Source organism: Mustela putorius, unplaced genomic scaffold, assembly GCF_011764305.1.
Source record: "Mustela putorius furo isolate JIRA1106 unplaced genomic scaffold, ASM1176430v1.1 tig00000095_pilon_pilon_pilon, whole genome shotgun sequence".
In the NCBI taxonomy this organism is placed as follows: Eukaryota; Metazoa; Chordata; class Mammalia; order Carnivora; family Mustelidae; genus Mustela; species Mustela putorius.
In genome coordinates this window covers 26,512,148-26,631,089 of record NW_025421280.1, presented here as the reverse complement: position 1 = coordinate 26,631,089, position 118,942 = coordinate 26,512,148, and the positions used below count along the sequence as shown (strand labels likewise).

The window sequence follows — 118,942 nt, the reverse complement described above, 5'->3', positions numbered from 1 at the left end:
TGGGAGTTAGGATTTCAACATATGAATTTTGGGGGGACCCACTCAATTTAGAACAAGATTGCCCACTTTCCACAATTCTATTCAACTTAGTTCTAGAAGTTCTCTCCAGAGCAATTAGACTAGAAAAAGAGATAAAAGGCGTCCAAGTTGGAAAAGAAGTAAAATTATCTCTGCAGAGGAGGTGCTCTTAATGTAGAAACCCCCCAAAGATTTCACCATTAAAAAAAACCTGCCAGAGCGGGACGCCTGGGTGGCTCAGTTGGTTAAGCAGCTGCTTTAGGCTCAGGTCATGATCCCAGTGTCCTGGGATCGAGTCCCACATTGGGCTCCTTGCTCAGCAGGGAGCCTGCTTCTCCCTCTGCCTCTGCTGCCACTCTGTCTGCCTGTGCTCGCTCTCTCCCCCTCTCTCTCTCTGATAAATAAATAAAATCTTAAAAAAAGAAAAAAAAAACCTGCCAGAGCAAAATAAAAGGATATAAGCTCAACATGTAACAATCAGTTGCATTTCTATATACTAACAATGACAATCCAGAAAGGAAATTAAGAAACTAACTTTATTTACAATGGCCTCCAAAGAATCAAATACTTAGGAATGAACCACGGAGGGGAATGACTACACTGGAAACTACAAAATGTTGCAGAAAGAAATTAAAGAAGACATAAATAGATGGAAAGTCCTCCCAAGTTCATAGGTTGGAAAATTTAATACCATTAAGATGATAATATTACCCAAAGGGATCTACAGATTCAATGCCACCCCCATCAAAATCATAGTGACTTTTTTTTTTTTTTTTGCAGAAATAGAAAAACCCACTCTAAAACTTATATAGAATATATTTCAAGGGGCCTTGCATAACCAAAACACTTTGAAAAAGAAAAACAAAGTTGGAGGACTCAAACTTCCCCATGTCAAAACTTACTGCAGGGGGGCCTGGATGGCTTAGCGGGTTAAACGTCTGCCTTCAGGGTCATGATCCCTGGGTCCTGGGATTGAGTCCCCGAACTGGGCTCTCTGTTCAACCGGGAGCCTGCTTCTCCCTCTCCCTCTATCTGCTACTATCCCCCGCCCTACTCATGCTCTTTCACTCTCTCTCTCTCTGTCAAATAAATAAATAAAATCTTTAAAAAAAAACTTACTACAAAGCTTTAATAAAATCAAAACAGTAAGGTACTGACATAAGAACAGATATGTATACCAGTAGAATAGAATAAAGAGCCCAGAAACAAACCCTCAAATATATACTCAAATGATTTTTTTAAAAAGATTTTATTTATTTATTTGACAGAGATCACAAATAGGCAGAGAGCAGGCAGGGGGTGGGGGGGGGGAAGCGGGCTCCTGGCTGAGCAGAGAGCCTGATGCGGGACTTGATTCTAGGACCCCGGGATCATGACCCGAGCGGAAGGCAGAGGCTTTAATCCACTGAGCCACCCAGGCGCCCCCTCAAATGATTTTTCATTGAGATACCAAGACCATAAAGTTCAGGGGGGAAAAAAAAGTCTTTTTAAAAAATGGTGCTGGGAAAACTGGATCTCCACATGCAAAAAAAAAAAAAAAAAAAAAAATGTTGAACCCTTACCTCACACCATGTTCAAAAATTAATTCAAGAAAGAAAAAAAGGGGCATATGGGAGGCTCAGTGGGTTAAAGCCTCTGCCTTCAGCTCAGGTCATGATCTCAGGGTCCTGGGATTGAGCCCTGCATCAGGCTCTCTGCTCAGCGGGGAGCCTGCTTCCCCCTCTCTCTCTGCCTGCCTCTCTGCCTACTTGTGATCTCTCTCTCTGTGTCAAATAAATAAATAAAATCTTTTTAAAAAGTTAACTATTTAAAGAAAAAAAAAGAACTTAAAATGGATCAGAGACCTGAACATAAGAGCTAAAAATCGAAAACATAGGGCAAAAACTTCACAACTTTGGATTTGGCAGTGGTTCATTGGATATAAACACCAAAAGCACAGACAATAAAAGAAATATACGCATCTGCCTTTGGCTCAGGTCATGATTGCGGGGTCTTGGGATGGAGCCCTGCATCAGGCTCCCTAATCAGCAGGGAGCCTGCTTCTCCCTCTCCCACTCCCCCTGCTTCTCTGTTCCCTTTCTTGCTGTGTCTCTCTCTGTCAAAAAAATAAATAAAACCTTAAAAAATATACATATATATGTATTTGTGTGTGTGTGTATAAAATTAGAATTTATCAAAACTGAGACTTTAGTTTTGTTTTTTAAAGTTTGTATTTATTCATTTGACAGAGAGAGAGAGGGCAGGGGGAGCAACCAGCAGAGGGAGAAAGAGACTCCTGCCCAGCAAGGAGCCCAATACGGGACTGAATCCCAGGATCCTGGGATCACGACCCCAGCCAAAGGCAGACATGCAACCCACTGAGCCACCCGGGTGCCCCTAAACTAAGATCTTCCTTGCATCAAAAGAAACAACCGGGCGTAAAAAGGCAACCCACAGAACAAGAGAAAAAGATTTGCCAATTATATATCTGATAAGGGATTAATATCCAGAATATATAAGAACTCTTACAATTCAACAGCAAAAAAAAGACGAACAGCCCAATTTTTTGTAACAGGCAAAGAATTTGAACAGACGCTCTTATGAAAGCAGATATACAAATGGCCAATAAGCTCACGAAAAGACGCTCCGCATCACTAGTCACCGGGGAGACGCAAATCAAACCCACAGTGAGGTATCGCTTTATGCTTATTAGGGCGGTGATCATGACACCAAAGGGAAAACAAGCATGAGTGAGGATGTGGAGAAATGGGAACCCTCTGCGCTGCTGGTTGGAACGTGAGGGGTACAGTGTAGCAGCTGCTGTGGAGAACTGTCTTTTTTTTTTTTTTTTTTTTTTTAACAGACAGAGATCACAAGTGAGCAGAGAGGCAGGCAGAGAGAGAGGAGGAAGCAGGCTCCCCGCTGAGCAGAGAGCCCGATGGGGGGCTCGATCCCAGAACGCTGAGATCATGACCTGAGCTGAAGGCAGAGGCTTTAACCCACTGAGCCACCCAGGCGCCCCCTGTCTGGTTTTTTTACTGGAAAAATTAAACTTAGAATTGCTGCATGATCCAGCAACTCCATTTCTGGGTGTGTCCCCGGGAGAACTGACAACGGGGACTTAGAGAGACGTTTGTACACTGAGTTCGTGGCAGCATTATTTACAACAGACAAAAGGTGAAGGCCATCCAAGTGTCCATTTATGGATGAATGGATAAACAAAATGTGGCGTGTATATACTAACCTTGAAAAGGAATAAAGTTTTTGATTTGGGTGAATCCATATGGATTATGAGGACATTGAGGACATTAGGCTGAGTGAAATAAACCAACCACAAGGGGAAAAATCCTAATCGATTCCACTGTTAGGAGTTCCTGGACTGGTCAGATTCATAGAGAGAGAAAGTGGAATGGTGGGTGCCAGAGCCTGGGCTCAGTCAATTAAGCATCTGCCTTTGGCTCAGGTCACAATCCCCGGGTCCTGAGATCAAGCTTCGAATTGGGCTCCTTGCTCAGTGGGGCGTCTGCTTCTCCCTCTGCCTCTCACTTGTTCTCTCCCTCTCTCTCAAATGAATAAAATCTTTTTTTTTTTTAAAGATTTTATTTATTTATTTGACAGAGAGAAATCACAAGTAGATGGAGAGGCAGGCAGAGAGACAGAGAGGGAAGCAGGCTCTCTGATGAGCAGAGAGCCCGATGCGGGACTCGATCCCAGGACCCTGAGATCATGACCTGAGCCCAAGGCAGCAGCTTAACCCACTGAGCCACCCAGGCGCCCCGTCAAATGAATAAAATCTTATAAAAAAGTTCTGGGCATGGATGGATGGCGGTAATGATTTGTACAACCATGTAAACATACTTAATACCACCGAAAAGTACACTTACTTAAGCATGGTTAAGGTGGTGAATTTGGTGTTATATGTATGTTTTACCACCAAACAAAAAACTGCGAAAAGTAACAATAAAGAAAAGGAAAAATTAAAATTTAAAAGGTAATAACAACAATAATAGCAAGCTGTGTGCCCCCTGACGTGGATCTCCAGGGCATCTTGTCACCAAGTTGGAGCATGGTCCCCTTTACTCAGATGACCAACGTGGGGCTCCGTGATGTCCTGTGTCCTACTGTGGGTCTGGGCTGTCCGGGCTAGGATGCCTCCCATGGGGCCATCATGAGGCAGCTGAGCTGTCTCCTGGTCTCCCAGAGTCTCCAATTTCTCATCTCTAAGACTGGTACCCAGCAAGGCTGCTTGGAGGCGCCTTAGGCAAGATCCTTCCATTCAGTTAGTACAACCTCTTGCAACAAGATATGGTTTTTTCCTGCTCTTGTCAGTCTTACAGAGCAACTAAATATCAAGAAGACAGAATATTCCAGAGAGGGACTGAACTCTCTAAGACATAGCCCAATGCTCCTCCTTTACCCATATGGGATTTCTAAGCTTTTTGCTATTCCTTAGGGGATAGCTGACAAATTGAAAAAAATAAAAGGAGAAGAATCACAACTCCTAGAAGAATCTGGAAACACCTTGAATCTAGCCCCGACTGTGAAAGGGCGGGATTGTGCTTGAGAGCAGCAGATAAAAGATTTGCATGCTCTTGTCCAAGTAGAAATGTAAGAAAGCCTTATAGAAAATGATCGCGCAGCACCACAGGGTAGCATCCAAGGGGCCTCTGCTGCAGACATTCAGGGTTGGGTCCTTGACCTTGGGCAGCCCAAAGAGGTATTTCTGGCACTGCACCCACAGCTCATGGCTCAGAATGATGGTTTAGCAACTTGTATTCTTACATCCCAGGCTGACTCAGTCTCCGCCCCCAGAACCTCTTGAATCTGCACCCCCAATCCCCAAGCCCTTGGCCCAGGCCTTGACATTCCCTGCCTGGACTTGGGCCCTGACCCCTGCTCCTCAACCATTCCCCACTCAGGATGCTAATAGACCCATAATGGCCAGTGTTATATAAGTCTTGTAATAGTTGGTATATCTAACTAGACCCTGTTTGCTCCAGTGCCTATTAGGGATCCCCATCACCTGGGCTCCTTAGCTGATCTCGGAGCTCTTGCCTCTGCTGAAATACCCACCACTCCTCCAAAGGCACCCCTCTTGCCTGCCCTGCCCGCTCTCCTTCCGTCCCGCTCTGCCCAGATGCAGCCAGTCACACACCTCCGTGTTCTCTCCTATGTGGTGGGGCACATCACAGAAGACTTCTCAGAGAAGATGGCATTCTAGGAGTAGTGTGTAGGGGTAGGGGAACAGGGGAACAGCATACTGACAGTTAAAATTTATGTGTGAACTTGGTCGGCCAATGGTGCCAAGATATTTGGTCAAACACTCGTCGAGATGTTACTGTGAAAACATCTTCTAGATGTAGTTAACACATCTGATCAATTGACCTTAAGGAAAGAAAATTATCCGAGACACCCCGGGTGGGCCTTATCTAATCAGTTGAAGGAGATAAGGGCAAAAGCTGAGGTAAGGAAAAAGGCATTCTCTTCAAAACTGCAACATAGACATCCCCCCTGAGTTTCCAGGGAGGAAATAAAATAACATTGGAAATAGATTTCAGATTTATTAGCTCCCACAATCGCATGAGCCCATTCCTTAAAACGAACCTCTTCGTCTGTATAATATACACATATCACGTTGGTTCCATCTCTCCGGAGAGCCCTGACTGATGCAGACACTCAGGTGCCTGGCAGTGGGGGTTAGCAGGGCTTGCTTTTCAGAGACAGCATTCTCCTGACAAACTGAGAGCGCCCAGAAGCAGATCTCAGCCACTTACCTTGGCCTTTCCCTGGCTGGACGCAGACCAGGCTTTCAGCCTCGGACACTACCCAAGACACCTGCAGGCCAAGGACACCCATTAGAGGCCTCAGGTTTCACAGTCCCGGGCAGAGGCTGCCCCCAAGGTGCTGACCCAGCCCGCCAACCTCGACCAAAATAAACCCCGGGGAAGGTGCTTAGATCAGCTACCCCCAAAACCCCATGGCCTGATCTTGGGTCACAGAGAGTTGCAGACCCAATGGTTGCTGAGACATGGACCAACTGATTTAGAAAATTTTCATTCTGAAGAGATCTAGGCAAGAGGAAGTGATTACAGCGGCTGACAATTTTCTGCCTGGGTTGGGGGCAGCCCTGGGGTCCCTCCAAGGCAATTGGTATAATCTCAGGCCTCTGTGGCTCCCTTCACAGATAAGTCAGGACGGGCAGTCCATATTCCTGATTTCTAAGCCTGCATGACTGGATAGCTCCTCTACCCAACCCAGGTGACAACTGACTAAAGTGTAACAGGGGTCAAAATAACGAGTCAGGACTTACCAATCTCTGTCTACAGCTGGGATGAGTGAAATTAGACGTCCACACAAACACCTGGGCATACCTGGTCATAGCAGCACTAGTCCCAATAGCCAGAAGGTGGAAATTAACCCAAGCGTCCACCAACAGATGAATAGATGATCACAATGTGGCCCATCCACACTGTGAAATACTAGTTGTAAAAAGGAACAAAGCTTGGGGCGCCTGGGTGGCTCAGTGGGTTAAAGCCTCTGCCTTCAGCTCGGGTCATGGTCCCAGGGTCCTGGGATTGAGCCCCACATCGGCCTCTCTGCTCTACAGAGAGCCTGCTTCCTCCTCTCTCTGCCTGCCTCTCTGCCTACTTGTGATCTCTGTCTGTCAAATAAATAAATAAACTCTTAAAAAAAAAAAAAGGAACAAAGCTTGGACGTATTTTACCTTATGGATGAACCTTGAAAACCTTGTGCCGAGTGAGAGAAGCCAGATGCAAGAGGCCACCTGTTGGGGAATCCCTTTTCTGTGACATGTCCAGAACAGACAAATCCATGGAGACAGAAAGTGAATGAGTGACTGCCAGGGGTCAGGGGAGAGGGATCGGGAGTAACCACTAATGGGGACAAGGTTTGTGTGTGGGATAATTTAGTTTTCTAAAATTGAATGTGGTGATGGTTGATCAAAGCTGTGATTTGCCTAAGAACCATTGTCTACTCTAATGGATAAATTGAAATGGTATGTGAATTATATTTCAATGAAGTTGTTTTTAAAAATGTCCCCCCAAATCCCCACATTTACTGAATATCCACTGTATACCAGGCACTGAATTGGGTGCTAGAACAGGGCTCAGATGGGGAGAGTCATAAACAGATGGTGGTAGCATAGAGAAGGGAAAGATGGAGCATTTGCGTGGACATGTGAAGGATGGAGGAGGGCATATGCATGTTGGGTTTTGAAGGATGAATAGGAGTTTGCCAAGTTGAAACTGGGGGTTAATCACGAACTCAGCTTTATCAAACCTAATAAAGAGAATAAAATAATATAACTGAAATAATGAAAATGAAAATGAGTGCCTCCTCATTCATCTACACAAACTGAAGGAGTAATATACTGAGACATTTCCACACTCATCCTAAACCACACCTCACTCACCCAGGCCAATTCCTGATGATGTTGTCCATGTCCACCACAAAGACAGTGCTGTAAACAGCATGTCAATCTCTTCTTTCATTAAGAGTGTGACAAAATGAGAAATTCAGGGCCACACACACCCCTAGTTGCTGTCTATGAGGATAAACAGAAGGTCAAGGGCGGGCCTGACCTAGAACCTTCCCCAAGACCCTGCGTCCTCTCAGCCAAGCTAGATTCTTTCTGTCCTTTTTTCTCCTGGTGTGGCCAGTACATGGCTCTGGCAGGTGGCCACAGACAGTGAGGAGGACGGACGTTCTGGTCCGAAAATAAATCGTGGCCCTGAATGGGTAAACAAGAAAGTAGGGCGGAGGAGGGGGCCGGGAGGGGCAGAGGGGAAAGAGAGAATTGTGCCTTTCCCGGGAAGATGAATGCAGCCTTCAGAGGCTGGCCTCCCAGGGCTGGGCCGGCAGCCACGTGCTCCGCCTCTGCTCCCAAGCGCCTGGTACCCACTGTACCTTTCCTGCTGAGTCCCGACCCCTGGAGCTGATGCCTTTCCCAGCGTGGGTCCCGTTGTCACTCCAAGAAGCCCTTTCCCTGCCCTCTCAATGTGGGTTTTGTTTTCTGCAACCCCAGCGTGGCCTTTGACCATTCACTGAGTGCAAGATGCTTCCTCCCTGTGACCCATTTTACAGATGAAATTGAGGAGGGGGAGAGTAGGCATTGGGGTTCGTGGTGGGGGACTCCCGGGGTCCTCTCCAGGACTGATGAGGGCAATTTTGAAGCTGGAGGCGTGTGCAAGTGTGAATGTGCTAGGACAACTGCTTCTGAGCTGAGTCTATCTGGGGGGGTGGAGTCCTGGGTTTGGATCCTGGCTCTATCCACTCGCAGGGTATGTGCTGTTCCCTCTGGGATCGACATCTCAGCATGTATAGGCTTCTCCCTTCTCAGCTAGGTCACTCAGGCCCTGCCAGTTGGTCTACTACGGACCTTGGGTCACTGTGATTTGTTCAGAGACAGTAGTATGCCCCAGGTTGGGTCAAAAGATGCAGTGCTGCTGCTTCCACTAAAGCTATTAGATAACAGAGCTTTTGCAATGTTGCTTGAGTGGATAAGGGTCAATTCAGAGTTGTTGGTTGCCATCTCATCTGGGAACAGAGCTGACACAAGGGCAGCAAAGCCAAGGAATGGAGAAAGATCCTGCCCAGTGAGGTTGGTTAAGTCCCTTGATCCAGCTGAGACTGAAGCCATCATTTTCAATTCCATTAACCAATGAGTTCCCTTTTGGTTTTATGCAGCCAAAAAGTTCCCATGGATAGAACCCTCATTAGTGGTGTGATAAAGATTTTTTTGGAAAGATATTATTTAAATAATAATAGAGAGATATCACAAGTAGGCAGAGAGAGAGAGAGAGGAGGAAGCAGGCTCCCTGCCAAGCAGAGAGCCCAATGCGGGACTTGATCCCAGGATCCTGAGATCATGACCTGGGCCAAAGGCAGAGGCTTAACCCACTGAGCCACCCAGGCACCCTGTGATAAAGATGTTAAACAACCTCTCGGGGCCTCAGTTTCCTCATTTGTAAAACAGGTTGCGATCGTCTAAGAGGAAAGGAACATGTATGGTGAGCACCCTGGGCTGTGGCTGATGTTATAAAACTTCTGATGTCATTAACAACACTCTCAGCTCCACGAGCCTCCTGTTTACTCAGATCTGAAAAGTTTTCTGAGGGACACGGTTGGGCCCAGCCATCCTCGCCCACTTCAATAAGCCACGCCGAACACTGAAGACCAGAAGGATGGAGCGAGTGGGCATCTCAGATCTGGGCTCTGGAGCAATGGTCACGCGATGGCTGCTCTGACATGGCTTCATTGAGACGGGGGCATCCATGCACCGACGGAACTGCTTGGAAAATCCTTCCTGATGAACACATGGGGTCATTTGGCCAAGCAGCTGTCTGGCGCACAGGGTCCGCCACTCTGTTTCCCTTGGCCCACTCTGGGACAGGAGTGGCTTGTACATGGGGACTGGAGGACATGACACCCTCCACCCTGGCCTCCAGCACCTGTGGCCTGCCCTAGGAGCAGAGCCCAGAGAGAGGATTTGCGGGTGAGTGATTTTGAAAGAAAGCTCCCAGGCAGACAGGGGCGGGGAGCTTGTGAAGTCAGTGCAGGATGGGGGAGACTAAGTAAGGGGGTGCCTTGTCTCTGTCCTGCTGGGTGGTCTGGAAATGCTTCCTGCTTGAGGGGAAGGCAGCAGGGGTATCTATACCCCCACACCAACTGGTCAGGGCTGCCCTGGGGATATCAATTCCAGCCCAGGGCAACCCCCCCACCAAATCACACAGAGCCAGAGAGAGAGGATTTGCGGGTGAGTGATTTTGCAAGAAAGCTCCCAGGCAGACAGTGGGGCGGGGAGTTTGTGAGGTAGGTGGAGGGAGTAGAGACTAAGTAACTGGGGGGGGGGGTGCATTCAGCTGAGTTCCTGGGGCTGTTGCTAAGTGGGGCAGGGATCCAGGGGTGGGGATGGCAGAGCGCAGTGCCTGCTTCCATTCCCGCCCTTCCAAATTGTTCTTTTTAAAGTGTAAATTGAAGAAGTCAGACACACGAAAGGTCACATAGTGTGTGATCGTAATGATAAGAAATGTGCAGAAGAGGCAAATCCATAGAGACAGAAGGCAGATGAGTGGTTGCCAGGGCCCGGGGGAAGGAGGATGGGGAGTGATGGGTCATGGGCACAGGGGTTCTTTTGGGAGTGATAAAAATGTTGGGGAGGGGGACGCCTGGATGGCTCAGTGGGTTAAGCAGCTGCCTTCGGCTCAGGTCATGACCCCAGCGTCCTGGGATCCAGTCCCACATCGGGCTCCTTGCTCAGCAGGGAGCCTGCTTCTCCTTCTGCCTCTGCCTGCCATTCTGTCTGCCTGTGCTCTCTCTCTTCCCCTCTCTCTCTCTGATAAATAAATTAAAAAAAAATTTTTAAAAAATGTTGGGGAGGAACTACAGAGAGGTGGTAATTGTACAATATTGTGAATGTACCAAATGCTGTGGGAATGTTTGCTTTAAAATGGTTAATTTTACATTACATGAATTTTACCACAACAAAAAATGTATAAATAGGGCTCTATCCCTGCTGTGCTCTGAAACCTCCCATGGCTCCCCATTGCCTCAAAACAAAATATATACTTGTATCTCACCCTTAAACCCCCCTACCCTTGACTCCTTCTTGCCTCTTTATCCTCTTTCCACAGCCAGGCTCATTTGTACCTCAGGGCCTTTGCACACGTCATTCCCTCTGCCTGGCATGCTCTTATCCATCCTTCAGATTGCTCACGAAATGTCACCTCCCAGACTGGGCCCCATTACTACCCTTTTTTTGTTCCTCAGATGTTTCCTTCAAATCACTGACTGCAGTTGGCCATTTCACTGTGGTTTTAGGCATTCGGCAGAAAGTTGCAGTGGTTAGGTGTTCCTCAAACGTGTGGCAAATAAATGAATGAATGAATGAATGAATGAAGAGTGAGTGAGTGAACCAACAGATAGATGGAGGAAAGCAACGGAGGGACTCTGTCAGGGAGAAGCTGGAGCGACTTTCACAGCAGCCTGCAGACTGAGGTCCTAAAAGGAAGCGGTGCTTCATCAACCAGTTGACACGGAAAGAGACTGTCTCCATTCAAATCTGGTGCTTTTTTTCCTCAGAAAAGCACAGCTGTCTCCGAAACAAAGACCTACAATTGCTGCCAACACGTGCTCCGTCATTTTTACTTCCTTTGAATATTCTTCAATGGATTTTCTTTCCAAACTGCACAGGCTTGCTTTCATGGCGTGACAGGCATGCAGCGGGGGCGGGGCGGGGGTAGGGGGGAGGGGGGGAGGGGGAAGGGAGGAGGGGCGCAGGAAGAGCCCCTGCCCCGCCCTTACCCATTTCCCCAGGTTAGAAGCCCCGTTTTCTGGTCTTCTTGGGGCTCAAACAGAGCTGAGCCTCCTTGTTGATAGGGGATAGGTCCCCATTGCACAAAATTTCTATGAAAATCACATCATACTTCATAATGGGATTTTATCTCCATATTTATGCTCTTGGTTAAACGCTCCATCTCATTTCACATCTGAAGTTCCCTTCATTTTTCCCTTCCTTCCCTCTCTTTGCTTTGTCCCTAGGATTCCGCCGGCACAAGTGAGGGTCCTAGATCTGTGGATAGACCTCATGCCCTGGGCTGATCTCAGTGGGTTTGCCCTTGTGAGGGAGAGGAATGAGGCTTTTTGCGTTTTTTTTTTTTTGTTGTTTTGTTTTTTTGTTTGTTTTTTATTTTTGTTTTTGTAATAAGGCTTTTAAAGACGCTGTCTCTGGTGGGTCGGTCCAAAGGCTGGAGTGGGGTACAACCCTGTGGAAAACAGCTTGGCACTTCCTCAAAACATAGAAGTACCTCATGATCCAGAAATTCCACTCCAAGGTATAGACCCCAAAAAAGGGAAACAGGTGTTCACACAAATCTCTGTACACCACGTTCACGGCCGCGCTGCTCATGATCGTCAAAAAGTAGAAACTGCCCACGTGTCCATCAGTGGATGAGTGGATAAACAAAATGCTGTCCATCCATGCAATGGAATGTTGTTCAGCCAGAGAAAGGAATGAAGCTCGGACACACGCCACGGTGTGGACGAAACTTGAAAACACCATGCTCAGTCGAAGAAGCCAGACACGAAAAACCCACAGGTTCTGTGGTTCTATCTATAGGAAATGTTCAGAGCAGGCAAATCCACAGATTTAAGAAGGGGATTAGTGATTGTCAGGGGCTGGAGAGGTTAGGAGAAATAGAGAGTGACGGCTAATGGGCACAGGGTGTCCTTTTGGGGTGATGGGACAGAATGTTCTAGAACCGGACAGGGCTGCTGGTTGCACAACATGGGGAATGTACTACCTGCCACTGAATTGTTCCCTTTAAAATGGTTAATTTCATGTTATGTTTACATGAATTAGAAACCAAAAAGTTGGGGCAATGCCCATGGAACCCAGCAGGGAGGGGGTATCATCCTTGCCAACACAGGCAAGCAGGCAAGCAGGCAAGCGCTGGGTGTTAGTCGTTCTAACATTTAGCTGGCATGTGGTCAGCAGGAGGGCACTTCTTCTCGGGCAATTTATTTGCTGCCTGCGTTGCTGTCCTCTGAATCCCTTACACAGAAATTCTTCTTGGCTGATGTTCCAGGATGGGAGGGATATCCTTATTCTACAAATGAAGAAACTGAGGCATTAAGGGGTGAAGGGAATTTTCCGAGGTCCCCCATTGTGGCCTGCCCAGCACATCGCAGGGTTTAGGTAGAGGCTTGCGACCTTTATCTGTAGCAGGAGGAGCACATGCCAAAGTCGATTATAGTATTCCAAACCTCAAGTTCCGCTTTGCTCGGAGCTGCCTCTGGGCAAAAAAAGCAAGTCACCGAGACGTGGATGTTGAAATCTCTGAAACGGAAACTTCACTGCTCACAACCAGACTAGGAGCTCCAGGAACTGAGAGCAGGCGGCACTCCCCCAAGTGTGACCTGAGAATTCCCTGGAGAAAACTAGAGTGAAGCAAAGCTCAGCTCATGAGGTCCCCCTCCTGGGGTCTGAAGGAAGTGGCTGGTCCTCGAATCAGAGAGAAGCTCAATTCCTGGGAATGTCCAAGTGCCCACGGCGGTGATGTGGGCTTGGTGGGAAGTAAACCGCGAGCGCACGCGTACCTGTGAGTCTGCCCGTGTCTGCAGGTGCCCGTCTTTGAGCTTGTCCAGGCACATGTGTATCTTTGGGTGTGGGCATGCATGTGTTTGTATGGGGCTGTGTGTGTGTGTGTGCACACGTGTGCGTGTCTGTGCCGAGCTTCAAAACCAGATAAGACCAAGTGGAAATCCTGGTGTTGAGTGGGGGTCTGGGGTCAGACTGTTCAGGGCCCGTTTCTCCATCGAGAAATGGACCTGCTTCTGCTGGATGCGAGGATTGGACTCCACGGAGACCAGGAACTATCAGAAGATCTGGCACAGGATACAGTCTGTGCTATGGGCTCTGAAGTTGACACCTGTGATATTCTTTGACTCTCAAAGCAAATTCAAGGCTGAGTTTATCATCCACATTTTCAGACCCTTAATTTTCTTGCCATTTTAAAATGATACAAGCAGAAGCTTCAAACCATGTATGCAGTAAATTGAATATTAGGGGTGCCTCCGTGGCTCAGTGGTTTAAGCCTCTGCCTTTGGCTCAGGTCACCGTAGCAGGGTCCTGGGATCAAGTCCCACACTGGGCTTTCTGCTCAGCAGGGAGCCTGCTTCCCCCTCTCTCTCTGCCTGCCTCTCTGCCTACTTGTGATCTCTTTCTCTCTGTCAAATAAAATCATAAAAAAAAAAAAAGAGTGAATATTTCTACCCACCACCCAGCCCGCTTCCCAAAGGGACATCTGTTAATAGGTGGGTGTGGAGTTTTCCAGAATTCGTGACCACGCATTTACAGATTGGAGTTTGTTTTCTATTTCTATATAGTCCAATATAGTATATTTAAATGGTGATGGAAATACTGTAAAAAGTGGATTTTTTTTTTAGCAGCATCTTTATTTTTTTAAGATTTTATTTATTTATTTATTTGACAGAAGAGATCACAAGTAGGCAGAGAGGCAGGCAGAGAGGGAGAAGCAGGCTCCTGCTGAGCAGAGAGCCCGATGCAGGACTTGATCCCAGGACCTGAGATCATGACCTGAGCCAAAAGCAGAGACTTTAATCCACTGAACCACCCAGGTGCCCCGAAAAGCGGATTTTCAATTAATGGGACATCCTTGACTCCTCTAGCTCATTCTTCCTTATCCAATGTTATGGACGCAGGCAATAGAGTCCCAGAGGGCACAGAGCTTGCTCAAGGTCACCTGTTGTCATAACCCCAAGCTGAGACGTGGCTAGGGTTTACCGCGCATCCCAAGGTGGGTCCCTTCTGTAAGGATGGGACTTGAGACACAGTTCACTTGTTTGTTGTCCTTTTCATTGAACATTTACTTGATGCGGTCCCCTGTGGAGGTGGCCCCAGCCCGGGTACAACAGAGCTGGGCACCCTTAGCTCAGGGGGTCAGGGACAGGCCTACGGAAGCCAGAGGGCTCTATTTGGAGAGAGAAGGGTGGCAAGTGGGCCTTGGAGGTTGAGTGGAGGTCCCCACAGGCATGGTGGGGTCTGGGGGCAGGGGGAAGCATCCCCCCGCCATGTTGACCGGCTGGGTGGCTTTGGAGCCAGACCCACAGACCCACCCACATGGGGAAACTGAGGCTGGAGCAGGTGTGGAGACTTTGAAGGCTTTGAAGAACGGGTGCAGCCTGGGGCCAGGCTCTTCCCCTTCCGGAGCCTCAGTTTCCCCAAGAGTACAACGCGGCGGGGGCAGCTGGCAGAGTGGGAGCTAGGCAAGAATCTGGCTCCAGCTCCAACACGGTCACCCTCCCTCCACCCCGCAACTCTCAACCCCTCAAACACACGGGAGTTCCACATTACTCCTCTCTGGCTGACCGTAGGCCTCAACCCTTCCTCTCTCAAAGTGGGTTAATTTGGGGGTGTGACCCCACCCTCCAGCTGGCAGCAGAGCAGGGCCTGGGTGTACCGTGACTGGGCTTGGGGAATCTTCATGCACAAGATCTGCCTCCCAGGAGGGGAAACAGGTTCCAGATCAGGACCAGCCCCTCCTAAGTAAGCCATCTCTCCATGAGAGGTCCTGGATTACTGCTTTTATTTTTTATTTTTTTTAAAGATTTTATTTATTTATTCGACAGAGAGAAATCACAAGTAGACGGAGAGGCAGGCAGAGAGAGAGAGAGAGGGAAGCAGGCTCCCTGCTGAGCAGAGAGCCCGATGTAGGACTTGATCCCATGACCCTGAGATCATGACCTGAGCCGAAGGCAGCGGCTCAACCCACTGAGCCACCCACGCGCCCTGGATTACTGCTTTTAATTCTGTAAGCCCAAGGCCTCATTTTCCAGGAAGGCAACCAAGGCTCGGGGAGTCCTCCTGCTCACCAGCTGTGGGGAGGGTTGCTGGGGCCTCCTCCCTGCTGGCCATCTCTGACCTTTGAGACCCACCTCCATGCGTGGACACCAGGCGGCCATTGGATGGAAGGGGACATCAAGAACTGGAGGGACCCAGGCTCCCCTCTGCCCAGGCCAAACAAGGTCACCTGCAGGAAGCTCAAGGTTCGGGGGCTCAGAGTGGGGGAATCTGGAGGAAGCACAGAGGGGTGGCAGCTGGGTCCCTATCTGGAGCAGAGCATGGGGACTGGGTCTGGAGGGGTCAGAGCCCACGCTCTGTGGTTCAGTCCACCTTGAGGGTAGAGCCTGCCTCTTCTAGGGACCATAGCCCCCCACATCCTGGAGAGGCAGGTACAGCTAGGGAAACTGGGGTGCTAACGGGGTCACCCCAAAATCGCATAGCACAGGAATGCTGTAGAGGCAGGCAGTGAAGTAGGGGAGATGCCAGGAGCATGCCCTTGGTCCCAGAAATGCCATTTTGAGGGCTTTATCCACAGAGAGTGCTGGGATGTAGGAGCCAAGGTTTGGGAACAACTCAAATGCCTCTGGGTGGGGAACTTAAACAACAGTTCATTACATATGTATGTAAATTTTCTGGGGAAAAAAATTTTTTTAAAGGATTTATTTATTTGACTGTGGAGCTCTAGTTGCATGAGGACACAAGTCTCCAGGGAGCATACCTGGCATCTTTTTTTTTTTTTTTTTTAAAGATTTTATTTATTTGACAGAGAGAACTCACAAGTAGACAGAGAGGCAGGCAAAGAGAGAGAGGGGGGAAGCAGGCTCCCTGCTGAGCAGAGAACCCGATGTGGGGCTCGATCCCAGGACTCTGGGATCATGACCCAAATCGAAAGCAGAGACTTTAACCCACTGAGCTACCCAGGCACCCCCGGCGTCTTATTTTGAAAAAAGTTTTTATTTGATATTTATATTTCATGTTTATGTGGGGGGGGGCAGCTTCTGTGTCTTACTCTGCAAGTATGTGCTGCCATCATTTGCAAAGAATACATACACGTGTTGCTTGAACATGCAGGTCTGTGTGCGTCACGTACCCACTTTACGGACACCCACGTGCGTGCACGCGGAGCAAAAGCCTGCTTTAAAACCACAGCTGCTTTACACATTCTTCTCAAGGCCTTGGGACACCCCAAAGGCTTCCAGGAAAGGGTGCTGGGGAGGAGAAGGAAAGGGGAGGGGCCCTCTGGGCCAAGAAAGGCATATTTAGGTCCCAGTTAGCTCTGAACAACAAGAGAGCAGAGGAAATCCTTCCTGCCAGACTAGAAGAAAATCCTCCCCAGGCTTCGGAGTGGAAACAAAGCCGAAGATCAAAGCCTAAACATGGGTGTCCCAGCCTGGAGACTCTTCCTCCATGTGTCCTCATCTAAGTGAACTTCACCAGCCCGGGGAGGTGACAAAATGAGGTGTTGGCCTGTTAGGGGCAGCTGCTGGAGAGCCAATCTGCACATCCCCTCCCTCCAGTCTCTTGAGAAGGGGTGGGAGAGGAGGGGGGGGCAGCTGTGGGGTCCGAGTGACTGTCTCAGGGAGGGAGGGCACGGAGGTCCACAGTCAGGCACTGTCCTCTCAGGCTCTTGTCAAGATAAAGGCAAGAGGAGCGCCTGGGTGGCTCAGTGAGTTAAGCCTCTGCCTTCAGCTCAGGCCCTGGTCTCAGGGTCCTGTGTGTTGAGCTCTCTGCTCAGCAGGGAACCTGCTTCCCTCTCTCTCTCCCTGCCTCTTTGCGTACTTGTGATCTCTCTCTCTGCCAAATAAATAAATAAAATCTAAAAAAAAAAAAAAAAAAAAAAAAGCCAAGAAAAAGATGTTTTCTAGGACACAGTAGGGTAAGGGGCACCTGGGTTTCCACATCAGTTCCTTGGGGGCCCTGTTTCATCCAGCCCTAACTGGCCCCTTCCTGGGTCCAACAGCAGCCTGGCTCCCGCACATCAGTCCACCCTCAGGGGGAGGCCCCTGCAGGTCTGGTTTGTGCCTGATGCAGCCTCTGTCCTCAGACCTTCCCCACAGGGCCAGAAGCTGTCGGTGGGGGAGTCAGACACAGATTCGCAGCCCGCAGAACAGCAGGGAGCTGAGGGAGCTGAGAAGATGCCCCATAGGCAGGCCTCTTTGGTCAGGGGGAGGCCCAACCAGTAGCCCTGGTTGAACACCTGACAGCTGGAGCGCCGACCTGGGAGCGGGTGAAGCCTTGAAAGGGGCAGTAGGGCAGGTATCCCTGATGCTCTTGAAGGTGGGTTTCATATCCAGCAGTAATCCCCACTCAGAAGAGGACATGTCCATGCCCTCTGGTTAGCCCTGGTCCCTGTCTGCTCTCTGGCACCCTCCGGGCTTTCCCAGCAACTCAACAGGCCCGCCGGTGGGGGCGAGCTGGCAGAAAGGCTCTGGAGGGCAGAGGGCGCGCCTGCGGGGTCTCGGTGTGTCCAACCGGCTTCCCTGCAGGTACTTCAGCATCCGTCACGTGGTCCCTGACCCACCACGTTTTCAAAACACATCACCAGAGACCATTGGATTTCCTCTACATTTATTGCAACTGCTAAATGATTAACAACATTCACAACTTCTTAGATTAAAAAAAAGAAAGAAAAAACAAACCGAAAAACTTCCGTTTTGTAACATCACAAATGTCTTCTAGGTTTTATCAAGGACCAAAAACGCTAAAATTCTCTATATGATTTCCAGTGATGGAAACAAGCCAGAGACAGTAAGCACCCAAAGTGGTGAGTTAGCACTTTCCGGATGCCTGTCGTCCTCATGGAAGAGACCCTGGAACTAGAATGACAGAAAAGACACTGTGACTTTGACGAGGCTATGCAACTGCACATCGCGCTCGCACACACACTCCCTGCGAGCAGCCCCTGCCAGAGAGGGCGAGGGCGAGTGCCGAGGGCCTGTGTGCCCTGGTCCCTAGCCAACGGCTGGCATGAGGACACACCACCAGGCTCCGCCCCGGCTCCCATGACGCCACCCCCCAGGAAAAGCATCACCTGAGTGCTCAGAGGACATTCCAGGATCAAGAAGGTGTTCCCTTTGACGTTTGCCAAAGGCTCCCAGGGTCAGCTCAAAGCGGGATGTCCCCAGGAGGAAGAGTGGCAGGAGGCTGCAGGGACAGGGCTTATAGCCTGGGAATCCCTATTTTACTTACAGATAAAAGTAGAGTTGACCAAGAGCGAAGATACTAGCACAGAGTGAAGATGATGGGCAGAGCTATCTACGCTGCAGAGAAAGAGCCAGAACCTATCTGGGGAGTCCATGTTTTGCTTGGGGCCAACAGGCGCTCTGTGAAACGCCAGAGAAGACCAAAGCCCTGTTCTCAGAGTTCCATCCACCTGCTCCACCCACGGCCAACAAGGAAAGCTACCGGAAGGATGAGGAAAGAAAGGAGATGAACCCCTACAGCTGTGGTCCCCACACCCTGCAGGCTGCTTCAGCTGTGCCGAGGAGTCTCGTCATCTGCCCGGCCACAAAGATCCGCCAGGAGCCCACGCAACAGAGCAGTGAGAAGCGAGGAGAGCCTGGAGGCCGCACCTGATGCGAAGAGACAGCATAGGCCTGCGACGGGCGTGGTGGTGGTGGCTGTGGTGGTGGGGATGGTGTGGGCCCCTCAAGATGGAGCCTGAGGAGCCCAGGCCTAGAGGTGAGGCCTATGGCTTTAAGAAACGGAAGATGCGCCGACATGGTAACTCACAGCTGTGCTCCTCTGTCCCCCCAGCTTGCAGAGTCAGCAGGATCCCAAGGTTCCCAGATCCAAGCACGCATTTAAAGCTTCCACACTGCTGCTTTACAAGAAAGGCTTGAGAGCCCCGCAGCCCGAGAACCTCGCACGTAGCTGCAAAGAGTGTGCACCGGGAGAAGAGGGAAAAGCGGCGATCACGCGCCTAGAAATAGCGAACAGCTGCGGGCCCGCCCCACAAGGACAACGCTTTCTGTTCTGTACAAGGGCCCTGACAACACAATTCTTTGCCGAGGTGCATGCCAGAAACGATGCTTCCTGAAGAGTCTACACCCCCGCCCCTTCGTAGAAGAGACTCCATATGTGGTTTTTCAAAAAAGCAAACTGCAGTGTGTGGATTCTAGGGAGATCAGCGAATTTGAGGGAAGTTTCATCAACATAATGATTACTCCCCACCAAACACAGCTCTGTTATCCTGTCGCTCAACTTCCACTCCGTCTCTCGGGAGCCGAGCCTCCATCAGTCACATGTTCGTGGAATCCAGCATCTCCGCTTCTCAGATCCTGAGCCCCAGCCCGCAGGCTGTGTGCCAGAGCAGACTCCACTAATACCGGATTACAGCCCCTATTTACGGCCTAGAAGCAACGAGAAGCCCCCATCTGTCATCATTTTGGCACCAAGTTTGCAAAGAGAGCACCAAAGAGAGCAAGGCGCCCTGCGACGAGAAACCCGACCAGAGCCGGCGCTAGAGCACAAACAAGGAAACGGTGCTTCCAAGGGCAGCACCACCTTCTGTGGTGGGAGCCAGGAAAGACTTGCAGGGGACTGGCTGCCGCAAGCATTTGGAAGAGGGGTAAAGGCAAAAGCAGATCAAAGTGGTGCACTCTCTTTTAAGAAGAAAAGCCAGGGGGACCTCCACACCAGAGCTGCAGAGGCGCTCGTCTCTCGAGGACGCGCCAGACCTACTTGGCCACTGGCTCCAGGGCAGATCCGGGCAGAGGTGGTGCTTTAAGAGTAACTGCTGCTTCGAGCCTTATTTGTCTCACCAATGGTTTCATCTATTCAGGGAGAGAATGATTTTGTTCATAACTGAGTTGGAAATTACAGGTGGGAAGGCTACTAAGAAGAGAAGAGAAAGAAGGGAATGTTTATATGGGCCCAAGGCCCTTGAGAAGGAAAAGGATTTGAAGATGCTCAGAAAAGGGATGTGGCAAAGCAGCTGCCAGGTGCAGCGCCGGTTTCCAGATCGCCCTCACACTTGCGGGACACCAGGCCCCTCCCAAGGCCCGCTGGTGGGCTGCACGCCTGTGAGCGCGGGGCTTGCGCCTTCAACCAAACCTGGAAGGGGAGAGGTGGGACACATCCACATCCAAACACTCCTTGTTAACCTCACAGAATGTTTTCGTGCACGTCTGTGTGTGTGTGTGTGTGTGTGTGTGTGTGTGTGCATGTGTGGTTTCCTGTTTGGTTTTGGGGGAGGAACCGCCTCTACGTACCAGCACGTCAGCTTGGGCGGAACACCCCATGCACCAGCTCCCACACATACCTATTTGTTGGCCCGTTTGTGTCTGTACATCTGCATCATCCTCTGACGGAACACGTCAAATGTGTCTTCCTTGTGCTCCTGCCCGTCGGCACCTAACCCCTCCCCTTCCGACGCAGTTCCCCTAGGAGCAAAATGGAGAGTTAGCCACACCCAAGCACAGAGCCTGGCCACCAGGGGACTGGAAATGGCACAAGGGGTCAGAGTGGATGGAGGCACGTGGGACACGCAACAGGGAGAAGGAGAGGGAAAGTGAAGACATGAGTCCCCGCGGCGAACAAGGGTACTCACCTGCGCGGGTGTGTGGACTTTCTCACAAGCCTGATTACAGCAGAAAGCCTCCCCCAGCAGGTGGTAAGCTCAGTTTTAAAGGCAATCCCTGCTGGATATTAATGGGGCCTAACAAACTCTGGGCCATCTTCTCCCACCCTGGCTAGCTGGCTTATGGGTTCCCAGAAAAAGCAAAGTGGTTTTTATTGGAACTACCTAGATTACCACTGAGCTTTTCTGACAATAAGGAATGTGGCTGAAATGCCAGGGGCCAAGAAACCATTTAACTCATCTGTGTGAGTGCAACAAGGAGCCTGTAGGAACACCTGTATATGTAAATCATCTGCTTCTCACCTCATCTGAAGACTCCCTTTGTCAGGGAAAAAACCCTGCCAGTTTGAAGCCATGTTTAACATGAGGGGAGCCAAGAAATCAGGCTGCGGATCAAAGACTCAGGACCAGAATCCCAGAGAAAGCCTCTTCTCTCCAAGCACGCTGCCCACCCCATCCCCGGCCCCAAGCGCCTGCTGCGTACACGCTGACGGGCTCCCTGATGCCCTTCCCGCAGGAGCCCAGGCCGTGGCCCTCCTTCCAGCCCATCTTCTGCAGCATCTGGAACCCCAGGTTCTTGTCAGTCAGCTTCTGCTGGGCGAAGTCAAAGTCCTTGGGTTTCTGAAGAGAGATAAGGGTATAGCACGTAAGAACTTTGCAGACTGCAAAAAGCGCCCGGAGCACGGGCCTGCTCGTGCTGCACCTGGCACAGTCCAGCACCCCCTCCCCCGCCGCAACTGACTCTGATTCCACAGACACTGGGGGACACTGGGATGAAGCCACGGGCTATTTCCCACTTCCCAGCAACACTCCCTGGGTGGGCTGGGGCTTCTAAAAGTGAAGAGTAAGAGATGCCCCCACAGAACCCAGCCAGACCAGGCTCTCAGGCCCCAGTGTGACCACCAGCACTGTGGTGCTAAGACCATGAGGAAAACCCCGAGGGGCTGGAGGGTCTTGGGGCCAAGAGGTTAGCAGGAAGAGCCCAAGGTGGTGATGATCAGAGGGTACAGCCCCACACTGGGGTAACCAGAGCAGAGGCTTGAGGCAGCAAGGCCCCTGGTGTAAGGAGTCAGAAGGGAGGCAGGGCTGAGGCAGGAGGGGGCTGAACAGGCCATGAACCTGCTATAGAGACACTCTATGTGAAAAAGTGGCTCACAGGGTCCTCCCTACTCCCCTACCTGTTTGGAACACGCCTATGGGCTTCCGGAACTTGAGCAGTGACCCTATCCTGGAAACCTCTCCGCTCGCCCTCAGACATTGCTCAGCAAACCTGAATGACTTGTTCATCTGTCCAGCTGCCCCGTCCCAGGTCTGGGAGCTCCCCAGGGGCAGAGACTGGGTTTTACTGGGACTCTGGGATCCATGTCTAGCACAAAGCAGACCTCACTGAGAGCTGGGAAAGCTGGAAAGAAGGGCTAGGGAAAGACCCTACAAGTAGAGGAGCAAGAAGCCCTGGATAAGACATGGGCACCAGAGCCGGCTGTGGGAAGACAGGTTAAAAGGCCTGGGGGGCCTCTGGAGAGCCTGCCCAGTGTGAGCAGAAAATATTTCCGTTTATGGGGTGCCAGGATGGCTCAGTTAGTCAAGCGTCTGCCTTTGGCTCAGGTCCTGATGGAGCCCCACATCGGGCTCCCTGCTCAACGGGGAGCCTGCTTCCCCCTCTCCCTCCACCCGCCACTTTCCTTGTTTATGCACGCATGTTCTCTCTCTGCCAGATAAACAAGTAAAATCTTAAAAAAAAAAAAAAGTTTTCATTTACTCATGAATATTCATAAGTACACACTGTCCCTACCACCTGAGCCTATTTTTAAAAACATTTAATTAACACCGAGGACAGTCTGGGTAGGCTGAGAAGGCCGCACGGGGAAAGGGCTCCTGCATCCTGATCAGCTGGTGCTGAGGGTAATGGTGAGAGTCTGAGGGTCTGAGCAGGAACACGTGTGGGAGGACAAGGGGGTGGCTAAGGCAAGGGAAAGGCCGGCCACAGGTCCCCAAAGGGCAGATCCTCATCCCTCCGGGAAAGCGGCTCAGACGGAGCAAGCTGGAAGCTCTTGGCCCACCGAGAGACTGGAGCTCGCAGGCCTCGGCTGCACAGCCAGTTAACATGCATTTCTTTTCACCCATTAAACCCCCTCTGAACCAAGTCACAGAGGTACAAATGAAGACTTGGGAACCACATGCTGAGATCAGGGGGCCAGGCTGAGCCCGAGCCCGGGTGCCCCCTCACCCCGACCACTGGAGGCGCAGCCGGCTGTGAGCACCAATTCGAACTGAGCGCATCAGTTAGGACCACGAGATTTGGGCCCAGGAAAGTCCCCCCTCCCTGCTGTTCGCCGACCCTGCCTCTGGCTGCTGAGACCGATAGTGCTCTCGAACAGATGTCCTCCACACAGGCTTTCCTGACCACCCCACACCAGCAGAGCCCTCACCTGGTTCCCGACTCATCTCCCTGACCTCGAAGGACCTGGGATGTGCCACATATGTCCTAGGTGATCTCGGCCAGCCTTACCTGCCCCCACGTATGCACCTGTCTGGAGTGCACCCCATCTCCCTGAAGACCTGCCCCCCACCCCCACCCCGGGTCTGTACATTTCAGACAGTGGCAGCTCCGAACTCCGAGCTGCCCGGGTAGACAACCACGGAGGCGGCCTGCATGCTGGGCTTTGGCTATTCCACACGCAATCCATCGGCAAGTCCCACTGACCGTGTCTTCACCCTCCTGGGCCCCTGTTGACAGGCTGCTCTCAGCACAGCAGTCACAGCGGCCATGTCTTCCCCTCAAACTACCACCATGGGTCCCTGCGGGCCTCGCCCAGAGAAGCAGCCTCACTGCTGACATCTGTCTACGGGCCTTCCATGAGCTGGGGCCTCACTGCCTTTATTTCCTCACCTCCTTACCCCATGTGGGGGCCACAAAGGGCTACCTGTTGACACAAGACCACCCTGGGGCCTCTCCCAGGCCTCCCTGAATAAATGGCACCCCGAACCCCACATTATTCCCTATTTCCCTTAGACCTGCTTCCAGCACACGGGCCACAAGAGTCTCACACATTCCTGTCCCTGTTGGCCCTGCTTGCTACTGCCTCCAGGTGGCAGACGGGGCCTGGCACATGCGCAGGGTCTGCCAGTTACTGCACACATGTGTGCAAACACCCATCCACACAATGTCTTGGCTTCTAGCCAATCAGTGAGCTCTTTAGCTACATTTACAGTCCGCTAAATCCGAACTGTAAGGGCCAGGACGTTACCTCCCAATCAGGCCTCGCCTATTGGTTAAATAAACACATTACTACTCACCTGTGCTTCTGGCAACATAAATCAGTTTCAAGAAATCCCCAAGAAAAAAGGCTGTTTGTTATGCTTTGTACGTTGTGCGGTCTAAAGTACCAGTGTTCCTTAGTTATAAGCCACAGTGTCCTTTAAAGCTCCGGCAAATCCCAACTGGCATGTGTGAGAACTTGGTCATGCTCACCTTCTTTTTGGACACGGGCCGCCCCCGAGGTCTGTCATAGGCGATGCGAACTGGTTCATGAACTGGAAGACACGAGAAACATACCCATACACACACATCAATTTCTCCGCATCTCTCAGCACTGCCCACACCGTGGCCTGCAGGCTGCCTCTCAGGAATCACGGGCACCAGGAGCACAAAGGCAGGAATACATGGGCCCCAGTGAGGGCTGCTCAACTGGAAAGAGTCTACTTTAACAAAGGACTTCCTGCATGTATGATGAAGGGTTCGATGCACAGGCCACTTTCCATGACTATAACAACACGTTTTGCTTCAACAAATAAATTATTCGCAGTCTCCAGCCCTCCTAGAGTTTCTGCAACTGTTTTGCTGATAAAGACTTAAACGTCCACATAGAACTTTCCAGTACAAAACAACCGTGCTTCTCATACTGAGCACTGAATCACATTATAGCCTTATTTTTAATGAAGGAGAGATCAGCAGGGCTGGGTTTTTTCTCATCAACCACCCAAGGAACTGAGAGCTTCCAAAACAGAAAGAGCTCCACTTTTTCCCCATGAGAGACTTGAGGCATTGGGAGAGGCTGCCAGCAGCAGCAGGAAGTTCTTACGGACGTCTGAATTGGGTAGAACAGCTGGCAATCCGTGGTAGCGCCAAAGTTTCCAAACACAAACCACAGGACTATTCTGTCAGCAAGAGAAACTGAACTGATGCTCTTGGAAGTAAGTGTGACAGTGAGCACAGAAGTGACACAAGACGGGGCACCGTTTGCCACAACCACCTCCCAGGAAGGTACGGCAGCAAGCACAGCCCAGGCCTGCGTTTGTGACGACACCTGGAAGGGTGGGGGGCACGAGGAATAACGAGGGCCAGGGCCGGTCCATCAGAAGGTCGCACACGATCCCATTCTGTCTGCTGACAGTCTAGAAAAGGCACGACCACGAGGCCAGAAAATGGGGAGGGGACCACAGAGAGAGAGACAGACATTTCTGGAGAAAGGCTCCAGCTCCACCGTGCTGGAGCAATCCTGGCTGTACACGATTGCCCAAGCTCCTCAGACTGTGCCCTTAAGAAGGACGTGTGTTACTGCTGTTAAACGGTACCTCAAGAATCTTAACCCTCCCCACGGAAGAAGAGCAGATGACCTCTCGTGGCCCAGGCAGCAAAGCACAGGGCACATGGCTCCCACTAACCCTGCCCAAGACCAGCCCCACCTGTGCCCTCCTTCCTCATCATCACTAAGCAGGCATCAGTGCCCTGGGCCGTCCAGGGACTCAGAAGGCTGGGTACTCCCCAAGGTCACCAGCAGGAAACAGCTGACATGACCAAGGCCTGTGCCCTTCATGGCTGGGGCTCCTCCTCTGGACTGTGAGCAATCCTGGAAACACCGAGCAGCCTCTGATGCTGACACACGGCCGCTGCACCAACACAGCAGCACGTCCTCGGACTGCCAGCCCTACACCAGCTGGCAACGCAAGCTTCGCAGGAACATTTCGGAGTGGTATGCAAAACCACTACAATTATTTTAGGTTAAAAACACAAGACCAAAGAACTTCATGTTCTGTTGGCCCTGGGGGGTTTAGGGAGATAACGTCCAGGCTGGCAGGTATAATCAGAGGCGGGAAGGGGGACAGGGACCGGCTGGTCATCTTGTGGCTAAAAGCCTGGGCTAAAGGCCAGTAAACTCTTCCATACTGTCAGGCGACGTCACCTGGTCTCCACAACTTTTCCTGGTCACTACTGAGCAGCACAGCTCCTCTGAGGTGCTGACCGGAAGGCCGTGTTAGGGCAGATGGGGCGATGACCTGGCACTCACCTTTGGGCTCCTGGATGAGACACAGCCTCTTGGGAGCTGGGATCATGCCGACCTTCAAGGACTTGCTGCTGACCCTCTTCCGGGGGAAGCAGGACCCCGAGGAGGCCTGGGACAGCGCAGGTGCCCCAGCTGGGCCATCTTCAGCCGCCTCACTCGGGAGGCCATCGGTGGGGGGGCTGCCCTCAGAACCCTCGGACTTGGCCGCTCCTCCTGCGGACCTGGAGGACCCTCTAGGAGCGGAGACCTCTTCACCCCCCTCCTCCTCGTCGTCGTCCTCCTCCTCGTCCTCCTCCTCCTCCTCAGGCATCACCTCTGGGCTTTCCAGCTCAGCCTCGTGCTGAGGGGGCTCATCTTCAAACTCTCCTTCCCCTTCCATGGGATCAAGGGGGCCTTCCTGAGAATCTGCGCCCTCACCAGCGTGGAGGTTCCGTGGAGACGATGTAAAACAAATCGACGGGCATAATTCAAATACTTTCTTTCGATAGAATTTGAAGGCTGAACTATTTTGGTCATGGAGAAACCTAGGATAAGGATGAAGGATACTGGTTAATCAGAGTGACCTCTGAACGTTCATATTTATTACACTGTCCAGAAGAGATCCAGCAAAGCTGGAGTGGGACCAGGAAACAAATAACCTAACCCCTTTCTACCAACTACGGTTGATGGTGCAGCCGCACAAGGAGATAGAGATCCGAGGACTGGTGGTAACCAAGCAAAGAAGCCTCATTGCTTTTCAGGGGAGGGAGGTGGAGGAACATGGTACGCAGGAATGACCAAGGAATGTGCTGCTTTAGCATTGTAGTCAGAGATCCAACCTGGCCCTCTCCTCATCCCCTTCTAGTCTATCACCAGACACTCTGGGACTCCCGTGCACTCGCTGTGACTGTACGGTTCCTTTCACACCGCCAGGTAAGACAGAGGAAGGCACATCACTCCTGCCCCTCATTCTACAGTGAAGCTGCGTCAGCGTGGTGGCAATACTGCCTCTCTGAGCCTCTGGGTCCCCCGGCCACCTTGATCCGGGGCCACAGCTAGTGTGAGAAACTGAAAACATGCACGAGGACACAAATACACTTGGACCCAAGTAAAGAAACCCTTGTTCTTGGCTAGAACAACTCAACCTTATAATGATGTCAATTCTTCACTGATCAAAGTATCAATGCATAAATCTATCTCAATAAATGCCTCATTTTTTTCCTGCATTTGAACATGATTCTAGACTTCACAGAGGAAAAAAAAAAATCTGTAAGAGTATCTGGGAGAACTCTGAATAAAATCAATGAAGGGTTCTGACCTTACAGATATTACAGTGTACGAGGCCCCTACAGTTATAGCAGTGTGGTACCAGTCCTTGGATACACGGACAGAAAACACCAACACAAAGGTCAGAAACATGGTATCTGAAGTCAGCTACAGAGATGGCTTAAAAATAAACTACACTGGGGTGCCTGGGTGGCTCAGTGTGTTAAGCCTCTGCCTTTGGCTCAGGTCATAATCTCAGGGTCCTGGGATCGAGCCCCACATCGGGCTCTCTGCTCAGCAGGAAGTCCGCTTCCTCCTTTCTCTCTCTGCTTCCCTCTCTGCCTACTTGTGATCTCTGCCTGTCAAATAAAAAACAAACAAACAAACAAACAAACAAACGGAGAAAGAAAAAGTCCCAAAAAACCAACAGAAAGAAGGGCAAAGATTAAGAACTTGAGCCCTCCAAAAGACAGCTAGAATGAGAAAACAAGTCACAGAACAGGAGAAAATATCTGCAAATCATACACCTGATAAAGGACTCCGATAAAGGATGTATGTAGTGAACCCTCAAAACTGATTTATAAGTAAAAAAAAAAAATTCAATCAAAAGATGGACCGAAGATCCAGACACTTAAGTATAGAAAACACACAAGGACACCTGAGGGCACTCAGCACGGCTAGTCCTTGCAGAAATGAGAACTACGGTGCAACCCCGTCTCCCCGCGCTGGGACGCTAACATGACCAAGCTGACACGAGCAAGTGCTGGCGAGGATGGGGAAGAATCAGAACTCTCGTCCAGGCTGCTGGAAATGCAAAATGGTGCCACTCCTCGGAAAGGCAGCTTGGTAGTTTCTTCAGAAGTTAACCATAGACTCATCATGGAGCCAGCCTTTCCTAGAGAAAAATAAAGACCTTATCCACAGCTGCTCACAGCTGCTTTATCTGTAACCATCCCAGACTGGAAACATCTCGGTGCCATCAACAGGCAGTGCGGAAACCACTGGTCTAGCCGCACAGTGGGACACACTCAGCAGCAAAGAGGAATGAACTGGGCACACACGCAACAAACACAACTGACTCTGAACAACTGCGCTGGACAAAAAGTGAGAACAAGCTGCATTTACAAAAAATTGTAAAAAATGCAAACTATTTACAACACCAAAGCTTTTTTAAAGGACAAACGTTTCTTTCTTTCTTTTGTTTTTTTTAAAGGGACAAATGAACAGTCCACAGGAAAATAAAGGACACAAGTTTATGAAAAGATGTTCAATTTCACTCCTAAGGAAAATGGAAACTAAAATTTCATGGAAATGAGAAATTTCTCATAAATCCTACTGACCCTAAGGTATGCCAAAAGGTGAGGGGTGGGGACAAGTACTCTGGATACTGCTCTAGGCGTGGCCCTCGGGGAGGGGGATTTCTATTATCTAACAAAATTACAAGTGCACTGACCCTGAGGCCCTACAGTCCCCCTTCTGAAAGATACATGAAGATTCTCTCCAGGAAGTCACTGTGTGTGAGGCCACTGATAAGGCCATAAGAACAATGTGAATGATGAAGGCTGGGGAATGACCCTGGTGTGGCTACATGTAGAGAATGACAGTGGACAAAAGAATGAAGGGACAAGTGGGGAAGGCACAAGGGACTTCTGGATAGGTGGTGAAGGGTAAAAAGCAAGATGCACAAGTGTCTATTACATATAGAAAGTTACATGTAAGAACAAAGGGGTTAGTGGTAGAAGAACAGGGGGAAATGCACACACCCCCTATAATTGAATGAAAATGGTTTCCTGTTGTTGGTGGGGGGATTCCCACTCAGAGACTTCTCTGAGATTACCTTCTATAATTTCTACTTTAGAACCATTCAAATGCTGAATTTATTTTTAAAATTAAATTAAAAAGGGTAGAAAAATATAGCCCTAAACTGAATCTCTGTAGAAACAAATGAACCTGACAATATGTCAAATTGATGACCTAACCACACACAAAAAAAGGATTTAACTCAGATGACTATTGAGCACGTTAGAGGTATCATTTTTCTAAAGGAAAAGAAACACAAAGTCACTTTGACATTTATTATGTATGTGTGCTGCCAGGTGCAGTCATTCTCAAACTGCTCCCTGAGCACCGGACTGGGGGACAGGGGGAATCACTCCACCTAATGTTGCTGTACAGTGGGGGACTCTGTGTGGGGACGGAAGGGACAGTGCCGCCTTAGGAACATTGCTCAGAAAAGGCTGTCAGAAATGGTGACAAACTCAAACCTGGCAGTTGCAGGTTCCTAGAATACTGCAGAACTCTCACTTGGAGAAAAACAGACAGACAGACAGACAACACAACCGATGGAATGCTCCCGGCTGCCCTTAGCGGAGCCATCCCCTTACCTGGGTCCTGCCCAACTGTGAGGCGTGCTAGGCCCAGCTGGCCCCAAGGTCACCAGGCCTGTAAAAGGCAGGACAGGCTGAACCCCATGAAGCCGTCGGTGCTCCCCAAGGCTGGACTGGGTCTCACAGGAAGCAGGAGGCAGGCCCAGTGCAGAATCTACTCAAGGTCCCCAACAAGCTAGAAGAATGTGCTGGGTCACTACTGGGTCCCAGCAATGCTCTAGGACATGTGTAGTTTTCAACCCTAGTCTTCATTCATTAGACTAAGGCATGGCTCTCCAGCATGGTAGGAGCAAGGCAAGGGTCCAGAGTTCCCAGCCAATGGGAGGATAAAATACACACAACATGGGATCCCCACCTGGGTTACGGCTCAGCACCAGGAACATGGAGCTCCTGGGCAGCCTCCCACTGAAGGAGGGGAACCCGCCCCACAAGGCAGTGCAGGCTCCTGGTTCTGTCACCCGCAGGCTGTGTGCTGTTGAGTGGGCACTGCATCTGAGGAATGACAGTGGTAGCAGCACCCCCTCCTGGCAAAAGGATGCCAGGCCACTGCTAAGTGGAAGTGCCAGCTGCCCACGGCTGGACCGGGCGCCATCCATCACCACCCGGAGCACTGGTGTGACCAGGGACAGTGCCCCGCCTCCCCCTCCCCCACAACACTTGGCCTCTGTAAAGGTTCTGGGGAACCCACTGGCCTCTATGCCTGGGTGCTCTCTCCCCCTTGCCCTGATCAAAGTCCACTTGACCTTCAAATACAGCTTAAACTTCCCTCCAGGGCAGGTTTTTTCCTGATGCCACAGATGAGGGCAGTACGGTCCAACACCCCAAAGCAGATGCTTCCTCCTCACAGCCCTGAGCTCGGCAGAAGTGATGCCATGACTTCTCCTCAGGTGCCTCTCGGGGCAGAAGCGTCTGCCAGGCCACCCAGAGGCTCTCAGGACACTCAAATTCAAAGGGCATGATGGCTACATACCACAAGTCGGGGTTGTCGGTGCTGTTTTCTATGCTGAACTGTTCAATCTCTGGTCCCACCTGAGCAACAAATCTGGCCAGTTTCTCCGCAGTCTCCATGGTCTTCGTGTCAACTACGAAACAAAGCGACTGTCACATGTCAATTCTGAGCTGCTGCTTCCAATTTCTGCTTTGGGGGTTGGGTATGGAGACTAATTATAAAGACAGCCCCTGGTGTCCCCTCACTGCATCCCTGCCCTTTGCATGGGACTCTGCAGCTCTGTCCAGCAGAGGCAGATCCTCTTCTGTCCCCCCAAATCAGGGCTGACCTGGAGCTGCCTGCTGACTGACAGGAGGAGGCGTCAGTGTGGAACCTGGGCTTGAGGCCTTGAGCACCTCCACCGCCCTCCTGACTGTCAGGTGAACAAATCAAGGCTGACTGCTAGGGAGCGACAGGCATGTGACCCAGGCACCAGTTACTTCCGCTGATGGCCCCATAAAACCTGCTGCCTGCAAACACATGTGTGGGCCCAGCCCAGTTCAGCAGACTCGGGGCACTGCGCCCCCCGTCTGAAGCCACAGTTCAGAATGGCTAGTTATATGGCGACAGCTAGAGAATGTAGCAGTGGTGTAGATTCTGGTTCCCCTCTCCGTTCACACCCAGTGCTAAGTGGGCCAGGGGCAGGCTTGCCACACAGAGAAAAAGTAATGGCCAGGAGAAACAGAAGAAATGGCCGGTCAGCTAAGTCTGAGGAAGGAAACAGAGACCTCAGGGAAGAAGGAGCAGAATAAGAGACGAGGGCAGCCCTATGGAACGTAAAGAGGGGAAAGAACAGAGAAATGGATCGAGCAGCTCGAAGCCCCAAGCATGGCCCACGGCACAACTTGGGGGCGGGGGGCAGTAAGACGACCTTGCAGGGGAGCGCGGTGAGTTAGCTCCATCCCCGGACAGGAGGAACACGGCTACAGGACTGGAGGGCCAGCCCCTCTAGGAAATAAGTGACGTGCGCCTCCACGTGCACCTGTCCTGACCAGGTCCCCGTTGCTTCTGCCTGCTGCACCACCGCTCAGGCCACCCAGGTCTACCACCCCCACTCCTTAGAGACCCCCTGGAGGTTGGAGAGTTGAAGCTGGGGCCCGTTAAGAGGGGGATGGGAGGGAGCACCCACCGTCAGCAGATGGGCAGGGAGAGGAGGTTTGAGGGGCTCCAGAGACTTCCACTCCTGCTGGCTTGGGGGATGGGCCCGAGGCTTCTGGGCTGGGGTCCCCAGGAGAGGGTCCGGCCGGGTCAGGTGGGCAGTCCTTGGCAGTATCATTTCCATCTGGCTGGGACAGCTTTCCCTGCAATGAACCTGGAGCCTGCCGGCCATGGTGTTTCAGTCTGGTGCCTGAGGAGAGGAGGGTCTGGGTCCCAGTGGTTGCTCTCCTCACCTTCCAGCCCCGGAGCCCTTGGGTGCGGAGCAGCCCCCGCCGCCGGCCTGGGAGGAGCCTCTTCTTGAGGCTCCGGATGGCCCGGGCATACAGCATGGCCCGGACCGCACACTCGGCCGCTGTCGGCTTTTGATCTGCTCCCGGCAAGGTGTGGCTGACCCGCTGCACTTCTGCCAGCTTCAGTTTGTAATACTTGTACTCCAGACTACTGTCATCGGACAGAAACCTACATAACAAAACAGACACAGAAGGATATTGGTTAAAACACCACCATGTAGGGGCACCTGGTGGCTCAGTGGGTTAAAGCCTCTGCCTTCGGCTCAGGTCATGATCCCAAGGTCCTGAGATCGAGCCCGGCATCAGGTTCTCTGTTCAGCATGGAGCCTGCTTCCTCCTCTCTCTGCCTGCCTCTCTGCCTACTTATGATCTCTGTCTGTCAGATAAATAAATAAAATCTTAAAAACAAAAACAAACAAACAAACAAAACCACCACCACGTACTGAATCAATGCTATGATCCCATTTCTGTACACCCTTGCCTGCCGTCTGAGAGGCTCTGCCCCACGGATGACCCGGGTCCCCTCCTGCCCAGAGTAACTCCAGGGCAATAGGAGCTCTAAACCAGCACTGGTCGTTCCTCCTTGGGTTTCATCCCCAGTGATGAAGGTGCTCACAACTCGTGGTGGCCTCGTAACACATTCACTCTGTAGCCACAGAGACACTGCCACTCTGTCGCTTGTGGGTGCCATTTTTGGGAGATGACATACTTCAGAGGGCCCAGGGACGCTGGGTACTCAAGAGAGCCTGGCTTCAACTGCACCACTGAGGCCAGGGTGCTGTGGCTGTGAAATCATATGCCGGCATTATAACGAGACAGAGGTGCTGGGGTGGTTAAGTGTCTGCCTTTGGCTTGGGTCACAATCCCAGGGTCCTGGGATGGAGCCCATCAGGCTCTCTACTCAGCAGTGAGCCTGCTTCTCCCTCTCCCTCTGCCTGCTGCTCCCCTGCCTGTGCACGCTCTGTCAAATAAATAAATAAAATCTTTAAAAAAAAGAAGAAAAAGAACAGTATAGGAAAGAGAAGGAGGGTGAGTCCCAAGCGCTGACACAGAAAGACACCCACGATATAGGCGGAGAAGGCAGTATGTTACAGAAGAACAGCATCGACATGGACCACATGAATCTGCTCTGTGTACACGGATCCATGTGCATCTGCTTTCTTCCCATGGGTAGAAAGAATATAAAGCAAACTTAATTTGCCCTGGGGAAAGGACATATGAGGCACGGAGGGGAACTTAAACTCTTTACTGTTTTCCACTTCGTGAGCACCTTCTTTCATCTCCATTAATCCTTCCCTTCTAGGGTCTGGGCTTTTCTCGCCGTTTCCTTCTGGCCTCCTGGGTGAATGCTCACATTCACTCTATTTCTGACAAAGGTGTCCCACATTGAACCGGTTGCAGCTGGATGCAACGGGTGCAGAGCGCCCCCTGCTGCTTCCTTGTGAAGTTTCTAATGTCTTTGCTCCTCCTCCTCCACTCAAAAGTTATTTAGAAGCAAGTTTTATTTTGGTTGTTGCTAGTTTTGACTTATATGCATTGTGTAATGTGGCCCATGTGATTTTCCTTTCCTGGGATGTGCTGAGTTTCTTGGGGACCTCGCACATTTCAGGAGTTCAAGAATGTTCAGTTTCAGTTTGTATTCAAGAGGAATGAACACTGGTGGGCAGGGGAATATTTCAGGTGGCCTTCAGACTGCCTGACATTAAAAGGTGGCTGAACTGGTGAGGTTCCCGATTAGGAATGACAGAGGCTGACTGGAGGCAGGGCTGCGTGAAGCAGGGTGCTGGCAGCATGGCCTAATGTGGAGAGCTGCTGGGGGGCAGCTTCCCGGGCAGCTCTCGTTAAGGTCTGCCTGGATCGGATGGAGCATACCCTCTCCATCGCTGCCCTGGACACTCTGCTGGGCCAACACCACCATCCCGTCGGATGGCCCCATAACAAGCAAGGGTTCCCACATACAGGAGCACTGACTAACAGAAACGGTCTGGTTATCCTGTTAATTAAACACAGCCCCAGTAAGGTACCCCCTCACCCAGAGCAGAAAGCAGAGTCAGCACCCAGGTGACTCCAAAGCCCAGGATACAAGCCCCATCCCCTCAGACAGTTTTTGATTTTTTTTTTTAAAGATTTTATTATTTATTTGACAGAAATCACAAGTAGGCAGAGAGGCAGGCAGGGTGCAGGGGAGGCAGGCTCCCTGTTGAGCACAGAGCCCAGACTCGGCTTGATCCCAGGATCCTGGGATCATGACCTGAGCCAAAGGCAGAGGCTTAACCCACTGAGCCACCCAGGCGCCCCAATTCAAATGATATTTTTGATGAACTACATACATGTACTCTTAGTCCTAAGTTTACTAGTTTCTTATCATTCTTTCTTGGCACCACATCTTCTCCTCTGATAGTCTCCAGTAATTCCTTCTGAAAGAGTTTTCAGAGTCAAGTCTGAGTTCAGCTCCCTAATCTGTTCTTCATCTGGGTCTATTCTAGCCAACCACTGACATTTTTATTTCAACATTGAGACTTTTCATTTCCAAGATCTTTAACACAGGTTCTTTTCAAAAACAAAAAGCTCCTATTTCATCGATACAATATACTATTTTCCACCTAAGACTGTTAATTACACACATACATGTTTAGACTAATTATTTTTCTTATAGTAACTCCATCTTCTCAGGTGTCAGCTCTATTTGAGTTTGGTGACTCTTCTTCATGATGATTTTCCTCAAATATTTTATTTCTAATTCAATGCTTACTTCTAATTTTGTACCTCCCATAGTTACAACTCTGGCTATGATTCTGTCTGTTACCACTGGCCGTCAGGGACCATGAGCCTGGTCAATTGTGATACAGAGTTACATGTCCTCAGTCTTCTCGGGGTCCCCTTTCTCTCCAGCCCAATCACCTGGAAATTGCCCCTAGGCCTTCCAAATCTGGAGTACCTTACCCAAGAGAATTTGGTCTCTGCTTTCACCCTTCAATCTGAGGTTATCTAGCTTCCTTCCTTCAGCATGCACACTGATTGAGGCCAAGAGCCTGGATGAGAATCTCAAGTTTGTCTTACTAGTTTTGCACTCTTTAGGTAAGAGGCCTCTTTGATCCTCAAGTTTCCTATCTATAAAATAAGGATGAGAACATATCTGTCTCACAAGGTTTATGAAGATTCAGTCAGCTAGGGCTTAAATCAGAAAAGTGCCGAGAATAGTACCAAGTACGGAGAATGCAAGAGTGTTTGACAATCAAGATTTCAATAAATTATGATGGGACAATTTGTTTATTGGGCTGTTTGTTTTTTTAATTTTTAAATTATATGCATACCTCATTCTAAACATGAAAATAATCCAAATGAGTCTGAGAATCCTGTAAAAGTAAAACCATGTAAGCTCCAACCCTCCCGTCTGGTAAATGATGCTGGTTAAGACCAAAACTCTAGTAACGTTAAAAGGAAATTTATGCTTTCAAAGCACTTTTAGCGATTACAACAGCAAGAATATTGAGTCCAGAATGGGTACAATATTGATCACACAAGACCTAAATAGACACATAAAAAGAGGAACTACAACTAGATATACTATGAGGAAATGTATAATCTTTGTTAATTAACAAAGGACTAGGAGGTAAAACATCACACTATGAAATTATCTTTAAGTTAAAACACAGGTGAGGGCATGGCATGCTTAGAGAGTGGTAACAGGTCTCAACTGGGACAGATAAGCCACAGAAAGTAACCTGATGATAAAGACTGATGGCTTCCATCAAGGGCAACTCCTGCCCGCAGTGGGAAGGAGAACTCTACTGGCATCTAGTGTAAGGGGGAAGGCCAAGGATGCTGCTAAGTGTCCTGCAAAGCTCAGGACAGCCCCCACCAGAGAATTATCCAGTCTCAAAGGTCAATTGTGTTGCAGCTGAGAAAAAACAACAGAGATCAAAGGCTTCTCAAGTTAACTTTCTCTTTAACCCAGAAATTTCACTCCCAGATATTACTAATCAACTGCCAGAAATGTAGACAGAAATAAATAGAAAACATTGTTTATCGTAATGGTGTTTACAGTGAGGAAAAACTGGAAAGAATCTTAAGAACGCATCAACTGGCAATGGTTGACTGTGCTCGGGTACCTGTGTACAACGGAAGAGCACGCAACTGCTGCTAACAGGGACAGCGATGTTAGGTCTGAAACACAGGACACGCTGAGAGGGAGAAGTGGTGGAGTGCTGAGTGATGGCATCTTTACCTTCTTTATTACTTTTTTCTATTACATTTTTCTAAAGGACATATGCTACTTTTAGGATTTAAAAAGTAAGGGGTGCCTGGGTGGCTCAGCTGGTTAAGCTCCTGATTCTTGGTCTTGGCTCAGGTCATGACCTCAGGGTCCTGGGATCGAGCCCCGAGTTGGGCTCTGCTCTGTGCTCAGTGTGTTGTCTGCTGGAAACTGTCTCCTGCTCCCTCTCCTTCTGTTCCTCCCCTGCTTACATGTTCTCTCTCTCAAATAAATAATAAAATTTTAAAAAATAGAATCTTAAAAAAAAAGTTAAAGTGTGAATATTTTCCACTTGCAGCAATCTAGAGGTAATCCTAAACACACCAGAAAATGGGATGCATTAAGCCATTCACTTAACCAGTTTAAAACAGTATGCAATCAAAATCATTCTGAAAGTGTAGCCAGAGAGGGATGGCTGACTGAACTCCGGCCACCTCCACTATGGACTAACAAACACAGCTGTCTGAAAGTGTTTATGAAAAATAAGGAATACGAGCATTTTCCTGTGCTATCTAAAATGAGCAAGAAAAATACATACATAAACCGCAAAAGAGCAACATACATTATAGCACAGTGAAATCATAGCTACATGACACGAAAACCCAAACAGTCCACAACAGGCAGAAAGACTGGAAGCAAATAAGGAAAACTGGCAGTAGACACCGGCGGCACATGGGGGCTTCCCTCCACTGTCTTATTCTCGATTTCCTCTAATAAGCAAGTACCGTATGTATGTGTATAATAAAAGATTTTATTTATTAAAAATTTTTATTTATTTATAGACAGAGACACAGCGAGAGAGGGAATACAAGCAGGGGGAGTGGGAGAGAGAGAAGCAGAATTCTTGCCGAGTAGGGAGCCTGATGCTTAATGAATGAGCCACCCAGGCACCCCAGCAAGTACTGTATTTATGCTGAAAACTTTAATTTTAAAAACTTGTTCCACTGGCGTGAAGAGGCAATGAGGCAAAAGGAGAAGAGAGTTTAGCGGACAGCAGCAGGAAGTCATAAGCAACTGAGGTGACCCACCCTGAACTTCATGTGCTCTTTGCATGTGCCTCTCCCCTCATCCTTAAGCCAGCACAGAGGCATGAGGGGCTCCCTGCCCGGATGAGAGAAGGCCAGAGTGGCAGGGAGACCATGGCAGGGTGGCAGGGCGGCAGCGGAGCTGGGGCCTGAATGTAGGTGAACCCGACCCTCTCTCATGCTCTTCCCACTGGCTAATACCATGCCTCAAAATCGCTATCTCACCCTCCGCAGCGGACACCATTGAGACACGAATTTTGCTGTGTGTTCTATGGGAGGGATTCAGAGGGGCAACATTTAAAGACCTACCAGTAAGCAGGGTCCTCCTTGAGAAGAGCTCTCTCTTTGGGAGACAAGCTGCCTTCAACAACACGAGTGACCAGTTGGTCGATGGTGTCCACCACCTTGTGATCCGCTCGCTGGGGGACCGCTGGAACACAAAAAAAGGGCTTTTCTGAGAAACACACTGGACCAGATCGGGCCTGGGATGATCAGGATGGAGTCAAAAACTTAGGACGGAATCTAAGCAGGCACCGGTGACCAAAATCCTCATTCAAGAGAAATCAGCATTGAAAAGAGGAAAGCAGCCCAGTATTCTAAAAACCAATACCCAAAACATCCTCCCAAAAGATAGAAGAGCATAACCACTAGAAGAGAAAGTCACAAGCTTACAATGACTGTACAGAGCAACATATGCACATATTCTACAAAAGGACATGATACGAAGCAATTCTATTCTGCTTGTCAGGTATCGCTTAACTGGAATGTTCACAATAAGTGAAAAACATAAAGATATAAAATGTGACTCTGTACAAAATACATAAAAAAAATCTAGATTATGATTCCCAGTGTGAAGGCAGGAAGAAAAGATACATAAATAAGGACACCCAGGGACAAAAAGGAAACATGCCAGAATATTAATAGATATTCTCTATGGGTAGATTAACCAGTGACTTCATTTTCTTTGTGCTTTATCTATAAAAAATAAATATGCATGTGCTTTATAATCAGAAAACATATATGTAAATTTGCAAAGAAAAATTCCCTAATCAAATAAGTCAGTGGTCATAAGATAGGTGTTTACAGAAAATATTTGCTGAATGTATGAAAAGAAAAACATTTCTCAAAGAGTAAATCTCCTTCAATATGAGGTGTATTTCTTGTTTTTGTTATTTTAAATAAGCACCAGATCCAGTGTGGAGCCCAATAGGGAGCTTGAACTCAGGACCCTGAGATCAAGACTCAGAGCTTTAACTGACTGAGCCACCTTTTTTTTTTTTTTATTTCTTTTTTCTTTTTTTTTTTTAAATTTGACAGAGATCACAAGTAGGCAGGGGCAGGCAGAGAGAAAGGGAAGAAAGCAGGCTCTGTGCCAAGCAGAGAGCCCGATCCCAGGACCCTGGGATCATGACCTGAGCTGAAAGCAGAGGCTCCAACCCACTGAGCAACCCAGGCGCCCCCTGACTGAGCCACCTTAACATAAATTTCAATTTAAAAAAGGCCCCTGGCAACACAGAAAAGCATCTGGCACTCAATTAGTAAGACTGTTTCATTTTCAGATATTTGCTGGTTTTAACTGCACAGAACGGTCTGTTTGTTTAGTCATTCGATAAAAACCACTTCTGAACTGGAGAGGTTTCCCAGTTTGTCCTGTCCTTGCTCATGCCTGAGTTGCAGCTTTGAGCTTATTTTAAACCTCACTGTGAACTCTTTATACCTGCTAAATGGATTCTTCAATTGTCAGACTACTGCAACTATTTCCCCGTTGAAATTGCTTCTTTTTTTTTTTTTTAATATCAGGTCTCATCTTACAGAATTGCTAGTTTTACATGATCTTACCAAAGAATAAAAGGTTCAAAGTTGGAAGCTTTTAAAAACAATGCAATTTGTGGATTACTGCAACCATCTCTTGAGAAGGCAACCATAAGCAAGTATCCCAGCTTTGATCCCACACTCCTCCTCCCCTGACCATATTCTGTAGAGGGGAACTTAAAAAATAACAATAGCAGTAATCCAAACATTCAACGGAAGATGTCATCCCTGTGTTTCTGACAGTAATGGAAGCAGTGGCGGGGCAGTCCCCCATGAGACGGGCGCTGGTGCCAGCAATCTGCTGTCCAGACAGCCCATGTTTGCAGACATCATTTACAAGGGAACCCGACTCTGCTCAGCCTCGGAGGCCTCTAGTAAAAGGCAGCCTGAGTCCACATCAAGGGAAGGGTGAGGTCATTTACGTTAGGTCAGTATCATGAGGCAGCGAATGCTGCAGAAACACAGAAAAAGGCCTTTGATGATCCTGTAAAAGAACAGACTGTAGTGTTTTCAGTACAGCAAGACCGCTGCTGTGGGGGGCACCTGCAGAGCAACAAAACCAGAAAACAACGGTGGGCGACTTTCAGTTATGGGTGTTTTCTTCCTCCTTCAAACAAAGTTCTTCATTATCATCATTACACTAACTTTCCACTCCACCACTATGAAGGATGTGGGGAGGAGGGGTCCTGCTTCAGCCCTAAGCTCACTTCTGGAAGGCTCCCTCTCCAGGATGAGGGGTGGCTGCCCATCCATGGTGGGACCTACCCAGTGCCTGATGTAGTCAGGGCTCCGTAAGGGTGTAGAGGAGTAAAGAGACTCAGGGACAAACAAGGCCTTCCCACTTGGTTAGGGCAATGGAAGCTGAACACTGCCTTGTGGGGAAAAGGACTTCCTCTTGAGATAAAGAGGGGGAAAGTGCTTCCTTGCTGGTCACATGGGCACCACATATGCTCATGACTTCTGGGATGTCTGGGCTAGGAGAGCATCCATCCTTGGTGCTAAGAGGGAGAGAAAAGGGACACTAAACAGCCAAATATTTCTATTACTACTACTTCTTCCTTTTTTTAAAAAAACTATTACCTCTTTCTTGGCCTTTCTGGAACCTCCACGAAGCTGACTCATTACCTACAGATTACCAGATGTACCTAACTGATGTATCGACTTTTAGTCATTCTAGAAAAGCAAGTGGGTAGAAAGGTGCTTCTACTACGTGGGCTGATGTGGCTAATCTCCACTGATCCCTCAACACAGCTCAAACATGGCCTCCCGGCCTCCCCCGGGCTGGGGGCTCTTCCATCCCCTTCATCCTGGCACAGGAGGGTTTTTTGACTTGTCCCTTAGGAGCCTAGGGATTCCCCAGAGACAGTGCCCAGTGCTTCCTTTCCCCTCTATGAATGAATATCTTAGAGTGGGGGGAGGGAGATGCTAACAAAGGGTTCTTAACCTTGGCTGCAGGATGGTATAAGCCCCCCAGAAAGCACAGACAGAATTGTGTACAAATATGTGTGCCTTTTTCCTGGCAAGCGCCACACCTTTTCATCAGATTCCCAAAGGAGTCTGTGACCCAGAAACGCCTAAAAACTTCTGTGGTAGACAGAAGATTCCTAATATATGCTTACAGAATGAACAGCGCCCACGCACACTGGCCAATATGAGTTTTCTACTAAAACTCTGAATGTTTCCAGTTGGCTAAAAAAAACTTCGGGGCAAAAAATCTCAAAAATAAAAGACATTGCAAGAACACGTGAATAACAAACTAATCACAGTAAACAGGAACTTTCGGTGCTTTCCTTACCATCACTCAGACCACTCGGAGCCTTGGCCTGAACTTCGGGTTTGGTAGGGGGAGCCATTTTCTCCTCCTCTTGGGCTGGCTCAGGTTCGGCTTTCTTGACCTGGAGGGGACACCCACTGCTGACCAGCCAGGCCTTCAGGTGATCGATGTACTCTCTCCCAAACAGAGTAGAGTCCTCAAAATTTGGAAATGCAGCAGGAGAGGGAGCTATATCTTGGAGGCCCACGGCTTCTAAAATTTTCTCTTGCCGGAAAGAGGAGGCCAAGGAGAAAGTCTGTCCCAAGAGGGCTAAAGATTTCCGGCAGAGAGAATTGGTGGTCTCCAGGGCAAGAGCCAAGTCCAGGGGGTTACTAAGGGTCTTCATCTTGACACTCAGCTCATAGGCGTTGCACGCCATGAGCAGGGGTGTGACACTCTTCAGGAGCCGGTCTTGAAGCCGCATGATGTACTTGTCAAAGGGCTTTATAATTTCAAAAAAGCAATTTTTGGTCTTCACAGCACCTTTGTCTAAAAGCATGTTTAAAAACTCGTTATCAACTCTGGGTGTTTTCAAAGCAGAGTGCTTTAAAAATTTGATAGTAAAAAAGCAAAAATCTCGGTGCTCTGGTTTTAAGGAGCATTTGAACGAAGCAAGCATTTTAGCACAGGTTTCGGTTTCGAGTTCAAAGAGAGTCTGGAAAAGCTGGGAAAATTTAACATCATCTTTTATGGTGTGAAATCCTGCCCATTTGATTATTTCTATCCCAAATCTTGAAAAGACATCAGACTTATCTATGAGGTCAAAGCTCATCTTTCTTCTGGGGAGCCGAATATCCTTCAGATTAAGCCCCAAAGGGATCTGAGTGGGAAACTGGATATCTTCTGTCCCTGGGTTTGTCCCCAGGGTCACATCAGGACTTGAGGTGGTTTTCTGGATTTGGTTGGTGCCCTGAGTTTTGGGAGTAATACGATTTACAGTGGGTACTTTCTTTGTGCTCACACTTCTCAGTGTGACAAGTTTCCCAACTCCCCCTTTAGTTGGGAGCAGGCCCTGAGTCTCTCCCTTTCCTAAAAGGGCCCCTTCCTGGTCAATGATATTTAGACCTCGGCCTCTGCCCTGGACTTGGGCACTGCCCCTGAGCACAGAGTCTGCCTCTGCTGGACGGTCCACGTCATAATCCCGACTCTCTTTCTCCAAACACTCTTTCTCAATCAGCCTGGAGGAACCAAAGTCCCCCAGGAGTGCAGAAGGACCAAAATTATACTCCTGTGACCAAGGGGATTCTTGAGAAACTGGGTGAGCAAAGTCTTGTTCCCAAGAGCCACGGAGTGCAAATTTCCAGTCCTGAGAACGGAAATGTCCCAATTTCCGGTGGCCAAAAACCTGGTCTCGGGATTCAGAGTGGGAAAATTCCAGATCCCGGCCACACTCTTTGCGAAAGTAGTTGTCTTCACTTACAGAAGGATTGCTTGATCTGAAGGAAGGTCCTGGAAATACATCACCTCGCAGGCTTTCTCTTCCAGTGTCTCGAGCATGAGCTACAGATCCAGCCAGAGTATATCTGCTGTCACTAGGAATGTCATCGTACATATCTGCTCTGGCTCTTGGGACTGTCCTTAGAAGATCTGAAATAAATGATTCAAAGAGAAGCACAAAGGTAATTTAGACCAGAGGTTGCAAAAAGACAGTCCACATACCAGCAGCCAGGAGGGGTCCTTTTTTTGCCAGAATACATTTTAGAAATTTGTATTTGTTTCTAACATTTAAAATGTGGGTGGCTTTACTTAAAAATCCGGACTGTCAACTTATAAAAATAGGAGACCTCCAAGCACTGGCCCTGCATGTGCCTGGGTGACAGGCCACAGAGGCTGGGCAATAGTGCCCGTCACTCATTTGGCCTTGCTGGCCAGGCTCTGCAGGCATCTTTTATTAGCCCTCTTTTAGACTCACAGAAGGGTGTCTGACCCCCAAATAACCCGGGCTTCTTTACTACAACTTTACACAACTTATGTATTTCTACCTTACCACACAGTAGACAGCTCCTCTGGCGGCTGCCTGCCCTCCCTGCCTCTGAGGAGAAAATGTTAGACCACAGTGCCACTGTGGCTGGAGCCATGTCTGACACTACACCCACCAGAGCCAACCATAGCTGAGCATCTGACCCAAAGGTGGCAGACAGGCTCCCTTACAAATGTCCACTGGGCCAACCAATTCTCTGAAAAAACAGAGAGACCAAAACAGATAAGAGAGAACGCAGAAGCTAAACAAGCCACAGCGAGAGAGGTCCCAATGAAAACAGAACAGAATGTGTAGAAATGAGAAAAACAGGAGCCGAAATTTGCACTTGCTTATTCACACATAAAGAAACTCTGTAAGAAGCCAGGAACACGGGAAGAGCAGGCCTCAGGGAGACTTTGCAGAGTTGCTTTCTAACTTTCTAGCTTATGGCAGAATATTACCTAGTCAAGAAGTCAAGTAAAAGGTAGGAGAGATGCCAGGAAGGAGTAATGGGCCAAGATACCACAAGAAGCTAAAGCTGTGTATAAACCCAAGTTGATTTGTTCAACAAATAAGCAAATGAACAACTACTGTGTGTGGGCACTGCTCAGGCAATGGAGTTATAGAGCAGGGAAAGGAGACAGCGAAGTCCCTACTCCTCTAGATTTATCCTCTAGATTTATCAGTTGAGGGAGCCAGCAGTAAACAGAAATCCACCATACGTAAGAATCAAGCAGACAGGAGCAGGAAGAAGAGAGCCATTTTCGGACAGGCTGGTCAAGGAGGGCTGCTCTGACAGCATCGTATCTGTGCAGCAAAGGCCTGGTGTAAGAGGTCAGACTGTGCAGTTATGGAGGAAGCCTTCCAGGCAGTGGGACATCAGGACAAAGCCCAGAGCTAAGACTAGCAAGGAAGGAGCAGAGCCAGAATGGAACAGAGGAACCAGGGGCAAAGTGATAAAAGGTGGCCCCTAAACTCTACTGCTTACTGGAGTCCTTCAGGATCCCCAGGCATCCTTATTTAAGTAATTGGGATGGGGATGTGGCCTGGGAATTAGGAATTTTTTTTAATATTTTATTTATTTATTTTACAGAGATCACAAGTAGAGAGGCAGGCAGAGAGAGAGAGGGGGAAGCAGGCTCCCTGCTGAGCAGAGAGCCCGATGCAGGGCTCGATCTCCCAGGACCCTGAGATCATGACCTGAGCAGAAGGCAGAGGCTCAACCACTGAGCCACCCAGGTGCCCCAGGCATTAGGATTTTTTTTTTTTTTGCATTAGGATTTTTAAAGGGTCCCCAAGGGGTATCTAATTAGCTCAGTTGGTTGAGTCCACTCACGATCTTAGGTTCATGAGATTGGGCTCCACACTCATTATGGAGTCTGCTTGTCCCTCTCCTTCCCCCTCTGCCCCTCCCCATGCACGTGTGCATGTTCTCTAGCTTGTACACGTGCTCTCTCACTAAAATAAATAAATAAATAAATAAATAAATAAAATCTCAAAGGGTCCCCAGATGATTCTAACAAGCAGCGAAGTTAAGGACCTGCTATGCTAGAAGATGTGAACAGAATGGGGGTAACAAATCAAGTCAGGCCCTCAATGGGACTCCACAGTTTATTCTGAACAAGATGGAAAGCCATGAAGGGGTCTGGAGCAAAGGGGAAACCTCCCTGGCTAGTGCACGGGACTGACCACTCAGGTACAATAGTGAATATGGATGTTCCAGCAAAAAGTCCACTGGGATAACGCAGGTATTGATGGCTACTGACAGCACAGTTAGGGCAACAGCATTAGGAGTGGTGGGGGATGGGGTCTGCACAACGGGGTTTTCTGACGCCTTATAAAGCAATACAGACTAGAACAGACACAGTGAAAGGCCGGTGGATGGACCATGCAGCTAGCCCTGTGACAAAGTGGTGGTTCCAGAACCATCTAGCATCCTGCTGGTTTCCTGGTACAGCTACCATCCCCCATTTTTCTTGAGGAGACTAAGATACATTGTCAGTTAATGTCTGAGTCTCTAGATAAAAATAAACCAAGATTTAAATCACTAGATATATACATGTGTATACATACACATACAAATATATACATATAAATGTGCCTGTATGCATATTTCTATACGTAAGTATTTAGGATTACATAAACGTACCATGGAAGAACTGAAGTATTCACAAAACACTACAGATATGGTTACCTCTGAGGGGTAAGGAAGCAGCTAGAAACTTTTACATTATACTCCTAACTACTGCTTTTTAAAAAAATTCACTCAGGCGCCCCATACTCCTAAGTACTTCTTAATTCTTCCAATCCCTTATAATGGGAATGTTCTTGTGTAGAAATATTCAAGCATTTAAAAAAATACAGTAGCTGAAGATAGCTTCTAGGCTTTGGTTTCTGCCCATCCAAAGTACACAAGTTATCCCTGCCCCTGCATTCAGACTCACTTGATCAATACTGAGGAAGCTTCCTCAGTGGACACTGGCTCAGAGGCTGGTGCAGGGGACAGCACAGGCCCAAAGAAAGTCTGGAGGAGGCTGGCCCACGTCAAAAAAGGGAGTGCTCAGTGGGCCCAGGAGAGCAATCAAATCAACCTCAAAACCTGCCAAGCTTCCTGAGGGAAGGCACGTGTAAGCTGGGTCTTAGTGCCCGAGAGACTTAACCAGGCTGGCCTGGGCTGGGGAGGGATTCAAAGCACAAACAGGCAGCACAGTGTCACTGAAACATGAGCCCCAAAGGTAGGAGACGAGGGCTGGGAGCCTTAGGTGCCTGGTGAGGGACCCCCGTCATCTTGCAAACGGTGTATGCACCATTTTTTATTCTGTGGGTGTCACATTTCAAAACTTTCCAAGGACAATGTTTTCAGGCAAGGCCTACACTTGGCAACCTCCCATGCCCTCATCTTGTACACACCACTATTACCATTACCTGGTTGCTCCTGCACTTGTCCTGAGGATGTAACCCCGAAATGGGGAACCCCGAAGAATCCAAGCAGGACCTTGGCCCAGCAAGGCTGGCATTAATAGACCTGTCGGGGAGGGCCGATTTGAGGGGAATGGAGCCAGAAGCTGAGAGACGGTTCAGAAGATTACTGCAATAATCCAGGCGAAAACTAGTAAGAGCTCAAATGTGGGCAGCGGTGGTGGGGACGATGGAGACAGACTGATTCAAGAACCCTTCTTCAGGTGGGGGAGGACAGAAGCAAAGAAGCTTCAGACCATAATGCCCACTTCTGCATAATGATTTGACAGGTAGACCAAAAGATAACTTTATCTCCCCTATTCAAGGAGTTGAATAGTTTGCCCAAGGCATTGATATCCTACTGCCCTGACGCTAAAAGAACGCCCAATAACTACCCTCCCCCCAAAGAAACCAAGCACTTTAATTCACCTTGAGCTTTAAACTGAAGAGCTTCACCTACGGCCTCACCACTGGGGTCCATGTGATATCGGTTAGCTTTTTCTTGCAAAACAGCATCAAAAGTCTCCTGTGCAATTCGCCTAGCTGCCATGTTTCTCTGACCTGTAGCGAGAGGGGAAAAAAAGACACTAAGAATGACAACTAACGCTCACACACAACCTGCTTAATTTCACCTAATCCTCAAAGTAATGAGACAGTAATTTATAATTCAGATGGTGCTTCAGAGGGAGGCTGGATTATTTGAAGGGGGCTTCTGCCCTTATGGAGCTCACAGGTGTGTTGGTTAGAAGGAACAAAACGAGCACTGTGACCTTAGACAATCTACCTTGCTTCTCCGAGCCCATTTCCTCAGACTCCCTACCAGTTGGGGCTAAGAGGAGAACTGCAGTAAAACAACACACACAAATGAATGTAAGTGGGGGGCGGAGCATAACCCTTGCAAATGGTGGTTAGGAAAGATGGGATCTTTCCCATTTCTATTCTCTTGTATCACAGACATGCAAAGAGGCTCTGAGAACTGCCTGGCCCTCTGAGAACTGCCTCTCAACAAGTGAGTGGAGGAATCCGTGGCTAGTGACAGAGCTTGCTCTGTACCAGGTCCTCTCGGAGGAAAGGGACTCTCACAATCTCCTTTAGTTTTTCCAAGAACCCAGTGAAAAGCAGATCCTGTTATGAATGACAGTATACAGAAAAAGAGAAAGACTCGGGCTTAAGTGACCCACCCAAGGTCAGAGAGCCCAGACCGGAACCTGGAAAACAGGGCACTGGTATCGGGGACAAAGCCCTGAAGACAGACTGGAAAAAGACTTGAGAAGCAACGCTCAGGAACCCGGTGGCTGCGTCCTTAACCAAAATACCCGTTCCGTCTTGAAACCTCCAACCTCAAGACCCAAACCTGCCCTTCCTTCGAGCCATTTCTTATAACCATCATCCCCCTTTCTCATCCCTAAACCCTTTTCCTGGGGCGCCCCTTGTTCTCTGCTGTCGAAGGATAGGGTCTCCCAGTCAGGCGGCTCCGGATCAAATCAAGTGACCGAACCTTTTTGCGCCTCCGTTTCCCCATCCATGTAATGGGCAGCTAATGGTGGGGGCTGTTGTGGGGATTGAACCGGGTGAAAAATGGTCAAGAGCCCGATACAGCGGTCGGCTGCAGTAATCCCCGTACGAACGGAACTGCTCTGGGCTCGGGTGGAATGAATGAACGAATGAACCCTTTCGGGCGTGGCCCGCCTCCTACCGGCCTCCGAGAACGAAGACAAGGGGGCGTCGGGCCCGGGAGGCCGAAGACCGCCCCCCAGGCCGAGCAGGCGGGGACGCGACCGGCGCGCAGCCCGAGGGCCGAGCTCGCGGCGTCATCGCGGGGCCCCTGGGCCCCGGAGCGGAACCCGGGCCTCCCACCCGGGGACCCGCCCACCGACGACGCCGGGGCCCAGGCCTCACCCCGAACCCACCGCGCGCGGAGCCGCCCCCGCCACCGCCTCAGGTTCCTCACCCGCCGCCGCCGCCGCCGCCGCCGCCGCCGCGCGAGGCGGGGACATGCAAATGAGCCAACGGTCTCCGCAGCGCCGCGCCGCGCAGGCGCAAGCTGCCGCCGAGCCCTGATGCGCAGGCGCAGGCGGCCGCCGCCAAGTTCTCTTGCGCAGGCGCGTTGCTCGCTTCTCAGGGCAGACGCTCCCGAGGCGAAAGATTAATTTGTTGAGAGCGGCGGCAACGGAAAGCGGCCGGGAAAACGTGCCAAAGACGCCGCCGCTGCACACCTGTTGGCTCTTTCGGCTTTTACCTGCGCTCGCGGTCTCTCTTGAGCTCTCCAGGAGCGGTCCGTGGAGCTGCGGGAGGCCGAGGCGAGTTGGCGCCAGCGCGGCTGCGCCCGTACGGTGGCCGGAAGGGACCAGAGGTGGTTCTGCCGGTGACAGTCGGGAGCCCCACCCTTTCCCCACGTGGCTGTGAAAACCGGGTGAGAAGCCGGGGCTGCGGAGTTCCCTCGCGCGGGGAGGGGAGTGGGCACCGCGGGGTCGGACTGGTGACTGTGGCGCCGCCCTCGGGGACTTGATTTTGGGGAATGACTTACAGAAGCCGCCAGGGAACAAAATCCCTGTTTCCCTGGCCTCCTCTTTCTTTTCATTCATTTGATTATTCATTTCTTTTCATTATTCATTCATTCATAACCTATGTACTGAGTGACTGCTGCGTGTCTGACTCCATCCTGGGCAGGGGGGGAAGGAGAACAAAGTTAACTGAGCCCCAGTTGTCCTGGAGGTTAAATTTTAATTGGGAGGGGAGGCTAGACAGTAAAAGGCAGTAAGGTAAATGGACATGTTCCAGGTAGATACAGTACTCAAAAAGGATGATGCGATAGGAGGGTGGGGCAGCTTTAACCACAGTGGTTATTAAGAGCGTCCCTTGGCTGGCTGGGATGCGCAGGTGAGAAGGTCTAGGTTAGAGACCTAGGTAAGGTCCATGTAGAGAAAGTGCTGGTAGGTAGATTGGATTTTGTTGAGAGGGTTGGGACGCCAGTGCAGGATTTTGAGCAGTGAGGTCTCTGTGATTTCAAGTTTCTCCGTGCCTGCTGAATGGAGAATAGAGGTACAGAGTGTGGCAGGGAGGAACCTGGTGAGACTACCCTTAGGACTGTGCCTGAACCAGGGTGGTTTTGTCGGGTGGAGGAAGATGATAGAGTCCCTGCTATGTCAGGGCACCGTTTTCTCAGTGAGTGGAACCCTGGCTTAGAAAGGAAAACCGGCTGTCATTTGAGGTCTTGCTAACTCCCTTTCTTTCCTCCAGGACACCTTGCTTCTATCATGGGGACTGGTAATGCTGTTTTTCCCCCTTTCCTAACCTGGACTGTTCCCAGGTGGCTCCCAGACGACCATTCCTAGGCATTGTGTTTCTCATGAACTCCAGATACGTACTTTCATTCTGCCACCTAGCCTCGTGCCTAACCTAGGGGACCCCTGTAGGACTTGCCGTAGAGGGGGATCCCAGAGCCAGACATTGATCTCCCAAGCACAGGACTGGGCAGAGGAAGGTTCATGGGGTAGGGGAGCCAAGGCCAGAAAGCACATACAGGTTCTAAGTGGTCAGGGAAGGCACCCAGATAGCAGACACTCTGCAGAGAACCCAGGTGGAGGGAAGGCGTTAGTAAAGCAAGGCGGCATGATGGCCAGGCCTCTTACTGTTTGTGTGATCTCTGGCAGGTTCGTCCCGTCTCTTAGCTTCAGATTTCTCATCCATAAAGTAGGCAATTGACATTCGCCTTTTGGACTGTGTCGCTGTGGTAGTGTGGCCCCTCACTGTTGGCCCACTCAGGTCTGAAGCATGGCTGGGGTGGTGGAAGCATCATTTGGTGGCAGAGTCGGAAACAGAGTCCTTCCAACAGCCCCAGCGGGGATGTTTCTGCCCCTCGAAACTGGTCAGGAACACCACACAGGCATACCAGCCTGGGTGCCTCACTGAGAGGCTCTTTATTGAAACAAAATCCTTATTATTTTTTCCTTCACCTTTGACCATGGAAATCCTTAGCAACCCCTAAAGGGATCCTTGTTCTTCTGGGGCAGAAAGAAGTAAGGGGGCTATCTGCAAGGAAGCAAGGTGAGGTGTGTGATGCCCTTCTGCCTCTCCCCCCAATTAAACTGGTTGAATTACTTCTAGACAGCAAAGGAAAGGAACAACCGCTAATGTTTATTGAGCTCCTACTCTGTGCCAAATCCTATTTAAGCACTTTATAGGGATTGTATGCTTGAAATGTCACTACAGTCCTATGAGGTAGATTCTCTCTGTTTATCCCCATGTCACACAAGAGAGAGTTGACCAACAGTGAGGTTAGGTGGAGGGCCTAGGATTCAAGTCGCCACTGCTGGCCCCAGAGCCTGTCCTCCTCCTCCCCCAAAACATCTGCACAAACACAAATGGAGTCTTCACTTCCTGTGCCACCTCCAGAAAGAGAAGCACAGGCTTGAGTGGCCTGTTTCCCATACAGCCCAAATCTGCCCTTGGACTTTTGCCACATTCCCTTCCTGGCGTCCTAGTACTCCCTGTGCGTTTGTTCCCCTTACATTTTCTGTGATGTACGATTCTTTAACAGACCTGGGATGGAAAAAATAATTGTTTTGAAAGACAGCCTTAGGACAATTGAGAAAGTTGGTCATGGAGTGTCTATTAGAAAATAGTAACGTATCGCTGCTAAATCTCCTGTGTTAAATTTTCGATGCACATTGAATGTGTGAGAGTGCCCTTTTCTTGGGAGATTCATGCTGACGTCTTTCAGAGGGATTCCTGATTCCTGGAGCGTATTCTCACATGGCACATGTGTGTGCAGGAACACACGCTCTCAGAGATTAACTTGGCAAAATGTTAACAACTGGTAAAGTTAGAAGGAAATAGGTGTTCTTTGTACTATTCTTGAAACTCTGTTACAAATTTAAAAAGTGATGTATTTTAACAGAAACTTAATATTACTTCAATAAACAAAGTAGAAATAGCAAAAGAAGCAAAATGAAAGGAGTTGTTAACCCCTGTTAGGCTCTAGGCCTGAGGCCCGTTTCCCACTTTGTTGAAAAGAGAGAGTAGAGCGCCTGGGGGGCTCAGTCGGTTAAGCAGCCCACTCTTGATCTCAGCTCAGGTCTTGATCTCAGGGTTGTGGGTTCAAGCCCCATGTTGGGCTCTACTCTGGGCGTGGAGTCTACTTAAAACAAAAAATAAGTAAATACAATGTACAAAAAATAAAAAGTACACGTTCAGTGCCTCCGTCACCTTAGCTATATTTCAAGTGCTAGAACCCACCTGGACGGCACAGATAGGGAATATCCCATCTTCACAGAAAGTTCTATTGGATCCATTGTCAGATTGGGTTTGAGTTTTTGGCAAGAAGACTTCACAGGTGCATTTCATTCCTGTCTGGAGACAGGTAGTATTGGGTTTCTCTTCTGGCCATGTGAAATTACACAGTGGATGAGGGTACAGTCCCCTCATTGTCACGTTCCCCATCAGGTTCACTCCTCACGGTTTTACGGCCTATGGGGACTGTCATCTAAATCTGGCCTGTTGTGGATAATTTGTTGGAATTCATCTACAAAACAGAACTTTTCCTCTTCCTGTCTTTATAATCCGGTAATTAGGAAGTAGGATGAATGCTATATTCTTTATTAGCCAGTTTTCAGCAAAATGAGATGCCTGAGTGGCTCAGTCGGTTAAGCGTCTGCCTTCAGCTCAGGTCATGATCCCGGGGGTCCTGGGATTGAGTCCTGAATCTGGCTCCTTGCTCAGAGGGTAGCCTGCTTCTCCCTCTGCCTGCCATTCCCCCCCTTGTTCTTTCTCTCGCTGACAAATAAATAAAATCTTCAACAACAATAACAACAACAACCATGAAACAAGGTACATTTGAAGAAAATAATCCAGCTTCTATTCCTGGCCTCATCCCTCTTTTTCCTACTTCCCCTTATGGTAATTATTTCTATTAGTTTTTGATTTAGCATTCCACTTTATTATAATTAATTTTTATTTTGAAACTTTTGTTGGTATAACAGCATACCATTGTAAGTAGTTTTATTACATAGTTACATATGAAATACCTAAAGTATATAATAAAATGCCATATAGTTCTCGTGTTACATATTATGACAAATATGGCATATCATAAATAACACATTATATAAAATGTGGCATTATAACCGTGTTATTTCATTATGATCATGTAACAACTTACAACCTGTAATATTATTAAACTATTATTTTATTCTTTGTTAACTAAAAGGACATGTATTAACAGTCTCTCTTTCTTAGATAAAATGTCAACTATCTGCCCTCTTCTGCACTTCTAGAGGCTGTGCAGGTGCTGGGGTATCAGCCTTCCCTGTGACCCAGCTTGTAAGACTTTTTCCTGGGAGGTCCTGGGCTTTGGCTCTTGGTCACTCTTCCCTAAGTGATAGCCAGGCTCACGGTTATCATCTCACCCTCCATGAAGCTTTCTTCCTGTCTTGATTTCTCAGTTTGAGAGTGTCTGTCAGGCAGGCACCTGCCGCCCCATGAGCAGGAGATGAAGATGTCCGCCAAGCGCATCACCCAGGAGACCTTCGATGCAGCCGTTCGTGAAAACATTGAAGAGTTCGAGATGGGGCCAGAGGAGGCAGTAAAAGAGGCTGTGGAACAATTCGAATCACAAGGTAAGGCACTGTAGCCAGGCCCAGCGCTGGTCTGGCTTTTTGGCCGAAAGTCAGTTCCATTCCCCAGCTCTTAACGTGCGAGAATGATTTCCCACCATGGCTCTGTCTTGCCTCTGGTGGCAGCACTGGTCCCCGGCCTGAGCAGGCTGGCGGCTTCCTCCCACTTTGTTCTTAGCCTCCCTCTACTTGCCTTGACCCCACTCAGACATCTGCAGGGCTGAATCCTTCCAGATGGGTCTCTTTTTTAATTGCCACTTCCTTGAAGAGGCTTTTTCTGACTGCCTCCCAAGAAACAGGGCCACCTGCCTCCCTGCCTCACCGACACTCCAGCCTGAGTTCATGGAGGGTTGGTCACCAGCCTGTGGCATTTTCAAAATAGGCTATGGGGGACAGTGGTTAGGAGGGGATTATTTATAGTGGTGTTGCCAGGGTTAGGAGATCCTGCTGGCCATAGCAGGGACCTCCCCAACCCCACAACAGGCCATGGCTGGGGTTGGCGAACCACCTGGCAGAGGCAGAGGCAGGGAGCTGGGAATAAATACCCCACCCTCCTACTCCTTTTGATCTGAAGTCCTATTTCCCATTGGCCAAGCCCAGTCAGACTCAAGAGGGCAAGGGTTCAGGGGGTCCAGCCTCAGATATCAGAGGCTTGTGTCCCCGGCACAGAGTGGGATCTAGATACTGGCCAGGGCCTGGAGGAGTACCCGCACGTGTGTTGTGCAGTGCAAGCTTCTCCTGGGGGGTGTCAGGGAGGGTGGGGGATGCAACCAGGTTGAAGAACAATGGGAGCCCAAGGAAAAAGGCTATGGGGTCCCCTCCCCTCTTAGACCACCAAGTAGAACATGTCCCTCACTGCAGTGATGACCTGTAGCCTCACGACTGCTCCGCTCCCATTGGCTGGACAGGGCCCAGGGGCAAAGACCACCCTCTCCATATTCTATATCCCTTGTATGAATGTGGCCCTGGTAGGGAGGGGGTTAGGGTGGGGAGCTGAGCAGACCCCCAAAGGCCTCCAGAGTGGGGTGGTTCCAGAAGAAGGGACATGAGTATGTTCTGGAAGGCCTATGGGGATGTTGGCTGTCACTTGTTTCCTAAACCCCCCCCCACCCCACCGCAGGGGTTGATCTGAGCAACATTATAAAGATGGCACCCAAAGTCTCTGCAGATGGACCCCAGGAACCTACACACGACATCCTGCAGGTAGGTGGGCGTGGCCCATGTGGGCATGGCTGACCTTACACATGTGGTTCCACACACGTCACCATTGAACAGTCTGTTAGGGGCACCTTTCCACTGGTTCCTAAATGACAGATGCCGTTCTGAAGGGCAGGCACCCAACGTGTACATTGGAGCCCGAGCTTGCAGCCAGGGCTCCCTGAATCCAGATTTGAGTGTCCTTTTTGGGATGGACAACACTCAGGTTGTCCCCAGTATTGGCAGCCTTGGGGGAGAGGGCACCATGGAGGAGCCTTTCAGGAGGACCCTCCCAACCGCTAAGTCTGCTCAAAGATGAATAGGAATTACAAAAAGTGTGCTCCACCACCTGTGGAGCACTGATTATTCAGCAGGACACTATTTAGCCCCTTTAGCACGAAAACTGGCCTGTGAGGTGGGTGTTGTCATCCTTCCTGACTTACTGATGGGCAAACAGAGGCCCAGAGCCTACCCTCACTCTCTAGCACACAGACAAGGAAGTTAAAGATCACAGAGATTATATGCTATCCTTAAGGTCACCTATTAAACAACGATAAGCTGTTGATAAAAAGGCAAAAGGCTATAGTGTTTATTGAGAACTGACTGTGGAGTCAGTTCTGTGTGAGGCGCTTTCTTTGTGCTGTCTCAGTTGTTCTCTCAAGATCCCTGCAAGGCGGGGATTACTATCCCATTTTATAGATGGGTAATCCGGAGACAAAAACAATGATTTACCTGACAGCAAGTGAATATCGTGACAAAAGAGGAAGTTGGAGAACACAGCCCTGGGTATGAACCCAGCTTTGCCTAAGGCAACGTGTTTACTTCTCTCTGCTCTCAGGGTCCTCACCATCTCCAGCCTCACAGAGATTTTGAGAAAATTACCTCATTGTTTTGACTTATTTGTTAGTAAGAAATGCATTTGTTGTCTTGGCAGTTTTTTTATTGGGCTGTTCATCTCGTTCTCATTGATTTGTATGTGCCCTTTACATATGAAGGGTCTCAATAACAACAGTCTCTAAGAATCACTGAGCACTTCTTAAGCACTCAGCATTGTGCTAAATCCTTAAAACATATTATCTCAATCTGTTGTTAGCCTATTTTGCTGATTAGGAATCTGAGGCTTCCAAAAGATAAATGACTCACTTGTGGTCATAGCCAGTGAAGGGCAGAGCTAGGACCCAGATCCAGGTCCATCTCCCAGGGAATCAAGCTGGGAACAGCTCTGTTGTTTTCTACCAGCAGTACAGAAAACTCCTTTTGTTTACAACCTTCACTTTTTTATTCTTCTTAATTTGACTTTTAATTTTATTTTTCCATTACTGAAGAAGAATGTGAATATGTTCTTGGCATAAAAGATTCAAGCAGTACTCAAGCATTTATAGCAAAATCTGATAGGCCCTGTCCCCTTCTCTCCCACCAAACCCCTTCTCTCCCTTCCTGTGTGGGAGGCGCCACACGCTTTGGGTTTCATATCCTTCCTTATTCTCACCTTGCAATTGAACCAGCCCCTTCTCTTGCCACGGCAGCATTGACCTCTGCTGCTGCTGCGGCTCCAACCTGTGAAAAATGCTTATCTGTGGGGGAAAAATTCAACTCTGCTGATGTCTTTTGAAATGAGTCTACCAGAGTCAGGAAGTTTGTTGCACACAAACTTGCAGAAACAAAACCAAAAAGTCTTGGAACACTAAGGAGAAAACAAGCCGGACTGGTTTTATATTGCAAGGAGTGTCAGAATCCAAGCCATCAGCCATAGAGAGAATGACCTCCCAGGTTAGTGGACAAAGCCCCCATCATCAGGCCAAGGTGTCACAGGTGGGGTACAGCTGACTCTGCCACCTTCACTTCAGTGACTATCCTCTCCTCAGCCACCCACAGGGTCTGGGGTCTCAGGCAGCACCTAGGGGCGATGAAGACCACTGTCTCAGCCAGCCAGCGCAGAGACTCACCTTCCTGATACCATCTGGGGCAAGAGGAGATTCCAACAAACTGGATAGAGACTAGTGTGCAGCTTGTGCCCTTTATCTTTTCCTCTCTCACCTGACTAAATCCAGAGTGTTGTAACTCCAGCACTGTGCATCTTAACGGCACTTGGGCCACCGCTTTTCAGGTTTCTTGCCAAGTTCCTTCTCAAATGCTCCATCCTCTGCTTTGGGTTTGTGGTAAAATATTACACAGATTCACCATCTTAACCGTTTCTAAGTGTACATTTCAGTGACACGAAGTACTTTCACACTGTTGTGGAACCATCACCCACCAGCCATTTCCAGGACTTTCTCATCTTCTCAAACTGAAACCCTGTCCCCATGAAACACTAACTTCCTGTTCCCCTCCCCTAGCCCCTGTCACTCAGCATTCTCCTTCCCGCCCCTCTGAATGGGACTTCTCTGGGGACTCCTCTAAGTACAATCACAGAGTTTGTCCTTTCGTGGCTGGCTTCTTTCATTCAGCATAATGTCATCAGGGTTAATCCATGTTGGAGCCTGGGTCAGAATTTTGTTCCTTGCTATGGCTGAATAATATTCTATTGTGTGGATGGACCACAGTCTGTTTATCCATTCGTCCGTGGATGGAAAGTTGGGTTGCTTCTAGCTTTCGTCTCCCAGAATTAATGCTGCTGTGAACACGGATATACAGACATTTCTTTAAGACTCCTTTCAGTTCTTCAGGATATATCCTTGGAAGTGGGATTGCTGGATCACGTGGTAATTGTATATTTACTTTCTTGAGTATTTCCCTAACCACTAGCGATGTGGACCATCATTTTGTCGCCATAGTGGCCACCAGTATATTTTCTTTGGTGAATGTCCATTCGAGGCACATTCTCTGCTTTAGGCCTATTAATATTCTGTGTCATTGTAACATATCCTCAGTTAAGTCCAGCTCAGGGACAGAGAGCCAACTGGCATCCTTGCCATTCAGAGCAGTGGTGGCCAAATCCCAGCCCTCTGCGCTGGGTTGATGGCATCTATAGAGCTGCTCTCCCTAGGGCCAGGGACCGGTGATTTCATAAGTCCCAGGAGGCTCAGGTTTATCTTGGGCTCATTGCTGAGGCAGATCTGGAGGTCATGGAATTGAATGGCAGCTAGAGTTGGATGCTCTTTTCAAGTCGTTTCCTCTCATTATTACTGTTTTTCCCCCAAAGGCTTTGAGTTGAATTTGGGTAAATCAACAGTGTGTATGGTGTGGTTTCATTTGGCAGATAAACGTTTGTGGAATGGATGGGAGAAACAAACAGGAGACATCTGGTAGGGGCCGGTCTGGCAAAGGTAACTTTCACCTTCCTTGGAGAGGTGGCCCCTGGAGGGTATGTCGGTTAGTTGTAGCTGCACAGTAAACAACCCAGAACAACGGCCTTTTCTTGTTCCTTATGGTTTGACTGAGCTCAGCCAGATGGTTCCACAGGTCTTGCTTAGAGAGCCTCTTGCAATGGCAGCTAGGGTTGGAGCATTGACTGTGCCTGCGCTCACGTGTGTGGCTCCATGGAGGGACCCTGAGATAGCTGGGTCTCTCCGTCTCTGTGTGACCTCTGGAGCTCGAAGCTCCTAGAAGCCCATATGTGGAAGCTACCACGGCTGGACTGCATTTCCACCACAGGCCTAGGTCCCGGGAAGGGGGATCTGATGGGGTGGGGGCACAGGGGCATTGTTGCTATAGAACCTCTTTGGGCTGAGCTGACACTGAAGTCTCTCCCGTGTCCTCTAGGCCCTGGATGACCTGCAGGAGTCCGTGGCCCGCTCTCACCCCCAGGAAGTATCCGCACACCTCACCCGCTTTTTAGAGCAGTGCAAGCAGCATAAGGCGAGCCGCTTCCTGGCAGCCCAGAAGGGGGCCTACCCCATCCTTCTCGCCGCCTGGAAGCTTGCTGTAGCAAGCGACCAGGGCCTCCTGCTCCAGGCCCTCAACGCCCTGTCAGCCCTGACCGATGGCCAGCCCGATCTCCTAGACACCCAGGGCCTGCAGCTGCTGGTGGTCACACTGGCCCAGAATGCCGACGCGGCTGATCTGACATGTTCTGGCATCCGCTGTGTGTGCCATGCCAGCCTGAAGCACGAGCAGAATCGGCAGAGCCTGGTGAAGGCCGGTGTGCTTCCTCTGCTGACGGGTGCCATTACCCGGCATGGCCACTGTGCTGATGTGGTCAGGGAGGCCTGCTGGGCCCTCCGAGTCATGACCTTCGATGATGACATCCGTGTGCCCTTTGGCCATGCCCACGACCATGCCAAGATGATTGTGCAGGAGAATGGAGGCTTGAAGGTACTCATTGAGGCCGCCAAAGGTAGGAGCGGTGTGAGAATGAGAGTTGGGTTTTAGGATGGCTTCAGGTGTGGCTGGCTCCAGGCTCCACTTGCCTCTTCTGGCTTACCAACACCCACATGCCATTCCTAGTGGAATAGTTCCTTACTCTTGGTTGCTCTAGGTGAGTTCCCAGCCAGGTCTCATTGGCCAAGACCAAATCTTGTGCCCATCTCTGGAGCCATTTGAGGAAGGGGCTTGGCTCTGTTCAACCACACAGACTGAGAGTACACGGAAAGGAGAGCTCCCCAAAGGGACAAATAAGGGTGTTTTCTAAAAGTGGGGGAGTGTGTCTGGTTCCCAGTGAAGGTTTACAGTTTGGTTCATACTTAGCCTCAAATTGTTATGCACGTACATGTTCCCAACTGGGATGACCAAGACAAGCCAGCTGTAGGAGACCACAACACTGATGTTCAGACCCGAAATTCCCTGCCCCCATCCATTGTACCCACTAGAAAAGGCCTGACTGTGGTCTGGTGAGAGAAGAATGAGTTCTTCCCAGCCTGCCTGTAGCTCTGGCCCTATAGCCAGCCAGTCTTGTTTGTGGGCCTTTGGCCATCTTCTGGAGAGGCGAGCCTACTACCTCAGTCTCATACCTCTGGAGAAGGTGAAAACAGTCCCGCCATCTGTGAAGTCGAGCTTCTTTTCTGAGGGGGAGTTTACATCTCTCTCGTTTGTTGACAGGAGCTCCTATTAGTCTGGGTTCTGCCAGAGAAGTAGAGCCATTGGGGGGGGTGGTGTTTCAAGGAATTGGCTCATGTGGCTGGCCGAGGGGCTGGTGAGTCTGAAATCCACGGAGTAGCTTGGGCAGGAGCCAACAGCCAACACCACCAGAGAGCTCTCTCCTCCAGAGAGCTTCTTCCTCTTCAGGAATACCTCAGTTTCCCTCTTAAGGCCATGAGCTGACTGGATGAGGCCCAGTCAGACCATCAGGGTTCATCTTGAAGTCAGCTGATCATAGATGTCACCACATCTAGAGAATTCCTCCACCCAGATTAGTGCTCCCAGCATTGCTGGGGCTTCACCCTGACCATGGAGACATACCAGCTGACTGTCACAGAGCTTTGTATAAATTAGGGCTGTCCACCCGCCACCCTTCCACTCCCCACCACCCCACCCCCATCTGAGCCTCAGCACAGGCCTCTCCTCCCTAGGGCCTCTGAGCTTTGTCTTCGGCATCTGTGTTCAATTTTACCCAGGTCCGCTCTATCCATATGTCGCTCTACAGTTTCTGGGTTTCCCGTTGCACTTAGAAAGGTCATTCCCACCCCAAGAACATAAAAATAGTCTTGGATGTTTTATTATAGCACTATTATGGTTTTCTTTTTTTAGTTGGGATCATCAGTTGGTCTGGAATTTATCTGGGACACGGTGTGGGGGAGGGTGTGTTTGGCTGTCTTCTCCTGCGGCCAGCAGGGGGCACTCCAGGCCTGGCAGCCCTGGTGTTCAGTGGGGCTCTCCTGGTGTGTGTGGCCTGCCTGCTGGGCAGAAGGGCCCCACTTCCCAGGTGGAACAGGATTTGTACCAGGACTGCTGGCTCCTGGTTCCAAGCTGGGACTAGTTCTCTCCATGTCCTCGCCCCAGTGGTTCCTCTCCCTCCCTCTCCACAGCATTCTCTGACAACCCCAGTGTCCTGAGTGAGCTCTGCAGCACCCTATCCCGCCTGGCCGTCCGCAACGAATTCTGCCAGGAGATTGTCGACCTTGGGGGCCTCGGTGTCCTGGTGGCCCTACTGGCCAACTGCAGCGACCACCAGGTGGGTGTCCAGGCTGTCTTAGGGTGTGAAGCACCCTTCACTTGGATTTCGATTTGTCATTTCTCTTGATGCTGCAGGAAGGTTCCAGACCTCCCAGTGAACTCTGCCCCCTTGAGCCCCAGCCACCCAGACCAGCCTGAATCTGAACACACTGGCCCTATCTGCTGACCCTGGAAGCAAAGTGCAATTTTCACTTCTCATTGACCCCTGGGCAGGAAGTTAAGTTTTGGGGGAAAACAAAGCCACCCACCCTCTCTTACTGACCTTTAACACCTTCGTATTTTCTACCAGCAGTGGGAGGAATGCCAGTGGGTGTTGGCAGGGGCTGGCCCAGCTCCCAGTTCAGGAGTGTGATGCTTGGGTGAGGCAAATCCTTAGTGCCTCGGTTTCCCCATCCATAAAATGGGGCGGGGCCTCCTATTCATTATTCTTTCATTTAGCAGCCACTTAACCCCCTCTCTACATGCCTGACCTAGGGCGGGAGTACCTCCCTGTCCTGTGGCAGCAATGGTCCTGCTGGCCCCAGCTTCAGCTGGTGATATCAGCCAGTCTCCTTCTGGACACATGGCAGAAAGCTGAATTTGAACCAGCTTAAGCACATGAGGGAATGCATTTTGTTTGTACTCCTGGACAGCCAGGCAGTGGGTAGAGGCTTGGTTTCCCTCCCACTGCTTTCTCTTTTATAGTTCTGCCCCTCAGCAGGGCGGTTAGGAGTCCCGGCAGCGTCTGGTCAGCTGTCCTCAGCTCAGGACCTGGGGACTTAGCTATGGCCAGGGGACCCTATGCTTTGATTCCTGGCCTGAGCCACATGCCTGCCTCTGTGCGTGAGGGGTGGATGTCCAGGTTGTCCAGACACTTGGGCTAGGCACAGGTGGGCTAATTCATAGGCTCCACCTTTCTGAGCCTCCCCTGCCCTTACTGGCTCCATGTGTGCCCCAGGGTGGCCCCACCTGTTTTTTGGACCGTGGAACAACAGACTCTCCTCAAGACCACCCCCCCGCACCCTCCACAAACCAGCAACCAAGCAGTTAGTGTCTGGCCCAGCACAGGAGGACGAGCTGGCCAGAGCTGACCCCCACCTCCCCCCATCCCCATAGGACGTTGTAAAGCAAGTGTTGAGTGCCCTGCGGGCCATCGCAGGCAATGATGATGTGAAGGACGCCATTGTCCGAGCTGGCGGGACAGAGTCCATCGTGGCTGCCATGACCCAGCACTTGGCCAGTCCCCAGGTACCTACCCCAGGCAGGCGGCGCACTCGGTGGGGCACAGTGGCTGGAGTCCCAGCTTAGTGTCTGGGTTCACCTGGTGCTCTGCCCCATTTCCTCAAGCAGGGCTAGGGTGGGGCCCATGAGAGGCCTGTGTTGAGACCATGCCCCCTAAGCGCGTGGTTGAGGTTTTTATCATCCCTGTTATTATTACTGATCAGATATATATGCGGGCTGGCCGTGGACTCTCCAGGGGAAACTGCAGGGCACTCACCTGGGAAATTAACGGTGGCCACGGAGGGCCGTCGGGGTAATGGGCATCTGATTGTCTCCGCTGTCCCCGTGACCCCCACAGGTATGCGAGCAGAGCTGTGCGGCCCTGTGCGTCCTAGCCCTGCGGAAGCCGGAGAACAGCCGGGTCATCATGGAGGGCGGCGGCGCCCTGGTAGCACTGCGGGCCATGAAGGCGCACCCTGCGGAGGCCGGAGTGCAGGTGGGCCTGGGGGCAGGAGGGCGGGGCAGACCCAGGCCCTCCCTGTCCCTGTCCCTGTCCTCATCCCCAGCCTAGCCCACTTCTCTCCAATTCTTCTTCCTTCCCAGCTCCCGAAGGTATCTACCCATCCTTGAGAATGCACCCAGTTCTGCCCTCGGCTGTCTTCCTGCTCCTTTGCTCTTCCAGCATTGATCTTTTCCTAACAGTTCCTTCAGAGGGATAGGAAGAGGAGGAGATGGGAGGAGAGCAGGTGGGGATCTTCTGGGACTTCGGGAAGGTTCCTTGCTGTCCGTGGGCTGCTCCTTCATGTTCAGCACGTGGGACCCACAGTCCATACCTTACTGGGGAGTCAGTGAAGCTGAGCAGTAGACGGGGCTGTGTGCGCCCCTGCCTGAAACCCACACACTTCCTTGTAGTTTCCAGGGCTCTCCCTGCCTCCCTGACTCCCACCTCAAGCGCCCTCCCAGCCCAGGGGCCTCCTTGTTGGTCTTCAGACATACCAGACTCTGTCCCACTATGGGTCTTTGCCTCCCTCTTCGGGATGGTGTCTCCTCGGGAACACTGCCCTTGGCTCACCAATCACCTTGCCTACCCCTCACCACCCTGGCTGGGCAGCCTCTCCCACCCCACCTACTTCTCTTCTAATTTCCTAATGGTGGGGTGCTTTGTGGCACCCACACACAGCAGATAAGCAGGGCACAGATGTTGATGAACGTGTGATGATGTAATTGACAGGTGGGCCCTGTGCACAACCCCCTCTTCCCACTGTCTCTCTGCTCTCCTTTCCTGGGCTTCCTACCCAGGCTCTTGCCAGCCACAGGGAAATCTTGCCCTGAGGCTGAGGGTCCCATACCTGAGGGATCAGCCACACCTGCCAAGCACTTGACTGCCGTGAGCATCTGTTTCCTCACCTGGGAGATGGGGGAATTAGCCCTGCTTCCCATGGCGATTGAGAGGATAAAGTGGAGAAATGAATCTAGCCTGATAAGTCACACAGTGTAGGCACCTACTGGACCTTGACCGTGGTCACCTTTGTCTTGTTATGTTATGATGAGGGGGCCCTGAGGTCAGAGTGGACCCCACCCACCGGCACACCACCACTCACCTTCAGTTCTTCCTCCCAGAAACAGGCCTGCATGCTGATCCGTAACCTGGTGGCCCGCAGCCAGGCCTTCTCACAGCCCATCCTGGACCTGGGGGCCGAAGCACTCATCTTGCAGGCCCGTGCTGCCCACCGTGACTGCGAGGATGTGGCCAAGGCTGCCCTTCGGGACCTTGGTTGCCGTGTTGAGCTGCGGGAGCTGTGGACTGGCCAGAAGGGCAACCTGGCGCCGTGATCTCAGGCTCAGTCTGGGCCATGGCTCTGGGTGAGTTATGTGACTCAGGAACAGGAAGAGGTCCATGTCCTGTCACTCTACTCCCCGGATTCCTCTCCCATTCAGTGACAGGTGTTTTCTGATGGCCACCAGGTACAGGGGGGGTGGGAAGGAAGCCATGATGAAGCGTCTACACAGCAGAGAGCAGCCCCTGGGTCCTGGCCTCCTTTCGCCTTGTTCTCCAGGCCAGCTGACCACATTGCTGTGACCCGTCCTGGCCTCCCAAACCCACCCCGTGCCCTTTCCTAGCAGAAGGAGGGCCCTTAGTATTACTTGGGGGCAAAGTGCTAATTGAAATGTGGGATCCATACTGCCCAGTCTCACAGGAGGGTGGGGACCCTGCTTTGGTTCCTACAAGTCTGTTCTCTCCCCTGCTCGTCTCTTACTTATAATATGGTTTGTAGGTGTCTTGCTCTGCTGGACAGAGAGCAGGGACCAAGCTCTTCTGCCTACAGGGGTCCCAGGTCAGCCAGTACTGCCCAGTAATAAAAGACTCTGTTAGTTAACAATGGAGGGATCTCTTCCATAGCGCGATGGAGTATGGGTGCTGCCTCCGTGGCTTCAGAGAATGGGAGAGGGGCAGATGTCTGGGGAGGCCATGGAGTCACTGAGGAAAGTAAAGGGGTTTTGAGAACCGCCTGGGATATATGGTCTGCTGGGGCCATGGTTCATACCTGGGGTCTCGGCCCCACGGCCACTGTTTCTGATTATGTCTCACTGAGCTCTGTGGCCTTCAGCTAGCGACGTATTCTGTCTAAGCCTTGATCTGATCTTCTGTGAAATGGGGATGGGGGAAAATAGAGCCCTCTTCCGTGGCGTGTGCAGGCAGAGCTGGGCACGTGGGAGGCACCTGACCATCTTAGCTTCACCACCTCAGTCACCCTCAAAGGACTGTCTTCGTCTGCCCGGCTGCTTGAGGTCATTGCTCGCTGGGCGGCTTGGGAAGTCTGCCTCCTTCTTTGAGCCTCAGTTTCCCCATCTGTAGTATGGACATCAGTGTTACTGCCTCAAATACCCACTGTACCTCCAAAGTGTTCTGGGGGTCCCCAAGCAGCTGTGCTTAGCAAACCCCAGCACTCCTCTGCATTTACACCTGGGGGTCGTGCCGTGGTCACCCGGCAGCTTGTGCATCTCATGTGGCCCAGTTGGGTGGTTAGCTTCAAGAGCTCTGGTGGGCTCCGGGCGTGGTACCTGAACTCTCTTGAAACGCAGTCCACTGCTGGATATACATCTCCCCTAGCTCAAGCAGGACCTGAATTTGGTCCTTAATATCAGCTCAAGCCCCTTCCTAGAAGGCTTCTGGTTGCCGTGGCTGGGCGAGTGGCTGGGGTGGCGTGTGGCGTCACCCGGGTCCTAGCTCCCCTTGGTGGCAAACTGTTCCCCACTCCTGGCTGGGAGGGCCCTGCCAGCTCTGAGGGGTTGACATGAACCTCTAACCCAGTCACCTCACCCTGACTTCCCCCACTGGGAACACACCCAGCCTGTAGAAGTTTCTTGCACTTGCTCCAGGCTGCCCTGCCTTGACTTCTGCCACCCATGTGACCTTGGGGCATTCTGCAGGCCCTGTGAGCCTCATATATCATCATCTGTCTCATGGGAGTGGGTGATGCCAGCCCATTTCTGGGGAAGCCTGAGGTTCCGTTCCTGTAATTCCTGCCCAGGCTCTGCTCTCAATCTGCCCAAGGCTCCCCATTGCCCTCTCCGCAAAACCAACTGTCCTCCAGGACCCGTCCACCTCCCAACTTCATCTTCCCTACGTTCTCTTTTATTTATTTATTTATTTTTAAAAAGATTTTATTTATTTATTTGACAGACAGATCACAAGTAGGCAGAGAGGCAGGCAGAGAGAAAGGGGGAAGCAGGCTCCCTGCTGAGCAGAGAGTCCGACGTGGGGCTCGATCCCAGGACCCTGAGATCATGACCTGAGCCGAAGGCAGAGGCTCAACCCACTGAGCCACCCAGGTGCCCCCCACCACGTTCTCTTTTAGTTGTTTTTCTAGCCACATCAGCTTCCCCATTTTCGGGCCTTTGCACATGCTGTCCTTACATGGAGCACCTTTTCTCCAGCCCTCCCCATGGCTGCCTCTTCCCTGGCACCAAGTTCTAGCTCACATGTTGCCTCCAGGAGAGATCCCCTGCTGTTGTCCTTCACTGGTGCCTTGGTCCCATCACCTCTTGTGTCGTGTCTCTGATCTCTGAGCCTCCCTGAGGTCTCCTTGCTTGTGTGCTTTTGTGTTTATCTGTCCCCTACTGACCAGGAATTGCATGTAAGCAGGCTCCTCTCCCTGCTCTGCTCCAGCTTCCTCTGAATGTTTTTGAATATACACCTAAATAATAAGGGGGTGGTTTGGAGGGAAGGCCTCTGCCCCCACAGCTCTAGTCCTCTCCCGCGACGAGCTCCTGGCCAGCCTTCCTACAGTTGCAGGCCTCTTTGGGGAGGCAGAGCTCTAGCTTCTCCGTCCTTCCCACCTTAGTCTGAAGGAACGGACTTCGTCAGTGAGCCTGGCTCAGGGTCTGTTTGGAGGTCCCCACAGTGGGTAGGCACAGAATTGAGGCTGGCCAAACCTGGCTTCCAGTCCCTGCTCTGCCGCCTCAGGTGAACCTCAGCCTCCTCCCCTCCCCTGAAAACAGGGTAAGTGTGTTGCTATACAGGACCACAGCCCCAGTAAGATACACAGCCCCTCTCTAAAGAGTGTTTGCCATCTCCGTTGATGACCTGGCTGAATCTCTGGAAGGCTGGCTGTAACTGCCTTGACACCGGCTGGGCCTGGGTGACATCACTGTTGCATTCAGCAGGTACCCCTCCACCCAGGGAAGGACCCAGCGTCCTGGCTTATGCATACATCTTTGAGAAGAAGGGCCTATGCACACCATTTCTCAGATGAGAAATAGACTCGCTGGCCTTTGAGGGGCCACAGTGGGATGAGAACCCAGCTTGGCCTGCCTCCATGCCCCTCCTTTCTTGCCAGCATTGCTAACCTGACCTTGGGCCAATGGCTCTCTGGCCTCCATTGATTAAGCCCTGTCACTCTGCCCAGGCCTGGCTCAGAGCCATCGTGTCAGATGATTCCAGGGATCCCCAAGACCTAGAGGAGACGGGGGGACAGAGAGACAGTGTCCTGCCTAGAGCCAACCAGGGTGACATGGAAGAGCTGGGATCCCAGGCACCCTGACCAGGCACAGCTGCAGTGCCCACAGTGGGGGTATCAGTCGCTGGTGCCAAGGGGCATTACTGGCCATTGTTGGAAGGTGGCAGGGAGGTTGACCGGCGCCAGCATGCTGACAAGCAAAAGAAGCCAGAGCCCAGGCAGTGCCTTTGGCACTCTCAGGAGAGGCAGCCTGGTGCTGGGCTGCTGCCTGACCCTTGCCTCAGTTGGCACTGTCCCTGGGAGTACCGTGAGACCTTCCAGGAGCTTGCTGCCTCCCTCCCAGGACCTGGCAGGTGGGTGCTGTGGGTAGGGACTCCTACATGAATATCTCTCCCTCTTTGGGTGGCAAACCCCACCCATAGTTGGTCTATGTCCACATTCCATGAAGTGCTATTTACAGAAAGGGAAACAGGCCCCGAGAACAGTTTATCTATCACCAACACTCAAAAAGTGCTGGCTGTGGACCAGTGAAGTTGTGAGTTTTTTACTTCCATTCATCTCGTTAGTGCTGCCTTCAACCCTGGGAGGTAGTTGGAGAAACTGAAGCAGAGAATTTGAGTCTCTTGCCGAAGGTCTGGTGGCCAGTGAGTAAAAAACAGCAGGGATTCAAACCCAGCCTCTGGCCATTTCAGCAAGGAACACTTGTAGTGTGAGGCTCAGTTTTCTCATGGGCAAAGTAGGTGCTATCGCCTCCCTCCACCATCTAGGAATCACCCAGTAAGGATCTGATACCCATTAGGTGTTCAGCGGACCTCAATGTCCTCTGCTTGTCCAGAGAGCAGAATGGAGATCAGGACCTGGAAGTTGGCTGGGAAGCAAACCACAGTAGGGAGGTATGGGAGAGAGGCCCAGGTGGGAATATCACGGGAATATCCTGAGTCAGATGGTGGCCTCAGGCTAGTGACATTGACAGTGTGAGCCTCAGTGTTTTCCCCTTCCCCGTCCTTACCGGCAGCCCTTTGAGATGTTGTGGATTAAGCACTAGGCAGGGGACTTGCCCAGCCCTGAAATGTGAACCCTTATTAAGGCCTAGCTTCAGATTGCTCCCTCCCAGCATTCCCTGGTTCTGAACTTGATCTCCACCAACCCTAGCTGGCACCTAGAGGAAATAAGAGCCAGTATCTGGGAACATTTGTAACCCTTTCTGCCCTCGAGATTAGGAGTGTGCATTTGGTGAGTCAGAGAACTGGGTGGACTTGAGGGGAGTGCCAGGGACACAGCGAAGCACTGGATGGCAGGTGTCTTCTCTAAACTGCTGGCATCTGTCTTCAAAGAATCCCATGAACTTCACCTCACAGAGAAGCTGAGGGTCCAGTGCTTCCACCAGAAGGTCAAGGCAAGGGCTGAGATATAAGTTCTCCCAGAGGAGAAGCCCAAAAGAGTAAAGATCAAGGTGTAGGAATCCCTGTCCTCTGAGGAAACTGATCCACAACCACCTTGCCCAAGGTTATGTCTTGGGCCTATGGCTGGACATGGAATCGGCCCAGATGGCTCAGGGCCCTGGTTGCTCTTTTCTGACACTGCTTTACCCCACTTCCAAAGAGCAGGCTGCTCTAAATTCACCCTTAGATTCAGCCACTTGGAGCACTGTGGGCAAGGAGCTGGACCTCTCTGCACTCTGTTACCGTAAAATGGCCAGTGGTCGCTTTGACCTCATGAGATAGTGGTTAGTTTTCAGTTGATTCACAAAGGCTTATCCGGGAGGAGGCCGGATGGGGCTGCCATTGGATCCCGTAAACGAGAAAGCTTGAAATCAGACAAGTACAATACTTGCGGAAAGCCATAAAGCTCATGGGTAGGGATCCCACCTGTTCCCGCGTCTTCACAACACCCCGGAGCTGCAGAGGACAAGCCTGAGTGTCCTCAGAGAGTCTGCCTTCTCCCTGTAGTTGGCAGGGAAATAGCGGGGAGTGAAGGAATGTAAAATCATCCAGGAGTCTTTTCAGCTGCGATGGCCCATGTTCACAGCCAGAGTTGGAGGTCCTGCCTCCGCGCTGCGAGGTCCGAGGGCTTGCCTCTTCCACACAGCCTCAGGGTACCCGGCCCGGGGCACCTGAGGCCACCTACCGTCGCCGCGCTCCGGGCCAAACTCTGCACCTTGCGCTCTCCTGCCCAGTCGCGAGGCACACCGCCCACGGCCCCTGCGATCGGCCACAGGGCCTGCCTGTCTTCGGCGTCGCAGCCACTCCTCATCGCCCTCTAGGCTACGCCCTCCGTTCTTCTAGCGCCAACCGCGCCAGCCACTTCGGAGCCCTGCCCTTGCCCCTCAGGGATTGGTTACTAGGGATGCTCGTCTTCTGCCAGAGCTCCAATCCTCGCCTACCGCCCCGCTCTCACCTCCAGCACCTCGCACCCTGCCGGACCACCTCTGGGACCGAAAACCTTACCCAAAAGCCCGCCTCTACCCATCAGTGACTGGCCTTGGGAGCTGCCCGTCTGTCTCATGACAACCAATCGTTGTCTTTTTCGACGCCGACTGGCCATCGTGCAGCCAATCGGAGCGTGGCGTGAACCCCTCCCGCCGCGCGCGCTTGGGAGGGGTGGTGCGCGAGGCGGAGCCGAGGTGGCCGGAGGCGGCGGTGGCGGCGGCGGCGGCGGTGGTGGTGAAGGCGACTCGTCCCAGCCGGTGAGGGGGAGCAGAGGGCGCGGGGTGACGCAGGCGTCCGGGGACCCGCGCCCCTCGGGCCGAGCCAGGGCGAGGCACTGTCTTGTCGTTGGTCCGGGGGCGGGGGAGGGCGAAACAGGGCGTGACAGCAGCGTCGCAGGGGTAGGGAGAGGTTAAAGCCCCCTGCCCCACACACACCCCGCGTCTGGTGCTCTTTGGGGGCCTTTCTAGCCGGATCTGAACCCTCACAGTTCGCGCACACCTGACACCATGTCCCTCCTTGTTGACACCCCCCCCAATACACCTGAGACTGTCCACTTCGCTGATGTCCCCCACGCCTCTGGGGCCGTGTCTCCAGGCGCTTGGCACAGTTGGATCTTCACACCTATACGCACCTGAGTCTGTGTCCCCACCGATATTCTCCCTCACACACCTGCCACCGCCCCCGTCCTTATGGATACCCCTCAGATCACCTAAAATCCTTCCTCTGATGAGACCTCCACACCCAGATCCATGCACCCCCACCTCTGCCACTGGGCCTGCACCCCCTCCACTTACGCCTGAGCCTGTGGTGCCCAACTCGTGGCCCCCACTCACACCTGGACCGGTTCATATCCCCTCACTGCTTTTGCTCATGTCCAGGTCTGTGCCCCTCTCTTGCTTCTTTCCTTCCTTCAGCCACTTGGGTCAGGGCCTTCAGGTAATCTCCCCCATCCCTCCACCTGCTCTGTGCGTTTCCAGGCCTTCTCCATCACACAGCCCAGGCTGTGTGCCCACCTGTACTTTCTTAAATGTGCACCTGTATTTGTACCCCTCTCTGTAATCCTTGAACCGCAACCCACCACCACCACTACCACCACCACCCCTGTCCCGCATACATCCAGGTCCCCCAACATTCACCCAAGCCTAGCAATCTCAGGATATCACCCTCCCCCACCCAAAAGAAGAGCCCACCCAGATGTTATCTTTTCTTTTTTGACAGTCTGTAAAGTGATTTCCAGGCTTACAATAATCCCTTTGGCCATGCAAACCCAGAATTATCTCCATTTTATCAGCAACAAACATAAAGAGACTTGAATTGGGGAGGCAGAGCCCATCCCTCCCTGAGCTTTGCTGACCCTTCTATGTAGACCTTCCCCATTTTTGCCCATCTGTTGTGCTTTTCTCTGAGGGGTCGGTAGGGGAGGGGACCCCCACCTTCTCTGCAGCTGTTCCTCAGGAGTCATGACTTTGAGTCCGGAAAGACTGAGCTGGAAGGGGCGGCCCCTGATCGTTGCTGTAGCACGTGTCTCAGTGTCCCGGGCTGGGTGGGGGCGGGGATACTGCAGGGGCAGGACTTCAGCACCTTGGCTGCCTCCAGCGGCTGGGTCGCCTGGGAGGGAGTTACAGGCTTCCGGCCTTTGACCCCAGCTCTTGCAGTCCAGAGACCCTCAAGAACTCCTTGGGCTCTTAAAGTCGATAAACCTAGAGAGTAGGGAAACACTCTTCAGATTGAGGAGAGCTAATACTGGGGCGCCTGGGTGGCTCAGTGAGGAGAGCTAATACTATAACCACTCTGAACCAAACTGTAAAACTGATGAGGTGCTGGGAGTAATGATCTTTCTGGAACTGTGTAAGTTCCCTGGAGTATGATTTGCAAGTGTGCAGGATAGAAGGAGACAGTAGCTTTGTTGTGGAAAAGTCATAACGTGGTGTGGTTTCCTGTGAAGTCTGTATAGTGCCTCACCCCCTCTGTCTCTCCTGGCAAAGATGGTGCCAAAATATGCCAGAGGGTCATGTCACCTTCACCTTCAGAAACCGAAGCCAAGGGGGTTTTCTGTCCACATTCCAAGAGTGTCATTTAAGATGTTTGTGTTTATGTATGTGCATGTGTGTGTGTGTATATGTAGATGTATACATATATATGTGCATATACATACGTTTTATATACTACAGATGTACATATGTTACATATATACATACGCAAATATATAAACTTGGACAAAGTATTTGATTTATATGGTTAAAAAAATACAGAAGGACATACAGTGAAAACCAGGCGGGTTTGTCTGCACCCTGTACCCTTCTGGAAGCATCCATGGTCAACTTGCCCTGTTTCCTACCAGAGATAATCTATGGCTTGTATATCCCCCACCTCTTTTAAACCCTTGATAGATTTACCTGAGATTCTTACCAAATGGGTGTGCCAGTTTTATAGCCAGTCGCTTATCAACGACTGTTGAAGTTGTCACTCATACTTTCTCCTACAAGCTGCGCTGAAATGAATAGATGGACACAGTCCTGAGCAGATACGCAACGATCATGTGTGGGTTCCAGCCCTGATGCTTCCGAAACCCCTTGGTCTTCAGGGAGCTTCCTAGGAGAGGCCAGGCCAAAGGGCATGTCTATTGAAATGGTAATGTTCCTCCCTCAGTTTTCTCTCCGCTGTAAAACTGGCTTGCTTGTTTCCTCTCCCAGCCGCCAGAACAGTTAACAATCAAGTGTCCTGGTTTCTCTAGTCTGATAGGTAAAGCGCAGCCCGAGATATCCTTTTGAACGCCACTTCTGGGCTTTCTGTCCATCTCTTGGGTGTTCTGGCCCGTGCAGTGGTGATTAAACATTATATCTCTATTCCTCTTCCCCAGTTGGACTAAAGTTCAATCCAAGGAATATTTGAGTCCCTCCTCTGTAGAGCTCTGGAGGAAACCTTGGGTTTGACGAGGGGCCGGGTTGGGTGAGGGGGGTGGGTCCGTTACTTGCAAGAGACAGACCTGGTCATTGGCCACAGTCCTGGGAGGGGAGATTTAAGATTTTGGCCGTTACTAAGTTTTTGTTTTTCCCTTTGGATCCAGCAGGAGAACTTGACTGTCAGATGAGATTGAGATAAGTCAGATGTTAAATCTTTTGGGGGAAGTTGTCAGCTGTTTCCCGCCATTGGTGCCAGGTGGAGGGCATCATCAGACTGAGGCCAGGCCTTTTCCCACCCGTCCTGTTTTTGTTTTTCGGTTTTGGCAGTTAGATACTAGAGGAATGCTGAGATGATCAGAACTATTAGCTTGATTGGGTTTTGCCAACCAGCTCTTTTTAAAAATGCGTTATATTTTCTATTTGGAGTGCGAAATATTTCTTAATAGCAAGTCCGTAATGTGCGTGTGAAAAGAGTGTACAGGATAACAAAGGTGACACTCAGCTGAAGAGATAGAACGTGGCCCCCGGCGGCCCCTCCCCGGTCACTGCGCTATTTTAAAAATATGCTTGTCAACGTTTGTTTTCTTCCCTGAGTACCTTTTGCTGCAGCTGAGTGCTTGGATTCTAGGGTCTCAACAAAGATCAGCAGAAGCCAGGTTTTCTGTCGGAGCTGTGTCAACAGGGCGACCTGAGAGATCCAGGGAGGGGAGGAATGACCTCAGGGCCATGGGCAGGGCACCCGCTGGTGCCAGGAGCATTGGCCTTAGACTCCTGTCGTGTCAGCGTCCTGGGGCTGTTGTAACAGAATACCACAAACTGGGTGGCTTTAGACAAGAGGAAGTCATTCCGCCATAGTTATGGAGGTTAGAAGGCTAAAATCAAGGTGTTGCCGGGTGCTAGAGATGGATGGTGGTCTCCGATGGATGGTGGTCTCCGTGAAATTCCTGTGTTGAAAGCTAATCCAAAAGTGATGGCTTTAGGAGGTGGGGCCTTGAGGAGGTGATTAGGTCATGAGGGTGGAGCCCTACTGAATGGGATCGGAGGCCTTACAAGCGGGCCCTTGCCCTTTCTGCTTGGTGAGGCACAGCAAGAAGCCATCTGTGGACCAGGGAGAGGGCTCTCAACCAGACACGTAGTCTGCTGGCACTTTGATCATGGACTTCCCAGCCTCCAGAACTGTGAGACATATTGTCTGTGAGACATATTGGTCTTCTGTCACCGGCCCCAGCAGACTAAGACTGCAGGGTCGCTTCCTCCCAACGGACAGGAGGGAGAATGTCACCAGGCCCCTCTCCTGGCTTGGTGGCTGTTGGCAGTCCTCAGGGCTTTGGCTTACAGCCACGTCAACCCAGTCTCTGCCCCCATCTTCACACATCGCTCTTCCCTTTGTGTTTTTCTTCTTACAAGGAAACCCATCGTGGGATTTAGGGCCCGCCATAAATTCAGTATGATCTCATCTCAATATCCTTAACTCATTTCACCTGCAGAGACCCTATTTCCAAATTTGGTGACTTTCTGAGATTCTGGATGGCCATGAACTTTGGGGGGGGGGGGTGCACCATTTAACCCCTCCAGCTGTAAAGCCAGAATTTCTGCCAGGATGTTATTCAAAGAAGTGTGTGTCAGGCTGCCTCTGCTGTTTCAGGCAAAACAGGGCTGGGCAGTTGAAGTGAGCAGCCCCTCACTCAACCTGCCTTCTTACTGGAAGGTGGAGGCATCTGCCCAGAGCTAGCAAGGACGGAGACAAGCGAACATGTTGCATGTATGTTTTGATCTTTGCCCGCCCTCAGCTTGTGCTTACTGGACTGTGAGCTTGGTCCTAGATATTCTAGTCTGTAGAAGAGTCACCAAGGGGAGAACAAACAGGAGCCAAGATGGACGCAGGTTAGCCCGAATCCAGACCCCTGTCCCTTAGGCAAGTCACCGGTGGCACTCATGCTTTATGCTGCTGTTAGACATGGGTATCTTTAAGACGGCCAAAACGCCACCATGGTGCCCGGAGCCTGGGCTCCAGGAATGGAACGAACTTGAAGCCTGACCATACCATTGTCCTACAGTCTGTAAATACCTGTGAGACAGGGACAGATGCAGAGGAGGCAGAAACACTGGGGCTCAGAAGGGTAGGGGACGGAGATGTGGATCCGTTCTCACCAAATGACTGGAGCTCTGTAATTGATGAGTTCTAGCAGAGGATTGGGATGCTAACTCAGGGAGCAGAAGGTTCTCAGAGATCTGAAAGCCAGCAAGGAGTTAGCTAGATGGCAAAGCATTGCAAGCAAAGGGAACAAGAGAGCCTGGGTATTTGGGAACACAAGGCAAGGAGTGGGAGAGGAGATTGAGGGACCTGGTCCATGGAGCCCATAACAGGCACAGGAGGGGACTCACCTCGAGGCCACTGCCAACAAGGCACGGTCACCATACCTGAGCTCAGAGCCCTTAGCAGCCCAGCCCGTGCCTCCCCAGCACAGGGGACCGGGACTGGGGCAGGAGGTGACAACACCTTGTGACCATTTGCAAGCCTGTCTTGATGAAATGTGCCCATGAAGTGCTCCCGACAGAAGTCATCACCGTTATTCCGTCTCTAGGTCATGTGCCTTTGCCATGGGATGAGTGGAAAAAGAGAACATACATGTTTGCATTCAGTGTTAATTAGCCATGCTGACCCAAGTCCCATCCAGTCTATAGTATGTGTCCCTACCGTAAGGGCAGGTTCCCAGGCCTCACTAAGCAGACCCCAAATTAAGCCTGAGGAGGAGCTCAGGAATCCCGTACAAGTGTCCTGGGGATTCTGGAACAGGTGTTCTTAGAACTCCCTGGAGTAGCAGCCCAGAGCTGGAGGAAGATCCTCTAGCTGAAGGAGGGGAGGGACGAGGCTGGCGGGCCTGGCTTCCAGCAGACTGGACAGGCAGACAGGACCCATTACTGGTCAGGCCTTAGGCTGGTCTAGCCTTGGGCTGGCAAGGGGGCATGTGGGAGCCAGGCCTTGAAGAAGGGATAGATTTGGGGACTGTGAGCAGCCCCTTTGGCTTGGAGCTCACGGGTCAAAGCCAAGTGTCAGCTAGCTCTGAATGTCAGTGTGGGAGATGGCGCCGCCCGTTGTGTGGGACAGGGGCGCTGGCATTGGCAGAGCGCTTGGCTGGAACACGTGCTTCCTAAACCATTGTCATGTGGCGGGCAGCAGGGCCCCACCAGCCAGCTTCTATTTAATGCTTTGGGGAAATGAACCTGGAGAAAGCAGGGGTGGGGCTATGCTGGACGCCAGGAACTGAGGCTTAGCTCTTTCAGAGGCCCTGGCATGGGGGATGCAGGCTGAATGGTGAGATCTAGGAACTGGGGAGGCCCACTCAGTAGGACCGGGTGGTGTGCAATGGGCTCCATCCCAGCTATGTCTGACTCCTTAGTATAAGGTGGAATGATACTTACCCACACCTGTGACCCAGCCGACCAGTGTTACCCCAATAGAGTAACAGATGGAAATGGAGGCCTGGGGAGGCTGGCTGGCTTGCTTGCTTATTTATTTATTTATTTATTTGACAGAGGGAGAAAGAACACAAGTAGGCAGAGAGGCAGGCTGAGGGAGAGGGGGAAGCAGACTCCCCACTGAGCAGGGAGCCTGATGTGGGGCTGGATCCCGGGACCCTGGGATCATGACCTGAGCCGAAGGCAGACGCTTAACTGACTGAGCCACCCAGGCGCCCCCTGGGGAGGTTTAGTAACATGCCCAAGGTCACACGCCGGACCCCATCTTCCCACCACACCAGCGTGGTGTGGCTGGGAACCTATATGGTCCTACTTGGGGAAGGACGTGGACAGGGTAGAAGAGGTGCATTTCTGCTGCCCTGTGAGGGGTGCCGGAGGGGCCGGATGACAGATAGCAGAAGCCCCTGTTAGCAGGTATGTGCCTCTGACTGCTTGCTAAGCAAGGACCCTGAACACAGCCCCGGGCATTGCCTCCCACAGACACGCCTCCCCCCGCCCCGCCCCAGCTGGGGAAGCCAGTGGAAAGCAGCCCGTCTCATGCCACAGGGGACCACAGAGTGCTCAGGATGGGGCAGAGCAACTAAGTTCTGGGAGGCGAGGCCAGGACATTTAGGAAGGGCTTTGCAGGCTGTGGAGGAGTTTGCCAGGCCCAGGGTGGGGAGAGTACAGCCAAAGCAAAACTTGGTATGTCCAAAAAATTAGTGACTTCAACCAGCAAATAATTGAGTAGATAACAAGCACTGTGCTAGGCTCCCCCTGCGAAAACCCAAGACTTCTGTGGGGATGAGGGCTTTCCACAGGTGAGAGGAGCGTGAGTGGTGTTGAGTACCTTGGTTTGTTGTAGGTCATTCAAGTGCAGTTGGTAACAGGTGTCAGCAGCCCTGTGTTGAAAGGACCCAGGACAGTGATTGACAGTGAGATGTTCTGTGTCTTGCAGAGGCCAGTTTGTCTGGAAGACCCAAGTAGAAGCGAATGCAGCAGGGAGAGACGGGCAACAGCTGGTCGGGGCTGGGTCACCAGGGAACAGCCATTATGTAAGATGCTACTGCTCTCTTAATGGCAGAAGTTAATGCCCGTTAACTGGAAAAGAAAACAGCCTTTATCAACAGCCAGAGAGGATGTTAATTGGCTTCCGTTTACTGAAAGATTACAGGATCCATTCCGTGATGGCTTGTAAACTCCATCAACTGTGAAGCTGCCCCCCCACCCCACATACCCGCTCAACGGCGTTTGCGCAAACATTTTCTTTGTCGCCTGGAGTGGCGCGCCACGCACTCACCAACAGGAATGGTGGCCCTGGCCAGGGAGCTGAGGGAGCCAGGCACACGTGTGCGTGCGTGCGCATGTACCAGGATGGAGGCACACGCGGAGCTGCTGTGGGGATGGGGGTGCTTACAGACTGGGCTGCTTAAGTTCCCAGAGCCCTGGTTCCCATTTCCTAGACCATTCCTAGACCTCGCTTGTGGAATTGTACCCCCCACCCCCGTCCTGCTTTGCTGTGCTTTTTGATGGGTGGTAAGATTGCTTGAACAGAAATACGATGTGAAAAAATGAATTTTTGTTCACTGGGGCTGGTCTGTGACTGCTCTCTGCCCGTGGCATGTGGGGTGGAGGTGGCCCCATTGCACTTGACCCCTGGTTCATCCGCAGTGTGGCTCGTGTCAGAAGGTCCTTCCTCTTTACAGCTCAGTGACATGCCACTGTTCGCACAGACCACGTTGTGTGACTGTGTTTGGATTGTACTTAGACTCGGTCAGTGCTCAGTCTTTCGCGCTGGCTTCTCGCTCTCCACTGTTATGTCCGAGGTTTGTCCCTGTCGTTGTGTGTGACAGCAGCTCATCCTTTTCTGTCGTGTGGCACCGGAGGCGTGTGACTGTGTTCACAGAAGGTGCTCGACATCCCCGTGAGACAGGCTGTACTAGCGATCCGAGTCCCCAGATGCAGTCTCAGGGTCGCCAGCACTGAGAGAGGTGCTGGGGGAGGCGTGTGGTGGTCAGCTTGGCTGCAGTCTGGAGGTGGAAGCACCAGCAGGGGTGTTGTGGGGCGTGGGTGTTTGGTGTTCTCCCACAAGCAGAGCCTTTGATAGCCCACGTGCACCAGCCTGAGCTGCCTCCGGCCTTGGGGAGTCCCCTTTTCTCCCTGAGCCACCCCGGGGAGCTCATTCCACCACTCCCACCCTGCACGTTCCTCAGGAGGCCTTCCCAGACCCCAGGACAGACCCTGCCCTGCATCTCTCCTGCCGCAGAGTCCCACTCAGCAGCATCCCTGTGGGCCATCTGCCCGCATTCCCCATGCCATCTCCCCTGCCCACTGTGGTGCCACCTCCCCAGGGTGTACACTCTGCAGGCACATGGATCATCGGATTCAACCCCAGAGGGGTGTCCATATTGGACCAAAGCACGCCGGTCTTCAGGTCTCCCCTTTCTAGGACCATCCCCCTGAGTATCAGGACAGGAGGATTCTAAAAGCGTCAGCCCCCATCACAGGCTCCCAGCCTGGCCAAGGCCTGGCCTGCCCAGCAGCACCATTCCAACTTGCCGGGCTCGTCTTACTGGGAGCAGAGGAGTGAATTCCCTTCAGTGCCCCCTTCCCGGCCTCTGAGTAACCCAGAGTACCCTGTGGAAGGCTGGGGCAGGGGGGAGGTGTCCCAAAGCCGGGGGAGCACGGTGAGCGAGTGGGGTAGAGGGATGACATGGGAGCAGCAAGGACCAGGGAGATGAGCAGCAGAGCTGGGCCTCAGGCAGGAGCTTGCACTGGTCCCTGCACCACCCAGCCTCACCTCTGTATCTGCTGAATCAGGCTCGGGCACATTCACACCTGTCCTCTAGCGTCCTGGTCCAGCTCCTGCCGCTGCTGGGATCCTCTGGACTACCGCTTGTTATCTGCACAGTGTCAGTCCTCCCACTGCCCTCCTGCCCCCCACCCCAAACCTGCCCCTCCACGTCCAGTGGGCAGAAGGGATCTCGGCCTGGGGCCAGCGTTGGAACAGCAGATCAGTAACAGAGCCTAAGTAGCTGTCCGCAAGGTCATTGTGATCTGAGTAAAGGACTGAGGAAGTCGGTCAGTTGGGAAGAAGAGAGCACAGTCTTGGTGTAAGAATTCCTAGTCACGGATGTCGATTCTCCCGCTCCAGGAGGGGAGCTTAACTGCCCCCCCACTCCCCATGGGGCACTGGTTCCAAAGAGAAGAGTCTAGAACAGGGTCACTCAGCAGGCGGACAGATGGCCGCAGACCCCACCTTGACCAAGAGGTCCAAGTCGGCCTCACCGGGATTAAGTCTGTACTCTCAGGTATAATGTCACCTCACCGGCGAGGTCCTCCCAAGACCACACACAACCGCAGGCTCATGGTGAGAAAACACCTCAGACAGATGGGCTTGGAGCATGAGGGCGTGGGATTCTGGGGCAGAAGAGGGCAGCTGGGGGACTAAATGGCCAGACGGAACAAAGCCCAGAGTTGTGTGGACAGTCGTGTTGGAACAGGAGTTGTAACAGTCTCACCGACCCGGACAGCCCGGGCCGCCTTCACGACCAGCACCTCGAGCCAGGCTCCCTCTTTGGTCGCCCTTCTTGGCTCTTCAGGCCGTGGCACTGCAGGGTCTCAAGAGGCCCCTGCTTCTTCTTGTTCTGTTTTATCAGATTCCGCCATGGGCCACTGTCCACTGCCCCTTATTGTCCTCCACTGCCAGGGAACCAGAGCCTCAGAATCCCTGGGCACTGCTTCACATGAGGCCCCACGTCCGGAAGGTCGGGCAGCCGGGGTTCCTCCCACTCAGACCTTCGGTCCGTGTTTTCAGATGTCCGTGTTTCAGAATGTGTTTCAAATGCCCAGTCTGCTGTGTGCCTCATGCGCTTAGGTTGTGTCCAGGATATTAGGTTTTTCAAATCATGCAAGGCCCAGGGTATCAACCCCAGACATGATTTCTGCGGCTTCTTCTAGGCTTGTGGGAGCCGGCAGACCAGGGCTACCTTCCAAGTTCAAGACTGGAAGTTCTCAGGCCTTGGTCCCTCAAGGACCTCTTCCCATTCCTTCCTTCTGCCAGGTGCCAGCCCACAGCAGGGACTGCTCACCCAGTGCCCCTCCTTGTCTGTCCCTGTGGGTGGCCTCGCCAGCCCTTGTCTGCCTCTTCCAGGCTCCCGCCCCAGGCACAGAGCCTTGGGCCCCTTGGCTTGCAGCCCAGGAACCCATGCTGTCCCTTTAGGTGCACGACACTTCTGTGAACAGGTTGTCCGAGGGCTGGGTACAAGTTGTCCTCAGGGGATGCTTGAGGGAGGCTGGACCTTCACCCCGCTTTCCCTCCCCTGCTGTTCCTTCAGGTTAAGCAAAGTCTTAAGGGGCACATGGTTCTCTAGAAGAATCATCAGGTCCTGGGGCTGTCCAAGGGTAAGGACTCCAAGGAGAAGGATATGGCCATTTGACTTTGGATATATGCCATATGACTTTGGAATCTGGTGTCAGGGTTGGATTTCCTTATGCCCTTGGTCTGACCCAAGTTTTTCTGTGTCTCATCAGCAAGGTGGAGAAAGAAACCAGTGACCACGACACCCCTAATTGATGGTGGCAGCGGTTACCACCATAGTTGTCTCCAGCAGGGGAACTCGTGCTGCCTTAGTTTCCCCATCGGTAAAGCAGCACCCCTATCGGTGGCGAAGGCCGGTCAGATTAAAGAGCACGGGAGCAGAGGGAGTTCCTAAAACTGCCGTCATGTCATCGTGTGAAGTGTCTGCCTTCACCCTGTTCTCAGCCCACGTGCAGAGCCACAGGTGGGCCCTGGGTGAAGGCCTCAGCCTGAGGGCCTGCAGCTGTGACCTCCAGCACCCCACTCCCAAGAGAGACCAAGGTCAGGCTCTCCCTGCCAAGAACGGTGCTGGTCTCCCCACAAACTGGGACCCCCAGTCCCTTGCACGGGGCTCCCAGGGCTGCCAGCGCCCTTCCCCAACCCAACACACTAAGGCCCTGGCTTGGAGGCCCCAAGTGGACAAGAAGGAGCCAGATCAGCCCCCCAGCCCCTCCACAGCCACACGCATCTGAAGTGTGTTTCTCTGAAACCTCTGGCACATCCAGAAGCTCATGGTTTTCATAGGGCATTTTTTTCTTTAGTCTTTATTTTAGGGTGACAGAAAAGTAGCAGAAATGCTAAGAGTTTCAGTAGATGCTCCACCTAGCCACCCCCAGTGTTGGTTAGCACTGTACCGGGCACAGTCAGGTGGCAGAAAATAGGCAGCAATGCCACATGGGAGCTCCCCTCCAGTCTGGCCGCAGGCCTCCCCAGTGCTTCCCCTAAAGGGCTCCTTCCGGTCCAGAACCGCCGCCCCCCCCCCCCCCCCCCCCCCGTCACACTATCTGCTTCCTCTGCCCAACCCATGACAGCTCCTCGGTGCTTCCCTCATCGTCCACAGACTTTGGACTTGGGCTGAGAACTGCTCGTTCGGGTGTCACCCAGTGTCTCCTCTGTGTGGTCTGTTTGCTGCTTCCTCATGATCCTTTGGGAGGAATCCCGCCAACGCCATGGGGCATCCTTCCTGGGGCACCACATGGGGGAGGCGAGCTGTCTGTCAGGCTGTTGGCCCTGTCACGGGTGGTGTTGACCTTGATCACTTCGTGAAGATGGGGTCTGTTCATGAGTGACAGGCTGGGTGGCCTTCTCCTGTGGGGATGTGAGTCACACATTCCCTCTCCCCAACCCCCCCACCCCCCGTGTAGCTTCCCTTCCAGGCCTTCACTGGCACTTACCTATTCACCTTAGTGGCCCCGAGTCCTCATGCTCATGTATTGGGGAGCACACATTCCAGACCCCCGCCCCCTCCGCAGAGAGGTGTCCCTCCGGCCTCCCTCCGTGCCCGCCCCCATCTCCTGCCCGTTGCGTTCCTGGCTCTGTACTTGCAAACTGCCTTCACGTGGAGTCGGGCGCCTTTCTGGTTTTCTTTGTTTTTTGTTTTTATCATATTTTAAAGATTTTAAAGTTGTTTCCTGGTGACCTGGCAGTTTCTTTGCCTTTTTTTTTTTTTTTTTTTTTTTTTTTTTTTGGTCTTGGGTTGGTTTTTTTGTGTTTTACTGACTTGAAAGAGCAAAGAACTCTACTTCTTAGAGAAATTAGCCTTTGGTCCAAGGGACAAACTCTGAGATCTTTCCCCCCTCGCTTCCCCAGGGCAAGGATCTCCTTTCTACCCTGTGAGCCTTGGAGAGCTGCCAGGAGGCGCTGAACCCTAGGGAGCAGTTGGCAGTCTCAGACTGCCCGCTCTACTGGGGTGGGGTGGGGGGCCGGTACACTCCCCGCTTCCCTATAAAGGGCCCTCAGTCAGTGTCCTGTGGCGGCCGTAGCAAGTCGCCACAGACTGGAGGCATGAGACAACACAATTTCGTCTCACCATTCTGAGGTTCAAAGTTCAAAATAGGTGCGTGTCAGAGTGGGGGGGGTGGAGGGGCCCCCCCGCACAGTCTCAGAAGGCCCCAGGGCAGGATCTTGTCTCTCCCAGTTCTGGAGACTCCCGGGGTTGCCCGGCTTGTGGCCACATCACCCCAGTCTCTGCCCCCAGTCGCATGGCCTTCCCATCTGTGTCTCCCCTCTGTCTTACCAGATCACGAAGGTGAGGGGACGATCCGGGATGATCTCCCTTCAAGATCCCTTCCTTAATTACATCTGCAGAGACCTTTTACCCAATCCCTTTGGAATCCAGTCACGAGTCGCAGGTGGAGATGTCTCTGGGAGAGCTCCCGTGACTTGCTTCCGGCGCGCTGTCACCTGCGGTGACACAGTCTCGTAGGTCAGCACGACTGTGTGGGGACGCTGTTTCTGTCCACAGCCACCACACCAAGGCCCCTTCATGAGTGGTCGGCTTTGAGTTTCCGCAGCAGGTCCCGGAGCCAGGCACCTGAGGGAAGGAAGGTCCCTCTGAGCCTGCTTGGCCTGCCCAGTGAGGAGCCACCCCCACCTCCTGCCCCCGCCCTGCTGGATTCTAACCGGCTGTTGCTGCCTGGGTGGCTTGGAGTGGGAGTTGGAGGGAGGGTGAGGCCACAGAGCAGGGCCACTTGAGGCCAAGACCAAAGGGCTGGATCCTTTCTCAGGAAAGCACTTTCACAAAATGTGTCCACAGTAATGTGCCCACGTCCCCGACACAGCGCTGAGAAAGGCTGCACTGTCCATCGCATGCCCAGATGTGGGCATCGTCCCCTGGGGGGGTCCATAGCCTCGGTCCACAGCTGTCCACACCACGGGTCGGGGTGATGCGGTCTCCATGCCCCCCACAAGCGAGGACGCCAGCAGCTGGCTTGAGACGTTCTCTAGGGCCTAGTGTCTCCCTGTGTGTCGTGAACAGTTTGGGGTTTATATAAAAATTGGCAAAAGTACCAGCTCCCCGATTCCCCACACACCTAACTCTCCCTACTAATGACATCTTACTCTCCTTTGGCACATCTGTCACAACTAATGAGCAGATACTGACAGGTGACTATTAACTAAAATCTTCGGTTTATTCAGATTGCCTCGGTTTTCCACCTGACATCTAGTTGTCATGTCTCCTTGGGCTCTTCTGGGCTGAGACAGTTTCTCAAACGTTCTTGTTTTCAATGACCTTGATCGCTTTTTTTTTTTTTTTTAAAGATTTTATTTATTAATTTGACAGATAGGGATCACAAGTAGGCAGAGAGGCAGGCAGAGAGCCCGATGCGGGGCTCGATCCCAGAACCCTGAGATCATGACCTGAGCCGAAGGCAGAGGCTTAACCCACTGAGCCACCCAGGCGCCCTGACCTTGATCGCTTTGAGGAGAGCTGGTCAGGTGTTTTGTAGGATGCTCTCCAGCTGGGATTTGTTTCGTGTTTTTTTCCTGGCTCACCTGGGTGATGGGTTCAATGAGGACCACACAGGTGAAGTGTCCTCTTTGTCACACCGTATCCATGGCACATGCTGTCAGCCTGACTCTTGGTGGCTATTGACCTTGATAACCTGGCCGAGGTGTCTCTGCTGTAAAGTTACTCTCTTCGCCCTGTGGGTGCTGCACTCCTTGGGAGGAAGTCACCACGTGCAGCCCACACCCAAGGGGTGGGAAGTCACACACACACCCTTCCTCCAGAGCAGAGCAGCTACACAAATTATTTGGGATTCTTCTGCCTGGGAGATTGTCCCTTCCTATGTATTTATGTATTCAATCATCCTTTTCTTTCTTTCTTTTTTAAGATTTTATTTTTAAGTAATCTCCACAACCCTGAGCTCAGGAGTCCCACACTCCACCACTGAGCCAGCCAGGTGCCCCTAATCATTGACTTCTAACTGTGGGCTTGGGGTTATCTATTTTATCCCTCGGGCTATAGTCCAGTACTTGTTGCTCAGGGTGTTCCAGCTTCGGTCACCGGCTGCTCTTTCCTTCCCCTCCCTCTCCCGTTGTCACACCCGCATGGGTTTGGTTCCTCCTTGGCAGCTCCGGGCGCTCCGGGCTCATTCCTGCCCGTCTTCCAAGCAGCCATTCCTCCTGGAGCCAGGGCCCATTTTAGGTAGGAATCAGCAGCAGAGGACAAGTGGAGGGGAATCCTATTTGTGCTTTCTAGGACCTTCTCCGCGCACCACCCCCCAACTCCAGCTTTGATGTAGGGTCCCTGGGAGGACCTGGAAGGCAGGAGAGGCCTTCACAGCCCACTGTTGAGATGTCTGCGTCATTTGCAGCATTTTACAAGAAAGCACCTTGATTTATTGGATAATCTTGAAGCACAGAAACAGAGACCTCAGGAACACCAGTGCAAGGTTGGCATCTTGGTGACATCCGTCCTTCATCCATTTTTCAGTCTCTTCCTCTCCCTGTTTGCTGAGCTTTGCAGGTACTTCCTCCTCGAGGTTAAATGGAGGTTTCCAGGGATGAATCCTCAAGTATGAGGACCCTTTACTATAAGCTTGGCCAGAAAGAGGCAAACTTACAGTAGGAAAAAGTAATTTCCTAAGTGTTTCTGTGGAGAGATACTCAGGTCCAAGCTGACGAAAGCCCAGTGGGTGCTCAGGTCTAGGCAGGTGGGACCACCTCTTCCTCCTGCTGTGTGACCTTGCCAGGGTGGCTTCATTTCTCTGAGCCCATCTGCCAGGGAGGTACTAGGTTAAAAAAAAAAAAAAGCTCAGAGGCTTGTGATGATCAGATCAGAGAGCTGACGAGGAAGGCGCTTGTCAATGATTAGGCGATCGGCTCCAGGGACCAGGGTTGGGTGGCAGGATTGCAGGTGCCCACATCCTTCCCCCACAGGGGACGGAAGCCAGGCTGGGACGAGCGCCGTGCTGGGGCAGTTCTGGCTTCAGGTGACTCAGGGATGAGTCACAAGCCTGAGGCAGGTCGGGTTGGCCTTCCTCTCACCAGGTCTCACCCTGCCGCTTCTGTCCCAGGACCAAGTCTCCTGCCGCCCAGAGCTGGCCTGGAATGGGTAATGGTGTGAAGGAGAGTACGGCGCGCGTGCGTGAGGATGCCGAGGCCATCCTGCCCTCACCCGTCAGTTCCAAGGCAAGTACCCTGCCTCCCGGATGGGCGTCTTCCTGAGGTCCCTCTTCTGTGTTCCTGCACGCCGCGGCAAATCGCACCCCCACGCACACACACGCACTCTGAGCCGAGTTGTGTTGTTGGGAGGCCATGGGCGGAGTGGGGCGCTGGTTGGCCACCTTCTGTTCCATTTCAAGTCCCGTTTGTGATGTGGATCCAGTCTGCCCAGCCACTTGGTATGACGCCAGAACCTCGCCCAGATTTTGGCTAGGATGCCAGAAGGTGTCCTTGAACTCCTCTCCCTGCTGGGATTTGCGACCAGGAGCATGAGAGAATGAGTCACAGGGAGGGCCCGCTGCGGGGGCAGACGCTCGCACGCAGGGTGTGCTCCCAGCTCCAAGTCTCCTCTCTGAGGTTCATCTCTGAGTCCACCCTTCACTTGAAGAGAAGGGATATTCCCTTTGAAAGAAGTGGGAGCAACCCTGTCCTTGTTCACCGAAGAGGCCAGTAGTGGCTCTGGCGGCTGCACCCGAGCACAGGCTGACCCAGCCCCACACAGAAACCCGGCTCTGGCACCCACGGGCCATTCTCAAAGTCCGTGGGATCCAAGGCCGCAGCGGGGTCATCCTCTGCCCACCCCACCCCCAGCTTTCCCCAGATTCTAGATTGTTCTGGGAAGCACCAAGTGGGCAGGAGGACTGCTTTGTAGGGTCAGTGTGTGGGGCTGGTGTTGCCGTTGCTGGGCATGGTGTGGGGGACCAAGGCCAAAACCCAGAGCAGGCACATCTGTTCCTGGTGTAGCAAAGTCCCCAGCCCCTGGCGGGCCGGCTGAATCCCACCAAGCGGATGTGCCCAGCCATAGGCCCAGCATCTATCATGCACTGGGACCGCTTGCTGGAGCTGGTTTTACTCTGCACTGGCCAGCGCGGCTGTGGTCAGTCTGATTCTTGTGGCCAGCCTGATGGGGGGAGCCTACTCTGTCAAGTCCCATGTCTTACGAAGGAGCCGTGGGGCATTCACAGCCCACATGGCTCCTATCTGGGGCTTGCCTGCTTTCTCTCTGCTGCGCTGTCTGGCTCATTCTTCACTTGAGGGTTCTCTCCGGCGGGCGGGTATGAAGCCTGGCCATTCCATGATGCCTGGGCTGAGCTCTTCAAAGAATCAACTGGCCCTGGTCACTTAAGAGTCACCGGGAGCGTTGGCCAAATGCGGCAGTGGCCCCCTCTGCTGAGCACGGGTTGGGCTCGCAGCGCATCCCCAGAGCACCAGACCCTGAGTGAGGGTTTAAGGATGCACATGCCAGGCACGTGACTGTGAGCGCCACAGGTGGCCCAGGCACCTGCCTGGTGAAGGCCATGGTGAAGGCACCTTGGCTCTGCCTCTAGTAGCAGCAGGGCACACGGACCGACCATGGATAGGCCCTCAGTTCATGGCAGCTCACGACGAGAACGGTGCTCACCTTGACTCCTAGAGGAGATTGGGGGCCGGCTGGGTCTCGGAGCTGGTGCAAGGAATACCACCGAACCTTCTGGTGCCTGACATCCACGGTTCACAAAGTGGGTGTAGATAGCCAGACCTCCAGAACCTTGCTGTGTGATCCAGAAAAGGCAGGGGTCCCCCAGTGACAGGCTTCTATCAGCAAGGAGGAGATGGAACCCCACGGTGAAGCTCCACCTCAGAAACTTAGAAGGGAAAACAGTGCCATGGGAAGTTGCTTCTTCAGGGAGGGGAGATCCCGGGAACATTAAGAGAAAGGAGCTGAAGCCCTCCAGGGACAGGGCCGGGTCGCAGGGTGTCATGGCCCCAGGGAGCACCCAAACCTGGCCCCAGACAGCACGTTGGTGTGTCAGAGGTGAGGAAAGGGGATCAGAGAGGCATTGGTCACTGTGGGCAATCAGAACAGAGCCCAGGTTCAGGCCAGGTGTGTAGACAGACTTGGAGCCCAGCCCTTTACCCTGATCCACCCACTGAGCCAAGCAAACCTGGGGAGTCGCCCTGGACCCCACCATGCCCACCCAGACCCAGGCTGCCGGTTGTACTCCCCACATGCCCCTTATCTGTGCCCTGGTCTTGCCCCCCATCTTTTCACCCTGAGCTTCTGCAGGCGCTGCCTCCTCTCTGGTTAACAGTTAAAAGGGTCTGCCTACCTTCCGTGCATCTCCATTCCTCTTTGGGTAAACCCCAGCCTGCTTGCTGAGCCCACAGGCACCGTGGAGTCTTGCCCCCACCTGCCTTTCATCTCCTCCTCCCTGTGCCCCCTCCCTTTCCCTGTGTCAGCCACCCTGCCTTTCTTGTGGTCCCCTGGGACCCCCAGCTTCTTCTCAGCAAAGCCCCTGGGTGTTCCATTCCTCCCCCTCTAATACAGTCTCACACACACATCCCGGTTAGCTGCACCTGGGCCCCTACCCCCACCCCCCATTTTCTCCTGGGACCCTAAGCCCCCTCATTATGGTCATCCTAGATTGGTGACTCCACACATTTTTATTTATTTATTTATTTATTTATTTATTTATGAGAGGGAGAGGGACAAACAGACTCTGTACAGAGCCCAGAGCCCAGATTGGTGACTCCACACATTTTTATTTAATATTTATTTATTTATTTGTTTGTTTGTTTATTTATTTATTTATGAGAGGGAGAGGGACAAACAGACTCTGTACAGAGCCCAGAGCCCGATGCGGGGCTTGATCTCAGGACCCTGAGATCATGACCTGAACCACAATCAAGAGTCGAGCACCTAACTGCCTGAGCCACCCAGGTGCCCTACACGTTTGTCTAAAGCTTCAATTCATGTCTGGCTCTCCCTGTGGACTAGCAGCCCCACGGACAGTGGAGTGTTGTACACATCCCTACCCCCAAACACAAACGTGTCTCATGGCCCCTCGGGGCACCTGCTTCCTGTCAGACTCCAGGGAGTCCTGGGATCACTGACTGGCCTGCCCCGCACCGTACTTCCTCACTGCAGAACCACAGAAGATGTGAGCCCCTCTGGTCCCCAGTGCTCCTCATGATTGCTTGGCAAGAGCTCTGTGGCCAAGTCAGCTGGGGGGACGGAGACTCCAAGCTGATGAGGGGACTTCTTGTGCGACTCCTCACGGGGAGCTTCAAGAAGACTCGGGAAGGTGCTGGCCTTGAGGCTGGCCTAATAATGCAGGCTGGCCACCATCACCATCACCCTTGCCTTGCCTGACCACTGCGGACCTGATGGAACTTTGTGGAAAGGGGTCACACGGACACGGGGTCTGGTTGCCCAACCCCGACCTCATCCCCGGACCATAGGGGCCCTTGTCCAGCACGCACAGGCAGTAGGCACAGCCTGTGTCTCCACTTAGGGTGGAGTGACCCTTCTGTTTGGGGCCAGTCTTACTGTAGGCTGTCCCGAAAAGTTGGAAACTCATGGGACAGCCCCACCAGTGGGTCACCTCTCATGCTAATGGTCCCTGTCCTCTGGAAGCTTTTCACTATGTCCCACCCAGGTTCTGTGGCTGTTGGACTCACGACGCCTTCCCTCTGCCCTATGGTACCCTGGGCCCAGCAGGACTGTGAAGCCTGAACAGCTGTGCCTTTTACAGCCCTTGACTGGGGACAGAAGGAAGATGCTTCTGCTCGGGGAGGTCCCTCACAGAGCCGACCCCTGTCCGTCCCTTCCTCGTGACAGGCTGTGTGTGTGTTTTCTTGCAGAGTGATCACAGGCAAGTTCTCAGCTCCCTCCTGTCTGGGGCCCTGGCGGGTGCTCTTGCCAAAACGGCTGTAGCTCCCCTGGACCGAACCAAAATCATCTTCCAAGGTAAATGCCTCCTGTGCATCTGTCCTGTGTGCCAGAGAGGCTTCCCAGCAGCGCCCCTCCTCCGCAGCCCCCAAACTGCACTTACAAATGGGCTTTAAAAATGCCTCTTTAAAATCCACTTAGAAGCCCCGTTAGCATCCCAGGGCCGCCATCACAAAGCACCACAAACCAAGCAGCTTCCATTCCAGAGGCCAGAAGTCTGAAATCGGGGTGCCAGCGGGTTGGTTCCTATTGTGGACTCCAGGGGAGGAGCCCTCCTGGCCTCGTCCAGCGCCCCAGGCTCCAGGCATCCCTGGCTTGTCGCAGCACCCCAGTCTCTGCTTCCCCCCATGGCGGTGTCCTCTCCTCTTAGAAGGATACTTGTCATTGGATTTAGGGCTCACTCCACTCCAGTATGACCTCATCTTAATAAAATTATATCAGCCAAGACCCCGTTTCCAAGCCTTCAGTTGTACTGGGCTCAAGGGCACAGACATATCTTTTGGGGAGGCCCAGTTCAGATGACCATCAGCCTCCCTCCTTGGGTTAAGCAGCCATAGGATCCCCTGAGGATGAGGCCTTTCTGTCCCACAGACAGTGACCGGTGCCTATAGGAGGGCAGGCATAAGCCGGGACCCCTGCCCCTCCGCCGTTGGGGAGGAAGGGACTGTAGATTCAAGCCAGGCCATCCCCACTTGTGCAAGCTGGTCCCTTAGCCTCCCCATGCCTCGGTTTCCTCATCCACAAAACAGGACATTCATATCAGCCTCCCGAAGGCACAAGCTGGCATGGGAAAGGGCCTTCGGCTGGGCGCCCAGCTCCCCTTGCGTCGGCAGCGTTGTTACCTGGAGCGAAGGCACAGTGTTGTGCCCTGCAGGGTTAAAACCGGCCGCATCGGCGTGCGCACACGTCTGCACAGATGGGTGTGCGAGGGTGTCCTGGGAGCATGGCAGACACTCGGCAGATGCTCTGGGAATGAGGAGAGGGAGGCTGCAGGACACAAACCCTTGTGGCCGCAGCGGCTCAGACCCCTGCCAGCAGGGCACCAGGTGGCGTCGGGGAGCAAGGTGCAAGCGATCGAGGGTGGGAGAGGCTGGTCAGGGGCGCCATGCCCGCCCCCGGAGAAGAAAGGGCCAGCTCTGGGCAGAGAGCACAGCGGGGCCTTGTTCTGAGAGGCCCAAGGCCCTCCGTCGCTCTGCACAGCTGGCAGCGAGGCCTTTCCTGAAGGGGTTTGGTTGACTTGGGGTCCACCCAGGTGCAGGGTGCTGAGTGTCAACCCCAAGAGGCACAGGCATCCACAGAGACCCTCACTTTTCCCAGGAGTGAGGTGGCAGCTCAGTCCCCCTGCCTAGGGATAAGTCAGCATGCCGGACTTGGGGAGTGGGGAGGTGGGCTGGGCAGGGGGTGGTGGTATGGGGCGCAGCAGGTGAGGCGGTTCCCTGGAGGAGGGTGACCCTGCTTGGGCATGCCCCGCCCCTCGGCCCCTGGTGGGGAAGCATCCACACGGGTGGTTCTCGCTCCCTGTGCATTGGGGGTCCCGCAGACCCAGCTCTGCCCTTCACAGCTAATGGCCTCTGTTATGTTTTTGGTTTTTTTCCAGTGTCTTCAAAGAGATTTTCTGCCAAGGTGAGCCACTAGGTCACCAACTCCTGGCTCTGGGGCCACTACCATGTTCCCTACTAGGCTGGCAGGAGGTGATGGAGGCACAGGGCCCGGGGGTGGAGGGAGAGGCTTTACAGAGTGTTTTTTCCATCTGGTTCCTCCACAAGCCAGTTCCCCGAGCTACCAGGGGGCCACCTGTCCTGGTACCCCAAGCTCTGCCCGGGTGTAGCCCATTCTGGCAACTAACAGGAGACCCCCCCACCATCCTTGGGGCGGTGGGGAGGGGACTTGGAGTTCACATTTTATTCTTTTTTTTTTTTTAAATTTTATTTATTTATTAGCGAGAGAGCAAGTACAAATGCAAGAGCAGGGACAGCGGGAGGGACAGGGAGAAGCAGGGAGCCCGAGGTGGGGCTTGGTCCCAGGACCCCGAGATCATGACCCAAGCCAGAGGCAAATGTTTAAGCGACTGAGCCACCCAGGCGCCCCCCCATTTGATTCATTTTTAAACAGAGGGGGCATTACCTTCTTGGGGAAAGAGAAAGCATGTCTTTAAAAGCTAGACTACTAGACCGACGGACCACACACCTTCTCTGTGGGGCTGCCATCTGCAAACCTGGCTTGCCCTGGCTCACTTTACTCCTCGTAAGGTCAGGGCAGTAGGGAGAGAGGGGTCCCCGTGCGGGGGATGTGGGGGAGAATGTGAGGGAGATAAGGCGGCGGGCAGGGTTTCGCTAACGTGGGCCCCTGTCACAGCATCTACAGAGACCCTCACTTTTCCCAGGAGTGAGGTGGCAGCTCAGTCCCCCTGCCTGGGGATAAGTCAGCATGCCGGACAAAAGAGGGTGCTCATGGGGGAATGCTGACCTTCCCCTTCCCGCCAGGAGGCCTTCCGGCTGCTGTATTTCACCTACCTCAACGAGGGCTTCTTCAGCCTGTGGCGCGGGAACTCGGCCACCATGGTGCGCGTGGTGCCCTACGCCGCCATCCAGTTCAGCGCCCATGAGGAGTACAAGCGGGTCCTGGGCCGCTACTATGGCTTCCGCGGGGAGTGAGTGCCTGCCCCCACCTGTCCCCACCCCCCCCAACCCTCTTAGCTCTGTCCGGTCACCCTGCCCTCCTGTCCTCCACACGCTCGCCATGGCAGAAGTCCTTCCCTGAGAACCCAAGTCCCCAGAGGTCCCATGATCCCAGCTTGCCCCACAGTGTCTGCAGGGTAGGAACTCTTCATTTATCCGCACAAGCCATCGGGAAGGGACAGCAGCCATGGGAACCTCAAAATGACATCCACCCCAGGGACCCCACTACTCAGCCATGAGGAAGCCAGCCCCTGCCCTTCACTTGGTTCTCCCCACTGGCTGAGACCTGTGGGCACCCCGAGTCTTGAGGGGGTCTCACTTTCTCGCCTCCCCCTCTTTCAGAGCCCTGCCCCCATGGCCCCGCCTCCTTGCGGGTGCGCTGGCCGGAACGACAGCTGCTTCACTGACCTACCCCCTGGACCTGGTCAGAGCCAGGATGGCCGTGACCCCAAAGGAAATGTGAGTCCCCAGGCCGGGCGGGCCACCTGCAGCCGCGCTAAAAAGGCACTAATTGTTCCCCTCGCCCCGGGCTCAGCTTCTGCTTACATCACGTCCAAAGTCTGCACTTCTTTAAAAGATCTATCCATCCATTTTTAGAGAGAGAGTAGGGTAGGGGTAGGGGCAGAGGGAGAGGGAGAGCACAAATCCCAAGCAGACTCCACACTTGAGTGTGGGGCCTGACATGGGGCTTGATCCCATGGCCCCGAGATCATGACCAGAACCGAAACCGAGAGTCGGACCTTTAACCAACTGCACCACCCGGATGCCCCCGCCCCCCTCCAACTCTTCGTTTTGAATTAGCACAGGTAGGTTACACATGGCCACAGTTAAAAGACAAAGGCCGCTCCCTGCAGTGATCTGGCCTGTGAAGGTGGGATACGGCCCAAGGCACCCATTTCCCCCTCCAGTGACCAAGATTTCGCAGTACGGTTGTGTTCCTTAAAGAAAGCAAGCACCTACACCCAGCCCCCATTCGGGGTGGGGGGGCCGCTGTGCATTAGCGTAGGCCAGCGGCCCCTCTCTGTGCCCGCGAGCCACCCGCCCCGTGCCTCTGTCCTGCAGGTACAGCAACATCTTTCACGTCTTTATCCGCATCTCCCGCGAAGAGGGTCTGAAGACCCTCTACCATGGCTTCACGCCCACCGTGCTGGGGGTCATTCCCTACGCGGGGCTCAGCTTCTTCACCTATGAGACGCTCAAGAGCCTGCACCGAGGTAAGGGGTTGGTGGGGAGGCCGCACAGGCCACACAGGCCGCGCCTCCCCGGGGCCATGCTTCCCCGGGGCCACGAAGACTTAAGAGGCGGGCCACTGAGGTCCCTGCCCTGGGAGGGACAAGCTCCCGGCCAAGGTCCAGATCAGAACGGCACGGACACCAGGCCACCACGGAGGCAGCTGGACTCCCAGCCTTCCTTGCCGAGTTTTAAGACCAGCTTGGTGACATCCTGAGTGTCACCAAGAGCAGTGGCAGTCACTTGTGCCCAAAGCGTCCGGATACAACCTAGCCAGAAGGGGAAGAGGGCTCTTGGGTGGTGGTAATTTTGAGGAATTCAGAAAGCGCAGAAGCGTACAGAGAACAGTAGACCGCTACCCGGACCGGCTACCCCAGGCAACCAGGTGTTAACAGTGTTCCAAGATGGTTTTTGTTAAAGAAAGCAAATGTTCCCGCTCCCAGCTCTGCTCCCTCTGCAGGGCCCCAGGCCACCTCTGAGTCCATCCTGCAGTACCCGAGGCTCTGTCCCATCGGCTTTGTAAGCCTCCCCTGTTCCCAGGTTGTCGGGGATCAGCCCAACAGTGATCACAGGTGATCACCCCGGAGTGCCTCCCTGTGTGTTCTGTGTGAGCCCCAGGTTTTGGCATCTACTCCACTCCCCCACTCTGCCCAGCCCCATCCCTGCTCACTCACCACCCTCGGGTGCTGGTGGAGTCCCTCACCCTCGGCCAATGTGCGTGGTGAGGAACGCTGTCTCACGGGGCTTGCTCCTATTAAATTTATAAGCCCATGTTTTTAAAGAACTCTGTTGTTTGGTTGCTGCCCCCCACTCCATCCTGCCCATGTGTCCTGTCCTGGCAGCTGCTCGCCCTGCCTGCCCCTGTACCCCTGCAGACAGTGCCCATGGAGCAGGCTGGGGGCGTGGAGAGGGCTGTCAGCCCGAACAAGAGGGATCAGATGTGAGCTCGCTGTGCGCGGTAGGACTTGGCTAAGAAAGGCATTTCTGCCTTTCTTAAAAAGTTTTCTTCTCAAAAGGAATGGCTAGAGGGTGAGGAGGCCCAGGGCGGGAAGGTCCTGGGGAGCAGGGGGTCGGACTGTGAGCTCTGAGCTCGTGTGAGCGCCAGCTCAGGGGGTCCGGCCCCCACACAATGACGCCGCCCCTCTGTGCCCGCCCGCAGAGTACAGCGGCCGCCCGCAGCCCTACCCCTTTGAGCGCATGATATTCGGGGCCTGCGCTGGCCTCATCGGGCAGTCGGCCTCATACCCGCTGGACGTGGTGCGGCGGCGCATGCAGACGGCTGGGGTCACCGGGCACCCACACGCCTCCATCGTGGGCACGCTGCAGGCTATCGTGCGGGAGGAAGGCGCTGTGCGCGGCCTCTACAAGGGCCTGAGCATGAACTGGCTCAAGGGCCCCATCGCCGTGGGCATCAGCTTCACCACCTTCGACCTCATGCAGATCCTGCTTCGGCACCTGCAGAGCTAGGGACCCGCGCGCCAGGGAGCCGGGCTTCCATGTGCGGTGGACCACCGACCCCTTGTTTCTGAGCCTGTGGGGCGAGGGTGCGCTCGATTCCACCCTGGGAACCGGGACGTCGGAGCACCTTGTAGAACAAGCTGGGGGGCCTTGTGGGGGTCCCAAAGGCAGTGGTCCTTGAAGTGCAATGTTGGGACTGGTGGGCGGGGCCTCTCGGGCTCTCCCCAGCCCTCCTCCCCAGGTGGGAGGCCCTGCGTTCTGGAGGGGCTGCCCTAAATGCCCCAAGCTGGGAGTGACCAGCGCCACCTCCTGGTGCTCTGTGACCTGGGACACGGTCCTGGTTCTAGTGACCCAATGCCCATTGGGCCTGGAGCCAGACTTCGCCTGCCCCTGTTCTTACAGAGAGGAGGGAGCCCCAGGATGGACAGAGAGGCCCCAGCCTCCCAGCCCTGGTGAGGTGGGGCTGGCCTCGTTTTCAGCTGGGGCTTGAAAAATAGTATCTTGCCCCCCAACTCTGCCCCCCAACCCCCAAACCCACTTCCCCGCCCACCTGTCTTGCCTTTGCCATTACTTCCCAGATGACATGACTCCTCTGTCACCAGAGCCTCCTGATAGCATTATTTGGGTCCTGGACTCCGTGGCCCAAATAAGGCCCCAGGAGTGGGTCATCTCCTCTCTTGCCCACCCACCCGGTTTGTAATGTTCCCAGGAGGGTTGTGCCGCCTCCAGCCAGCAGGGTTTGTGGAATCGCCATGGCTTTGGGCCTGAGTCCTAACCTGGAGGCATCTGCTGGGACCCAAGTCACCTCCTCTGGGCCAGGAAGCTCCCACCACTGTCCCACAGGCCTCACCACCAGAGGCCAGGCCTCAGGCCCTAACCCTCAGCCCCTAGGCACAGTGGCTCCTGGAGGCCTGTGGCATCTGACGTGTCCCTGGCTCCCCTCCCCCCCTTAGCAGGCACTTGGCCAGGACTCGGGGCAGTTTAAGGCACACAGGGTAGTCTGATTTGCATAAACAGAGTGCATGGAGGTGACCCGCAGCCTTGATCCTCCCAAAGTGAGAGCGCCTGAGACATTGTGTGGCCTGGGGGTGGGCAGCCGGTGTACCCCAGGGAATCCCCAGGGAGTGGTCTCGGAGATGTTCCCTGGGGTCTGCCGGGTATCACAGATGCAGAAACACCCATTTCTGAATGACCTGTGGAGTTTCTTGATTTCTTTTGGCTTTGCTTTTCAATCAGGCTGCCCCTGGGTCTAGTCACAGTAAACCCTAACCGGCCTGATCTGGTTCCAGCAGAGAGTGACCAGAGGGTGACCGGATCCATGGGCAGCCACCCTGTGCAAAAGGGTCTGAGAGGGCGTGCTTGCCCCACGCACAGTTCCAGTCATGACTTTCATTTTTCCCTTGTGTTCTGTCCCATTTCTGTTCTTGCCTTGGACCTGCGGGGGTGAAGACCCCTCTCTCTGTCCTTCCTCGCATGTGTCCCCCGGCCGGCCTGAGTCTCGTCCCCGGGGCCATGGCTGTTCTGTTGGGGGGCTTCCCACCTCCTCTGCCAGCCTTGCCCCATGCCCAGGAGAGGCAGGAGAGGCAGGGGCCCCTCTCAGGGAGATGGGGTGGGGACCCAAGGGCCTGCTGGGGTGAGAGAAAGCAGCAGGGGCTGGGGACCACCCCAGGCAGGTGAGACCAAAGGAATGGTTAGGCGGCACCCTTCTCTGAGCCGCAGGCTGGGCTGCAGAGGGAAGGGCCCCCAGGTCCTGCTGGCCCCAGTGTGCCTCCCCGAGGTGGCTCTCAGCTGACGGCCTCAGCAGCATCCCCCCCACCCCCAGCCCTGCACACAGCTGGGCCAGTGCCCTCCTCGGCCTCACCCCTCTCACCGGTGTCCATCCTGATCTGGAGTTACATTTTGATGCCATGAAGACACTTTGTTTATATATAATGTTTATATATTTTAAAGATTTGTGCCAAGAGAGTATATTTAATAAAAATTAAAATGATTTTTTTTCCTGACTATGTCCTTCTTTTCTGCGACTTTTTTTTTTTTAAGATTTTTTATTTATGTATTTGACAGACAGAGATCACAAGTAGGCAGAGAGGCAGGCAGAGAGAGAGGAGGAAGCAGGCTCTGCTGAGCAGAGAGCCCCATGTGGGGCTCGATCCCAGGACCCCGAGACCATGACCTGAGCCGAAGGCAGAGGCTCAACCCACCGAGCCATCCAGGTGCCCCTCTTTTCTGCGACTTTATCCACCGACCTCCACTCCCTGTGAACCAAAAATGGTTAGAGTTGAGGTTATTTTGACAGATTTTTTTAATATATTCTTGAATAAACCTTTTTTTTCTTCTTTTTTTTTCTTCAAAGTAGGCCCCACACCCAGTGTGGGGCTTGAACTCAAGACTCTGAAATCAAGAGTCACATGCTCAGAGCACTCAGTGGGTTGAGCGTCCACTTCTTGGTTTGGGCTCAGGTGGTGATGTCAGGGCGGTGGGATGGAGCCCGGCCCCCCGCTCTGTGCTGGGAGTGGAGCCTGCTTGGGAGTCTCTCTCTACCCCTCCCCTACCTCTCCCTCTGGGGTTGGGGGGCAGTCAGAGCTCGAAAGATTGAGCCAGCTAGATACCCCTTGAATAACCCTTTTTAATGTGTTTATTATTTGAATTATTACTACATACAGGTCTTCTAGAAAACTCCCAACTGCACAGAGGGTTGCGGTGAGAAGTAGGTCCCCCTGCCAGTTCCCTCCGCTGAGGTGTCTTCTGTTACCAGTTTCTCATGTATCCTTCCGGAGACATCCTGTGCATGAACACTTGCTCCTTTTGAGGACATAGGTGGCTCGCCACATCCCCGGTCAGCACAGGTTGCGTCCTGCTGCAGCGAGCAGGGCCGCAGAGGCCCGCTGTTTGTCCCCCGTGCCCTGCCAGCGTGCCACGTGCCAGGGGCTCCGCTCTGAAGCTGGTTTAGGAGCGAGATTGGCTGTCTGCAGGGCCCAAGGTCGAGGCCGTCAGAGGTCTTACGTCAGCCACTGAGACTTGCTTCTGCTGCAGCCCGGCTCCTGGACCAACTTGCAGGGCCCGGCCAGCCAGAGGCAGGAAGTAGGAGCCTCCACGTGCCAGGGGAGGGGTGACTGGGTGAGCATGTGTGCCTGGGTGGGCGCATTCTGCAGGGTCAGCCTCGGTGGCCTGGAGCCGCTCGGCCTGCTGCTTTCTTCCAGCCGGATTTCTTATACCTTCGTCCCCACTGCGTATGGTTGATCTCATTGTTCAGCCACAGTTTGGTGTTTCCCCCAGGGTGGTGGCCTGTGATGACCTCTACCCATCCTTTATTGATGGCCGTCAGGTTGTTCGATGACAGTGTGGTGGCGGCTCCTGGGGCCCACCCAGCTTGCCTCTCATGTCCTACCGATTTCTGTCAGTCCCACCTCTCGTCCCAGCCCCTGAGCCTCAGAAGATGGGGATCAAATCCCCATTTTCCCCCAACCACCACCGTTGCATCCCCTAAAATACAGAGGTGGGCACATGACCCCATTTGAGCCCATGACAGCAGGGGAGATGTTTGTTAATCCCTTCCAGGGAGAACGTCTAGAGGCACCCTCCCTTTCTCCCACTGGTCTTGAGGGAAGAAACACCAGCACAGGCAATTGGTGGGACTGTCCTACGATCACAAGATAGGAAGTGATCCCCGGATGAAGGTGACATGCAGAAAACAGAGAAGGAGTGGGATTATTGGTGATGTTGTCTGGGCTGCTGGATCCAGCTCTGCCTGAAGCTCTCGACTACTTCTCAATGTCTAGCAATAGGAGTGGCTATATCCTGTCTATTGAAGACAGTTAGGGTTGAGCTTCCTGGCATTTTCTGAAACAAATCTTGTATATGCCTCTTTGCTTCTATGCACTAGTGTGTCTATGGTCTTTCAGGAACAATTTGTTAAGAAAAGATCAGGGGATATGTTAACCGACGCTGCCAGTGCCCCTCACTAAGTCCAGCGTTCATGGTTGCCAAAACTGCTGTGGGCTGTAAGCCCCTGCAGCCCGGTCTGGGGGCCCCTGTGAAGAAGCCCTGACACCCCAGGAGTGGCCCTCAGCCGATGATTGTGGACAGCCTCTCACCACTGGGGTGGGTCACTCAAGGGAGATCCACTGTCACCCGAGGGCCCCCCACAGGACCAAGCCCAGGTGGCCCACTTCCTCACCTGTTCATCGGCACCTCCACAGGGCTCCTCCCTCCCTGTTTCATGTCTCTGGCCCCAGGGAGTCTCCCTGGGGTGGCCTCCCAGGTAAACCATGGGCCCTGAGTTATCTTTGAAGGGAATCTATCCAGGGAAGGATAGAAATGCCAGATACTCCTGCAAGGACGTGGTAGCATATTTTTAAAAAAAGATTTATTCATTTATTTTAGAGCAAGAGAACGTGTGCGCATGATGGGGGGGGGGGCAGAGGGAGAGAGAGAATCCCTGAGCGAGAACCCACTGAGCCGAGCCAGATCCCAGGACCCTGAGACCATGATCTGAGCCGAAACCAAGAGTTGGGCACTTCACTGACTGAGCCACCCGGGCACCCCGATGGGAGCCTTTCTTTGTACCTCATACCCTCACTGTCTTGAGTTTCCTGTGGCCGCCATAACAAAGCACCCCAGACTGGGGGCTTAAAACCAATATATTCCCTTCATAGTTCTGGAGACTGGAAGTCCAAAATCAAGATGGCAGCGGGTTTGATTCCTTCGAGGCCATGAGGGAAGGGTCTGTTCTGGCCTCTTGGCTTACAGCTGACCAGACGGCTGTGTCTTCACCTTGCCTTCCTTCTGGGCATGTCTGTATCTAATTTTTCTTATGATGAAGAAAAGGGGGAAGGAAAAAAGCAAATTTCCTCTTATAAGTATACCAGTCCTGTTGGATCAGGGCCCATCTTATGACCTTATTTGAACCTGATCACCTTTTTTTTTTTTTTCTTAAGATTTTATTTATTTATTTGATAGACAGAGATCACAAGTAGGCAGAGAGGCAGGAAGAGAGAGAGGAGGAAGCAGGCTCCCTGCTGAATAGAGAGCCCGATGCGGGGCTTGATCCCAGGACCCCAGGACCATGACCTGAGCTGAAAGCAGAGGCTTTAACCCACTGAGCCACTCAGGCGCCCCGAACCTGATCACCTTTTTAAAGCCTCAGTAACCATCCTGAGATCCTAGGGGTTAGGACCTGCACATAGAATTTGGGGAGAACATATTTCAGCGCCTCCCCTCGGTAAGAGCCAGCCATCAGCCTTGTGGATCTTTACAATTCTGACCAGGAAGCCCCAAGACGTCCAGGGCCTGGGTGGTGACCAGGCAGCAACAGGGGAAGAGACAGCCAGGTCAGGAGGCCCGAGGGCTTGACCAGATGGAGGCCCCAGGGACCCAGACCAGAGTGGTTCGGAGGTGTGAGCTGTGTGAATGCATCTTGGGTCCTGCTTCTGATTTGTTATGTCATGTCTTTCCACTGGTTTTTTTCCTTTGCTCACTTCTAGAGTTGAAAGTTTGACTTGTCATTGGGTTTCTTTCTTCTTCTTTTTATTTATTTTTTTTTTGTAAGATTTTATTTATTTGTTTGAGCCACAGAGATCACAAGCAGGGAGACCAGCAGAGGGAGAAGCAGACTCCCCACTGAGCAGGGAGCCTGACGAGAGGCTCAATCCCAGGACCCCAGGATCGCGACCTGAGCTCCCCCAGGCACCCCGATACCTTGTTTCTTGTAACACAGGGCTTCTGACATCCGGGCTCCTCAGGGTGCTGAGCAACATCCTTGGCCTCCACCCTTCAGACAAAGTAGCGTCCCCGTCCCCTCTCGGTCGTGACAACCAAAACTGTCTCTGGAAAGTCTCCAGACACTGACTAGTGTCCCTTGTGGGCAGACTCATCCCCTCCTTTGCAAAGCGCTGATGTGCGGTGATGACCACTGAAGCCAGGTAACAGGAGTGTAACACTTCTGAAAACACTTCTGAAAACACCCCCTTCTAGCTTCCCTATTTTTCCCTGATTGTGGTTCCATTTTGTTTCTTTTTTTTTCTTTTTCTTTTTTTTTTTTTTCAGTTGTGAAATGTGTCCCAAAGTCTGTGGTTTAACGCTCCGTGGTGAGAGCCAGTGGCCATCGGGAGTTCTTCCTGCCTTGGCTGGCCTGTGGGCCCCACACCCTATTGTACCTGCTGTGCCTGATACGGTACCACTCAGGCCCTTGCTTTTCTTTAGGCCATTCCTGCCTTCCTGTGTGTCCCTGAGGGTGTTGCACTCTGAGAGCAGAGAGCAGCCATGGCCCTGGCTGAGCAAGCGAAGGGCTGGGTGGCCAGCCGCACCAACGGCGCTGGCTGACACTGTAGGGGTGAGGGGGGACTGTCCCAGTGGGATCCGGGCGCCGGTTTCGGGGACTCCGGAGATGCCGGCCACAGTGCAGAACAGGCAGAACTAGGAGAAAACTCCATCATCTCAGTAACTAAGGGCCGCCTCCTCCGTGTGTGCCTCAGTGTCATCAGGTGCCAGGTGGGCCCGGGAGTCCCCACAGCACCTGCTGTGCCCGCCCACTTCACCGCAGTGCCTGAGCCCTGGCCCCTCGGATCCTGGTGTGACCTGTCCTGGTGTGACCTGTCCTGGCACGGAGCTGGTCTTCATTCTGGAACTTTCCAGACACATGCCTTGGGATGGGGCTCTTGTCCCGCAGCACCTGGAAGCTTGCGGTCCTGGGGATTGCCATCGCCTGGTCCCTTCAGGGTCTCCCTCTGCTCCAGTGTCTCTTCCCAGAAGTCTCTTTCTTTGGGAGATCTTCTGGGCTGATTCTCTGATTTCCTTTGTCTTCCATCTTTTATCATTTTGTTTCTCCTGCAAGATTTCTAAGCTTCATCTGTCATCTCCATCTCCCTCACTCTTGAGTCCCCTCCCTTCACTCTCCCCTGCCCAGGCTCACCCACCCCCCTGCTCCTTCTCCCCTGACTTGTGGCATCTCCTCTCAACTTTGTTGCATTTCTTCTCTCCCCTTCACTTCTTGCTTCCAGGCCTTTGCTCACTGTCGGTATCACCCTGTGCTCTCCCCTGTCATCCCCTTCTCTCAGCACCAAATGCCAACATGGAGAAAGCTACCTTCCAGACCACTCCAATCCTGACAGTAAAAATCAGCCTGTTCTTTTATTTGTTCGGAAGAATGACACTCCCCCCACCTCTGCCTCAAATTTGGCGGGGGAGGGGGGGGGGAGCGGAGCATGCAGTCCGAGAACAACGACCCTGGGATCCTCTGCCCCTGGGCCCAGGGCAACAGTTTTGAGGCAGAAGCACGGGATCCGAGGGGCCAGGGCTCAGGCACTGCGGTGAAGTGGGCGGGCACAGCAGGTGCTGTGGGGACTCCCGGGCCCACCTGGCACCTGATGACACTGAGGCACACACGGAGGAGGCGGCCCTTAGCCGCTGGCTCAGGCCCGGACCTTGGGGCCCCGGGGGGCCTCTGCAGGTAGCTAGGAGCCCGTCAAGTGCCGGTGGAAGTAGAGGCCGAAGAGGCTGCAGAGCAGTTGGCAGGCTGCTGTCCACCAGATGAGGAAGGTGAGGACGGCGCGGAGGAATAGAGGCGTGAGGAGGCTGCCCAGCGCCCCAGCGATCCGGGTCGCGGTCTGCTGGGCCTCGTCCTCCCCGAGGCCTACCAGGCGGTCGCGGGCTGAGGACGCGGCGGGGGACAGCGTGGGGACCGGGCCTGGCCCCCAGGAGTAGCCGCCTGTGCGGAGAAGAGGGTGGAGGTAGGGAGGGATAGAAGTACAGGCGCTGTTTGATTTCTGGGACCCTCCCCCAGCCCCAGGCTTCACCTCTTACCCCCGCCCCCACCCCAACTCTATCTCCTGCCTCCCACCCCAACTTCGGCCCGCCTCCTACTCGCCCCTCCTCCGAGCCCTCCAGGCTCCGCCCCCTCTCCGCCCCCGATTATTGCCAAGTCCCGCCCCGCCGCCACCTCGCTCCGTTTCAGCCCCGCGGGGCTTCGCTCCCCAGCCGCCCGCACCTCCACGCACCCGGCTCCGACCCTACGCGCCCCGAGCCGCTTCTCACCCAGCGTCTTGAGCAGCAGCGTGCAGCTGAGGGTGAGAATGAGCGGCGTCAGGTACTGCAGGCTCACCACCGTCACGTAGCAGTAGACGCGCACCACCTAGGGGGCCGGTAGCAGGGACTACGTGGGGGGAGGGGGCTTTCTGGGCTTCCTGTATCCCTAAGCCCCAGGGGCAGGGACCCCTGCCCTGAGCCCCAGGTCCCCTCCCAACCTTCGGTGCCCATACCCGCCTCTGGATCTCACGGGCCTCTATGCGGCCGGCCTCCCGTCGCAGCTGCTCCACACGGGCCTTGGCCAGGCACAGGTAGGCCTGCAGGTGAGGCCTGGTCACAGCCAGCCTTAGCAGGCACAAGGCCACCAGCACCCAGAGGCGCAGGGAGTCGAAGGCTGAGTCTGACAGCCTGTGGGAAGGGAAGTGAGGGGGCTAGGGAAGCCTCCCCTGCTCCAGGATCACCCCCAGGATCCAAGGCTTCTCCCTGAGCCTCAGAGACTGGGCTACACAGCACCCACCCTACGCTCCTACCCCCCTTCCCTCACGCCCTCCCCCCCCCCCGCCCCTCCAGGCACCACCGGATGCGCACAGGGGGAGGGGCACCTCCCCCAGGGGTGCCTGGTGCAGGAAATCCCGTGCAATGGGCTTGGTCCAGAGCCACAGGATGATCAGAGGGGACACGAAGCTGGTATGCAGAAGGAACCTAGGGATAAGGGCACAGAGGAGTGAGGCCTGGGCACCCACCATCCCCCTAGCCTCTCCTTTAGATTCCCACCTCCACCCACCCCCCAGTCTGGCACTCTGCATTAACTGCAGCATGGGCCGGTCCTCCGACATGGTCAGTGCATCCAGGTGTGTCTGAGCCAGCCGCAGGCCTGGAAAGGTGAGGAAGGCACCCAGCATGGATCCCACGAATGCCAGCCCTATGCGGACGCCCAGCTTGGCCAAAGGGAGCCTGGGGAAGAAGAGAAGGGTCGGGAGGCCCCAAAGCCTGTTAGCACCACCCACCTAAAAGTCCCAGCCAGCCCTTGCCCCACCTCGCTTCCCAGGACTCACGCCCAGTCCCAGCCTTGAGTCTTCAGAAGTGGCTCCAAGTTCTGGGTCATACTGGCCAGGCCTGGGGAAGACAAGGAGAGAGCAGTGTCTAGTAGACCCCTGGAGACTCACTGTCTGCTCTGCCCCCATCCCAGATAGACTTTTGCTCCACCGGTAGGAATGTACCCATGGGAGCCAGCCCTGGGCCAGGCAAAAGGAAAACTTTATTGTGTTCTGGTTATGTGCATTTTTTGGTTTTGTTTTAAAGAACAAGAAAATGTATCAGGCAGACACCCTTGACTGGACTGGGGGAAAGAATGGTGGGGAGGGGGGACCACTGAGTCTGAGTTTCTGGGGCTGTACCAGGAATCTGGAGGTGCGTGAAGGACTCCCATAGGAGAGAGCCAAAATCCTCAAAAGAATCCTCAGTTCAGGCCCTCAGATTTTCCGCAGAGTAAAAGCAAATAAAAATGAGCTTACAACCCAAATCACCAAACACACCACTGAACAAATCACCATAAAGCCCCCCCGCGGGGGGTAGTTTAGACCCTACAGACTATAGAAACTTTGCAGGTGTTATTATGTGTGAAATTACTGAGGAAAATAACAGGTGGAATCACAGAACAGGCAACATGAGGCTACCTTAGATGACCAGATATATCTGCCAAGGAACCAGTTAAGCTCATCCAAAGGGAAAATACAATTATTGAAATGATAGGTTGTTAAATGGCATATTCAAAACAGCCAAAGAAAGAATGAATGAATTGGATCTGAAGAAATCACTCAGATTCCAACTCAGAAAGATAAAAAGGTAGGAAATGTGAAGGGAGATGAAGAGATAAGGAAGACAGAATAGAGAGTCCAGCAGAAGTCAAATAAGAGCCCCAGAGAGAGAAGGGAAGAGAGGATAAGGAAGGAGAGGGGATTTGGAAGTTGGAAAGACTGTGGAATGAATGACACACACAAAGTATATCAAACCAGAGTAATACAAAGAAATCCATACCTAGACACCGTAGTGACACTGGAATACCAAAAACAAAGAGATCGCAAAGCAGCCAGGGATTTAAGACAGATCACCTATAGAGGAAAGACAATTAGACTGGCAGCCAATGTCAACAGCAATCACAGAAAAAGAACAAAAAGAAGGTGAAATGGTAAGATGGTAGAAACAATGCCAAATATGTCAGTAATCATAATAAATGTAAGCGGATTAAACTTTGAAGTTAAATGACACAGACTGTCAGACTTGAAACTACCTCACTGTGTGTTTTTTAAGAGACATAGCTCAATACAAGGTCCCTGTAAGTTGGAAAAAAAAAAGGGATGTTAAAAAGATGTGACAAATACTAATCAAAAGAAAGGTGGTATTGTATATTTGAGAGTTGCTATGAGTAGATCTTAAAAGTTTTCATTGTAAGGAAAAAAAGTTGTATGTGTAAAAAAGGAAGTTAAGCAGATTTATTGTGATTGTTTTGTAATACATACAAATATTGAATCATTATATTGTGTACCTGATACTAACAATGTTATATGTCAGTTATATCTCAACTTAAAAAAAAAGCTGAAAAGACTATATTATTACCAGATAAACTAGTGTAAGACAGAAGTATTAGAATCAGAAGTGGTTAATATACTATGATAAAATGGTTGATTCACCAGGTATATACAGAAATTCTACACTTGTAAAAACCTTGCCAATTAGCCACAAAACATATAAAGAAAACACTGACGGGGTGCCTGGGTGGCTCAGTCATTTAAGCATCTGACTCTTGATTTCAGCTTAGGCCATGATTTTACGGTTGTGAGATTGTGCCCTGCACCAGGCTCAGCACTGGGCATGGAGCTTGCTTGGGATTCTCTCTCTTCTTTTGCCCCTTCCCCCCCTCTAAAAAAGAGAGAGAGAGAGAGAGAGAGAAGGAAAGAACGAACGAAAGAAAGGAAAATCATAATGGAAACTTTAAAATACAAACAATGGTGTGATAATGAAGATTACAAATCAAAATTTAAAGTGGGACTTAATAAAATATTTATAGCCTTCCATGCTAGAAATGCTAGAAAGAGAAATAGAAGAAGCTGAAAATTAATGAGCTAAATAGCCAACTAAGAAATTGGAAACAAGAAAAAGAAGCCTACCAGAATAGGGCTAGAAAATCCAGAGGTCCTAGCCACACAAGAGAGAAAGACTGGAAAAGATAAAAGAAAAACCAAAAGAACCCACAATTCACTAAAAATACAATTGTACAGCAAGGTTGTCCCATGGAAAAACACTTAGTTTCATCCCTATTTCATAAGACAGTAGTGAACTACCAGGAGTTTAAGGGTTTATGCGAGAGGCAAAATTGAAATATCATGTCGGAAAATACAAAATATCTTTCTGATTGTAGGGAAGAGAGGGGAATATCTTCAAGACAAAAATCAACTAAAATAAGGAACTGCTATTCATCAGAAGAAACCAGAGGTGAGGGCTGCAGCTATATTCAGTGGCTGAGCCCAAAAAAGTGTGGTGTATTCATGTGCAGAGAATAATGCAAATGATGCTAAATGAATCTAGGTCAAGAGCATCAGAGGATTCTTCCAATCATTCTGCAGGTTTGGAATTTTTCAAAATAAAATATTTGAGGACAATTTAAAAAAATATATTTTATTTATTTGACAGACAGAGATAACAGTTAGGCAGAGAGGCAGGCAGAGAGAGAGGAAGGGAAGCAGGCTCCCTGCTGAGCAGAGAGCCCAATGCAGGGCTCGATCCCAGGACCCTGGGATCATGACCTGAGCCGAAGGCAGAGGCTTTAACCCACTGAACCACCCAGGCGCCCCTTGAGGACAATTTTTTTTTAAGATTTTATTTTTAAGCAATCTCTACACCCAACACAGGGCTGGAACTCACAACCCCGAGATCAAGAGTTGCATGCTCCACCCACTGAGCCAGACAGGTGCTCCACAATTTTTTTAAGACAAAAAAACAAAAAACAAAAAACAAAAAAAAACAACAAAAAGAAAGTAAAAAGCCATGCCACAGATTTTAAGACACACTCCCCATCCCCCACTTTAACTTCTTTAAAATTGAAATACACATGACCACTGATGACATGCACTAGTCTAAGTAACAAGTGTTTTCAATCTTTTTTCTGCAGTTCCAGAAATAATGGTGTGTCATGTTTCATAGAAGGAAGTTTATGTCCCACACATGTAACAAAGGATCAATTCCCATGGTATATAAAGAAACTCTACAAATCAACAAGAAAAAAAAAGTAATAAAGATACACAGCCCAGAAAAGCTTCATAAAACATTGGATTCAGTGATGATGTCTTAGATCTGGCACCAAAAGTATGAGCAACAAAAGAAAATATAGACCAGTTGGACTCATGAGAATTAAAACATTTTGTACATCAAAAGATACTACCAATGGAGTGAAAAGGTAACCCACAGAATGGGAAAAATATTTGCAAATCATACATTTGATAAGGGACGAATATCCCAAATATATATAATATATACAGAACTCCTAAAACTCATCACCCCCCCCAAAAAAAAAACAACAAAAAACAAAAAACCCAGGTTCAAAAATAGGCAAAGGGGGCATCTAGCTGGCTTGGTTGGTGGAACGTGTGACTCTTGATCTCAGAGTTATAAGTTTGAGCCTCAAGTTGGGTGTAGAGATTACTTGAAAATAAAATCTTTGAAAAAGAAAAAAAAATAGACAAAGGAGTTAATAGACAATTTCTCCAAGATATACAGATGACCAACAAGAATAAGAAGATGGGCTCAGGGGCGCCTGGGTAGCTCAGTGGGTTGAGCCTTTGCCTTCACTTCAGGTCATGATCTCAGGGTCCTGGAATCCAGCCCCAAATCGGGCTCTCTGCTCGGTGGGGAGCCTGCTTCCCTTCTCTCCCTGCCTGCCTCTCTGCCTACTTGTGATCTCCCCTTCTGTAAAAAAAAAAAAAAAAGTGCTCAACATCACTCATCATTAGGCAAATATAAATAAAAACCACAACGAGATACCACTTCACACCCACTAGGATGGTCACTTAAGGAAAAAGAAAAGGAAGATAACACATGTTGTTGAGGATGTGGGGAAGCTGGAAATCTTGTGCATGGCTGGTAGGAGTACAAAATGGTGCAGCCACCCAAGAACACAAGTTGGTTGACTCCTCAAAAAATTAAAGAGAATTACTACATAATCCAGCAATTCATCTCTGGATCTGTACCCCAAAGAATTAAAAGCGGAGACCTGTAAACCCATGTTCATAGCAACACTATTCGCATCAGCTCAAACACAGGAGCAACAAAAATGTCCACCAATACATAAATGGATGAGCAGAATGGGATATATTCCTGCAAAAGGAACACTAGTCAGTGTTAAAAAGGGAGGAAATTTGAAGGCAGCGTGGATGAACCTTAAGGATATTATGCTGAATGAAATAAGCCATCACAGGGCACCTGGGTGGCTCAGGGAGCCTCTGCCTTCAGCTCAGGTCATGATCCCAAGGTCCTGGGATTGAGCCCCATATCAGGCTCTCTGCTTAGCAGGAAGCCTGCTTCCTTCTCTCTCTCTCTCTCTCTGCCTGCCTCTCTGTCTACTTGTGATCTTTGTCTGTCAAAATAAACAAAATCTTTAAAAAAAAAAAAAAAAAGGAAATAGGCCAGCACTGAAAGACAGCTATTGCATGATTGCCCTCATATGACATGTCTAGGGTGGCTGGATTCATAGAGACAGAAAGTAAGATGGCGGGCGCCAGGGGCTGGGGTGGGGGAAAATGGAGAGTCAGTGTTTAATGGGGACAGAGTTTCAGATTTGCAAGATGAAAAGGGTGGGGAACGGATGGTGGTGATGGTCACACAACAAGGTGAATGTGCTTAATGCCACTGAGATGGACTCTTAAAGACAAAATAATAAATGGTATGTGTATTTTACCACAATAAAAAAAATGGAGGGAAAAACACATACCACCTCAAAGAAAAATGGGCAACAAACATGAACAGGCTCTTCAAAGAAGAGGAAACGAGAATCTTAACTAGACAGACAGGAAAAGCTGCTCAGCCTCCCAGGTAATCGGAGAAATGCACGTTAAGACCACTAAAGGCATCATTTCCCACCACTAGATGGACGAAAATCAAGCACTTCCCATGGACCTCAACTCACTTACAGCTGACCATGTCCCTGTAAGGTTCACCACCTTACAAGCAGGGAGGTGAGGCAAGGGGCTGGTGCAACTTCACCCATACTTGCCCAGGGTGGCTGGGACTGAGTCTGGGGGTCCACCCTCGGAAGCCCCGGCTGCATGGCTGGTGGGCATGGGAGAGAACTGCTCTGAAAATGCCGAGGCACCATCTTATGAAGGTGAACACATCCCCCTTGTCCCCAGATCCCATGCCCCAAACAAATGCCTACACATGCATACAAAGAAAGGTACAAGAATGTTCCTTCCCTATAGCAACTGTGAAAAAAACCTCAAACCTGGAAACCACCTAGATGTCCAGCAACAGGACACTGGACAAATAAAGACAAGGGGCCTCACAACAGAGCACCATTCATCCGTGTGAAGAGAAAAACGAAAGCTGCCCAGACCAAGAGGGCCTCGTTCTGTAAACAATATCAAAAAGACTGGAAAGCACCAGCTGGCGGATTACACACTGGCTGACGCCACCCACAACAGCAAGCAAACTACGATGAATTCTTTAGGGACAGAAACATATGTGATGAATGGGAGCCTGGGTGGCTCAGCCAGTTAAGAATCCGACTCTTGGTCTCAACTTGGGTCTTGAGTTCAAGATTGTGAAGTTTAAGCCTTCCATTGGGCTCCACACTGGGCATGGAACCTACTTTAAAAAAAAAAAAAGGCAAAAAATGATAAACACAAGATTTGAGAGACTAGTTGGGGCTGTGAGTAAAAGAGGAAAGTGTGAGGATTGGAAAGAAGCACCAGAGACATGCAAGAACGTTGGGAAGGTTCTAGTTCTCATTTAAGAAGGGAGGTTGTGGGATGCCTGGGTGGCTCAGTTGGTTAAGCAACTACCTTCAATTCAGATCAAGATCCTGGAATCCTAGGATCGAGTCCTGCAGGGGTCTCCTCCCTGCTTGGGGGAGAGTCTGCTTCTCCCTCTGACCTCTCCCCTCATGTTCTCTCTCTTTCTCTCAAATAAATAAGTAAAACCTTAAAAAAATGAGTCTGTTACATTATTATTTTGCTTTGTAATTTACATATACATGTTCTATACACATGCATATATATATCAAACATTATATAATTTTACAAATTGAAAAGCAGGGAGAATTGGTGAAGATAAAGGTCAAGGAGCACAGCAAGGCTGTGCACAGCAGAGTGAGTATTTTGATCTTTATCCAAAGACCACTAGAGTCTGGCATCAGGCAGAGAAGTGATGTGATCCAGATTATATTTTTGAAAGATCATCCAAAGAGTAGAGAAAGTCAAAAGAAAAATGGGAAACTAAGAAAAAATATTTGCAACAACTATCACACACAAAGACTAATGTCTCTAATATATAAAGAGCTCCTACATATCAATAAAAGGGTCACTAGAAAACTGGGCAAAAGAACAGACCTTTCTGGAAGGCAGATAGGAAAGATGCTATCTTTTCCACCTCGGAAAGATGCTCAACATCGCCTACGTTTCACCCATCAGGTTACCCAAGACAAAAAAAAGTCCATGGAAACACATTGGAGAGAATATGGGGAAGTAGGCACTTCATTAATCTTTTCCTAAATGGCAATTTACAACACTATTGAAATTACAAATGCACTTACTTGCACAGGGCCGCCTTCCCATATGACTATGGGCTATGGGCTACTCCCATATGACACTGTTGTAACAAAACATGGTTTTGAACAATAACATTTAATAGTGAAATACTTATATGTCCAGAAGTAGTGGACTGGTTAAATAATCATGAAACCTCGGGGCACCTGGGTGGCTCAGTGGGTTAAGCCTCTACCTTCGGCTCAGGTCATGATCTCAGGGTCCTGGGATTGAGCCCTGCACCAGGCTCTCTGCTCAGCAGGGAGCCTGCTTCCCCCTCTCTCTCTGCCTCTCTGCCTACTTGTGGTCTCTGTCTGTCAAATAAATAAATAAAGTCTTTAAAAAAAATCATGAAACCTCCATAAAATGAAATACTATGTGGGTGTTATAAAAAAAACACACACACACACACCACAAGCCCACCCACACTGTATGTTGTGTCAAGGGACAATCTCCACATTGATGCTTTTTAAGGAAAAAAGACAAGGTGTAGAGCCTTCAACACTACTGTTTTATGGGGATAAAGGAAAGTGGCCTCCCAGTTTTCCTCTTGGAAAGAGAGCCAACGTGGGTGATTTTTACTCTATGTATATCCTCTTGGACTTTGTGAATGCTGTGCCATTTACCCATTTCCTTCACCAAATTAAATTAGAATGGGGAAGTATGAAATCATTACAGCTGCCTTGGAGAAGGGCAGAGGCAGGGAACCTGCGAAGAACTACAGCTACAGGGGGCACCTGGGTGGCTCAGTGGGTTAAAGCCTCTGCCTTCAGCTCAGGTCATGATCTCAAGGTCCTGGGATCGAGCCCCGCATTGGGTTCTCTGCTCAGCGGGGAGCCTGCTTCCCTTCCTCTCTCTGCCTGCCTCTCTGCCTACTTGTGATCTGTCTGTCAAATAAATAATAAAAAAATGAAATAAAATCTTAACTACAGCTCCGGGCCGCCATCAGAGGCAGCGAGACTGGACATCCTCTTACCCTAAAGCCCCAGGAGACCCCAGGACAGGAAGCAGCCCTAGAGACTACTCAGGCCCAAGAAGGCCCCCTCCTTCCTGTGCTTCCGTGAGGGAGTGATGGGCGTGGTGACCCCAAAGGCTGCACGTACCTGGCTCCAGGCCCAGCTCGAGAGTCTCCTCCTGGACCACCTGCACCAGCATGGCCAGGAGCAGGAAGAGGAAGGCAAAGGTGAGGCAGACAGAGCGTTCGCCCCCCTCCTCTGCACTGAAGTACAACCGGGTCACCATCAGGAACATCTTGCTGGGGGCAGGGCTAAGAAAGCCTGGAGCAACTAGGGTGTCCCTTCCCCACTCCCCCACTCCCAGCCAGGGATTCCCCCCAACTGCAGAACCCACACACCAGCACTGGAGTCTGGCGTCTCGGGGAGCAAGACGGTGACCCAGGAGAAGAGCGAGCCACTGAACAAGTTGAAGACAAGAGGTCCAGTGCGGCTCATGCCTATGTCCGCAGGCTTGGGGTGTGGGTGGGTGGCAGGTGTGCCTGGGCCTCCAGTTCGGCCTCAGCACACGACCTGTGGCCATTTCTTTCTTTCCTTTTTAAAAAACATTGATTTTAGAGAGAGAGCGAGTGGTGGGGAGGAGCAGGGGAGGAGGGTGTGGGAGAGGGATAGAATGTCAGGCAGACTCCATGTCAAGCTTGGAGCCTCGGGCAGGGGCCTCCATCCCAAGACACGGACACCATGATCCCAGCTGAAACCAAGAGTTGGGCGCTCAATCAGGCACCCCCCACCCCGTGGCCATTTTTCCCTGAAAGAGCTAGCAAGTCCGTTTCTTCAGGAGGTCTGGCCTCCCTGACCCACCTAGTCCGGCTGCATTTGCAGCAGGGGAATTTCCGGTTCCTCTGAGAAGCTCTCAGAGATAAAAGGGCTGTCTGTATCCCGAATCTGCCCCGAAAGAGACCCATGGGGCTTTCCAGAACAAGTGTGGGCTTCAAGATGGATTTTTCTGCACAAACCCATTCCATGAGTGCATTTTCTCAGACTTGGGTCCTCAGTATCACAGGTTTGCCTCTGTTCCCGAAGCAGCTTCATAAAACACAGTAGAGGGAGACCTGGGTGGCTCTGTGGGGTTAAGATCCCAGGGTCCTGGGATCGAGCCCCACATCAGGCTCCCTGCTCAGCAGGAAGCCAGTTTTCCCCTCTCCTTCTCCCTCTGCCTGCCACTCTCCCTGCTTGTTCTCTCTCTCTCTCAATGTCAAATAAATAAATAAATAAATCCTTTTTTTTTTTTTTAATTAAAAAAAAAGGGGGGGGGAAAGCAGAGGGGACATCTCTTTTCCTGTCCCTGTATCTGGGCCGATGACTTGCTTTGACCGAGAGAAGGGACAGAGATGGGGGTGGGCCAACTTCCTGCAAAGCCTCAGAAGGCTCGAAGCACCCCTTCCTTCTTGCTGGTGTTTCTGCTGCTAGGAGGAAGCCTGGCTTACCCTGCTGGAGGGTGGGACCCCTCAGAGCAGAGATAAGGCTGTGGCCCAGGAGCAGATCAAGTAGAACAGTGGCCATTTTACACCACCACCCAGTTCTGGGGAGTTTTGTGGGACAGCAGCTGATAACTGATATACCAATTTCGGGACAGCGGGGAAGGAAAGCTCCAGTCCGGCTCCCACATGCCTCCCGCCTCCCTGACCATTTCGGCAGCCTGAGGAAGGATACAGGGAGAAGGCGACGGTGAGCAGGCACCAGAACACAGCGATGTTGGTCTCTTTGGCCGGGCCCAGCACATAGTAGTAGGCCTCTGTGAAGACATACACGCCGCAGGAGTACACGGCGAAGTCCACGAACCACTGGTACTCCAGGAAGAAGCGCAGGACTGCGGGGAGTCTGCGGCTCAGTCCGCAGCCCCGCGCAGGACACCCCCTCACCAATCCCCCCCGGGTGTAGGCTGAGGCTGGGATGCTGGGGACCCAGCTGGATGGTTACCGAGGACATCAACCGCTGTGAGGGGGCAGGTCTCCAGCTGGAAAGGGGCATCTCGGGGCACAGACAAGGGCTTTTCTTCACTATAGCCATTGGCCCACCTGTTGGGGGAGGGGTAGGCAGTAAGGAGAGGAGGAGTGTCAGACCAGCATCCTCTGTTCTCTCCTCCCCAGCCAGACATGGCAGCCTCCCCACACCAGTCTGGAAGGTTCCACTGTGCCATCCTCGGAACACAGGAGGAGCTGACTTGGGAGGTGCCTTCTCCCCAGCCGGGGTCTCGGCACACCGGGGTGCGGAGGCCAGCTGCTCACAGGGCTGGCCCCGAGCAAACTGTCAGCTAGAGGCAACCAAGGAATGACACAGACATCTTCTTAACCTGGGGTGTCCACCACTCTCCTCGGTGCCCAGAACTGCACCTGGAAGGGAAGCCGTTCCCCTAAGTCTGGGGCCTCACTCACCGCTCCTTCCTGCCTCTGGGCCTCGGTGGTTTTCCCTCCAGGGCCCGAAGCTCTTCCTCAGTAGGGTGCTTGTATCGGAAGAGACTGAGGGCAAAGACGGGAAGTCAGGAAAGCTCCAGCATGGCAATGAATCCTCAAACCCAGGACCGGTGTCAGGGGGAGACCTGGACCCAAAATGCATGGGGACAGGATGGGCTGGGGCTATGCAAAACCAGGGGGAACGCCTGGGGTGGGGAGGCTGGGGGTTTGCTGGGGGGAATGCCGCGAGCAGCTCTGGGGAGATCGCAGGGTGGCGGGGAGTCCCGGACACCCCTGAATCTGCTGGCTATCTCTTCTGGTGGAGCAGACGTGTGCCTTGTCCTGGAGGGAAAGTTCAGTTTCCACTAGGTCTCAGAAAGGGTCCGAGATCCCAACAGAGACAAAAAGCACTGCAGGAAACAGATCTACAGCGAGAGTAGTGTGGAAGGGGGTTTAGATTCCAGGAAGGCAGGAGTGGGGAAAAGCAGCTGCTCTTCCCAGTGTGGAAATGTGGTCGCGCGGGTGTGGACACCTGTCAAAACGGATCCAACTGTGTGCTTCAAATATCTGCAGTTTATTGTGTGTCAGTTATATCTCAATAAAGTTGTTTTTAAAAAACTAAAAACACTTTGGAGGGCGCAAGGCAGGGATGGGAGGAAGCCGAGGGGGCGGGGCCCGGTGGGGGCTCCTCCCACCGCCCGGGGCGGGGCTGCGGCTCACCTGCCATTGCAGAGCAGCCAGCGTGCGAAGGAGCAGTGCGGTGCCAGCCTGTGCATGAGGGTGGCGGTGAGCAGCGTCACCACCAGCTGCACTCCCAGGACCGCCTGGGGGGAGGGGATACGAAGGGCAGTGCCTGCCAGGAGGTCACAAGCTCACTGCCTCAGAACTCAGGCTATTTATAGAGAGGCTGGGGCCAGGTTGGAGAGGGTGGGCGTCCTGGGTTCCAGCTGAGTCTTGAAGGAGGGTCCTGGGGTGGGCTCAGACTCAACTGGGGGAGCCCCTGCTGTGTGTAGATTCCCGCACTCCCTAACACCCCCACCTAGCTGCGGGGTAGGGTGGTGGAGAGCTCACGCTGGGGTTCGCTTCTGGCCTTTGCTATGGATTTCAGGTATTCATCTCCCTGAGGCCTCAGTTTCCCCATCTGGAAATGAGGTGCTGCCTATTTTGTTTCATGTACTGTCCACTATCCGGACCTACAAGGAGCACAGCCAGTGAAAGAGGCTCCCCTCCGTAGTTCCTCCTGGCAGCTCCGCGTCCCACCAGAAATTATTCTCATGATTCCATCGCCCTCTCCTCCTCCCTCCCTTTGTAACCAACCTCCTTGAAAAGCCTATTTCTGGCCACTACCAGTCTCAGGACAAAAGACTTACACATATGAAGGGGATGGCTTTTTAAATTAGGAATTTCTCACTAAGTTCTACATAACAAAGTTTTTACCAATTCATAACACGTTTTCGTATATTAATTTTAAAACGTTTTAGAAGAAATGCTTTTGGTAATCAGTCGGAAGCTGGGTTTTCCTGCTTGAATGCAGTAAATACCAATTTGGTATCAGTAATTATGCAATTATATAAAATTATGTGCTCAGGAGTGCTGTCGACTAGTATTATGATATTATAATTAACAACTAAAGTGAAATAAAGATTACTTTAATATTACAATTAATTATTAAAATTATCCTTTTAATCAGGCAAGACTATGCTGACTTCAGTAGGAAAAGCTCTAATGGGATGGGTATCGGGCCAACACAGTAATTCAGAACCACTGCTGAGAAATCCATCATTAAGATAACTAACAGGATATTTTCTCTATGCCTGTAACTTGTAAACCAGAAACATTTTCTCAGTAATGAGGTCGGGGCCCCAACTTTCTGGTCATTAAATCTCACTGCCCACCCTCCCTAACCCCCAAGTGCCGGCTGGCTAGGGGTCACTAAAGACCGTGGGGACAAGCACAGTCAGGGAGCCCCAAGATCAGTGAAGCGGGCCTCTCGGAGGGCCCGCGGCTCCTCCTACGATCCTCTCCAGTCCTTTCCGGTGCCACCCCCAGCCTCCCATCCGCGATTCTGCAGACATCAGATTCTGGGGCTCCCCTGCTGATTTTCCTCTTCCCTCTGTGGCCTCCACCCTGTGATTCAATCTCCTGCTAGGTTTTTAACCACCTACGGCCCTGCACGACCCCAACACAGCGGCACCTCTAGCCTGCATCTCTGTGCGCTAGTAGCGCGCAGACCATGTGGGTCTCTAAAGGCCCCAGTACCGCCCCTCACTCCCGCGAACACAGCACTCGGCCCTTTCCGGCGAGTCCTGATGTCAGTCAACATTCAAATCCTTTTTGCAGCCTGCAACTCTTGGAGGGCCCAACTCAAGACACCCTGCCTCTCACTGGCCGGCTTTCTCCGTAGCCCTCTCTGCGTCAATTCACTGGGGTCTCAGAAGCCCTCCCAGACCCCTGGCCTCTCCACTGCAGATACCTATCAAGCTCTGACACCTCCCAGGGAGGAGACCCTTGTTCAAGCTTCCGTCCCAGCACCTAGGACAGGTAGGAGGGAGAGAAGACTTAGGAGAAGCAGGGAGGAAGGGAAGAAGGGAAGGAAGATAAGCTTCCCTTCACCTGAAGCTCCTGAGGTCTGTCCAGGGATATATTTCAAGCCCCGCCCCCCAGCAGCCTCCGGTCTTGTCCTGCCTCTGCAGATTTCCAAAGATACCTGGAGCCTCCCATCAGCTCACGTCCCTTTCCTGCTCAGTCTTTCCCTGGACCTACAATCTGAGAATAGGAGACTCCTGCTACGTGCTAACACCAATAAGGCTTTCCTCCATCCTGTTCTCGGGAACCCTTCCGATTATCTCCCATTCCTTCCCGCACCCAGGCCTGGAACCATGTCCACTTTTCAGGTTCAGGCGCACTTCCAACGCCCCTCCTTGGGAAATCCTCCACACAGGGTCCGGTCGTCCTCTGGGGCCCCTCCTCTGCCCAGTTCGAACATTTAGGGGTTGGGAGTCCCCGCTCTCGCCCCGCATCAGCCTGACCCACCCACAGTGGCCAGGCTAAGTCTGAAGAATAAACTCAATAGGTTGGACCCAGGACTGCGTGAGACCTGAAGCTTCCGACTGTGCTGTCTCCGATTCTGGGACCCTCGCGCGCCCCGAAGCCTCCCAGATCCCCTTGGCTTGGCTCCTCCTCTCAGGGCTCTCCCTGGCCCTTCCACACACCTAAATCCACGCAGCTGCCCTCATGCTTCCGCAGGACCCATGTCGCCAGCCTGGGCTCCAACGGGACCCCCAAATTTCCCAGCGAGGATCTGTGCGTTCCCCAGTCCCCTTCGCGGGGTTGTGACCCCTCGGCAGGACCCCAGGACCCTAGAGGGCCCTCAGAGATCTTGCAAAATCCCCGAACGCTTGGAAGCCTCCAATTCTTTAGGCAGAATCCCCAACCCCCACATAGGTCCTGCAGGGAGATTGAACCCAGAGAGGGACACATGGCCCTCAGCGCGACCCAGAGTCCCTCAGAGTTCCCAACCCCCACAAAGGGATCCCAGTCCCCTCGGTGTTTCCCTGGACCCCCTCAGCTGGATCTCCTGCCCCTCAGTCAAGCCCCTCCCCACCCCCCACCCCATGCCGCTGGCTGCCGGCTCACCATGTCGCCGGCGGGAGCGCGGTCCGCTGACCTGAAGCTCCGGGCGGCTCTCGGGAATCCAGCCAATCAGAGCCCGACGTTTCTGACAAACAGCCCTTAGGACCAATTGTCAGGCTGTAGCTGGAGCAAACCACGAGGGACACGAGGTCGCTCGCGTTGCATGCTGGAAATTGTAGTTCGAAGACCCACGGCAAGATCAGGCACCCGTGGAGTCAGGACTCTCTGGTACCCTGTGTGGCTGCCCTCTCTGAGATTTAGTCTCCGAGCCTCTGCACCCATCTCGCAGGTCTGAGGCAAATTCACTCTCCCGCTGGAGAGTTCTGAGTGTGGAACTCCCCTGATCAAGAGCATTCGCTGGCTCCCACTGACTGGACTCCCAAGTGCTCATAGTCTCATAGTAAAGTCTCTACCTAATTTCAGTCGGCCGCCAGCATATTGTATTCACTAGAATACAGCTTGCCACTGGCCATGCTATCTGCAAATGCTATCTTTCATCTCAGAATAGCTCCTTTCTCAATCTTTTTCATTTAGCAAAGCCTTATTCATTTCTGTAAGTCAGGACTCTGATTGAACACACACACACACACCCCAACTCAAATGGGCTCCAGCAAAAAAAGGGAAAATTTTGTGACAAAGAACTCTAAAAGCATAGTGAGCTTCAGGCATGGCTAGATCAAGGACAAAAAAAAAAATGTCAGTCTCTAGAATCCAATATGTTGTATTTTGAGGCTTGGAGGAAAGGGCTTCTAGCATGGGTACTTAAGTTTTTATGGATAAGTGTGTCTACCTGAATGTGGACATATATGTGGGTATGATGAGATGTCTGAGCTGTTTTTCTTCTTTTAACTTTTTAAAAGTTTTTTTTAAAAGATTTTATTTGACAAAGATAGATCACAAGTAGGTAGAGCAGCAGGCAGAGAGAGAGGGGGAAGCAGGCTCGCCACTGAGCAGCAAGACTGATGTGGGGCTCGATCCCAGGACCCTGAGATCATGACCTGAGTCTAAGGCAGAGGCTTAACCCACTGAGCCACCCAGGTGCCCCTCCTTTTTTTTTTTTTTTTTTTTTTTTTTGAGAGAGAGGGAGAGCAAGTGAGAGAGAGAGAGCTTGAACTGGGGGGAGGGGCAGAGGGAGAGGTACAAGCAGACTCCCCCCTGAGCAGGGAGCCCAATGTGGGGGCTCAACCCCAGGATCCTAGGATCATGACCTGAGCCAAAGGCAGTCACTTAACTGAGTCACCCAGGCACCCTAGATGTCTGAGGATTTTTATGGGGCCTGTGAGAGGGGCCTATATAGTTGATTGCCTTGTCTCTATGGGTGTTATTGGTTTTTTATATATATTTTTTTTTTTGACAGGCAGAGATCACAAGTAGGCAGAGGGAGAGTGGGAAGCAGGCTCCCCGTTGAGCAGAGAGCCTGATGCTGGGCTCAATCCCAGGACCCTGGGATCATGACCTGAGCTGAAAGCAGAGGCTTTAACCCACTGAGCCACCCAAGGACCCCTCTGTGGATGCTTTTGTCTTTGTTTATGAGCACATGTGGATGTCTGTTTGCAGGGGATTCACTGTAGTTTTGGTCCTGTGGACTCAGAGTGTCCTATGAAGATGGGTGACAGTTGTGGTGAGGGGCACTGGGATTTCCCTGGACCAACACGGTTCTGTGAGCCAATCTATGAATCCACGAGGGATTCAAGGAAGCTGGGATTTGGGAAGGGTGTCAGAGAAGGGGACCAAGAAAGAAAGGAGGGACATGTGCTGCAGGTCCTCCGAATACCAGGCTGGGAGGGGTTGCTGACACTTGTGCTACTTCCATTAGGTTGAAGTGGCAGGACGATTGTCTCCATTTCATTGACGCAGACACTGAGGCTCTGGGAGGCCCAAATCTCTACATGACACCTTGACCTCTCCTCCTGGTCCAGGGCTTATGAGTTTAGGTGTCCCAGAGGCGCCCATGCGGTGAACCACGGGAAATTCACACAGGCTGTCCTGATGTTCCGTCCAGCAGCTCCCCATCCTCCAGGTGATCCACAAGCTCTGGAGTTGACCTTGACTCCTCTCTCACCCATACGTGATCTGTCAGACCCTCCTGATGATGGTTCCACCTTCCAAGCGTAGCCAGTCTCACCAGCCCCATGACCTCCACCCAATCAACTTCCGTCTTAACCCCACTGCAGTCCCCAGCTCCCCAATCTCTGGCTTCCACCCCCACACCTCACCTCCCCCACCCCCGCCACAGTCTATTTTTCCCAGAGCAGCTTGAGGACACCTCTTAACACTTAAGCCAGACAATGTCCCTCCTTTGTTCTAAAATGGACACTCCTTCTCTCTACTCTACATTGGACGCGTATGTTATCTGTTCCACACTGGACACTCCTTGTTCTCTGTTTTCCACTGGGTGAATACACATTCCCTGTCCTGCACTGGGTACTCCATGTTCCCTGATCCCTCATAGACACTCCCTATGTCTGTCTGTATTCGCCTCCCAGCTTCCCTGACTACACTGAAGTCCACATTCTCATTCCACCATCTCT

General features: G+C 52.0%; 4 protein-coding genes across 23 annotated transcripts; 2 read left to right on the top strand and 2 right to left on the bottom strand.

The window, feature by feature from the left end:
- Window positions 1-17,930: 17,930 nt before the first annotated feature.
- On the bottom strand, window positions 17,931-48,457 carry SUGP2 (SURP and G-patch domain containing 2). 12 transcript variants are annotated; one of them, XR_006607099.1, is made up of 12 exons: window positions 48,088-48,261; window positions 46,566-46,697; window positions 41,201-42,805; window positions 37,903-38,023; window positions 31,995-32,482; window positions 30,848-30,959; window positions 26,249-26,769; window positions 24,433-24,494; window positions 21,445-21,581; window positions 20,643-20,763; window positions 20,063-20,154; window positions 17,931-18,195 (listed from the first exon to the last, which is right to left on the bottom strand). XR_006607099.1 is itself a non-coding variant. In XM_013060597.2 (11 exons), exons 1-10 carry the CDS (start codon window positions 48,131-48,133, stop codon window positions 20,643-20,645), a joined length of 3,345 nt encoding a protein of 1,114 aa, XP_012916051.1. In that variant the 5' UTR covers window positions 48,134-48,261; the 3' UTR covers window positions 17,931-20,154. The 12 variants fall into 12 exon arrangements, 11 of the variants coding, with proteins under 11 accessions (XP_012916051.1, XP_004760945.1, XP_004760951.1 ...); XM_013060597.2 differs by having other exon boundaries at window positions 17,931-20,154; XM_004760888.3 differs by lacking the exon at window positions 20,063-20,154.
- On the top strand, window positions 48,418-84,446 carry ARMC6 (armadillo repeat containing 6). 6 transcript variants are annotated; one of them, XR_006607114.1, is made up of 9 exons: window positions 48,418-48,549; window positions 52,580-52,753; window positions 53,871-53,953; window positions 57,650-58,223; window positions 59,851-59,996; window positions 61,094-61,225; window positions 61,557-61,694; window positions 61,802-61,944; window positions 62,819-62,927. XR_006607114.1 is itself a non-coding variant. In XM_045081274.1 (9 exons), the coding sequence occupies exons 2-8, from the start codon at window positions 52,627-52,629 to the stop codon at window positions 63,029-63,031; spliced, it is 1,413 nt and encodes a 470-aa protein (XP_044937209.1). In that variant the 5' UTR covers window positions 48,418-48,549; window positions 52,580-52,626; the 3' UTR covers window positions 63,032-63,061; window positions 84,332-84,446. The 6 variants fall into 6 exon arrangements, 5 of the variants coding, with proteins under 5 accessions (XP_044937209.1, XP_044937200.1, XP_004760953.1 ...); XM_045081274.1 differs by lacking the exon at window positions 61,802-61,944 and adding an exon at window positions 84,332-84,446 and having other exon boundaries at window positions 62,819-63,061; XM_045081265.1 differs by lacking the exon at window positions 61,802-61,944 and adding an exon at window positions 63,475-63,579 and having other exon boundaries at window positions 62,819-63,061.
- SLC25A42 (solute carrier family 25 member 42) lies at window positions 68,772-95,560 on the top strand. The gene is made up of 9 exons (XM_045081293.1): window positions 68,772-68,845; window positions 75,909-76,005; window positions 84,332-84,446; window positions 88,104-88,209; window positions 89,789-89,814; window positions 90,675-90,841; window positions 91,212-91,328; window positions 91,932-92,083; window positions 93,259-95,560. Exons 2-9 carry the CDS (start codon window positions 75,944-75,946, stop codon window positions 93,564-93,566), a joined length of 1,053 nt encoding a protein of 350 aa, XP_044937228.1. The 5' UTR covers window positions 68,772-68,845; window positions 75,909-75,943; the 3' UTR covers window positions 93,567-95,560.
- Window positions 95,561-100,660: 5,100 nt separating this feature from the next.
- On the bottom strand, window positions 100,661-116,487 carry TMEM161A (transmembrane protein 161A). 4 transcript variants are annotated; one of them, XM_004760886.3, is made up of 12 exons: window positions 116,415-116,487; window positions 113,499-113,602; window positions 112,761-112,844; window positions 112,306-112,403; window positions 112,039-112,195; window positions 110,476-110,627; window positions 102,635-102,695; window positions 102,390-102,533; window positions 102,168-102,281; window positions 101,813-101,987; window positions 101,589-101,685; window positions 100,661-101,262 (listed from the first exon to the last, which is right to left on the bottom strand). In XM_004760886.3, the coding sequence occupies exons 1-12, from the start codon at window positions 116,415-116,417 to the stop codon at window positions 101,009-101,011; spliced, it is 1,443 nt and encodes a 480-aa protein (XP_004760943.1). In that variant the 5' UTR covers window positions 116,418-116,487; the 3' UTR covers window positions 100,661-101,008. The 4 variants fall into 4 exon arrangements, with proteins under 4 accessions (XP_004760943.1, XP_012916173.1, XP_044937136.1 ...); XM_013060719.2 differs by having other exon boundaries at window positions 112,039-112,120; XM_045081201.1 differs by lacking the exon at window positions 110,476-110,627 and having other exon boundaries at window positions 112,013-112,195.
- Between the last annotated feature and the right edge of the window lie 2,455 nt (window positions 116,488-118,942).

Coding starts and splice junctions, on each gene's coding strand:
- SUGP2 (XM_013060597.2), bottom strand. CDS start 48,133: ATGTCCCCGCCTCGCGCGGCGGCGGCGGCGGCGGCGGCGGCGGCGG. Junction 46,698..48,087: donor GGCGGCGGCGGCGGCGGCGG/GTGAGGAACCTG, acceptor CTCTCGCTACAG/GTCAGAGAAACATGGCAGCT. Junction 30,960..31,994: donor TCCCTGCCCATCTGCTGACG/GTGGGTGCTCCC, acceptor TTTGTTTCGTAG/TTGACACGAAGACCATGGAG.
- ARMC6 (XM_045081274.1), top strand. CDS start 52,627: ATGAAGATGTCCGCCAAGCGCATCACCCAGGAGACCTTCGATGCAGCC. Junction 52,754..53,870: donor GGAACAATTCGAATCACAAG/GTAAGGCACTGT, acceptor ACCCCACCGCAG/GGGTTGATCTGAGCAACATT. Junction 53,954..57,649: donor CTACACACGACATCCTGCAG/GTAGGTGGGCGT, acceptor CGTGTCCTCTAG/GCCCTGGATGACCTGCAGGA.
- SLC25A42 (XM_045081293.1), top strand. CDS start 75,944: ATGCAGCAGGGAGAGACGGGCAACAGCTGGTCGGGGCTGGGTCACCAG. Junction 89,815..90,674: donor CAAAGAGATTTTCTGCCAAG/GTGAGCCACTAG, acceptor CCTTCCCGCCAG/GAGGCCTTCCGGCTGCTGTA. Junction 91,329..91,931: donor GCCGTGACCCCAAAGGAAAT/GTGAGTCCCCAG, acceptor TCTGTCCTGCAG/GTACAGCAACATCTTTCACG.
- TMEM161A (XM_004760886.3), bottom strand. Junction 102,696..110,475: donor CGAGCTGGGCCTGGAGCCAG/GTACGTGCAGCC, acceptor TGTCTTCCCCAG/GCCTGGCCAGTATGACCCAG. Junction 101,988..102,167: donor GGGGAGGTGCCCCTCCCCCT/GTGCGCATCCGG, acceptor CCCTTCCCACAG/GCTGTCAGACTCAGCCTTCG.